The sequence below is a fragment of the Triturus cristatus genome, chromosome 9 (assembly GCF_964204655.1).
Source record: "Triturus cristatus chromosome 9, aTriCri1.1, whole genome shotgun sequence".
Lineage (NCBI taxonomy): Eukaryota > Metazoa > Chordata > Amphibia > Caudata > Salamandridae > Triturus > Triturus cristatus.
Window position 1 is genome coordinate 747,799,137 of NC_140592.1, and position 144,179 is coordinate 747,943,315.

Sequence of the window (144,179 nt, forward strand, 5' to 3'; positions counted from 1 at the left end):
CTAAAAACACTAAGGAATCAATATCCGTATCCCTTGGCTGCAGGAATACAGAACATCACTTGGGAGTGTTTGATAAGGGAGGTGGAAATGTGATAAAAAGAAGGGAAAAGTACAGTCTACAAAGAATTCACTGAAGTAAGGATTTGGGACCATACTGACTTGGCCATGCAGCAGAGAGGCACAAGGCAGTTATTCGTCAACCCTTGTAGGGGATTTCACACGCTTAAAATCTGAGTACCTACCTACCGCTTGAAGCAAACCACTCCAGTAATTTTAAACATTCAAAGTAGCCCCGAAGTTGAAGTTACACACTAAATGTATCCCACTCAATAAACAAGCCCTAGTGCCCAGACCAAACATGCCACTACGTATGCACTTTCCATCCTGGAGTCTCATCTTCAGGTTAAATGAAAACTCACTACTGTGTATGGGAAATTGAATGTAAACGCAAGATCCATTTCGAGGGAAACACATAAGGTTCCGGGTGTTTGATTAAGCGTATACGAAAATACGGTAATGCCCTGTGCCAAGAGGTTACACTTTCTTGGACACACATTTGAAGAACATTCACAAATAACCACAGCCAGATACAAACAAAAGCACCCAAGTTTTTCTGTAAAGGCAGTCAAGCTACCCTGCCACTGAACACCAAGACCAGTGGGTAGCTCACACGCCGTGAGATGCATCTTTAATTGAGGGCTGAGACTATATACTTTGTGACAAGCTCTGTTACTTCTCGCAGTGTTTTAGAAAACTCTGGCATGTGTACCTACAGAGATAAGCCTGTCGCCACACGATCAGACCACCTCTCAGGACTGCACACCACATGATACTCCAACCACACACTATCCTACCGAACACACACTTCTGCCAGCTTGAAAGATACAGCGCCACTCTAGTGGCAGTTACACGCTACACAATGCTGGGTAACATGCCTGCAGGAAAAATATTTTGCACACTAACTGTTTCTAAATTACTCCCACATATACACAGCACCAAATTTAAGAAGGCAAACAACTCTCCCCCTGCAGCCCTTGCTAGGAGTGTTTAACGAAAACCACTGTAGTGTGGGTATGTAAATGGTCATTGGGGAATGATTGATTCTTTGGGATTTGTAGTTATAAAAACCAATTTGAGAATAAGACTATGATCTAAGGCGGTACCACTTCCAATACGGCTTTAGCTAAAGAGGCTCAACATTCGTAGACATGAGTGGCATTCTTTGGAACTTGTCCCTGTGATGCATTTGAATGCTTTTGAGTTTAAACAAGTGGTCGATACACCGTCTATGTTCCATTTTGTAACTGTGCCTGTATTTGCAATGTTTGGTGTTAGCCACATTTATAGTAAAACTGCCCGAACTCATGGCATTCCTAGCTTGGCGTAAGAAACAACTGAAGTTGAAAGGGGGCCTGTGCATTGGAGGTCTTCACACCTGACTCCGCTTAGACTTTGGATTAAGAGGCCTAGGTAGGGAGGGAAAACCTAAGAATAGTGTGCACTGTGGAATTGAACTAGCATTTTGCAATGGCAAGGAGATAGGGTTAATCTTACAGGGCTTCCCACAGTAGCCATGAGCCGTTCACAAAAGAAAGCAAGTCAGTTGATATATGTAGGCCAGCTTGCAGTGGAGTCAAAACAACAAAATGTATATAAAAGTATTTGTATTGAACGAACCGCGCTCGGAAGCAATGTAGCGCTGAGCAAGGACGAGGCCTCAGTGTACAATACATGGTGCTTACAGAGAGGGAGGTAACGGTGCAATGGAAAACACTTGCATGACAAGCAGGGGGCACATTCGGCTCAGTTAAGAACCAGTGACTGGCTAGCCAATGAGACCTCAGAGAAAATAAAAATAAATATTTGCAGATACTTTGGATTCTAACGATCACAGCTACTGCAGTCAGCTACCAAGAAATGCGCACAGCAGCCCTGGATGGTACTGCTGTGATTACACACGAGGAACACAGAGCCTAGACACATATAGACTGAAACTCAGGGGCATATTTGTCATTGAGTTGAATCAACCTTGTGCCATGAAAGGGGGCGCAAGACTGATGCAACAACTAAGTCAGATTTATCAAGCCACCCAAGACAACCTTGCGTGGCCCTGGAAGGCTTGATCAATCTAGAATAACCTAGACACAGCACAAATCGCGGCACTGAGTTACTCTGCCGCAGGGAGGCGTTCCATGGATGGAGCGTGGGTGTTCCGACGAATCCACCCATGAATGTTGGTGCAGTCCCAGATTTACTCACAAAAAAGAGGGGTAGGAGGATCAAGTCCCTCTTCAACCTCCTTCAACAACTATGAAACTACTACATAGAAGAGGGACTGTGTGCATATAGAATGCTGAAAGTCAAAGAGCTGGGGGAATCACACAAGGGTGTTAAAACTGCCCTCACACACAGTGATCTGTGTCATGCTTCATCAAAGGGCTGCTAACACACCTCCGCGCAGACCCACGCTGGAGGTGAAGCAATAGGGAGGGGGAAGACAATACAACACAAAAGAGGCAAGTAATGTGGGGATCACAAGTGAAAATGAGTGCAGAAATAGTGATTTAAAACTGGGTCCAGGGAGTCCCTCTAATAGTTTTAACATTGGGTACCCTGTCCAGAATACAAAATGGTCACACCTGGACCAGTGGATGGTGGTTTGCCAATAACTGGTTTGCCGTACGGCGCCGCTGGAGACACATTATGTCTATCGTCCGGCTCCGATCCTTCCTCCTGTCTACCAGGAATCGGATGACGGGGGCGAATGGGAGGGGACCGAGGATCCTATGGCCGTTCAGGCTCAGCTGTCACAGGACTGGGCAGATGAACTGGGGGAGGCCAGTGGTCTGGATACCTCTCCAGACACTGGATTCATCTCTCCTCCGACTGTGGCTTCGGAGGAGGGTGCTGCTTTCTCTGTGGTGCTGCGCAAGGCGGCCGCAGCCCTTGGGCTCGAGCTACCTGCCGTGGCTGTGAGAACTAACGTCCTCACTGAGGTGCTTCAGTCTGCAGCAAGCTCCACTGAGCCTCTGCTGCAATTCAATGAGGCCCTCATTGACGTTCTGCAGGGCACCTGGTCCAAGCCCTCCACAGTTCCTCCTGTGGACAGGAACGTCACCAGGCGCCACCGCCCTGCTCCGGACGACCCCAGTTTTCTGTCCCAACACCCTACTCCCGAGAGCCTGGTTATCCAGGCTTCTACCTCCCAATCCTCCTTCCCGACCGCTCCGCCGGACCGGGATTCCAAGAGACTGGAACAGTTTGGCAAAAAGCTGTTCTCCTCCCTTAGTTTGGGCCTGCGGTCCTTGAACACCGCCTGTCTTTTGGACCGTTAGTCCCACTCTCTGTGGGATACGGTGGAGGACGTGCTGCCCCTGTGTCCGGAGGAGGTCCAGACACGACTTACCCAGGCTCTGGCCGATGGGAGGGATGCAGCACGACATGCTATCAGATGTGGGCTTGACACTACGGACTCGCTGGGTAGGGCGATTTCTACCACGGTGGCGCTTAGACGTCACGCCTGGCTGCGGTCCACGTCCTTTTCGGGAGATGTCCAGAGCACTCTCATGGACATGCCCTTTGATGGCACTCGCCTTTTTGGTGAGAAAGCGGACAGTGCGCTGAATCGCTTTAAGGACTCCCGGGCTACGGCCAAGTCCTTGGGCCTCTCGGCCCCGCGGTCGCAAACTTCCGCCCCTTTCGTGGCCAAGGAAGGGGTGCCTCCTCACGTCCGCCTAGCCACCAGCCGCAGAACCAACCTGCGCGCGGTCGCGGACGTGGTTTCCGCCGAGGCGGTTCTGGAGGACGACGCTGTCAGCCCACATCCACCCCGGCAGCATCCGCCTCAAAGCCTTCCTAGTCCGAGCTTTCAGGCCCATTCCACGCCAGTGGGCGGCAGAGTTCGCCATCACCTGCTCCACTGGCGGTCCATCACATCGGACAGGTGGGTGCTGCAAATCGTCCGAAGGGGCTACTCCCTCCCCTTCGAGATGACCCCTCCAGCCATGCCACAGCAGCACCACCGTATCTCGGGGGATCATTTGAATCTTCTCCACGAGGAAGTTTCGGCCCTCTTGGCCAAGGGGGCCGTCAAGCGCGTTCCGAGCCCAGAAGTAGGTCGTGGTTGTTATTCCCACTACTTTCTGGTTCCCAAGAAGGGCAAAGGGGGCCTACGCCCTATCTTGGACCTCAGGCACGTCAATGCCTTCCTCCGGAAGGAAAGGTTCAAGATGTTAACTTTGGCTCAGGTTCTAGCTGCCCTAGACCCGGGAGACTGGATGGTAGCGTGGACTTGCAGGACGCATATTTCCACATCCCCGTCCTGCCGGCCCACCGGCGTTACCTGCGGTTCAGGGTGGGTCAAGAGCACTTTCAGTTTACCGTGCTCCCCTTCGGCCTTACCAGTGCCCCTCGGGTGTTCACGAAAGTGATGGCGGTGGTCGCAGCTCATCTGCGCAGATCAGGGGTTCCAGTCTTCCCCTATCTCGACGACTGGTTGTTGAAGGCGGGCCCGCCCCAGGCAGTCGTCTCCCACCTCCAGACTACGGCGGATCTCCTGCATTTGCTGGGGTTTTCCATCAACGTGCCGAAGTCACACCCGAGTCCCTCTCAGAAGCTCCTCTTCATCGGAGCGGTTCTCGATTCGGCGCAGTTCCGGGTCTATCCGCCGGAACAGCGGGTCCGGGATATTCAGGCCCCGATTCCCATCTTTCGGCCTCTATCCTGGGTTTCGGTCAGGCTAGTGTTGCGGCTTCTGGGGCTGATGGCCTCCTGCATCCTACTAGTGCATCACGCCAGGCGGCGCATGCGGGCTCTGTAGTGGGACCTGAAGTTTCAGTGGGCCCAGCATCACGGCAACCTGTCCGACCATGTCTTGATCTCGGAGGGCACTGCACAGCAATTGCAGTGGTGGCTCACGGACCGCGATTGGGTCACGGGCAAGAGCCTCTCCCTTCCCCAACCGGAGCATGTCGTAGTGACGGATGCGTCCCTCCTGGGATGGGGTGGCCATATGGGAGAGGCGGAGATCAGAGGCCTCTGGTCTCCGGCGGAGTCTCGCCTCCACATCAACCTGTTGGAGTTGAGAGCGATCCGACTTGCACTGAAAGCCTTCCTTCCCTCTGTCAGGGGAAGTGTCGTTCAGGTGATCACGGACAACACCACCGCCATGTGGTATTGCAACAAATAGGGCGGGGTGGGGTCGTGGACCCTTTGTCAGGAGGCTCTGCGCCTCTGGACGTGGCTGGAACACCAGGGCGTCACCCTAGTGGTTCAACATCTGGCGGGCTCTCTGAACGCCAGAGCAGACGAACTCAGCCGCCGGTGCATGATGAATCACGAATGGCGTCTGAACTCCGAAGTGGCGCAAGGTCTCTTTCAGCAGTGGGGAGAGCCTTGGTTAGATCTATTCGCCACCGAAGAGAACGCGCAATGTCAGCAGTTCTGCGCGTTGGAGTTTCCAAGGCGGCACTCGCTCGGCGACGCTTTTCGTCACGAGTGGAGTTGCGGTCTGTTGTACGCCTTTCCGCCTATACCACTTCTGCCCAGAGTGCTGAAGAAGATCAGGCGCGACCGGGCCCAAGTCACCTGGTGGCCCCGGATTGGGCACGAAGGTACTGGTATCCCGAGCTACTCAGTATGTTGACCGATCCTCCGATACGTCTGCCCCTTCGGGAGGATCTTCTGTCGCAGCAGCAGGGGACGGTCCTACACCCGAACCTGTCCAGCCTCCACCTCCATGCGTGGAGATTGAGTGGCGGCAGTTGATGCCATTTGACTTGCCTCCTGAAGTCTGTGATATCATTCTGGCAGCCAGGCGTCCCTCCACAAAGACGGTATACGCCTGCCGGTGGAACAAATTTGTGGCATGGTGCACAGCAAAGGCTGTGGATCCCCTTTCCGCCCCTCTTTCTGAGGTCCTCCTCTTTCTTCTTTCTTTGGCCCGGCAGGGCTCTGCCCTGGGCACCTTGAAAGGTTATCTTGCTGCCATCTCTGCCTTCTTGCGGCTTCCTGATCAGCCTTCTCTTTTCAAGTCCCCTGTCGTTACACGCTTTCACACGTTCCCTCCTGTCCCTTTTGTAATGCCTCAGTGGGACTTGAATCTTGTTCTCACATTTCTAAAGTGCGCTCCCTTTGAGCCTCTTCATAATTGTCCTCTGCGTCTGCTGACGCTTAAGACTGCTTTTCTGGTAGCCATCACCTCGGCTAGACGGGTGAGTGAGCTCCAGATTTTATCATCAAAGCCTCCTTTTCTCTCTGTTCATCCGGACAAGGTTGTCCTTCGGCCTCGTCCCTCCTTTCTTCCGAAAGTGGTGACCCCCTTTCATCTTGGGCAGTCTGTCACCTTGCCCACCTTCTTTCCGCCTCCGCATCCTTCCAAAGAGGAAGAGAGGCTCCACCGTCTGGACCCAAAACGTGCGCTCTCTTTTTATCTGGACCGCACAAAGCAGTTCCGGGTGGACGAACAACTTTTCGTTGGATACGTGGGTGCTAAGAAGGGGAAAGCTGTGCACAAACGGACCATCTCTTGGTGGGTCGTTTTGTGCATCAAATTTTGTTATTCCTTGGCAAAAAAGGACCCTCCTGTTGGGCTGCGCGCCCATTCTACTCGGGCCACGGCGGCTACTACTGCTTTGGGACGGGGTGTCCCTTTGCAGGACATCTGTCAGGCGGCAACGTGGGCTACGATACACACGTTTGCCAGGCATTATTGCCTTGACAGCCAAGTCCGGAGGGATGGCTTCTTTGGCCGTTCTGTCCTCCAGGACTTTCTGGTGTGATCTTGGTTCGCAGACCCACCACTGGGGATGGTATTGCTTGGGTATCTATTCTAAGGTGAGGAATCTAACTAACGTGTTTCTTTCAGATGAACAAGTTACTTACCTTCGGTAACTATGTATCTGTAAGAAACATTAGTTAGTTAGATTCCTCACCGACCCACCCATCCTCCCCGTTCTGCGAACTGACATCTAGGGTTAAGGCTATCCCTTTCAGGGCCCTAGAATTTTTTGGCACCAGTGCCGGTATCTTGCATGGCTCTGCGTTCCTGGCGCGGAAGGCTATGTACAAGAACTGACGTCAGCGCACGAGGGCGGCGTCTAAGTACTCCGACGACGTCATTCCGGCGCATGACGCCAACGACGGACGCGGAGCCGCAGACGACGCCTAGCGACGCGCAAGGGGTATTGCTGACGAAAAATCTTCCGGATCCAGTCTGACGCCTGGGGATATTCTAAGGTGAGGAATCTAACTAACTAATGTTTCTTACAGATACATCGTTACCGAAGGTAAGTAACTTGTTCTTATGGCAGGCATTCTCTTTGATATGGGTAGAGTTCCCTCCTAGATCACCTGTAATCAATACTGTAAGTGGTCCAGTGCTGATGGGATCTGGCAAGGATTCATGGCAGAGATTCTCCTTGACATGGCATGATTTGGCTCCTCTGTGACCTATGATCGATGCTATAGGGGGTCCAGTGCTCAGGATAGGGGGTCTGTCAAAGATTTGAGGAAATGCGTGACATTTTGTCATATCTGGAGCTAAACACCCTATACTACATCTTTTGTATTTCAAACAAAATAATCTACCCTGAGATTCCAGTGACACAAGAAAACTACCATGAGAGACGTCACGTGAAGAATTATTTGTTTTCTGAGTCACTACAGGCTGCCGGCAACAATGAACTCTAGACAGTAGGGACACATGGACATATTGGTGTATGCTTAGTTCACCCCCATATTGAGAGCATAGAACTCCATTGCATATAAAGGCAAACTTACCAAGTCTGCGATACTTTATGCACCACCACATTCTACTGAGAGCTGGGCAGATTCATCAAACGGATTGTCTCTTTGCAGAGTAATCGGCACATTCATGCATTTCCACCGCTCTTCCCACTGTGCTTGTCCCACCCTGGTCTCTGGACCTTCAGCAACAATTTTGCTGGCATATCCTGCGTCGTGAACTCAGGTCGGCCAATAAAGGACTAGTTCAGGTCCCAAAAATACGTAGAGCTAGATTTGGGGGGAGAGGAGGGAGGGAGGACCCTCTCCTACGGGGCAGCCAAACTTTGGAACACAATGCCTGTCTCTATCAGGCTGCAACCTAACAGGGTTCTATTTAGGAGAATGATCAACGCCTGGCTGTTTCCAACCACATCAACCTAATACTTCCCACCATATACCACTCATTACAGCTCAGCGCCAAGACGCCTCTGAAATAGTTGCGCTTTATTAATGTGTCACTCACTCACCCTTCCACTGACACTACTCTTCCCCTGATCCAATGTGATGAACTATTCCACACTTCTAACCCTACAAGCAATCCAATGAAGAGCACCTTCCCTCTCTGCAGCTCCATTCGTAGTAACAGACATTATGCTCCAAATCTACCACTCTTTCCATAGATCTGGACAATTCCCCTTACTCATACCAAACTCTACATTTTAGTTGTCACACTCTGTCGTTAATCCTGAGCATGTCTCTTCACTTTCACCCCTCGCTTTGAAGCTGGCTCTCTCTTCCATCCACCTCCTCCTTCCGCACACCTACACATGTATCCTTCTGGTCTGTCCACCTCTGGGAGTTTTCCCAGACCCATATTCCCATACTTTAGTATCATAGAGTCAAATGAAAGCACCAGATCTGAGCAATATAATAGTCACCTTCACCCACAAATCTTGCAGAATGATCAGGTGTGTATATGCCCTGGGCTATAAATGCTGATCTTTGTAAATTTGAACTTTTTTTTATTAAAAGAAAACACGAAATGTCAAAAGTGTTCACTAGTTTCTTTTTAATGTAAGTCCCACAGCTGAGAAACAGAGGAAAGCTGATCAAAACATATTTATATTGACCATCTTGTGCCTCCTTCCATTGCTAGACCCTCATGTCCGTGACAATACAAGAGGCTTCCTCCAAGCACAGTGTCCAAGCCCCTACATAAGGATGGTGTACAAGGCTGCTCACATGGATGGTGCATGAGTCCTCTCCACACAGAGGGTACACAAAGTCTCCTCACACCCACAGCGCACAAGGCCGCCTAAGGCACAGTGCATAGGCCCTGCTTGTAAGGACAGTTTACTAAGCCTTTGTGATATTGTGCCCGACTTCCCTTGAGTACACTTTGTAGTAGGCAAGCCCGAGGTAAGGCAAAAGCTCCTACATGCTTCCACTTGCGTGTTTTGTTTTGCAGTCGTTTCGCGGTCCATCCTCGTCTATGTAAGTGAAGGCCACTTCATTCCAGGGGAAGCAGGCGACCTGAAAAGGGTAACAGTTACACCTTCAATTCACGAAAATGTGTGGCTGATCATGCCAATATTAATATTGGCCATTTACCATGCCTGCATTACACTTACACTCTATTATTTTAGCCTTATAGCCCGCCATTGTGGGCTCTACTGGCTATTAGAGCATTGGAATATGGAGCACTCCATTTAATACAATGGAGTGCTCCATGCTTCTACGGGCCAGTAAAAGCCCGCAGAGCAACATTCCAATGTTGCTTTTTTTCACAGCTGTTGCTGTGAACAAAGGCCTCTCGGAGCCCGAGGGGATTTAAACCCACTCGGGCTTCGAGAGGCCTTGATTTTATTTGTTAGAACATTCTGCCCTCTAGTGGCAGAATATTCTAATGGCCATATAGCCCTTCATTTCTTGGCTATACCGGCCATTAAAGTCCCGCTCCCTTGTTAAAGCTACGGCGGGCTATAACGCTATATTAAAAGCCAGCGGTATAGGCCCGAGCCGAAGGCGGGCTTCTAAGGCTATAGTAGAACGTTCCGCCACTAGAGGCAACAAATAAAACAAAGGCCTCACGGAGTCTGACGGGATTTAAACTGCCTCGGGCTCCGTGAGGCCTTTGTTCACAGCAACAGCTGTGAAGGACATCATTGGAATGTCGGAGCTCCGGGCTACTACCAGCCATTAGAAGTCCGGAGCTTTCCACGGTTTTCAATGGAGCTCCCAACATTCCAATGTTCTAATATGTATTGCTAACCAACTCAATGATCCTCCTTTTAACCACTTGAGAATGATATACATAAGTTCAAATCAAGCATTGCTTCTGGTACCTAGTGCCGTACACAAACAGAAAGGGGAAAGTGCTGTGTAGAATGCAATGCACATGTAACGGCACGACGAAGGACAAAAAAATGCAACGGAGAAATGGATAAAGCCTTATAAACATGTAAAATGAAAAACATTTTTGGGTCAATATTTGGGCCAACAGTTTTCAGAGCTGGATAGATGAAACAACGAAACAGGGTGAAATCGATAGGTGGTAAAACCCAGCGGGCGTTACATTGAGCTTTATCAGAAGATGCAAAGAGAGATGAACACAGATTGCTTTCCAGGTAAATTGTTATGTTGTATTTCTTGTGAAGTGTTAGAAACGGAGTAAAAGACAAACGACCAGAAGAGGACAGGTGTGATTCAAATGTGCCGATAAAGGCTCAATCTTGAGATTGGGTACACACAAATGGAGACGCTGTGGGAAACGGATGAGGATATCATTTTCAGAACTGGTGTGAGGCAAACAGCGTAAGATGGAAGCACACCTGAGCAGTTGGGGAGTACAAGCTCACAGGCTGAAGTCAAAGAGTCACAAGATATCTCACAAGCAATGTCAATAAGACAGCAATTAGTGCCCTGCACTAGCAAATTGAATATGGTCCTCTGGTAAATGTGACTTGAATTGTTACTATGCATACTTTCCCTTAGTTACCTGTTCCCTGCTGCTCAGCCAGGTTGAATGTGATGTAGTGGAATGCTGGATTGCCTGGTGTGGTTGAGAGAGTATCAGTTCGAGTGCGTGGGTTGAGCAGCAAGGAGGCTGCTCCTGGTTGGGCTAAACTTCCATTCTACTATTTACCATCTGAATATTGTGTACTAAGATGTAATAAATCTTCCTCATGTACCCTAACCTACGGCTACCTTGGCTTCCTTACCGTTACAACAGTAAACAAAGCTGTTCTGATGGGGCTGGTAATTTACTGGCTGTTTTCTCTACTTATCTGTGGATTGCAGTATGTGTAAAGGGGGTGTTCGTGTGGAGGTGGGTGTTGCACCTTCACCAAGGGATGCACGATCTGAGAACTCTTGGGAGTAACAGAGTTCACATCACTACCAGGAGAGGTATCAATGGCACCCTGAAGGTAGGTGCTTCTGAAGAGAACCCCCCGAGGCTCCAACCACCTTACACTCCACTTGCTCCCAGTTCCCATTCTAAAACCATCTGCCTGGCTCTTCAGTCAGACCTCATCTACCAACCTCCTTCAAAGCCCTGAGCTGCACTACTCAAAAAGAAAGTAGAGGAAAGAAAGGGTGATTAGGGCAGATGCAGCTCCTGGTTTCTTTAAGGGTGGGAGTTGCCTCACTGCTCCCTCCAGCCAGTCATTAGATGAAGCAGTTTTAAGTGCAAATGATCAGGATTATAACAGTGATGCTTGGAAGCCCAAGAGGCAGGGTGCTTTACTCTCAACCATTTAACGCCACCCTCCGGGACTCCGATCGCAGGTGCTCCTGGGATCTGTCAAGGGACAACAGGGTATGCTCCACTAAGTTTCAAACCTCCCACCTGTTATATATACTCGCATCCAGGATAACATTGTGCCCATAACTGCCTTGGTAAGATATTGTGCCGATTGACTGTCGTGCAGGGCCATAGTCAACGCCCCACTTTAGCAACTACGGTGGGGGCGTGGTTCCTCATGTGCCTCTTCTAACATAACGTGTATTTGTAACACACATGTTCACCCAGAAGGGTATCTTGGCGCTGAATAACAGATGTTTATTGTTACCCAACTCATGGATTCTCATTTTATCAACCTCAGAAGGATGAACGGCTGAGTGAACCAGCTGAGTTTTGAACCAGTGACTATGAGGTCAAACACAGGCCCCTACAGCGAACGCATTAGTCCACTAAACCACCAGACCCGGCTGTCTGCAGCACGGAAGACAAAGGCTCATAATTAACGTTACAGGGTGGGAGGGTCAGCGGGTGGATGGATGAGTGATAGGATGGATGAGTAAAAGGGAGGGCGGATGGATGAATTAAAGGGTGAATGGATGGATGAGTGAAAGGATGGATGAGAGAAAGGATGGATGAGAGAAAGGATGGATGGATGAGGCAGTAAAAGGATGGATGAGTCAAAGGGTAAATGGATCGGTGGAAGAGTGAATGGATGTGTGAAAGGCTGAATAATGGATGAGTGAAAGGGTGGATGGATGAGTGAAAGGGTGGATGGATGAGTGAAAAGATGTATGGATGAGTGAAAGGATGGCTGTGAAGATGGACGGGTGTAAGAATGGACAGATGAGTGAAAGGGAGAGTAGATGGATGGCTGGATGAAGGGGTGGATGGATGAGTGAAAGGCTGAATTGATAAACGGATGAGTGAAAGGCTGTATTGATAACGGAAGAGTGAAGGGATGGATGGATGAGTGAGTGAAAGGATGTATGGATGAGTGAAAGGGTAAATAGATAGATGGATAAGTGGATGGATGGTTGAAGGATGAGTGGATGAGTGAAACGATGTAGGGATGAGTAAAATGAAGGATGGAGTGAAAGGATGGATGGATGATTGAAAGGATGGATGGATGGGTGGGTAGGTAGGTTTAATGGATAGGTTTGAAGATGGATGGATAGGTTTGGATATGGATGGGCGGACGGATGGACGGACAGAAGGAATGGTGACCGACTGACTGATGGATGAAAGTTTGAATGGATGACAGAATGTAAAGGTTAAATGGAGGATATCAGCAGGTGGATGGAAGTATGAAAGGATTAATGGACAGATTTTGGGAAGAAGAGATAAGAGTGCGCTTCTGGAGAGGGTCACGATGACTTGCTTCATTTGCTTGGTGCCATAAGAACTTTGCTTTGAAGTGGGGGGTATTTTAATTTTCTGGCTGCTCCCTTGGCCGTATGAAGACATTGTGCTTTTGACTACCATTGGTCCCCATAAAACACTAAGCTTTTGACGACCATTGACCATATAGGGTAACATTATGCCACTGATTAACGCTGAATCCTGTAGGATAAACTGTTCCATTGACTAACATTAACTGCAGTAGGATTACATTTTGCCCTTCACTAACATTGACCCATATGAGAATATTGTACATTCGACTAGCAATGAACCCAATAGTATTACATACCTCCATTGATTGTATAACCTCCATTCATTTGGAAATGAGATAAGATATGTTTGTGTATATGACAGAGTGCATGTCTGTTTGTGGCCCTAGCGTTTGAGCCTAGCAGCCTTTTGCTACCGGCATCAGCCTTCCCTCATAAATTCTGGAGTAAAGCTGCATAGTTCTGTGCCCATGGTCCTCTATCACATCCTGCATGTATTCCAGTGCATACACGAAATTGGGCGGTTCTGCACAATTGTCGGCTCACTAGTGGCTAGAGAACGTGGAATGTGAATCAGTGATACCAGGACGAGATGTAGTAAATGCCACGGAGCGCCCTCTATAGTCGCTACTGACCTGCTGAACATTAACCTATTGAAATGCCAATCAGTGCAAGTTACTGTTGCTTGATTTTATCTATATGATATGGCTAGGGCACTTACGTTCAGGCTTCAGCTGCAGAACCCTCTGGAAGTACCTAGGATGGAGGCAACCGTCACTGTCTCCCGGGGTCAGAATGGCTCTGTTGAGCGACCAGTAAAACTTTACTCCATCTGTGAGGAAAGAAAGAGGTCTTCTATAACAGAGGTGAACAAGCATGTTTCATGTGTGAGTGAGAGCTCCATTTCCCAGCACTACTTGGGTTTGTTTCTGACTCTGATGACAGTCTCTCTCCCAGGAACCAGAAGCCAATCTCATGATCTCCTCTTAGTTCTGTGGGGTAGAGTTGAAAGCATCTGCTGGGCTTATATTTCATTCAGAAAGGTGCCAAGAGAGCTGCATATCCTGCTGGTCTCCCCTTCATATTTGTCCTGGGCACAGGCTTCAATGTGGCTACTTCATAAAGCCTAAATAGCAATGTTAAAATTTGCTTTAATTTGTTAGCACAAAGGAGCTACAGGGAGCATGGAATGAAATACAATAGCTAAATATTATAGTTGTTGTTTTACAAAACGCACAAGAGACCTCTATGAAAGGCAAGGAGTGGGTTGAGAATTACTATTAGTTTGGAGATTTGCGCGTCATATGGGTGTGTGTTAGTCTTTATGGGCCACTGTGCGGCGCAAAGCCGCCGTCCACTATAAACCTCAGCTCTTCTGGTACAGTTCCCCACACTACCATGATTTCAAAGTTAACGAAAGGCGCTAACACCGAGCGGGTATCTTAGCATTGAATGAAATCATATAGAGAAAAAAAAACAATTATATGTTTTAAGAACAACCACAACACAGAATCTAGTTTCTTACATAAAAAATATATTTATCAGAGAACTGCTATGATCATAAAACAAGGGTGTACTTATTCGGGTTAAAATACTTCTAAATTAGCTCACACCATGGAAGAAAAATATTCGTTTATTGTGGATCATTAGAAAAAAAGAATACTTAATACCTGATTTAGAGTCTGGTGGATGGGATACTTTGTTGCAAACATAACGGATGTCCTAGTTCCCACATTATGGGCCTCATGTAGGTAGCCAAATACCGGTCGGTAACGGCCGATTTTCGGTAATTATACCGTTACCGACCGGTATTTTGGCCATTGGTATGTAGGGGGACAAACTTTGCTTTCGGAATTTACCGAATCGGTAAAATTACCGATTCGGTAATAATACCGAATCGGTAATGTTACCGAATCGGTAACTTTTCCGAATCGGTAATTTTACCGATTCGGTAAATTCCGAAAGCAAAATCGAGATGTAGGGGGAGTGTGTGTGTGTGTTTAAGAGTCGGTATTTACCACCAACTTATAGTTGGTGGTAAATAATGAATGTATGTGTAAATGCATTTTTACGCGCGTAGCAGTGTGCAATGTGGCATACATACATGCCCTTAGGGCATGTATGTGTGCCACATGTGCACACATGGCCGAATCAGGGGTGCAACAGGGTGTCAATGTGACACCCTGCCACCCTTGTATGTGTTCCCCCATTACCGAATCGGTATTTACCGATTCGGTAATGAGGCATACCTTCCCATCAATGGGAAGGTATGCCTCATTACCGAATCGGTAAATATCGATTCGGTAATTACCGACTAGTAACGATTCGGTAAAAAATACCGACTCATTACCTACATACCAGTTACCACTTCTTAAATACCGATTCGGTATCGTTCGGTATTTTAGAAGTGGTAACTGGTATGCTACCTACATGAGGCCCAATAAATGCAATTGTATCCTATAGCACCTGTAACACAACGAACAGGATAACCTATCTGCCAAATTCTAAATCAGACCCTTAGTCAAGGAGTATGATTTAGTTATTTAAAAGTACACTTTGAAAAGTATACCTCACTTGTAGAAATCAAATTTAAGACCAATTACTCTCCCTACTAAACCAAACTAAATCCCGGAAAGTTTAAGAAGATGCTGCTGTAGGTGAGACATATCAGAACCCGATTCTGGGTCTCAGATTGGAGTGAAGAAGACTTTACAATCCCTCTTAGCCCTTGGATAGGAAATAAAAAAAAAATTACAACGTGTTACCACAGTCTACGGACAACTGCAACTTTCATGCAAATGGGTTCCCATGCAGACTGCCTTCGATCTGTTCGACTCACCAGATAAAGCTTTCGGTAGATCGATAAAGACAGCCAGGTCACAACTGTTGCGCATGCCTAAATAACAAAAGAGAAAGCAGAAAAATGAGTAAAGGTCTGCCAAAGGATTTTTAAAAAAAATGTATTAACATTTTCATAATAGAAACTCATTGCGTTGTCGTACATGTAATTTGACTGCAGTGCATTCGTTATTCATTATTAGGTATTACAATCCTTGCACTGAGTGGACATTTATCTTGCAATATTTATACAATCTCTTCAATAAACGATTTCAGCATATAACTGGGGAGTAAAACTGGGATAGTGTTCATGGGACCTAGGGTATATGAATCGGGTGGGGAAGGTCTGCCAAAGGATATGTGACAGTCCCTGTGCTCACTGAAGCCCTCCCTTTCTCAGAAAACAAAGTGCCCGGCAGAAGGGCCTTCCTTTCAGTAATGGAGTGCTGAAGAGATGAATATGCAGTATCCACCTGACTCAAGCTAAACATAGGTCTCTGAAACAGCCCCCATTTTAGGTTTCGCCTGACCCAGCGCATGCGCTGGTCTGGCGAGACTTTTAGTGTGTGGGTTTTCAAAGGGCTGCCACAGGCTTTTGGTGGCCTGGCGCTTGCGTTCACGCGAGCAGCCGCCATCTGTCATTGATCGCGATCACTTTCGCGTGCCGCTCGGCCATGTCACTTTCACGGCTGCGCGGCCAATGCTCGTTTTCATTGACTGTAGTAGATATTTTATGACCATAACGTCGTCAGCCTAAGGGAAGAGGACTGTACATTTAAGCCATTACAGTTTAATCACAGACTTTGTGCCAGTGGCAGTGTCGCTATTCTCAAGAACCTTAAAAACATTTTAACCTTGACAATGTACCAGCTCTCCAATGACGCACTAAGATGTCCACAAAGCAAAAAGGGAAATGTGTTGCGACGCTGGGGTCATGGAAGGGCTCAGCCTGGGAAGATAAACAAGCCCCTGTCCAAAACAACAGGCAGCAGATGGCATGCGTGTATGGCCGGCCTCTTCTGAGCTCGCATTTCTGCAGAAGCGAGCACGCAGCACATTCTTAAGAAATGGCGGGCACCGGGGCGCACTCTCCGGGGTCACTGACTGGCCAAGGTCCAGGAACAAGCAAACACAGCCAGAACGTTTCCGTCTACGGATGATCCGGGTTCGCCACAAGCTGACAAGCTTCTATATTTATATAATTTCTATCAATAGTGCGCTCATCCTCAAAGAGATACGTTTGTGAAGGAGGCTCAACTTCCAATGAAACGACGCCCAGCCTGCACTGTCAAATATCTTAGCAATGTCGCCATGTACATTATCGAAAAAAGAGCCCAGTGCCCTCTTCAGATCCGTAGAAGATGAGAGGTTGTTTTATGCCCTGGCTGCTTCGGGTACTATATAGAGCCTCACAACGCTGACTGGACATAACAAGGGGGTTTAAGACCTTTCGCCTTGGTGTCAGGTGGCCGATGTTTTCCACTCGAGAGCACACACCTCCTTTCTGGAGGGCGTGCCATCAGCTTTGATCCCACTACTGACAGCACACAAAACTGTATAGGAGCGTATAACGCCACTGCGCTCCTTTCAGCTGACCCCTTGCTAGAAAAGAGAGCAAAACATGCAAGTCTACTGAAAATATATCACCTTGCTCCGAGTCAGAGTCTGACTGGCACAAAGTTGCAGTCAGCTGGCCTAGAATAAAGTTGCAAGGACCATGAGGTCTCCCTGGGTACATAAGGCCCACACTCAAATATAATAGAGCTCTCTACCGCAACGTTCAGAATGTCCTATACTGTGTGGAAAGCCTGTTTTGGGACACTGAGAAGAAATCCCTGTTCGAAAAGCCATCTTCCTCTGGTACAGGCAAACGCTGTACTTTCCCAAGCGTACTGCACAATAACACCACAATAACACCACAATAACAGGCATCCCGTATGAAAACACGTTGTGAAGGACTCCCTGTGATTTTGATGGTGCATCGGAGCAATGTGTAAGGCACCTCTCAGTCATGTGCACAACATATTTAGGTCAATCGGAAGATGCTCTGAACTGAGGGGGTCCCTGCAATACAGGCAATGCAGGTGCTAGTATGCATCTGCATAGCTTCACTGTCCAGAGACTGACAACACATATGGGGCCCTCTTGTGCCTAACACTCTGATCTTCCGGTGATCAAAGGGCTTTACTAGTTGAATGTGTGTTCCAGATCTGAAGATGGTGACTTCTTGTGAGCTTGAAGGGCTTTTCTGTCACAAAAATGGGGATTTTCACCGTGGGGAGACTTGGCTGTTTCCGCCATCTGAGGCAGTGAAAAATCCTTATCAATTTGATAGCCTTATTCAACTGGGTCCAACGAGTTCGCCCTGGTCAAACTTTCCAACTCGCTCTCACTTTAGTGCCTGGCCTCATCTATCTCCTTGAAGGTTTCAAACTCAAAGCCCCTGCACAAAGACACAGCACACAGCGCCCAACGACACTACTGCCGAAGCTTACGAGCTCTTGGCGTGAACTTCCTTTAAGGTAAGCAAGGGCTACTCGGTACTCCAAAATTAAATTAAGTGCACTTTGTTGACTGCACTTATCTACAAAGGGGAAAATGTAATTTGCAAATGCAAACTAGGCACAATTTAAAACAAAATTGTGTTTAGAGGCAGAAACTCTCCTTCACCCAAACAACCAAATCAACAGAAAATATGAGGTCTTGCATTGTGTTGCATGAACTGTCCTCTGTCGTTTGCTGAAAAAACGGAATCCCAAATCACGATGTTGAGGCCTTGAGTGATTTCGGCAACAAATATATTCCATACTAGTTTAGATAGACTGAAAACAGAATCTAAACATGTGAGATTCAGCATCCTATAGCAGTATTGTTATTGAAAAACCCACTGTCGAGAATCACAACAAAACTTTTAGAGAAAAACATGTCACACTTTGCCAGCCAAACTGTACAGGGTATATGTGTGACATGTGAATCTATAACAGATTCTTGCTGCAACCATGTGTTTCCTCTGCTCAAAGGTATCGGATTCCACAGAGCATCAGCCAGGGATTCACAGCCACCTTACCAGCTTTTGAAAAACAACGCAGGCGCTTTGGTCTGTGGCAGAATACATGGAAAAATTAGTGCCAGCAAAGTGGGTCTTACTTTAGCACAGGAAGAATTTGTCCTCATGCAATCTGGGGCTAGCATGCTGCGATTGTGTTACCCTTCATAACGTATGCAATTAAATATCTAAGCACTGATGCTCCCCCACTCGGAATTTCTTTTGCAGGTAGCGCACTGGCTCCAAGCCAGTGCTGGCTCTGGGGTGTGCCTTGTACACATGTGATGTGGTTGTTATTTGCCCGCGTGATAGCCTTGTTGACTAACACCCCAGTGACAATGCAGAGGTATATGTGTAACCAATTCGCTGAGATTTGCCATAGAACTAATAAGGAGCTGCTGGAAACATTGCAGATTTACACCAACTGTTTTACACTAACTTTGCAAAGTTTGGCACTGGAGCAAGCCTGAAGGTGCTCGGATAATATTTAAGGTGCATTTGGACAAACAGAGCTTATGCTTTGCTAAATGGATATTAAAGGTGGCCCGTGTGACTGCACCTTTCCACAAGGAATCTTTCTTAATACCGCCCAAAGCGTTTGGTGAGAATCTGGCATGACTAATTTACTTCAGAAGTAATCTTGCCGAAAAAGTCCCATTGTTTGCTTAGCGCTTATGCCACTGAAGCCCATTTCTAAGCACTCAGGAGTAAGTTTACTCCAGTGCTTTCAGAAAGCCTTGCTTTGGGATTTCAGGGTGTAGCTCTGAGAGCCCCATCCGAAGGAGGGTTTTTTATTCAATGAATCTTTGGTTCTGCATCTCTGGGAAATGGTTCTTTACAAAAGATTCTGAACTTGCTGTACTTTGCTGTCAGGCTTAGATACAGCAATGGCTTACATTTACACTTGCTCATACTTAGACATGTGCATGCTTTAAGTCTACACGCATGTTGAGACACTGTTTTGGGAGTGCGCTCTTCTTTTTAAGTGGGTACTTTGTCATTTTGCACCCCTGACTGGCATTTGGCAGCATGACCCATCTTAAGCTCATATTTGGTGAATAATAGAATGCCTTTGGGATTGCTAGAACAGATTCTTCCTCTTGCTGCAGACAGAGACCACAAAGCCATCGTCGACAACTGTTATAGATGGTACCATAGATGCGACTTGGCTCCAAGCTCTCTCTCCTCAAGCACTTTTATTCTGCTTTGCTCTCTGCAAAAAGCCTTTTTTGAAGGCACCGATCTATACGCGATATGCTAACAAAAAAATTTGGTGGGCGAGTGCCCGGCTTAAGCACCATATTATTCACATTCAAACCTGGCATGGCCGACTTAGCCATTCATCCTTTAGAGGTCGATAAAGTGCGTTCCACAGACAAGTGAAAATAACAACTGTTAATAATAAGTCTGCACCGAGTAATTTTGGGCTTGCCGCATATGCCACATAATCCATTATTTTCTACATAATCTTCAGAATTTACCCCAAAAATGTTTCTAGCTCAAACTGATCAAAAGTTGCTAAAATGGCAAGCACTCGTGTTTCTACCACAGCAACACTCAGCACCACCACAGCATCACTCAGCACCACAACAGCATCACTCAGCGACACCACATCATCACTCAGGGCCACCACATCATCACTCAGGGCCAACACTGCATCACTCAATAACACCACAGGATCGCTCAGCACCACCACAGCATCACTCAGCACCACCACAGCATCATTCAGGGCCACCACAGCATAATTCAGGGCCACCACAGCATCACTCAGGGCCACCACAGCATCAGTCAGCACCACCACAGTGTCACTCAGCACCACCACAGCATCACTCAGGGCCAGCACAGCATCGCTCAGCACCACCACAGCATGTCAGCACCACCACATCATCACTCAGCACCACCACAGCATCACTCAGGGCCACCACAGCATCACTCAGGGCCACCACAGCATCACTCAGGGCCACCACAGCATCACTCAGGGTCACCACAGCATCACTCAGGGCCACCACAGCATCACTCAGGGCCACCACAGCATCACTCACCATCACCACAACATCACTCAGCACCACCACATCATCACTCAGCACCACCACAGCATCACTCAGTACCACCACAGCATCACTCCGCAGTGCCACAGCGTCAAACAGCATCACCACAGCATCACTCAGGGCCACTACAGCATCTCTCAGGGCCCCCACAGCATCACTCAGGGCCAGCACAAGATCACTCAGCGCCACCACAGCGTCACTCAGCACCACCACAGCATCACTCAGGGCCACCACAGCATCAGTCAACACCACCACAGCATCAGTCAGCACCACAACATCATCACTCAGCACCACCACAGCATCACTCAGGGCCACCACAGGATAACTCACCTTCACCACAGCATCACTCAGAACCACTACAGCATCACTCAGGAACACCACAGCATCACTATGCGCTACCACAGCATCACTCAGGGTCACCACAGCATCAATCAGCATCACCACAGCATCAATCAGCACACCACAGTATCACTCAGGGCCAGCACAGCATCACTCAACGACACCACAGCATCACTCAGTGCTTCTAACACTTTTTAATTACAACTTCTCAGCATGCTGCACAGCAGCCACACTTCTCTACAGCACAGCTTAGAAACATTAGCAAAGTCAATAGCTCTACCTAAACATATATAAGGCGCCCCAATGCATAGCCAATAGGTCTCGCCTTTGGGACATTGTAAGTGTTTAGTTATCCAGCACAATATCCTTCATTAAACAACATCAAGTGTTGCATGGCTAAACACTTATAAGATCCCAAAAGCAAGACCTATTGGCTATGCAAATGCTTGTTTATTCATGTACTGAAAAGCATTACTGCCACAAAGATTGCACATGGTTTCATCGAATGCTTGTGGAAATGTATGGCTCACACATTAGATAAGACGACAATAGTGCATTACATAATTTGCAGGTTTATGCAATGACTACATTCTGTAGAATGTGTTGCTCCTCAAGCCTGGAGCGGTATGTTTGAGGGGAGCCTTTAAGGTAGTGATGAAGGGTTTTGCTTGAATATCATTCGGGAAGGTGTTCCAGTACAGGGGTGCTGTAGCAAAGGGGAGTTTTATGCAGCGAGGTTGGTTAGGCTTCACTATGCAATGCTCTCACATTACCCCAATATAGGTCCTTTGGATTCACAATAATAAGTCCTTAGCTTAGTCCTGGTAGTGTATCAAAGAGCAGTCAGGCTTTACTAGAGGAACATTTGCTAAGCATTTCAGAGTAGCAACATGGACGATACGTAACTAACACATCTCAAAAGAAATCCGCCCCCAATTTATAAAAATAAAGCAGATTTATATACAAATTTAGACACTAAAATGAACACAATCGGATAAGTATAACCAGAGTTGTGGATTTTAAAAGGAAAAATAAATCAGTGCATTTAACTATTGCAAAACTTTAATGATGCGGTCAATAGGGAAAAAGCACTAGTGACAATCAAAAGTTGGGGGGCTGGCACCTTTGGTACCTAGAACCCTCTCTATTCTGCCACTTTTAAAAATACAGAAACCTTCCTTGGCTGTACAGACCAGGTAGCTCACCCTAGGGGTGTGTCTAGCCTTCTGGGGGTGTACTCCACCTGACTAAGTAATTTTCTCGCTTGTCCAGCTGCAAATGTGCAAATGTGCAAATGTGGATAAAAGGCAGGGATAGGGCTGTTTCCTTCTTTGGAAGGCAGCCTGCTTGCATATCAGGCGACGCATGCTTTGTAGCTCACTAGCCGTTCTGTCATGGAGGGAGGTGTCACCTCCTTCCCAGGCAGGCCTTTGATTCTGACTCCTAGGAGTGTTCACACCTCCTGGCAGGGGGTCAGATTCCCGTCTTGGCAGTGACAGCTACAGGCAGTCAGCCAGGGCACAGGAAAGGCTGGGGCAACCAGATGGGCAACCTCTAAGGTAGCCACCTGGGTGCATGTCACATCACTCGTGACATGGGAATCATGTCAGGGGTGATGAGACAAGCTGTTTGATACCAAACAGGACTATTTTCAGCGGCACCATAATGGAGCTGGCTACCCTGGAAGTGCCTGGGTGCCATCCCAAGTTATCCTATGGCCCCTTGATCACTTATAGTAGCCCTTAATTTAAAGCTTGCCCTTATATGTCCTCCCCTTTAATATAATGCACCTTGCCTCCTGGGCTCAGGAGGTCTACCTTAGGGGTGACTGGCATGTATTAAAAATAGTGCTATGACCTCCTGCACTTGGTGAGGGCAAAGTCAAGATTGAGCAGTTTGCACTGCTCATGCAGTCAGCAATGACAGGCCAGCTGTCATCTGCTTACTTGGGTCACACATGGTGTGCTTCAGGCCCTGGTGACCCCTTTAACTCCCATGCCCTGGGTACTACTTACCAGGGATTTATAAGGGGGCGGGTTACCGATTCACTTACATCATTTTTAGGGAGAGAACACTGGGGCTTGGGCAGCAAGCTACAGTGCACTTTCAGAGTCACAACCATCAGCATTAGGGCATAAAGTGTGAGGGTGACTATACACAAATGGCACTTTCATACAGGTGCTAGATACAAAGTATTTGAACTTTGATGGAGCACTAGGTGGTTCATGAGCTGAAAGGAAGCCAATGTTCTTAGGAGACAGTAAAGAGATGAAGGGAGTGGTAGGTAGATAAGGGTAAAGAATGTGAAGAGCACTCTGTGCTTGGAAGATAGTGAGCCATCCTGGTGGCGTTATGGTAAAAATTGTATGAAGATGTTGGATGTGAAATGTGTGAATATCACAATGACTGTTGGACTTGGCCCTCTCTGCAGGGTCATCCCCAAACCTTTTTCCTTCACCCGTCCTGTTTTAGGAACCCGTTTTTTGTTTTATTTTAGACCTCTGCACTTTACCACTGCTAACCAGTACTTTATTTTAAATACATATATGCCACCCCTAAAGTAGGCACTGGGCAGCCCAGAGGGAAGGGTGCATTGTAATTAAAAAGTAGGACATGTGTTTTCAAATTTTACATGTCCTGGTAGTGAAAAACTCCAGAATTTGTTTTTCACTACTGTAAGGCCTACCTCTCCCATAGAATTACACTAGGTTACCTTATTACATTTAATAAGTAGCAACTTTTGATTGGGAGCAGGTAGAAATCTCATTTTTGGATTCAATTGCATTTTTGAAATCCTCTTTCATGGTAAAGTTAGATTTTAAATAACAATTTTGAAAATGCCAATTTTATAAAGTTGGCATTTTCCTGCCTTAAAGTTTCTGAGGCTTTCTCTGAGTTTCCCACTGCCCGGGCCTATTAATTGCTCCCCCATCAAGAATGCGTACTGGACCCAGACAGTGAAAGAAAATACCTGATTGTAACTGGCAGAGGGCCATCCTGCGGATGGTAGGGGGAAGAGCGGTTACCCTGCCCAAATAATATTTCAAAGGCTGCCTCCAACACACTCACAAAGGAAGTTGAAACTAGCCTGTCACCTTAAACCCCTAGAGCCTGAGCGGAAGAAGAAAGTGGAAGGAAGGAGCTTCCCAGAACCAGATGTGGGGGTGGACCACCCTGCTGCTTGAGGCTGGTCTTTTTCTTTAGAGGACTGCCCTGCTGCTTAAAGCTTGCCTTGCTCGCTGAGAAGGAAGACTGGACCTGCTCCCTTCAGCCCTGGCTATCCTGAGTGACTCCAAGGGTCAGCTAGCTGATCTGTTGTTCTGAGCTAAAGGAACACAACAAGCTCCAGACGCCTCCCTGCAACTGCCCAGCTGACCAGCTGCAACTGGGCTTGCCAATTGGACCTACCTGAGCCCTGCTGGCCTTTGTTGGAGTGAGATCCTGATCCCCAAGTGGTGCTTCCGCAGGTCTAAGAACCTTGGCTGGCATCAGTTGAGCTCTTCCTGTCAAATCCTGAAGTTTTGAATTCTGCATGCTAGACATTGAGAGGGTAATCTTTTCATCTGGACTAACCTGGTCCCGTTATTAGACCTGCACTCCATTGTGGCCGGCTTGTACTTGTGACTCTGTCCTTGTCTAGTACACCCAGCTATCCACAGTTAGCATTTTCTGCTGCTTGGCAATATTTTTACTTTAAAATTGCATATCACAAGTTCTACTGATTGGATTCTTGTTGTTTTGGCCGCATTGTATTTATTAAATTGTACACAATTGTTCTAAATTGGTTTGTGATTTTATTGTGTTGTGTTTTCACTTTATTACTGTTTGTGTGCTGCATAAATACTTAACAAAGTGCCCCTAAGTTAAGCCTGACTGCTAAAGTGCCAAAGTGCCAGAGGGTTAAGCACAGGTTAATTCACAGAGTTTTGTGGTTCACCTGACAAGGACTACGGGTGTTGCTTGAGAAGCGTTTTCAGCTCCCTCAATCAAAACCCCAATCCCTTACACTGACTATTAGGCTACTCCAACAGTCTAGCTTACTTATGACCGTGGTGTTGATCAAAAATTTGGCAGTGTCGAAAATAAGTGAGAGGGAATGTAACAAATGTTCTGTCGTTGGAAGCTGTTGGTGATGGATATGACAGAGAATGCCAGCCTCAAGCTGGGTCAGATTGAGATTTCTGGCAGTAAACTAGGGAAAGATTAGAATATGATACTTAAAAACAGAGATTGAGGTAGACCAGGGGCGCAACTAGACTCGACTTGGAGGGGTGAGTGGGGGCTAGTTCTAAACAGTGTTGGTGGGGCTACCACTTCACACACTGGGGACTAAGAGAATACTAGAATATATGTTTGAAAGGCCAATAGGTCGGGGTTTAATGCGCAAATGCAAGGAAAAGTCATATTTCCAGGCCTGTTCTTACCTGCAGTAGCACATTAAAGCCAGATCTTTTGTCTTCGCCAATGCATTCCCCTGAGACACCAAACGCTGCTGGAGTTCACAGACTGTCCACCAGACCTGCGTGTATCAGATGTCTGCAAGATGGTTGGTGCATGTCAGAAATGAAAGCATTGAAAGCTTACTGGAAAAGTGTATTTACTGATTAAAAGTAGCATTAACTGCATAATGATAATTTGCTTCAAGAGAACAAGAAGATGTGTGTGGGGGGAATCTCCCAATGTGTCCAAAATAGAGCTCCCACAAAAAATGAAAAGTAGACTTGAGGTGGGAAGAATAAACCGGGATAAAGAAAATCGTGGGAGCGGAGCTTCTATCTGGCTGTCACAAAATGAAGTGGACTCACCAGCAGCTCGAAAGGAAGGGGTATCCACAGAAAATAATAAGCTGGGTATCTGTTCACAACATAAAAGCATACACATGTTAGTATTTCTATTGCATGGACCTAACCCGAGAGCAACAGAGCATTGACAAGTATGGGAGGTGATGGAACATTATACAAGATTGTATGGTGGCTTATATCTTCTTGTTACACACACTTAAACTAGTATCTCACACATTCAAATTATAGGCACATTTTGATACATTTTCAGTGAAAGCCAAGTTGGTTTCAAATCAAGGTCCTCAGATCGACAAATTAGCCACTAGACCACATCTCCTTCCTTAGTTCATGTAACAGAACTTTAACATAGCCATTAGGCCACATTCCTCACGCTGTCTAGTGAGTGGACTGAATGCAAATGATTTTGGTATTTATGTTTTATTCATGGGTAGCCCCGAAATGAGTTGACTCTTGTTGAAGGTTGAGGTTTATCTAAGTGCATCTACACAAGGTTTAAAGTTAAGTAAATACAGAGCATGCATAATGGGTAACTGTGTAATCTGGTCCAGCATTGTTATTGAGGGGTTCTGGTGACATCTTTGGCCTTGTAGTTTGTAAAGGTCACCAGAAGCCTGAGAAGGCAATGACAAGGTATCCATTATGTATGTTTGTATAATGCAATCTGTTTTATTTAAAGTGCAGCTAACAATGGGCATTGACTGGAATTAAAATGTTGAGGTTTTATTTACCAGTCCCAAAATAAGTTATTGATAAAACAATAGGCAATGGTGAGATTAGTGGATTTATATAACTCCGTGGCTGCAGAGTTTACAACATAAATATGGAACTTCCGAATTTGCCATATATTTTACCAAAATATGCAGATTCCATCAAAATGTTTTTTTCTAGCTTATACGGATGAAAATAATATCCCTAAAGTGCCACATCATTTGCATTTTTTGTCGCATATTTCGATAACCTTGGTCCTCCAAACTACATAATCCTAGTAGTCTGGACAATATGAAACCTTTGCGAAGTGGCGATAAAATCTGTATTTCACACCTAACTGGGAAAAAATTTCCATATTTCACGGTTCCTTAAAAATATGTGGGTTTATTACCACTTCTTTTTGTGCAATAAAAGCACCAAAACATCCAATACATGCATTTTTACTTGAAGATGCAACGCCTTCTCAATAATCTCCATTGTACCCATCAGTGTGGAGCAGAGATTGTGGTGGGGAGGAGTATCTTTTTTTATGGTATTTTCTGTCATCTAAGGTAGTTTTCAAACAATTGATGACGTTTTTGGCCCTTCAATACTTCTGTAAAATGGCTAAACACTGCTGTGAAAGCAATGAGGATATATTGTAAATTACAACTATACAACCGGTTCCCATTTTAATTCCAAATTAATTTTCTTATAAAAAAACACACTTGCACCTAAGCCAAACACACTTAGTCATGGTTTCTTTCTCTCCAAATGAAAGAAGTTTAGACAAAGATACACAGATCTAAATGTGTGCATGCTGCAACAGGAATTAATCATGGGTAGTAGTGTTGGCAGCCATATTAGTGAAGGAGCTGAAGCCATTTAAAAATAAAATGTATTCTTGTTATAGTGAGCATCGACTGCATAAGACACTTCTGCAGGATTTGATTGATATAACCAGAAGGAGACCTGTGAGTAGTTCCACACATGTGAGAAAGTGTGTGCATGCCCATAATCCTGATGAACCGCTCTCAAATGGCTCCTGTAACTCCTGCTGGTGCACAACGCCTGCACCCTCAGCCAGTGCGGAGCTCATGTTCCTTCACCTGTATAGATGCCTAGTGCTCTCTGACAGGAAGATGGAAGGTACAGCTAGCAGTATAGGGGAGTATGCAGAGCTTTTGTCGATTTAGGGCACCATGATTTGAGGGCACCTTGATTGGAATCCTTCCCTTTGTTTGTGGTGACACCAAGCCATATAATAATGATTATCGCACATGCACTAACAGAGGCTCCTGCAAGAAATCCCTCTTGTTGTACCCTTGAAGTTGACCTGCCGTCACAAGCTTTATGCTTTACTCCTCCATCCACTCACTTTGGGGTTTTCCTTCTTCAACCACACCAGGGACATGAATATATAAAATGCCAAACCCCTTCAGTATGTGAAGGGTTTACGTTTGATGTTCCAAGTGAAACACAATTTCAAAATTGACTAGCGTCTGTCGTGTAGCATAGTATCCCCATGAGGGGCATTGGTTCCAGTGTCTTTTCCAGTATTCTACTGACCACCTTAAATATCTCTGCCAAATAGTGCGCAATCTGGGGACAATACCAGGCCAGGTGTAGGAACGTAGCCTGGGTAGCGCGACATCTCCAACAGTTTGAATCCTCCCGGAGCCCCATGCGGTGTAACTGTACAAGTGTTTTGTAATACATGTGTAGAAACTTAAAATGAATCAGGCGGAGTTTATAATTTGGAGACAATGCCTCCAGTTGTCCACAGCAGAACCTCCATTGTTCCTTGGTCAGGGGTGTAGCTAGCTCCTCATTCCAGCTCGCTAGGAACTTGGGCTGCCCAATTGGGGCATCCCTTTGCATTGTGTTGTATAAGCGCGTAATCTGTCTATGTTGGGAAGGATTAGTCAACATTTGTTCCAGGGCATTGAGAGTCGGCGGGGGGATGGGAAAGACCCGTTCATCTAGCGGCTAGCCGCTCTGATGCGGTAATATAACAGCAGATCCGAGAAGTAGGACCTGGACTCAGCATTTAACGTCGGCTGGGATACAAAGGTATCATTTGGATACAAATCTGCAAACGTGTTCATGCCAAGTTTCCCAGCTCTCCTAACCTCACCTTTGTCAGCCAGTACTGGCATCAGGGGGTTGTATGCCAGCATAGCCGAAGGGGCATATAGGAATTCCATAACTGCTCTTGCGCATAGTCTATACCACACCCAGCACAGCGTTTCAGCTGTGTCTATTTTGTTTTTTGGTCTTTTGAATCTCGTGAAGACTGTTACATTCAGAGGTGTAGGAGCAACCCTATACACCACAATCGCCAGATGAGGCTGGAATGGGGTGGGGTTTATACAATAATGGAGAAAGTGGGCTTGAGCACAGAAGGCATATAAGGGAATATTTGGCATGCCCAGTCCACCCTGCCCCATCGGCAGCGTGATCAGCTCCCTGTTTCCCGGCCCATATTAGTCTAATCATCAAAGTTCTCATCTCAGTAAAAAATGCCTGTGTAACGGGAATCGGGAGATTGACGAATAAATAAAGCAATTTGGGTAGCACTATCATCTTCGCTATTACTATTCTACCCGCTGATGCCAGTGGGAGGCGGTTCCAGATTTTAATTTTCTCTTCAAGCTTAGTGACTGTGAGTCCATAGTTCATCTCTCATAGCTCCTGCACATCACGACTAAGCCATATCTCCAGATATTTAACTGGGCCATCAGCCCATTTCAAAGGGTATTCAAGTGTGAACGGGGTTGTGTAGTCCGTCAATGGGGAACAATGTTGACTTAGACCAATTGATTTGGATTCCAGAAAGGCCTCCAAATCTTGTCAGCTCCCGTGAGATAGGCAATGTGTTTATTGTCGGGTCCCTAATATAGAGTGTCACGTCGTCTGCATAAAGAGCGATGGTAAGGCCCCTAGAGTTGAACCCCACCCCTCTGATCACGTGATGCTGTAGAATCCTAGTGGCCAATGGCTCCATGGCTATAGCAAACAGGAGAGGGGACAGCGAGCATCCCTGTCTTGTGCCGCGCGTAATAGAGAAGCTCTCTGACAGAAGCCCATTTACTCGCAGTCTAGCGATGGGCTCAGAATATAGAAGCCTAATTTGGTCAAGAAAGCCAGGGCTAATGCCTATTCTGGCCAGTACAGCAAACATATATCTCCATTCGAGGGAGTCAAACGCTTTGGTTGCGTCCAACAGCGCAGCTGCCGCGGGTAACTGGGGGTCTAGGTAATGTAGCAGGGAAAAGAAGGTCCTCAGGTTATGTGATGTGGACCTGCCCAGGATAAACCCAGATTGGTCTGGACGGGCAACAATGGGGAGAAGAGGCTGCAGTCGTAGAGCTATAAGTTTGGCATAGATCTTATTGTCAATGTTGATGAGTGACAACGGGCGGTAGGAGTCAAAGCTTGTTCGGTCTTTGCCAGGTTTCAATGATGTGAGAATCATAGCCTCCCTCAAAGAAGGTGGAAAACGACGGTATTCAATCGATTCTTGATAGACATCTAGCAAACGTGGTGCTAGTATACTAGCATATGTTTTATAAAAGGATGTAGTCAGTCCATCTAATCCAGGGCTTTATCATTAGGGAGGCTATTTATTACCTGTAAGATGTCATCTACAGTGTAGGGTTCGTTGAGATAAAACCCATGTGCCTTGTCAAGCCATAGTAGTTCTAGTGTGTCAAAGTATGTTTGTAGATCTTCATCTATGTCTGGGAATTTGGAGGTGAACAATGTTTTGTAGAAGGTGGCTAAATGTTCAAGCATCTTCTGAGACCCTCTTATTGGTTCGCTATTGTCATCCAACAGTTCTGTGATAAATACCGACTTACGAGGAGGGCGAAGAGTGTTAGACTGGGTTTTCCCAGGGCGATCCCCTTCCCCATATCTTTGTGCGGAATGGTATTTCCCTAGAAATTTCACTTCCTGGTTGGCTTCCTCTTCGAACTCAGATAATGTTGTCCTAAGTGTTGCCAAGTGTGTATTTTCTCCAGTTTTAAAATATTTAGTTTCCCCGTCTTTCATCTGCTGCTCTAGGGTCTGAAGCCTCTGCCTAATTGATTTGAGTACGCCGGAGTGTTTCACAATACAGTGTCCCCTGACAATGACCTTGAAGGCCTCCCAGAGCGTACCAGCCAAAGACACCGACCCCTCATTTTCCCTAAAGTAGTTGGTGATATCATTCCCTATTTCTTCCCGGATGGCCTGGTCCAATAGGACATATGGGGGGAGTCGCCAGGTGAATGCCTGTCTGTATGACGTCGGTGGATTGATTTGTAGCAAGCAAGGGGCATGGTCAGAGAGAGTTTTGGGCAGTAGCCGAACGTCTGTCATCCAAGCACCTATTTCTCGGGAGACCAGCCAGTAGTCCAGTCTGGATCACGCATTGTGCTGAGCCGTGATGCAAGATCCTTCGACTATGTCAGGATGCCATGACCTCCAGACGTCCAGCAGCCCGTTCTCTCGCATAAGTGTGCTAAGAGCTTCACTCGCTCTCGGGTGCAGTCTGCGTGTCGACCCCCGTCTGTCCAGCGCATCATTTTGTACGGCATTAAAGTAACCTCCACAAATTAAGGTGTCACATCCCATGCTTTCGGTTTTTGCCCACACATTGTAAAAAAAGTCTGGTTTGTCAGTATTGGGCCCATATATGGCCTTCTGGGTCCAAGTGTGATTGAACTAAACTCCATTCCAGCCCACGGGGAACCAGTATGGTCAACCCCCTAGAGTAGTTGGAGTACACCACTGAGTATATGTCTCCCCAGTGTCTATGCTGTAGCCTGATTGCAGATGTATCGGTTAGGTGTGTCTCCTGCAGAAAGCAGCAATCTATCCTATGCCTTGTCAGATATGCCTGGACCAGCCGAGCCTTACGGGGTTCATTGAGACCCCTGATGTTCCAAGTCATGTACTTAAAATGCCTAGTTAAGACAGAGTGTGAAGCATAACCTGGTCTCCGCTTGGCCCCCGACCTATAAGAAGGATTCAATTGCTCAAATAAGCCCCTGGACCTGTAAGTCTCATGCATACAGCACATTCCTGTGTGTTCTGTAAGCCTAAGGCCTGGTGCCTTGTTCCATATTTCCACAAGTCCAATGTCAGTACAAAACCTCTGTTGCACTGTAACCCAAACCAATGACCCCCACCCACATCAACTCCCCAATTAGGTTGAGTTTCAATATCCCACCCTTCCTAAAAAAAAAAACAACAGTATAATGAAACAACCAATGGTGGGAGTTCTCCCTTGGGGGCAGGGTATCTCCGGCATGCGCCCTAACCTAAGGTCAGGTGGCTGAGAAATATCTAGTGGACCAACAGTTGTTACTTTGACAGTGTTACAATGGTATACCAATCAGATGACACAATACTTCACTGACTGTCTTCTTCACGTGACCAGTTTGTTGCACGCCCAGTTTCAATCATTGTCACTAAGACATGCCTCCACTCGACCCACAGCTGACGGCGATCGGCTATTGCTCACTGCATGTTTTGCAAATTTTAAGGCAGACTTTGCATCTGAAAAATGGTGCTGATTGCCGTTTTGAGTGACTTTTAACTGGCAGGGTACAGTAGTGCGTATGGGATCCCAGCTTGGCGAAGTAGGCGTTTAGCTGGCACAAACTCCCGTCTATACGCTTGAACTGCAGGTGTAAAGTCTGGAAAAATGGAGATTTGATTACCTTGATGTTGATTTGTCCCATTTCTCTGGCAGCACGGAGAATTCCATCACGGTCGTGGTAGTTAAGAAGCTTCACAAGGATGGGCCTGGGCGTGCCAACCACAGGCGAGCGGGGACCCAGAGTTCTGTGTGCTCTCTCTACTATGAGCATTGTAGAGAGTGAGGACCCGAATAGTTCCCGCAGTAGAGTTTCTACAAAGTCTTCCACCTTGCCCATCGCAGTGGTCTCTGGTATTCCTGTGATGCGAATATTATTTCGGTGGGACCTGGCTTCCAAATCTTCATTTTTAGCTTTAATAACGTCAAGTACCTTTTCCATATTTAGTAATTGTTCCTTGGTCTTAGACTGGAATTCATGTGCATCCATGGCGCAGTTGTCCAATTTGTCTAGTTGAATCTCATGAGCATCCCCCTGTTGCTTTACCTGGTCCAGGCGGTCTGTAAGTTAATGGATTTTATTGTCTATAGTTTTTAGGCTTGATTTTACCACTAGGAGGAGAAAGCGCAGATTGTCCCCTTTCTCCGCCATCCCCTCTGTTGTCACCCTCAGGATCCTGGTCCGGTTCTGTGTGCCTAGTGAGTCTCTTATTTTCAAATGGGAGTTTAGATTGTTTCGCGTCTGTTTTTCTCATATTTAGTGAGGGGTGTAGGTTTAGGCTTACAAAACTGAGATATCTTAGCTCGGTAAGTTGGCTGCGCTACAGCGACAGGCGACCCCAGCACTTATAGCCAGACACCAGCACATCTCCTCGACAAGCCCGGCACATGTGAGTATTCAGGATAATCCCTGGAAACTGGGTCCTTCTCTGAACCAGCACTCACAGCGGATAGATGGTGCTTTCAGGAGACTTTTATGTTAGCCACTTTGTCTTCAACTGGTAATAATGGCGTTGAGCAGCCTGAACCGTGGAGCCTACAGCTATCGTCGGGATATAGCCAGGGCAGGGCATCCACTGGCTCCACATAACGACCAACAGGGCAATGCTATATGAGCAGTACGGGGGTCGCGCCCTTGCAAATCGATGCCTCACCAGTGTACTAAAATCAGCTTACTGAACAATGTGCACGGGCTGCAAAGCTTGACAAGCACCAATCCCACATGTCATGGTCTCAAGCCTCATAATCACCGGTGTCACTCCGGGTCGGGCCACTACATCCAGGCCTGATCTATCCAGCTGCCTGTCCCCACCACACAGCCGGCGGAGAGCATCCGCTCGCGCTGTCTCACTCACCGGCCGTCTTCTAGTTGCGATGTCTGTAGTATGGTAGAGATTAGTCGCTCCACCAATCTCAAAGGAGGGACAGGCGACCTCCATCTGGAGAGCCCACTAGTCCGTGACTGCCAGCCAGATGCACGCGGTCGCAACCCAACAGTACAAATCTCCGATCGGCTCCGGACTGTGATTAGCTACACTGCTTGCTGCAGCACCGCCTGCAGCACACCCAATCAGGCCAGTTGAAGCCGCGTCACCAGCAGAGGCCTACAAGTGTCGGAGCCTTCCGGCCCGTCGATTGGGTCTGCGTCTCCGCCTCACCCCCAGCATGTAGATGGGAGCGGAGCCACTCCCAGGGGCTGTCGGGAGTATAGGATCACCACAGCAGTTTTCAGCTTGATGCACAGGATTCTGCTCCGGGCCGGGTATGTAGCTGATCAAGTCTGTGCCATCCTCCGGCTCGACCCGCTGGCGCAGCCTGGTGCTGGAACACACCCAGGCCAACATCCAACCGCTGCTCCCCTCATTCACGACTAGGCCAGCATAACTCTTCCCCCTGATAATGGCTATCGGGGCGCCGGCGGGTGAGGTAGAAGGCGCTATCGGATGCGGTATTGAATGGGCAGTAGTTGAGCAAAGACAGCCGGTGGCGTTGGTCCTCTTCATTGCAGGATTTTAACCGGATTGCGTCCCAGCCAGCAGAGCCCTCTCAAAGAGCGGCCATGTTGCTGCTCAGCGAGACCACGCCCCCCCCCCATGGGTCTGGTTGCTTAGTGGACTAATGTACCGCTGTAGGAGCACGTGTTCGACCTCATGGTCACAGGTTCCAATCTCAGCGGGTCCACTCAGCCTTTCATCCTTCTGAGGACGATAAAATGAGTACCATTGAGTTGGGCAACAATAAACATCGGTTATTCAGTGCCAAGATACCCTTGGGTGAATGTGCGCTTATCAAATATATATGTTAAGTGAATCGTGGGTGTAGCTGCCAATGGTGCAGCAGGTGCCGTTGCACCAGGGCCCAGGGTTATTGAGTGTGTGTTATGGAATGAGAATCAGTGAATATGTTTGTGTCTGAATAACAGTGAGTTGGAGTAACTATCCATGAGAATGTGAGATAGAGTGAGTGAGGGAAAAAGACTAAAGCCCACATTATCTTTTTTTTTTTTTTTTTTTTTTTTTTTTAAATCCTTTATTGACAGTTCAATAAGAACAAGTATGGGCCTACAACCCCCCAGGGCCGGCCGCTAAGCAATCAGAGCAATAACGACAAGTATAAACACAGGCAGCACTTCGGGGAGCAAAGTCGTACTGCTAATACTGTGAACAGCGTAAGTAGGGCACCAGGAGAAAGAGGTTTTCATTTTATGATGAAACAAAGCAGAAAGATCAGGTGACAAGCAATTTTAAAAACAACGGTCACGGATATGCAGAGTAATGAACGTTAGCGATTTACAGCAATCTATTCGGTCAATGGCGCAAACACAAGAACATCAGGATGGGGAAAAACATAGTATACAGTTGCGCCCGCAGTCCCCCGCCAGAACTCCCCAAGAACACCCCTGAAGTTGTGAACACATGGAACGGCAACGAGGCATAGCAAATGGAGGTGTATCACGCTGATCCCAGAAAAAGAAAAACAAAAAGAATCAGAGAAGAAAAAGGAGGCCATGGAAAAAAAGATGAAAGAAGACAGAATCCCCTCCCCCAACCCCCCACCCTGCACCTCTGCAGATGAGTACGGCCCCCCCCCCCCAGCAGTGTGCCTGTCGCCCTGGAACCAGACCCGAAATGTAGGAGAATAGGGAAAAAGAAGTAGGAAAGGACCCCCACCTGACGGGGGGGTAGGGAAAGTATTTATAAACTGGAGGAGGGCCTTCATAACAGACCCCCGGCTTCTCCCTCCCGCACGGTAAGGTTCCCCTAAAGTGAACAAGGAACAGCACAAAAACAATCTTCTCAAACCACGATGGGGAGCATTATGCACCTATGGTGCCAGTAGCCATGTCAGGAGAGCACACCACCCCAAGCCCGCCCGTCCACTAGGCGACCACCCCCGAGGGGCCAGCCTCATCCCTGACCACTCTGTGGAATTCTGCCCATGCCAACCCCTCGACCCAGCACCATACCCAATGTTTCTAGGCAGAGGAATGTCCAACAACGACAGAGAAGCGACGCACACAGGCGGTGTGGAAGTCTCTGAGCATCAACACAGTCCGCCGCGTGAGGAAACAGGCTTCCCAGTGCTGCCCCAGGATCTGCACTGCACGCAAGGTTCAGGAAGGCAGAAGCAGCCAAAGCAGACATTAGTTGCTGGAGTTGTCTCTGGGTCGCAGGAGGGCATGCACGGGATGAGGCCACCACATCCCACTCAGGTCCAACGCCTCCGGGACAGATCAGGCCCTCAGAAGGTCGAACACACTGTAGCACACTGGCCGGGGCGTCGAGTCGTGTACTAACCTCAGGGGTGGCCGCCACAGCGTCCTCCTGCGCGCAGTGTGGGTAGACTCTGTGTTCGTGCGGACAGGCGGGCCGCCACTGCCCCAACTCCGACGCCACACCATCGAGCTTACTCCCCAAGATCACGAAACCATGAACCAAGGAGGAGTGAAGAGTACCAAGAGCCTCGAGGAGGTCGCCGTACCCCAGCTCAGCTCTCTGTGATCTCGCCGCCACACTCCCAATAATCGTACGCTCACAGGCCCGCTGCGGCCCAGCGGACAGGATGGTAGGCTTCATCGACCCAAGATGGCCGCCAAGTATGCCCGACCCTCACCGGGGCCGGGACCCCGGGACAAGCGTCGCGATGGCCACGTCGCGGGTGACCGGGTTCCGGGGGCAGGCAAAAAACTATCCGTGGTCACGGACAACAGTCGTCCCCACCACGGACCAGCTCCCGTAGAAATCCGGGGGGCGGCCCGCAATGATCGGGGCAGGATACGGACGGCGGCCGGGCAGCTCACCAGCAAGGCAGGGGCAGTCACCGGAGGATCTAAGATTTGCACCCCCGGTCATGCACTCGGTCAGCTACACTGGGCAGTAGAAGCGACCACGCTGAAATGTAGGCCGAGTTTGGCACCGCTCCGGTGGGCCGACTCCACCCAGTCACCACCTGCCGCTGTTGTCGCACTGCCACCCGGCCACGGCGTCCACTCGATGCCCCGGCTCCAGGGCCGCACAGGCCGTAAAGTTCCGATGTAGTTTTCTCCGGCGATAGCACGGCTAGAAACCTCGGAGTCACACCGTCGGGAGCCCCTCTCCTTCAGAAACACGACCACGTAGCACAGGTTGAGGATCTCAGGCAGGATATCCGTGCGGGATGCGGAGGTTCACGGAGCCGGGAGTCTACGCTGCCGTCTCGGTCGCCATCTTGGCTCCTCCCCCCAAAGCCCACATTATCAAAACTTTCAGAAAACGTAACGCAGCACCCAAAGTTGCTGCGTTGTGTGAGGGGGCGCACGAAAACACCACATCTACAAAGATAGGTCACCTTCCTGCACTGTCCCTAGCGCTGGCACACGATTAGGCTACCGAGCGCCACACACACCTTTGCGCCATAGTGCAAAGGTGTCTGTGTGAGACTAGCATAGGTTTTGCACTGGAAGAGTGCCCTTCCAATATAAAAAACTATGCCCTAACTAACTTCAAAAAAGATTCTACTTCGGATTCTAGCTGTACAGCCCTGTACACATGTAATGTGGAAAAGTTAGAAGAAATAAAAGCTTTTTAATCCCCCTCTCAAGTGGCATTTTTTTTTTACGCAAAACACTGTTTACTATTGTTAGTAGATAAGGTTTTACATAAAAAACCATGGGTGGTTGCATGGGAACGGGTTTCACCCTGGAAAGTAAATGAAAAAAACATTTTGCACAGGCTTGCGTCACTTTTGACTTTTGTTACTGAAAATCTTAACTTGGATAGTGGTGTGAGACCTAAGTCAAATGGATATGCCGGGTTGCGAGCGATTGTACATGGACACAATACGGACAATGAATTCCATCACTTTCTGGTATGAACCCGATTACCGAAACCCCCCCCCCCCCCCAAAAAAAAATCACAAAAAAAAAATCGCAATTTAGAGTCGATGTGGCATTGATACAATCCACTGTTTGGATTAAACTTAGGGGCCGTACTGAGGAGTTGGAAACTTGAAGAGTCATATAAGGTATGCCCAGACGTGGGTCCCTTCCTCACTTTGCCACTGGATTCAAGTTAGTCTAGCTGATGAGGGGTGTTACCCCGAAACCGGTCGCAGGATGCTTGTTTCCGGTCCAGGGAAGACCTGGCTTGGCAGTTCAGGCTGGACTGTTCCCATGAGGAACAGAGTAAAGACTAATTTGCATATGGCTGGGTCCAAACAGGGGTGGCAAAGTGAGCTAAAGAATGATGATGGATTCAACCCAGATCTATGACTGGGGGCGAGTGTCTGAAAAGTTTCAGTGCTTCGTCCATCATCTCCTTGTGTTTGCGTCATATTGGGAATGACACTTCTTATTGAGAAAGAAATAGTCCAAGAACTGGCCTTATACTCGAATGTGTCATTAAGCACTGGCCACCTTGGAATGTTACTTCCGCAAAAAGTAATATTTTAAGACCACCACTATGAGGGCACATGCGTTCGCAAACACAGTGATGCACCAATACATATTTTGGCATTTTTAATTAACCTTTAACAACATGGCCAACAGTCATTTTAAGACAGTAAATGAAAAATGAAAAATAAAGTCCTTGAGACCACCAAAAAAAGAGGAATACAAAAATAATCAAAACAGAGAGCAGGACAAGGAGGGTAGGGGAAGCACCAGATGAATGGGAAACACACTGCAGATGTGGGGACCCTCAGGAGAAGAAAATGTAACTAAACATTATAAAAATAAAAGTAGGAAGCAGGACAGAGCTGCAACAGATAAATAGGAGTTGAAAGCAGAAGGAGACAAATGGGAGTAGGAATGGCAGAATTAATAAACAGACGGAGAGGGAGCAGGGAAAGCAGAGTGCTGAAAGAAAAGTCAGTGATAAAACCATCCAGAAAGAAGCTATGTAAATAGGTTAGGCTCTAGGGGAGGGACAGACACAAGAAGAGGGATGAAAACCAATGAATAAGAAATAGATTGGGATAGACAACAAAGCTATCCAGTCATGAGAATGTGGCTGACCCAAAGCCCACTCCATCTATTGTATTGTAGACTACAGGTCTTCAACAACAGGCAGATAAAGCGGTCTATAAGTGAGACCTAAAAAGGCCACAGTGAAAAGGACTCGTGAGGACAGCACTTCACCAAGATAGGGCATAACTGGTGCATGCGTTGGGTCAGACCTGGCCAGATAGGAGATTCTCTCCTTTTTTTAGATGACAAGACTAGCAAGACTGGCACATGTTAAGAAGCATAGTGAGAAGGATACAGCCAGCCAGCATGGAGATACAGACAGGTGCTTATGAGGTCATGAAGACTTTTTATCTTTCAAAAAAGCAAGAGCCTCACAGAAGACAATAAAAGAGCGGTGGAGAAAACAGGCTCACGGAAAGTAAGCTGACATGGATAAGGGCAGTGAATGTGGGGCTTAAGAGGGGAGGGTGTAGACAGAGAACAGAAGAACCACCCATAGAGACAGGCTGATAAAGCAACAACGAAATACAAAATTAATGATACTAGGGGATCACAGCAGTGCCATGATGTAATAAGCATATCAGTCATCAACACTAGGCTCAGATGCCTTCACTGAAGACATCATTTCCTGCCCACGCCAAAGGATTCGGTCTTAAAGATAGAAAGGGGAAACATGGGAAGGAGATGATCTGCATTTTATCTGAAGAATGTGGTGTTATGGAACAGAGGAGAGAGCCAATGAATAAGCCCGTGAGGAATTACCTCAAAAATGATTGTGGGTGGGGAGAATGAAGTAAATAAGATGTCAGAGAAGGATCAAAAGTTTCTCTGGGCAAGTGTGACTAGCAGGATTGTGTAGTCTACTGTGATTCATTCCTACATAATTCAATATTCCAATGGCATTCAACACAAGCTAACTCCTCTCCACAACTCTGCCTCGTAGGATACCTTCAACGCCATATTTCAGTCTGTCCTCTACTCTTACTACCTTCTCTGCGTGTTCTCTCTTTCTGCCCATATCTGCAATCTTGGTTTACCCCCACCATCCGCACTGTTCAATCCCTGTTAGGCATTCAGTGTCATAAGTGCAGGATGTCCCACACTCTTGGAAACCACCAGGTAAGGCCATACATGACTTTGCAAATGCCCTTATTTTGGCTCAGTCTTAATACTGCCAGCACTACATCACTTAAGCCACCTGCATCTATCTTCCATACTAAACTCCCTCTTCATACACCCTCGAAGAATACCCAACTCAATCCATTCAATAAGTAAGCGCATGTGCCTCCTACTTCTCCATCAACAGCTCCTTCATGCACAGCACAAAAGTTTATGACCTCCTGTCTCCTCCTCCAATCTGCATGTCTTAAACTCCACCAAACTTACTTCTAACATGAGTGCCCATTTCATCCAAGGCTTCTCGGATCAATGCAATAGGTGCAAATGGACATAAAGATGGGGACACACAGGAGTACATGACTGGCAGTAGCCAGCCTCAATAATTTTCACAGCATCTTTTGACAGCTTAGAAACAAAGAAGAACAGATATACAAAGGGCACTGACCGCTAATCACATCTTCTGCACCAGGTAGTCCGGGAGCTAGGTGGATGTGCATCCGAGACATACGTGAGAGTCCGCGGCTCTTAATGGATGGCCAGAACCGCAAGTAGGTACCGTGGACAACGCTGTCCGGTAACTGGGTGTCCTTGGTGATCGGGATCAGCTCCAATTCCTCTACCTTTGAGAACCAGATAAGAAAAGAGTGATTGTACGGAAAACACAATCACCTCTTTCACCACCACATTCACTACGTAGCCTGATGCTGGGATGTCTGGCCATTTAGGTGACAGTGCATTTTGTCATCGCCCAAACCCGAGCAATTGGTCCATATCTGATGCTTCTGGGGGCAATCTGAAATCCCCTACTTGATGATGCCCTAGGCAGCAGCTTCTTGCCTTGGTATATCAGCAGCTTGGTATGTGGGTAAAGTCTTATCCAGGTACAGGTGATAGACAGCACTGACATCAAACCATACACTTTGTTCATCAACATAGTCATCAATATGAAAGAGGTTATCCAGGTATATGACACTGATAAAAAACACTATCTCCTCATTTCTATAGTTCTCACATTCATGAAGGCATTATCAGATTTAAGACAATGTTAGAAACTTAACCATTGAGCTCATGACTATGCACCAATATGCAACCATTGAGAAAACCCCAACCTAAAACCCTAAGGCACACATGTAGAATCCATTTTGTTGAATTCCAAACATTATGAATCGAAGTTTGCTACTGCAAAAATTGCTTTTCCAGTGTATAAATTGCATGTTAGGAGTCTATAAAGTTTTACCGACTCGTTAAATGGGGCTGCGACTGAATACCAATTCGGTACTTGGATGGGGTGTGTTGTGGACGTCCCTTTCATATACAAAATCGGTATGCAATATATGAATGGTTTTGTCCGTTATTTTTGTTCCAAATCATTGAAAAGTTACTGACCTTTAAGTAGGGAGTGGTAATCCATTCACAAAAGGGAAGGGGTACCCCTAAGAATTCAGAATGCTGTAAAAAGATTGAAAGGGAGTAGGTACCAACTCTCAGTAAAAATTTCTATTAAAAAAAGGGTTTTCTTATTTAAATGTGCCATTTTCTTTAAGGAAAATGTGCTGCATTTAAAAATATGTTCATTTAATCACAATCACAGGCATGATGGTCTGCTTTCCCTTGCAGGCCACCATCCCTACAGTTCTGGTCAATCATAATGAGTCACAATTTGAGAACTACCCCATCAATATTAATGAGTCAGGTTGGATTGCGTACCAATCTGATCCTGAATTTTCCAAGCGGACCTATTAGTATGCAGGTTGGTTTGCAAAATTCTACACTAATTGCAAAAATACCGGTTGCAAATTGCTAACTGTTATTGGAATTAGTGTGATATTACACATGGCCCTAAATTCTCTCTTCATCAGATTTTGTTAAGGCGTACTTGGCTAAAGAAGACAGGAAATATTGGTTGGAAACTCCATTCTTTCTCAATCAGTGCAGCCACAGCAGTGGCAGCGGAAACGTGAAACGGTCCAAGTAAAATCAGGGGCTGCTCCTCTATTGGAGCAGAGGAGCTTCGCCCCACTTAATATCATCCCAAACCCCTTAAAAATAAAATGGTTATTTATTACCATTTTATTTTTCTTCCCTGTCCTGAACAGAGCGTCAGGACCGGGGCGGGGGCGCTGCTGAGTGACAGCAGCATGTCACTCAGCAGGGAGGAGGGTGGGCTGGCAATGCACTGTTTAAAGTGCGCATGTGTTTTTGGCCGGCCGTCTTGCGATGAAGCAGTCACACATGCGCACTTTGAACAGCTCTAACCCGGCTGTCTAAAGACAGCTGGGTTAGAGCATGCCAAAGCCTCCAGAGTGCTGTGGAGTGCCAAGTGAGGCCGCTCCCTCCAATCAGGGTGCTGCTCTCATGAGAGCAGCGCCCCGATTGGTCAAGGGAGTTTCTGCTTCCAGATCCGGTGGTGAGAAGAGTACTGGAACGGAGGACATTGCGTTGCGTTCAGGTACGTTTCTATTATATTTTATTTTATTTAGTGCATGCACGCTCACTCACCCCTCCCTGCAGATGCCAGCCGCTACCGAGTAAAATACCTCCTATAGCCTTCTGAGTACCTAGCTCATGATGTTGGGTTCCTGGTTACCCAGTGGTCTTACACACCTGCAAAGAGTGGCCTTGGTTAGCCCGAATCTGCAGCCTGCTGTCTGCTGGATGCGAGCGGATGGCGAAGCGCTGTTTACTGTTGTTCTCTACCACCCGAAGCACATCTCCCTGTGTGTAGGCACGGAACTGGGGCAAACCAAGAACCTCGTCCACATATAGGAAACCATCTGCAGAGGTGAGGAGAACAGGGATACCATTCAGAGATAAACAAGTGAGGGAGAGAAGAGAGGTATAGGGAGTGAAGAAAAATATGGGACGAAATGAGCGCTTAATTATGTACACACACATTCCTACAGATGAGCGCTCCACCCCATCACACTATGCCGGCACAGGGTTAAAAGGGGATGTGTGAGGTCAAGGGCTCACCGGATCCCAGCTGCAAGCCCACTTTGTCAGCTCCATGGCGCAGGACGAAGGACAGAGCTTTGGACAGACGCACATCTGGATTCTGAGGAAGACAGTGGAAAGCAATTAGTAAAGTTGATTTTCTTTGAATTCATTCATGAGCAGGAAGCGTGACAACAGGTGACTGTTGCACACCTGTTCCAGACATTAAGCTTAAGTGATATGGATAAAGGACCATGTGAGCTCCAGAGTTAGGCTCATGCTTTGCAGCTTTGATCTGAGAGTTGAGAAGACAACAACTGCATATCCCTTTGGAGGTAGACATGACACTGCTCGCAATTCACAACCTCTCGACACGAATTAGTGTTGGAAGCGGAATTTAATACAACAGGTCAAAGCGGCCATCTAAGATGTTACCTCATCTGTTCCAGACATTGAGCTTAAATATTATGGATAAAGAATATGTGAACTCCAGAGCTAGGCTCAAACAACAGGTCAAAGCTCCCATCTACGATGTTACCTCATCGTGTCGCCTTTCACGACCACCCCTTGCTTGTCTTCTGGCACCATCTCGTAAATGGTCCATCCCTCCTTTCAACCAGTGCTCCAACACAGTGCTCCAACAGGGATTTGCTGAAAGATTAAAGTGACAGGTCCTTGTGGTTAGAATGATGCCACCTGAGCGCTGCCTGTCTCTTAGGCTACAACAATGCTCCAGTGTTCAGAATGGCAGGCAGTACACCTAAGAATCCTCCTGAAGAAGGGGATAGGAGGACCTGTAAAAACACACCTAATAACTTATCTGTTCAACTCAAGCCGGCCAATATCCTAAGTACACAGGGCCGTCCAACACTAGATCCAATTGTCCACAACACTTTTAAAAGTCTATGGTTAGCATCTGCACCGGTTTACCTGAAACAGTCTTGGTTTTGAGTGACAAATATTTGTACCCATTGGAGAGTAGTGAAAACCCCTCCTTTCGTCTCCTGATTACCATATGTTGGGTCTTTGGTCACTTTCAGTGGCCTTCTGATATTGATTAAAAGTCAGTGAGGGACTGAAACTCTGGGTAAGAAGGTGAACCCAATATCTGCCTGTTGCATCACCTCTAAGTAAGACCCCCTTCTGGGGTAAGGGGCACCACTGGTCTAATTTTCGAAGCATCATTTTTATTTTCTGGAGAAAAAAAATACAAGGTTTTTCCTTGTTCTTAAATATTTTACAATTCATTCCTTTCATTTCAATAAACCTATGCCACAAAAATCTGATTTGAATACAAGGTGAATAAAACATTATATACCAAACAATAACAAACACTGGCAAATGTTATACACCTGAATGCCTGCTGTTCAGCATGGCTAAAAGTTAGTGGGGAACGAACAGTGGCGTGGAGGAGTGTCAAAAAGTGGAGTAGAGTGGAGTGTTATGGAGTGGCGTTGAGTGGCACACATCAGAGCTGCGTGGCTTGGAGATGGGTGAAGTGGAGTGTCAGAGAGTAGCGTACAGTGTTGTGGGGTGTCATGGAGGGAGTAGAGAGCAGCAAACTAATGGCCCTACCTCCGTATTTACTAATTCTTCCCTCCTGTCAACCCCCCCCCCTTTTTTTCCCCTCCCTTATCCACTTACCCCTTAACCTTTCCCCCCACCTTATCCAGGCAACTTCCCAAGCATTTTTTGATTGCCTACTCCTGATGAATATCCCATAAGCGTTGTTGGGGATCGAAACGCCATCGACAACCACGTCTTAAACTCTAACCTTCATTTGAGATTTATCTGGAGTATAAGATGCTTTTGTTATTGTGACTACTGTTATTTTGTATTTTCACCAAAAGTCACTTTTAAGTCATTTTCCTGTGGTAAGGAAATCTGCTGATCTCCTAAAACCCCGTCACGTCCTGCTCACTCAATGTTCAGTTATAGTTTAGCTTTAATTTTTGTAAATAAATTCTAAATATCATCCATTTGGACACGAGTAGACCCGATCCTGATTGTAGTATTGTGGCTATCTGTATGTATTTTCCTTGAGAGGGACCGCTGTGTCGTAGAGTACAGCAGTGCAGAGTAGATTGCAGTGGCATAGAGTGCAATGGCATTGAGTGGATTGGCACCGAGTGGGAGAGTGTGAAGTGGCATAGAGTGGAGTGGTACAGGGCAGAGTGGAGTGGTACAGGGCAGAGTGGAGTAGTGCAGGGTAGAGAGGAGTAGTGCAGGGTAGAGAGGAGTAGTGCAGGGAAGAGCGCAGAGGTGTAGAGTGGCATAGAGTGCAGAGTAGTAGAGTGTAGAGGCATAGAGTGCAGAGGTGTAGAGTGCAGTGGAGTGGCGTAGAGTCGAATGCAGTGGCATAGCGTGCAGTTATGCAGACTAGAGTACCAGAGTGGTGCAAAGTAGAATGATACAGAGTAGAGTGATGCAGAGAGCAGGGATGTATAGTACAGTAGTGCAGGTTAGAGAAGAGTTACGTAGTCTGCAGTGGCATAGAGTGCAATGGTGTAGGGCGACATAGCGTGCAGTGGTATAGAGTGTAGTGGCATAGAGTAGAATGTTGTAGATGATAGAGATGTAAAGTGAAGTTGTGCAAAGTAGTTGGCATAGGTGCCATTGCATAGGGTGCACTGGATTTGAGTGAAGTGATGTAGAGTGCAGCGGTTTCGAGTGCAGTGGCATAGCGTAGACAGCAGAGCGTAGAGTGGCGCAGGGTATAGTGCAGTGGCGTTGAGTGCAGTGTCGTAGAGTGGAATAGAGTGCAGTGGCATAGAATAGATTGTTTCAGAGTACAGTGGTGCAGGGTAGAGCGCAGTGGCATAGAGTGGTATGGAGTAGATTGCTTCAGAGTAAAGGGAAGTGATGTAGAGTGGAGTAGTGCAGGGAAGAGCGCAGAGATGTAGAATGGTGTAGAATGCAGTGGTGTGTAATGGCATAGAGTGCAATGGTGTAGAATGCAGTAGAGTAGCGTAGAGATAAGTGGTGCAGAGTAGACTGCAGAGGCATAGAGTGAGGCAGACGAATAGTGCCGTGGCGTAGAGTGGCATAGAGTACAGTGGCGTAGAATAGATTTTTCAGAGTACAGTGGTGCAGAGTAGAGCGCAGTCCCATAGTGTTGCAGGGATTCTGCTTTTGCACAGAACTATGCGCAGGAGACCAGGACCTCAGAGAATTGTGGTGTACCAGAAAACTCCCCTCAGAACCCAGAACCCCTTATCCGACTAGCTTAGTATCCCATTCGTTAACCTAGAACTAGCTAGGTGGTCCCAATGTATAGACAAACCAGAACAAGCGACTTAGATATTTCTCAGGAGTGGTGGGAATCTGAAATACCTGTTCGTACTTATTTATTAGTCCACAACATAATAATACAGACACGGTAAAGTTTAAAGAGTTTATTTTATAAACCTCGCGTCCTAAGATGCAGTACTTTGGCTAACACTAGCAGACTAACAGTACAGATCAGAATCATGAGCATTATTACAATACCATATAGAATGAAAGGAGCAATCATACTATTAATGACAGTGGTATACGGCCACACTCCTTTCACTATAATCTAATACTTTATTATTATTACTAGACTATTAGAAGGTCTCTTAGGCTAAAAGGGGGGACCCCATACCGTATAGATCAGCTTAGTAGAATCACATCAAAGGATCAGCTCTCACAGCATGCATCAGCTCTTCTTGTTCGAATGAATGTAAAACCAAACTGTTCTGCAATATTAAAGACGCTTGTCCTTCAAATATTGGCAGCTGTATGCATGATATGTCTAACAAGTGTCTACGATCAATCTAAACACAACACTCTGTACCTTCTAGTGACCCAGACGCGTTCTTTGCATGATGTACAGACCAAGGGCACATTTCACGGTTAAGAATGTGCAACAACAGTTTGTTATCCTGTAAGGCAAAGTCGAGTCAGCATTTTACAAAATGAATAACACATAACAACAGTGTCGTGTGCAGCGCAGCAGAAACGACAAGCTTGCTTGTTAACTATGATCTCGGTTATGCTAACTTAGTGTTGTAAATAGGGCGTGGCTTAGTCCATCTCACACCCCCCCATGATCGGAGCACTAACCAATAGGGATACACTTATCAAGAACGCAGAGTTCAAGTGATTTAGAACGGAACCAAGATCATATAAGGTAAGTGTAAAGTCCGAGAATAAAAAAAATGTTCGTTTAGAAAATGAAAAATTATGTGGTAAAAAATAAGCAAAACTTTCGTAAAAAATTAACAAATCAGGATGCAAGCTGCATTGAAAATGCCAATTAGTCAATCCATGAAGGTATATGCACCGTAAGTTGCGACTGCTTCCAAGAGGAAATCATTGGAGCGTTCCGCAAAAGTATCTGCCATCCAGTTGAGTAAGGGAAAGGAACACACATGTTCATCAATTATCGGAGCATCCAGCACCATGATAGGACAAATGTCAGTCTCCTCAATATAACTCCTTTCAAGGAAATCAATAGCTGCCTCTCCGATATCCCAGTTTCCAAGGACTCCGTGTGCAGCACCCAAAGCCATAAACCCGACACCAGAACAGTCGAATTCATGAGCCACTAAGGGACACATTAGTTCATCAAAATCCGGGTCAGGTGACGCCAAGTTTGACAGGCACAAGTCCAGAGCCCATTGGAAGGGACAATCTAGGCAATGAAAGACAGGTTGCACACACGTAAAAAAGGGAAACCGGAAAGACAATCCATACTTGACGCTTAATACCGCCAGTGGTAAGGTGGCGTAGAAATCAAGCATCCGGCTACGAAGATGGAGCAAGCGCAGCATTCTGTCTTGCAACTCCCGGTGTGCAGCCATATCGAAGTGCGCAAATCAACACGACGATCCCAGCCACCAAAGCGAGGAGCAAGGGGAACCCTCCGAAGACACTCGAAAAAATAGAATGTAAAAATGCGGGGATCACAACAAAAACGGTCTGGAAAGATGTCACGAGGCCGGAGCCCACAATTTAAAAAAAATGAACAAGGCCAGTCGTAGACGAAGCATTAAAGATAGTTTGAATCAAGGTTCCAAAATGGAGGGGGAGGTCGGTATTTAAAAGAGCTTGTACCTCAGTGCGTGTGTTCGCAACATTAAGAAGAAATGTTTCACGGGATGAAGTCAACGCAACCTCTTTTTTAGACAAAAGAGCCCTTATTCTGCTCATCCTATTGAACTCTGCGTTCAAGGTTGGAATCGTTGGCCAGATGGATATGTCGAGTCGGCCTTGCGGGGGCGGGAAAAGGACGTTATTACAGCAAACTACTTTTTGTGAAACAGTCACTATGTAAGGAATACCCACTAGCATCCCACAGCAAGCTTCACTATTTAAAAGCAAATAACTACCGTTGGCAAGCAGCTTAAAAGAGGACGTTATAACTGGCATTGGAATCCCCTTTAGGACACAAGCTAAATTAGGAGCGTGTATATTGCAAGCGCCATGTAATTGTATATGTCTGCAAACAACAGAGTGATCAGGAGCGGAATTGCATTCTTCACCTTTTAAGTAAACTTCCTTGCCATCCCTTATGCATCTGTAAGTGAACGGAAGTGACCAAACTTCATGCAGAAACGCATCACCAAGTTGTTCATATCTGCCGATAGCATAGTGTTTCATGCACGAACTAAACTTGAACAAACTGAACGGTAAAGTTACTAATCCGTGAATTAACCACACGGCTGAATTTAACTCAGCTACAGAAAAAGGTAAAGGTTCTAATTTTTCAATGTGCAGTAATGCATAAGTTGCATCTTTCATGGACATGAACTGCTGTTTTTCAGTCAAATTAGACGGAAGGAACAATGATGTAATATTCATGTAATCCCAAGGGACTTTCCCTGCCTTTAACGTTTGCAATGTCCATGCAAACTGCATAATTGAACGCAACTGATTTTGACCATGATACAACATAGATACATCATCTTGCACAATGTCTACGACAGAAGAAACAATATTATCTAATGTATAAATTCTAGAAGACAACGTATTAATACTATTATCTATCACAGCCAATACTTTTTCCATATTGGCCTGGTCAATAGCACGTAGTCTAGAAGCAGCTTCAATTTGCGACAACTTCCAAATTTCATTGTAAACAGCATAAGCCCATCGTTTAGATCTACCATTTACAGGACCCTTAATGAAATCATTCAAATCTATTTTTTCATTTAAACGTGACAAATGAAGCTTAACTGAAGTTAACGTGGAATGTTGCACCCATGACTGACATAACTTGCCTACAGAGTAGGTAGTCACCGTGTGTGAAGATGTGAAACGAGGGTCAACCCTAAGTTGTGTATACCCCGGAGCCAAATCCAGAAATCGACGTTGACAGGAATCTGAGCTTGTTTGCCATACCAACCAACCCTCAGGATTCAATGTTGAAATATTGAAGGTGCCATTGGAAACAAGCGACTGCAACATAGTAAGGGACAGATCTGAGTTATTTTCCCAACCCGGATAAGCACCCAGATCAGGGATCGAGGGGGAAATTAATTTTTTAGATATAGCCAATCCAAAACAGGTGGTCTGAAAAATAGATGAATTCAAAAATAAAATATGGTTAGGGATAAGACAGGCACGATGCAAGGCTTCTGTTCCTTGTACCTGCCACGGTTTAGTTCCCCAAACCGATTTAATATCGATAGTAGCTTTCTATACGTCATAACCTCCAATAGCCAATTCCTCCATAAAGGATTTGGAATATAACAATTTTGTGTGTGTCAGTCTGACCTTAGAAGTGGGTTCTACCGCTAACGTAAAATAAAAAGAGTCAGGGGTTGACACACTAAAATCCGAAAAGTATGTGAATTTTTTCAATAAAGTGGCAGAGCTGCCAGGCATAGGGACAGGACAATGTTCCCATTGGGTGAAATTAACAAAATTTCTAAAAGTATTTGCTCTGTGTAGGAAATGTGTGCCATAATGTTGAAAACAAAACTGCTCATCATAGTTTGCAGTATTTTAATACAGATCTTCAGCATCAAATGCAGCATAATATTTTAAATCAGAAAACAGTGCTTCTATTGCTTGTACATCCCAATCATCTGAGCGGATGTTTTGTTTAACTACATCACCCATAGAAACACGAAAAACAGTTGGCACATTAATAACTTCGGTGGGACCATGAATTTGAAAGTTCACCGCATCCCAAGCAATCCCATCACGTACAGGCCAGGCGGTGATGTTCACAAACGTCTGGTCTCTTTTCATGATGTGTGATGAGGAATGGGGGGCCAAAGTTCCATCAATTAATTGAATTGTAGAACGTTCATTCAGGTAGTGTCCATTGATAAGTCTAAAAAACACTACCACAAAGCCAATTGTCATGAATAAAAAAATACAAATCAGCACCAACCAGATGTAAGTCCAAGGTGCAACCAAAAAATGTCTCTTGAACCAGGCAAAAAATATAGAGATTTTGGAAGGGGCAGTGGAAGTCAATGATTCAGTTTCAAAGGAAGACTGGGACTGGGCAAGTGTTGTTGTATTTAAAAGGGGCAAAGCGACTTCTGTAGGATAAGCATACTCAGGATCAGCGGGCAAACCACCAGCAGTAGGGGGCGGATTATTAACTGTAGTCATCTCAATGGAAACTTCAGGCACGATGATAGAGGGTGGCAACACAACAGAGTTTCTCAGCATTGAAGGGCAGGAAACCGAAGGTGTCATACTATGGAGAATCGGCCACCCTGTGTAGCTTGACATTTTCAATTGAAATGTACCTTTTTTCCTTGCGACCAGGAAGCGGTGGTAAAACAACTGTACGTGTACCCAATACTCCAATCACTGGGACTGGTGCACGATAAGAGGGGCCAAACTCCTTCTTGTTCTCCACCTTCTCACGGACCAGATCACCAACTCGAGGCAGCCAGCCGACCACCGGAATCAGGAGCGCTTCTTCAGATGTAGAGGACACGTGTTCCTTAGCTAGAGTGTCTCTTGCTTCTTGTAGATTCTGTAATACAGCACAGTGGTCATCGAGGTCAAAAGGCGCGGCAGCTGCCGCCATGTCTAGACCATCAAGGTCTGGAACAAACATTCTCACTCCAAAGAGCATCATGTACGGGGTCCGCCCACCCAGAGACCTTCTAGGGAGATTATTAAGTGCACGTTGGACGTCATACAAGTGAGCAAGCCAGTTCCGGCCTGTACCTAACACCTTGGCTGTCAACGATTGCTTTAGGTCACGGTTCATCCGTTCCACAACACTATTGCCCTCAGGCCGGTATGGAGACGAAAATTTGACTTGGACCCCCAAACTTCTCATAGCCTCTTTGTAAGCCTTAGAGGCGAACGCCGGGCCCTGATCAGAGTGAAGCGTACCACACGCAAAACTCCCTATAAAGACACGCAATGCTTTGATGACAGTCCTGGCATCAGCACTCCTTTGTGGCCACACCCACAGAAAACGTGTGCACGAATCTACTGCAACCAAGATGTACTTGTACGCAGTATCAGAGGTAAAAGGACCGCAGTGATCTAAATAAACACACGCTAGTGGTTGATTAGATATATGCAGCTGCGTTGGAGGTGGACGCGCAACAGAAGAAGGTTTGATCTGCTGGCAAATGTCACAATTAAGTACATAAGCCCGCGCTTGTTTATACAAACCGTACCACCAGTAACGTTGCTGCAAAAGAGAGACAGTTGCTGACACTCCAGCATGCGCTGACGCAACTCCTTCGTGGGCAGCTGTTATCAAATTTGGTCTGCAGTCCGCGTTGGGAATCAATCTATCACCAACGTCGTTAATCCTCACTAATGGGACGTTATCAGGACTTAAGTGATAATGGTATCGAGAAGGGAAACCTCGAGGGAAGTTTGTCCCTGTCTCCGAAGCAGCTATAGCTGCTAAGATGTCTGCATCTATCTTAGATTTTGATCTTGTAACTGCTGCTACTAAATATGTCGCCACTGCTGTTTTAGCTGCCTCGTCAGCCAAACTGTTACCGACAGCATGGACACCAACTCGTTGGTGACCAAGAGTGTGAATTACATTCACAAGTGGCAAACTCCCTTTGAGTTCTGACACTCGAGCCCAAATCGTTTTATGCTTTACTGAGCAACCTTTGGAGTCACGAAAAACATTCATAATCCAAAAAAGTATATTGTCGTTGTAAGATTGAACACAGTAGTAAGAGTCACTCACTATAAGAGTAGTGACTCTGTGATCAGCAAACTCAAGTGCAAGCACCAGAGCACGAAGCTCCGCCAGTTGCGCGGTACAATCACCCAATGACTGCGTATGCACTGCATCAGATTTGAACTCTCCATTCACGAAAGTACCGACTACAATTGCGCAAGCCGCTGAATAAGCGTGCCTTGATCCAGTTGCGGGTTGCGCCGACCCGTCAGTGTATATGACACAATGGTATTCCTCGATAGGGCGCAATGACTGTGGAGCTGGATGAACGAATTCATACTCCAAACTCTCTTGAGTCTGCAATGCCGCGTCAAAGATGTATTCGACGTCAGGCGAAGCTAAGGAGGTCGCCCATCGTATCCACCTTGGATGCAAAGCCTTAGAATTTGGTACACTAGCTTTAGTGACTGCTTCAAGAGCAGGAAACGGTGTTACCACCAGCATGCGCTTTCCTTGTGATAGCGCTCGTTCTTTCAGGATCGCCATCTGAACTGCTGTCAAGACTTTTTCAACAGTGGAAAATCGCAGCTCAGCCGAAGTGTACAGATGAGATTTGTAAGCAATGGGGACTGTGTCACCCTCATTGAACGTTAAGTACGTGAAACCTTCCGTGCCTGGAACAATTCTAATGACCAGGTTGGTGTGGTTGTCACGAGTTTTTAGATATTTAGCTGTAAGAAGATCAGTTTGCAAAGTATATAATGCCAACGAGTGCTCTGGCAGCCAGCAAGATCTGGTATAAGTTGGTTGTATCAAGGCATAAAGTGTCTTAATACGCTGGGCATAATGAGGAATGTAGGATCTACCGAAATTCAGAAAACCCAGCAAGGATTGAAGTTTTTTCAGTGTCGTAGGGATACGAAGGTTTGCGCATTTCTCAAGGAACTGCGGTGCCAAGCCTCGACCTTCATTATTGAGTTCGTACCCCAAGAACAACACTGTAAATTCAGCAATGTGCGACTTCTTAAAGTTAAACTTGTAACCGAAGTCTGCAAACATAGTCACTATGTTATCCACACGAGCAAGGTGTGGAAGCAACTCGTCGTCTGTCAGATAGATGTCGTCGACATACGAGTATGCTTCCGGGTCTACCATCTCTAAGAGAGAGACCACGCGAGCGGCAAAAACTCCAGGGCTGTTTTTATAGCCCATCGGGAGCCTCTTGAACAATTTTTGTTTGCCACCCGAGGTGAATGCTGTCCACTCATAACTAAGAGGGGCCAGATTATGGCAATAAAAGCCATTGGATAAGTCGAGCGTAGTTTTGAAACGTTTTCTCACAAGACTATCTACGAGAGCCGAACTATGAGTATTTTGTACCGCACACGTCCGGCAATGTGAGTTTAAATGCCGGTAATCCAAAACTAGGCGGTACGATCCGTCAGGCTTCGTTACAGTGAATAAAGGATTATTCATGGGTGACACACATGTCTCAATCACTCCTTGATATTCCAATTGTTCAAGGATGGACGCGACGTGAGGTCTAGCCTCGCGACGCATGGGATATTGGGGTTGAGGCTGGGGATCGGATCGCAATGGAATTTCGTGATTGGGAGAACATTTATCCCAACCAACCTGATTACGATATAACCCAGGTGCAAGCACCTGTGCCCACTCCCCGGCTAACCTAGTAGATTCCTCCGTGGGCACTGCGTGCCCAAAGGAAGGAAGAATAACTTCCTCTCCCCTAGGGGCGTCCAAAATGAAAGCCGGAGGACAATCTTTATCCGCCAAAAGAATATCATATGTGGTGGTAAGATTTTCCCAAAAAACCACTTTAATTTTGCGTTGTATGTCACCCTCAATATTAAGGACTATTTCAAATAACCTTTCGGGGGGGGGGGGCTACGCGAGTATCAGCAGTTTCAACTGTCACATAAATGTCAGTTGCTGTCGCCTCCAGAAATGGAGGCAATGCTTCCCGCACTACTGTAACTTCCGCCGCGCTGTCTAGCAGCGTTAGTGCCCATGTCAGGTTCCGAAGCTGTGTCCTGACCATCTGAGGCATATCTCGCTGAGATCGCAGCAACTTTCTTTTTCTGAAACGGTGGACGTGGTCTGGCAGCGTCTTCTTGCTTGCCTTTACCGTCAGTCTGGCGGGGCTGGTCTCGACCTTGGGTGCCCCGTCCTGTTCCTCGATCTCCACCACCAGAGTGCGAAGTCGATGTTTCCTGTGAAGAACGAGGAGAGCGTTGTTCAGAAACCTGAAACCTATCAGGTAACTTAATACGAGTACGATCGCGCAAATCATAAGTGCGTTCACTATACGACTGAACTGGTGAGGCAGGACGAGAAACCTGTTTCTGTTGCTGCTTCTCTTGTTTTTTGGCTCGCCAACTCTGCTTAGGAAAGTTGGGCTTTTCGTCTTTTGTAGACAAACTCACCTTAGTTTGTTTCACTACATCTGGAATTTTGATGGTGGGTTTCACACCTAAGGCACTACGTCCAACCATCCTATAGGCTTTCGCGATAATTTTTGCGAACTGCCTAGGCTTATCGGCATCAGCCAGAAGCTCCAGCATATTGCCAACTTGGAACTGCATGGCATCTCCTTTGAGGTTGCCCATTACCATGGAACAAACCACATCAAAACTGTCGACAAGCCTCATTCCCAACTCAATAGCTGCCTCCGCACCATGACTTTCTTGAACTTTCTTGATGACGGAGGGTAGTACAGCCATAGACGGAGTGCCGTAGCACTTCGAAAATGTCGCAGCAAAGACCTTGCCCCAATTGTCACAATCCACAAGTTCAGGGACTAGGTCTTTCGGCAAAGTAATGGTGAGTATCCTGTGTTTATCCACAGGTGTAGTGTTTGGAAACACGGCTTCTAATTGATCAAATTTTTCCGCAAGCCAGTAAGGAAATTCATCCTTACTGAGGGGGCGCTTGCCGACAACCGCGTTAACCATAACAGGGCTAATCATCACCGCGTGATGGTGATCCGCCCCGTGTCCAGCAACCGCAGGTGCTCCCACCTGAACTGTGCGTGACACATACTGCACTAAAGCCCTATGGACCGTAATCAGGGCTGTGTGTAGCGTTCGTAAATCACCCACTCCCACCGTCAGGTAGCGTGGTGTGGAGTATATCCGGCCAGTACCGGCCATGTAGCCCCTGCAATTGACAACGGGCCCATTCTCGCCGATACGACCTCATGGGGGAGGGCGCCATTAAACCAAATTGTATGCTGCCAGGCAGAAATAGGAATTTCCAGAGTCCTATACGGGGCATAAGCCGCAGGAACAGCCAAGGCTGTATATTCGTGGAACAAATTATCGTCCGTATCCACCTCCGTAAAGGTCACCCATGAGTAAAACAACTCATACGGGTAGGGGATATCAGCACTGACCACAAAGACTACGGACATCCCGTCATCAGGTACCCCATACGCCCGCAAATGAGCGCGCAGAGGAACCCTACTATGAGCGGGAATATTAACCGCCATAAGGACTCCTTAAAGAGTAACAACGATATTCACAGTAGCACTTGGGATCAAAAATTATAACCTTTTTAATTTTCAAGCTTGATAGAACCTTTAGTCTAAACCTAGGTAGGTTAAACCGTCACTCAAGTTTTCCGGATACGAGAGTGAGGGTTGTTGTGGACTAAAACTAGCACTACTAAAGCGTCTCAGACGTTAAGACCAAACGTTAGGTGCGCCATGTTGCAGGGATTCTGCTTTTGCACAGAACTATGCGCAAGAGACCAGGACCTCAGAGAATTGTGGTGTACCAGAAAACTCCCCTCAGAACCCCTTATCCGACTAGCTTAGTATCCCATTCGTTAACCTAGAACTAGCTAGGTGGTCCCAATGTATAGACAAACCAGAACAAGCGACTTAGATATTTCTCAGGAGTGGTGGGAATCTGAAATACCTGTTCGTACTTATTTATTAGTCCACAACATAATAATACAGACACGGTAAAGTTTAAAGAGTTTATTTTATAAACCTCGCGTCCTAAGATGCAGTACTTTGGCTAACACTAGCAGACTAACAGTACAGATCAGAATCATGAGCATTATTACAATACCATATAGAATGAAAGGAGCAATCATACTATTAATGACAGTGGTATACGGCCACACTCCTTTCACTATAATCTAATACTTTATTATTATTACTAGACTATTAGAAGGTCTCTTAGGCTAAAAGGGGGGACCCCATACCGTATAGATCAGCTTAGTAGAATCACATCAAAGGATCAGCTCTCACAGCATGCATCAGCTCTTCTTGTTCGAATGAATGTAAAACCAAACTGTTCTGCAATATTAAAGACGCTTGTCCTTCAAATATTGGCAGCTGTATGCATGATATGTCTAACAAGTGTCTACGATCAATCTAAACACAACACTCTGTACCTTCTAGTGACCCAGACGCGTTCTTTGCATGATGTACAGACCAAGGGCACATTTCACGGTTAAGAATGTGCAACAACAGTTTGTTATCCTGTAAGGCAAAGTCGAGTCAGCATTTTACAAAATGAATAACACATAACAACAGTGTCGTGTGCAGCGCAGCAGAAACGACAAGCTTGCTTGTTAACTATGATCTCGGTTATGCTAACTTAGTGTTGTAAATAGGGCGTGGCTTAGTCCATCTCACACCCCCCCATGATCGGAGCACTAACCAATAGGGATACACTTATCAAGAACGCAGAGTTCAAGTGATTTAGAACGGAACCAAGATCATATAAGGTAAGTGTAAAGTCCGAGAATAAAAAAAATGTTCGTTTAGAAAATGAAAAATGATGTGGTAAAAAATAAGCAAAACTTTCGTAAAAAATTAACAAATCAGGATGCAAGCTGCATTGAAAATGCCAATTAGTCAATCCATGAAGGTATATGCACCGTAAGTTGCGACTGCTTCCAAGAGGAAATCATTGGAGCGTTCCGCAAAAGTATCTGCCATCCAGTTGAGTAAGGGAAAGGAACACACATGTTCATCAATTATCGGAGCATCCAGCACCATGATAGGACAAATGTCAGTCTCCTCAATATAACTCCTTTCAAGGAAATCAATAGCTGCCTCTCCGATATCCCAGTTTCCAAGGACTCCGTGTGCAGCACCCAAAGCCATAAACCCGACACCAGAACAGTCGAATTCATGAGCCACTAAGGGACACATTAGTTCATCAAAATCCGGGTCAGGTGACGCCAAGTTTGACAGGCACAAGTCCAGAGCCCATTGGAAGGGACAATCTAGGCAATGAAAGACAGGTTGCACACACGTAAAAAAGGGAAACCGGAAAGACAATCCATACTTGACGCTTAATACCGCCAGTGGTAAGGTGGCGTAGAAATCAAGCATCCGGCTACGAAGATGGAGCAAGCGCAGCATTCTGTCTTGCAACTCCCGGTGTGCAGCCATATCGAAGTGCGCAAATCAACACGAGGATCCCAGCCACCAAAGCGAGGAGCAAGGGGAACCCTCCGAAGACACTCGAAAAAATAGAATGTAAAAATGCGGGGATCACAACAAAAACAGTCTGGAAAGATGTCACGAGGCCGGAGCCCACAATTTAAAAAAAATGAACAAGGCCAGTCGTAGACGAAGCATTAAAGATAGTTTGAATCAAGGTTCCAAAATGGAGGGGGAGGTCGGTATTTAAAAGAGCTTGTACCTCAGTGCGTGTGTTCGCAACATTAAGAAGAAATGTTTCACGGGATGAAGTCAACGCAACCTCTTTTTTAGACAAAAGAGCCCTTATTCTGCTCATCCTATTGAACTCTGCGTTCAAGGTTGGAATCGTTGGCCAGATGGATATGTCGAGTCGGCCTTGCGGGGGCGGGAAAAGGACGTTATTACAGCAAACTACTTTTTGTGAAACAGTCACTATGTAAGGAATACCCACTAGCATCCCACAGCAAGCTTCACTATTTAAAAGCAAATAACTACCGTTGGCAAGCAGCTTAAAAGAGGACGTTATAACTGGCATTGGAATCCCCTTTAGGACACAAGCTAAATTAGGAGCGTGTATATTGCAAGCGCCATGTAATTGTATATGTCTGCAAACAACAGAGTGATCAGGAGCGGAATTGCATTCTTCACCTTTTAAGTAAACTTCCTTGCCATCCCTTATGCATCTGTAAGTGAACGGAAGTGACCAAACTTCATGCAGAAACGCATCACCAAGTTGTTCATATCTGCCGATAGCATAGTGTTTCATGCACAAACTAAACTTGAACAAACTGAACGGTAAAGTTACTAATCCGTGAATTAACCACACGGCTGAATTTAACTCAGCTACAGAAAAAGGTAAAGGTTCTAATTTTTCAATGTGCAGTAATGCATAAGTTGCATCTTTCATGGACATGAACTGCTGTTTTTCAGTCAAATTAGACGGAAGGAACAATGATGTAATATTCATGTAATCCCAAGGGACTTTCCCTGCCTTTAACGTTTGCAATGTCCATGCAAACTGCATAATTGAACGCAACTGATTTTGACCATGATACAACATAGATACATCATCTTGCACAATGTCTACGACAGAAGAAACAATATTATCTAATGTATAAATTCTAGAAGACAACGTATTAATACTATTATCTATCACAGCCAATACTTTTTCCATATTGGCCTGGTCAATAGCACGTAGTCTAGAAGCAGCTTCAATTTGCGACAACTTCCAAATTTCATTGTAAACAGCATAAGCCCATCGTTTAGATCTACCATTTACAGGACCCTTAATGAAATCATTCAAATCTATTTTTTCATTTAAACGTGACAAATGAAGCTTAACTGAAGTTAACGTGGAATGTTGCACCCATGACTGACATAACTTGCCTACAGAGTAGGTAGTCACCGTGTGTGAAGATGTGAAACGAGGGTCAACCCTAAGTTGTGTATACCCCGGAGCCAAATCCAGAAATCGACGTTGACAGGAATCTGAGCTTGTTTGCCATACCAACCAACCCTCAGGATTCAATGTTGAAATATTGAAGGTGCCATTGGAAACAAGCGACTGCAACATAGTAAGGGACAGATCTGAGTTATTTTCCCAACCCGGATAAGCACCCAGATCAGGGATCGAGGGGGAAATTAATTTTTTAGATATAGCCAATCCAAAACAGGTGGTCTGAAAAATAGATGAATTCAAAAATAAAATATGGTTAGGGATAAGACAGGCACGATGCAAGGCTTCTGTTCCTTGTACCTGCCACGGTTTAGTTCCCCAAACCGATTTAATATCGATAGTAGCTTTCTATACGTCATAACCTCCAATAGCCAATTCCTCCATAAAGGATTTGGAATATAACAATTTTGTGTGTGTCAGTCTGACCTTAGAAGTGGGTTCTACCGCTAACGTAAAATAAAAAGAGTCAGGGGTTGACACACTAAAATCCGAAAAGTATGTGAATTTTTTCAATAAAGTGGCAGAGCTGCCAGGCATAGGGAAAGGACAATGTTCCCATTGGGTGAAATTAACAAAATTTCTAAAAGTATTTGCTCTGTGTAGGAAATGTGTGCCATAATGTTGAAAACAAAACTGCTCATCATAGTTTGCAGTATTTTAATACAGATCTTCAGCATCAAATGCAGCATAATATTTTAAATCAGAAAACAGTGCTACTATTGCTTGTACATCCCAATCATCTGAGCGGATGTTTTGTTTAACTACATCACCCATAGAAACACGAAAAACAGTTGGCACATTAATAACTTCGGTGGGACCATGAATTTGAAAGTTCACCGCATCCCAAGCAATCCCATCACGTACAGGCCAGGCGGTGATGTTCACAAACGTCTGGTCTCTTTTCATGATGTGTGATGAGGAATGGGGGGCCAAAGTTCCATCAATTAATTGAATTGTAGAACGTTCATTCAGGTAGTGTCCATTGATAAGTCTAAAAAACACTACCACAAAGCCAATTGTCATGAATAAAAAAATACAAATCAGCACCAACCAGATGTAAGTCCAAGGTGCAACCAAAAAATGTCTCTTGAACCAGGCAAAAAATATAGAGATTTTGGAAGGGGCAGTGGAAGTCAATGATTCAGTTTCAAAGGAAGACTGGGACTGGGCAAGTGTTGTTGTATTTAAAAGGGGCAAAGCGACTTCTGTAGGATAAGCATACTCAGGATCAGCGGGCAAACCACCAGCAGTAGGGGGCGGATTATTAACTGTAGTCATCTCAATGGAAACTTCAGGCACGATGATAGAGGGTGGCAACACAACAGAGTTTCTCAGCATTGAAGGGCAGGAAACCGAAGGTGTCATACTATGGAGAATCGGCCACCCTGTGTAGCTTGACATTTTCAATTGAAATGTACCTTTTTTCCTTGCGACCAGGAAGCGGTGGTAAAACAACTGTACGTGTACCCAATACTCCAATCACTGGGACTGGTGCACGATAAGAGGGGCCAAACTCCTTCTTGTTCTCCACCTTCTCACGGACCAGATCACCAACTCGAGGCAGCCAGCCGACCACCGGAATCAGGAGCGCTTCTTCAGATGTAGAGGGCACGTGTTCCTTAGCTAGAGTGTCTCTTGCTTCTTGTAGATTCTGTAATACAGCACAGTGGTCATCGAGGTCAAAAGGCGCGGCAGCTGCCGCCATGTCTAGACCATCAAGGTCTGGAACAAACATTCTCACTCCAAAGAGCATCATGTACGGGGTCCGCCCACCCAGAGACCTTCTAGGGAGATTATTAAGTGCACGTTGGACGTCATACAAGTGAGCAAGCCAGTTCCGGCCTGTACCTAACACCTTGGCTGTCAACGATTGCTTTAGGTCACGGTTCATCCGTTCCACAACACTATTGCCCTCAGGCCGGTATGGAGACGAAAATTTGACTTGGACCCCCAAACTTCTCATAGCCTCTTTGTAAGCCTTAGAGGCGAACGCCGGGCCCTGATCAGAGTGAAGCGTACCACACGCAAAACTCCCTATAAAGACACGCAATGCTTTGATGACAGTCCTGGCATCAGCACTCCTTTGTGGCCACACCCACAGAAAACGTGTGCACGAATCTACTGCAACCAAGATGTACTTGTACGCAGTATCAGAGGTAAAAGGACCGCAGTGATCTAAATAAACACACGCTAGTGGTTGATTAGATATATGCAGCTGCGTTGGAGGTGGACGCGCAACAGAAGAAGGTTTGATCTGCTGGCAAATGTCACAATTAAGTACATAAGCCCGCGCTTGTTTATACAAACCGTACCACCAGTAACGTTGCTGCAAAAGAGAGACAGTTGCTGACACTCCAGCATGCGCTGACGCAACTCCTTCGTGGGCAGCTGTTATCAAATTTGGTCTGCAGTCCGCGTTGGGAATCAATCTATCACCAACGTCGTTAATCCTCACTAATGGGACGTTATCAGGACTTAAGTGATAATGGTATCGAGAAGGGAAACCTCGAGGGAAGTTTGTCCCTGTCTCCGAAGCAGCTATAGCTGCTAAGATGTCTGCATCTATCTTAGATTTTGATCTTGTAACTGCTGCTACTAAATATGTCGCCACTGCTGTTTTAGCTGCCTCGTCAGCCAAACTGTTACCGACAGCATGGACACCAACTCGTTGGTGACCAAGAGTGTGAATTACATTCACAAGTGGCAAACTCCCTTTGAGTTCTGACACTCGAGCCCAAATCGTTTTATGCTTTACTGAGCAACCTTTGGAGTCACGAAAAACATTCATAATCCAAAAAAGTATATTGTCGTTGTAAGATTGAACACAGTAGTAAGAGTCACTCACTATAAGAGTAGTGACTCTGTGATCAGCAAACTCAAGTGCAAGCACCAGAGCACGAAGCTCCGCCAGTTGCGCGGTACAATCACCCAATGACTGCGTATGCACTGCATCAGATTTGAACTCTCCATTCACGAAAGTACCGACTACAATTGCGCAAGCCGCTGAATAAGCGTGCCTTGATCCAGTTGCGGGTTGCGCCGACCCGTCAGTGTATATGACACAATGGTATTCCTCGATAGGGCGCAATGACTGTGGAGCTGGATGAACGAATTCATACTCCAAACTCTCTTGAGTCTGCAATGCCGCGTCAAAGATGTATTCGACGTCAGGCGAAGCTAAGGAGGTCGCCCATCGTATCCACCTTGGATGCAAAGCCTTAGAATTTGGTACACTAGCTTTAGTGACTGCTTCAAGAGCAGGAAACGGTGTTACCACCAGCATGCGCTTTCCTTGTGATAGCGCTCGTTCTTTCAGGATCGCCATCTGAACTGCTGTCAAGACTTTTTCAACAGTGGAAAATCGCAGCTCAGCCGAAGTGTACAGATGAGATTTGTAAGCAATGGGGACTGTGTCACCCTCATTGAACGTTAAGTACGTGAAACCTTCCGTGCCTGGAACAATTCTAATGACCAGGTTGGTGTGGTTGTCACGAGTTTTTAGATATTTAGCTGTAAGAAGATCAGTTTGCAAAGTATATAATGCCAACGAGTGCTCTGGCAGCCAGCAAGATCTGGTATAAGTTGGTTGTATCAAGGCATAAAGTGTCTTGATACGCTGGGCATAATGAGGAATGTAGGATCTACCGAAATTCAGAAAACCCAGCAAGGATTGAAGTTTTTTCAGTGTCGTAGGGATACGAAGGTTTGCGCATTTCTCAAGGAACTGCGGTGCCAAGCCTCGACCTTCATTATTGAGTTCGTACCCCAAGAACAACACTGTAAATTCAGCAATGTGCGACTTCTTAAAGTTAAACTTGTAACCGAAGTCTGCAAACATAGTCACTATGTTATCCACACGAGCAAGGTGTGGAAGCAACTCGTCGTCTGTCAGATAGATGTCGTCGACATACGAGTATGCTTCCGGGTCTACCATCTCTAAGAGAGAGACCACGCGAGCGGCAAAAACTCCAGGGCTGTTTTTATAGCCCATCGGGAGCCTCTTGAACAATTTTTGTTTGCCACCCGAGGTGAATGCTGTCCACTCATAACTAAGAGGGGCCAGATTATGGCAATAAAAGCCATTGGATAAGTCGAGCGTAGTTTTGAAACGTTTTCTCACAAGACTATCTACGAGAGCCGAACTATGAGTATTTTGTACCGCACACGTCCGGCAATGTGAGTTTAAATGCCGGTAATCCAAAACTAGGCGGTACGATCCGTCAGGCTTCGTTACAGTGAATAAAGGATTATTCATGGGTGACACACATGTCTCAATCACTCCTTGATATTCCAATTGTTCAAGGATGGACGCGACGTGAGGTCTAGCCTCGCGACGCATGGGATATTGGGGTTGAGGCTGGGGATCGGATCGCAATGGAATTTCGTGATTGGGAGAACATTTATCCCAACCAACCTGATTACGATATAACCCAGGTGCAAGCACCTGTGCCCACTCCCCGGCTAACCTAGTAGATTCCTCCGTGGGCACTGCGTGCCCAAAGGAAGGAAGAATAACTTCCTCTCCCCTAGGGGCGTCCAAAATGAAAGCCGGAGGACAATCTTTATCCGCCAAAAGAATATCATATGTGGTGGTAAGATTTTCCCAAAAAACCACTTTAATTTTGCGTTGTATGTCACCCTCAATATTAAGGACTATTTCAAATAACCTTTCGGGGGGGGGGGGGCTACGCGAGTATCAGCAGTTTCAACTGTCACATAAATGTCAGTTGCTGTCGCCTCCAGAAATGGACGCAATGCTTCCCGCACTACTGTAACTTCCGCCGCGCTGTCTAGCAGCGTTAGTGCCCATGTCAGGTTCCGAAGCTGTGTCCTGACCATCTGAGGCATATCTCGCTGAGATCGCAGCAACTTTCTTTTTCTGAAACGGTGGACGTGGTCTGGCAGCGTCTTCTTGCTTGCCTTTACCGTCAGTCTGGCGGGGCTGGTCTCGACCTTGGGTGCCCCGTCCTGTTCCTCGATCTCCACCACCAGAGTGCGAAGTCGATGTTTCCTGTGAAGAACGAGGAGAGCGTTGTTCAGAAACCTGAAACCTATCAGGTAACTTAATACGAGTACGATCGCGCAAATCATAAGTGCGTTCACTATACGACTGAACTGGTGAGGCAGGACGAGAAACCTGTTTCTGTTGCTGCTTCTCTTGTTTTTTGGCTCGCCAACTCTGCTTAGGAAAGTTGGGCTTTTCGTCTTTTGTAGACAAACTCACCTTAGTTTGTTTCACTACATCTGGAATTTTGATGGTGGGTTTCACACCTAAGGCACTACGTCCAACCATCCTATAGGCTTTCGCGATAATTTTTGCGAACTGCCTAGGCTTATCGGCATCAGCCAGAAGCTCCAGCATATTGCCAACTTGGAACTGCATGGCATCTCCTTTGAGGTTGCCCATTACCATGGAACAAACCACATCAAAACTGTCGACAAGCCTCATTCCCAACTCAATAGCTGCCTCCGCACCATGACTTTCTTGAACTTTCTTGATGACGGAGGGTAGTACAGCCATAGACGGAGTGCCGTAGCACTTCGAAAATGTCGCAGCAAAGACCTTGCCCCAATTGTCACAATCCACAAGTTCAGGGACTAGGTCTTTCGGCAAAGTAATGGTGAGTATCCTGTGTTTATCCACAGGTGTAGTGTTTGGAAACACGGCTTCTAATTGATCAAATTTTTCCGCAAGCCAGTAAGGAAATTCATCCTTACTGAGGGGGCGCTTGCCGACAACCGCGTTAACCATAACAGGGCTAATCATCACCGCGTGATGGTGATCCGCCCCGTGTCCAGCAACCGCAGGTGCTCCCACCTGAACTGTGCGTGACACATACTGCACTAAAGCCCTATGGACCGTAATCAGGGCTGTGTGTAGCGTTCGTAAATCACCCACTCCCACCATCAGGTAGCGTGGTGTGGAGTATATCCGGCCAGTACCGGCCATGTAGCCCCTGCAATTGACAACGGGCCCATTCTCGCCGATACGACCTCATGGGGGAGGGCGCCATTAAACCAAATTGTATGCTGCCAGGCAGAAATAGGAATTTCCAGAGTCCTATACGGGGCATAAGCCGCAGGAACAGCCAAGGCTGTATATTCGTGGAACAAATTATCGTCCGTATCCACCTCCGTAAAGGTCACCCATGAGTAAAACAACTCATACGGGTAGGGGATATCAGCACTGACCACAAAGACTACGGACATCCCGTCATCAGGTACCCCATACGCCCGCAAATGAGCGCGCAGAGGAACCCTACTATGAGCGGGAATATTAACCGCCATAAGGACTCCTTAAAGAGTAACAACGATATTCACAGTAGCACTTGGGATCAAAAATTATAACCTTTTTAATTTTCAAGCTTGATAGAACCTTTAGTCTAAACCTAGGTAGGTTAAACCGTCACTCAAGTTTTCCGGATACGAGAGTGAGGGTTGTTGTGGACTAAAACTAGCACTACTAAAGCGACTCAGACGTTAAGACCAAACGTTAGGTGCGCCATGTTGCAGGGATTCTGCTTTTGCACAGAACTATGCGCAAGAGACCAGGACCTCAGAGAATTGTGGTGTACCAGAAAACTCCCCTCAGAACCCCTTATCCGACTAGCTTAGTATCCCATTCGTTAACCTAGAACTAGCTAGGTGGTCCCAATGTATAGACAAACCAGAACAAGCGACTTAGATATTTCTCAGGAGTGGTGGGAATCTGAAATACCTGTTCGTACTTATTTATTAGTCCACAACATAATAATACAGACACGGTAAAGTTTAAAGAGTTTATTTTATAAACCTCGCGTCCTAAGATGCAGTACTTTGGCTAACACTAGCAGACTAACAGTACAGATCAGAATCATGAGCATTATTACAATACCATATAGAATGAAAGGAGCAATCATACTATTAATGACAGTGGTATACGGCCACACTCCTTTCACTATAATCTAATACTTTATTATTATTACTAGACTATTAGAAGGTCTCTTAGGCTAAAAGGGGGGACCCCATACCGTATAGATCAGCTTAGTAGAATCACATCAAAGGATCAGCTCTCACAGCATGCATCAGCTCTTCTTGTTCGAATGAATGTAAAACCAAACTGTTCTGCAATATTAAAGACGCTTGTCCTTCAAATATTGGCAGCTGTATGCATGATATGTCTAACAAGTGTCTACGATCAATCTAAACACAACACTCTGTACCTTCTAGTGACCCAGACGCGTTCTTTGCATGATGTACAGACCAAGGGCACATTTCACGGTTAAGAATGTGCAACAACAGTTTGTTATCCTGTAAGGCAAAGTCGAGTCAGCATTTTACAAAATGAATAACACATAACAACAGTGTCGTGTGCAGCGCAGCAGAAACGACAAGCTTGCTTGTTAACTATGATCTCAGTTATGCTAACTTAGTGTTGTAAATAGGGCGTGGCTTAGTCCATCTCACAATAGAGTAGACTGCTATAGAGTAATTTGTTTCAAAATGAAGTGGTGTAGAGTGGAGTGGTGCAGAGTGGACTAGTGCAGGGAAGAGCGCAGAGGGTAAGAGTGCAGTGGTGTGTAATGGCCTAGAATGCAGTGGTGCAGAGTGCAGTAGAGTGGTGCAGAGTTGAGTGGTGCAGAGTAGAGTGCAGTTATGCAGACTAGAGTGTCAGAGTGCAGAGTCGTAGAGCGGTGCAAAGAAGAGTGGTGCAGAGTTGAGTGGTGCAGAGAGCAATGATGTAGAGTACAGTGGTGCAGACTAGAGCAGAGTTACCTAGTGTGCAGTGACAGAGTGCAATGGCATAAAGTTGAATGCTGTAGAGTATAGAGACATAAAGTGCAGTGGTGCAAAGTAGTTGGTGTCGATGCAGTTGCATAGAGTGCATTGGTTTTACGTAAAATGGTGTACAGTGCAGTGGCATAGCATATACTGCAGAGGCGTTGAGTGACGCAGCTTATAGTACAGTAGCATCGAATATATTGTTTCAGAGTAGAGTGGAGAGGTGGAGGCTAGTGTATAGTGGTGCAGGGTAGACTGCAGTTGGCAAAGAGTAGAGGGGTGTAGAGTAGATTGTTTCAGAGTAAAGTGAAGTAGTGTAGAGTGGAGTGGTGCAGAGTAAAGTGGAGTGGTATGGAGTAGTGGCACAGAGTGCATAGGTGTAGAGTACAGTGTTGCAGACTGGAGTGCTGTAGAGTGCAGTGGTACATATTAGAGTGGGGTAGAGTGCACTGGCGTAGAGTGGTGCAGAGTAGTGAGGCATAGAGTCAAGTGGCGTAGAGTGCAGGGCCATAGAGTGCAGTGGTGCACAGTAGATTAGAGTGGCATAGAGTGCATTGGTGTAGGGTGCAGTAGAGAGGCGTAGAGTGCAGTGGTATAGAGTAAAGTGGCGCAGAGTAGAGTGTCAGAGTTCAGCAGCAGAGAGTGCAGTGGCGTACAGTGGTCCAGAGTAAAGTGACAGACTGCAATGTGTAGAGTGGCGTGGAGTGCAATGACGTAGAGCGGAATGGTGTACAGTGCAGTGGTGCACAGTAGATTGGCATAGAGTACAGTGTATTGGTTTGGAGTAAAGTGGTGTAGAGAGCATTGGTGTAGAGTGGAGTAGCATAGAGTGCAGCAGTGTAGAATCGAGTGGCGTAGTGTGCAGTGGTGTAGAGAGGAGCAGAGTGGCGTAGACTGCAATGGATTAGAGTAGCTTGTTTCAGAGTAGAGTGAAGTGACACTGGTATAGAGCAAAGTGTAGTAGAGTAGAGTGGCTTAGAGTCGTTTGATAGGATAGGATACATGCTTATAGAGTGCTCGATTGCCATGGCGTCTTGGCGCTGGTGTATGAAGAAGGGGAGTATAACCTGTAGTTACAGATAAGGCTATATGGTAGTAAACCGCCATGTTTTCAGATCTTTCCTAAAAAGCTGCCGATTAGGTTGAAATTTCATAGCTGTAGGCATTTTATTCCAAAGCTTTGCAGCACAGAACGATATAGTTCTACCACCCCATCTTGCTCGTCTGATCTTAGTAGTTGTAATAAGACCTAGGTTGGCAGATCTGAGGGCACACGAGGGAGTGTAGGGTAGAAACATTTTTTGGGATGGTCTCCGCACCTCCCCCATAAAGTGCTTTGTGCACCAGGCATAAAGCCTTGAATTCCACCCGCTGTTGAATAGGAAGCCAGTGCAGTGATTTAATTCCTGCCGAGGTAGATTGTCCTTTAGGAATCTTTAGTAGTAGTCTTGCTGCAGCATTCTGTAAAGACTGCAGTTTTCTCAACTGGAACGTGTCAATCCCCAGAAAAAGGGCATTGCAGTAGTCCAGTTTAGACAAGAAGAGTGCCACCACTACCGTCTTTTGCAGTTCTTGTGAAATGAACAGGAAGATTTTTATCAAGGTTTTAAATAAGAAAAAACAAGAAGAAGTAAGACTGTTTACCTGCGCAGAGAAATTTAGTTGGGCATCAAAAATAACCCCAAGGTTGCTGACCTTGGGGACAGGACACGGGCATTCTCCAGCCTCGACCGGCCACCAAGAGTCATTCCACAGGGGCCGGCCGGGCAAAACTCAATCACTTCCGTTTTGTCAGTATTAATATTCAGGAAGCTGTGATCCATCCATGTCATGATCTCAGTGAGACAAGCATGTAGAGTACAGTAGAGTAGAGTGGAGGGGAGGGGAGGGATGTGGAGCAGCGTAGAGTTCAGTGGCAGAGAGAGCAGTGTTGAAGAGTAGAGTGACGTAGATTGAAGTGGCACAGTGTGGAGTGGTGCAGAGGCATAGAATGGAGTGATGCAGAGTAGAGTACCGTAGAGTGCATTTGCATGGAGTAGAGTCATGCAGTGGCGTGGAGTGAAATGACAGAGTACAGTGGAGTGCAGCTGCGCAGAGTGGTGAAGAGTAGGGTGGTGCAGAGAGCAGTGTTGTAGAGTAAAGTAGTGCAGAGTAGAATAGAGTGGCGTAGAGTGCTGTGACATAGAACGCAATTATGTAGTGTGCAGTGGCATAGAGTAGAATGTTGTAGAGTATAGCCACATAAAGTGCAGTGGTGCAAAGTAGTTGGCGTAGGTACAGCAGCATATGGTGCATTGGTTTTGAGTAAAGTGGTGTAGAGTGAATTGGCGTAGACTGCAGTGGTTTAGAGTAGAGTGGCGTAGCGTAAGGTGGCACAGCATAGAGTGCAGTGGCATTGACTTGAATTGAGTGGCGTGGTGAAGAGTTCAGTTGCATAGAGTGCAGTGATGTAAAGTAGATTGTTTCAGAGTAGAGTGAAGTGAAGTGGAGTGGTGCAGGGTAGAGTGCAGTGACAGAGTAGTGGCGTAGAGCGCAGTCACATCGAGATGAGTGGCACAATGTTGATTGCAGTGGTGTAGAGTGGAGTAGAGTGACAAAGTGCAGTGGCATAGAGAAGATTGTTTCAGAGTAGAGTGAAGTGGCATAGAGTGGAGCAGTTCAGAGGGGAGTGGCCTAGGCTGGAGTGGTGTAGAGTGCAGTGGCAAAGAGTGCAGTGGTGCACAGTAGATTAGAATGGCACTCTACATTAGTGTAGAGTGCAGTGACAGAGTAGAGTGGCCCAGAGTAGAGTGGCACAGAGTTCAGAAGTAGAGTGCGCAGCGGTGCAGAGTAGAGTGTTGTAGAGTAGTGGCGAAGAGTGCATTGGTGTAGAATGCAGTGGCATACAGTGGGCAGAGTAAAGTGACGTAGAGTGCAATGGAATGAAATGGAGTGGCGTAGAGTGCAGTGGTGTAGAGTAGATTGTTTCAGAGTAGAGTGAAGTGGAGTGCTGAAGTGTAGAGTATAGTAGTGTAGGGTAGAGTGCAGTGGCATAGAGTAGTGGCGTAGAGCGCAGTGGCACGGAGTAGAGTGGCACAGCGTTGATTGCAGTGCCGTAGAGTGGAGCAGAGCTGCATGAAGTGCAGTGGAATAGAGTGCAGTAGCGTAGAGTAGATTGTTTCAGAGTAGAGTGAAGTGGCATAGAGTCGTGTGAAGTGGCATAGAGTGGAGTGGTGTGGACTGGCCTAGACTGGAGTGGTGTGGACTGGCCTAGACTGGAGTGGTGTAGAGTGCAGTGGCAAAGAGTCCAGTGGTACAGAGTCCAGTGGTACAGAGTCCAGTGGTACAGAGTCCAGTGGTACAGAGTACAGTGGTACAGAGTACAGTGGGATAGAGTACAGTGGGATAGAGTACAGTGGGATAGAGTACAGTGGGATAGCGTAGGGTGGTGCACAGTAGAGAGGCGTAGAGTGAAGTGGCGTAGAGTGTAGTGTCAGAGTGGTGCACAGTAGATGAGTGGCATAGAGTGCATTGGTGTAGAGTGCAGTGACATACAGTAGAGTGGTCCAGAGTAGAGCGGCATAGAGTTCAGTAGCAGAGAGTGCAGTGGTGCAGAGTAGAGTGTCATAGAGTGCAGTGGTGTAGAATGCATAGAATAAAGTGATGTAGAATGCCATGGTGTAGAGTATAGTGGCGTAGTGTGCAGAGCAGACGGGCACAGAGTGCAGTGGCATACAGTGCAGTGGTGTGGAGTGGCGCAAAGTAGAATAGAGTGGCGTAGACTGCAGTGGCATACAGTAGATTGTTTCAAAGTAGACTGAAGTAGCGTAGAGTGCAGTGGTGTGGAGTAGAGTGCAGCGGTGCAGAGCAGATTAGGGTGGACTGGTGTAGAGTGCAGTGGTGAAGAATGGAGCGATGCAGAGTTCAGTGGCATAGAGAGGCACAAAGTAGAGTGAAATAAAGTAGAATGGCAAAGTGCAGTGTTGTAGAGTATACTGTTGTAAGGTTTTGGTAGTGTACAGTGGAGTAGCGTAGAGTGCACCAGCGTAGAGTGCAGTGGTGCAGAGTAGAATAGATTGGTGTAGAGTGCAGTGACAGAGTACAATGGCGTAGTGGTGTAGAGTATAGTGGCCCAGAGTGCAGGGGGGCACAGTAAATTGGAGTATGAATGGTATGGTAGAGTACTGCCATTACAGACAACACATGCTCAATTAAAATGACCAATAAATTTGCACTCACGTACAAGTTTACGGATAAAACGTATACAGCGAACAGTGTGTGTAAATGTCATCATCTACTGTATTGATTTGATCGCCAGAACTGTTCATTTACAAACATTTACATTTTGATGTGTGCTAGTAAAAAAAAAAAAAAACAACATCATAAAGTCTTTCTCAGGCACTTCTCCAGACCCAGCATTATTGTCACATAAATCCTCTCACTTTGAAGTCAAAGAAAGAAAAATAAACACCAGGCTCCCTGGAAGACACTGCTTGACATTTAACCTCTGTCTTTGAATTCACAGCAAATGTGACAAGATAAGAACAAGATTTAAAGGCCTGTTTACAGAAAGCGAGTTTGTGGAAGAATACAATAAACGCGGTTTAGGCAATGGGAGGGACAAACTGAATCTTGAAATCCTAAAGCAAATAAAGCCAGCAAATAGAAAGCCATAAAATGTGAGTTACAAACCACATAGGAAATGGTAATCAACAGGTGGAATGCATCCCTAGGTCAACTTTCTGAAAGTCCCTAAGATGTCTTTAGCAAACCAGACAGCTGTGTTGCAGTTACTCATTCTCTTTCAGGCTGAACAACCTTTCAATTCTTGAATGGAAAAATTGGTTGGGTAATTTATTTTGTGTTTGAAATGCTGTCAGCAAACAGTATGGAAATCTAAATGCAAGAGATGATCAAATGTAACATAAACTCTTTGAATAATGCACACTGCCTTTCATAAGTTTTGAAACACTTGAGTGATATACACAGAACGTCAATGCTGTCATTACAAGAACTAACTTCTGATTCCTATGCAAACTGATGTGTTTGCACAGGGATTTTAATTAGAAGCGGTGTGGTAATTTAAAAACTCTTTTGGTTTTCCCAAGGTAGAATCCGCTAGGTCAGGCTGTCAAATATTATTTTGGGAAAATCTCAATTAATAAGGCAAAATATGTGGAATTCAGGGCTTAATATTGATTCTTTTGAATTGATTGATTCTTTGGAAAGTTGGAATAAGCGGTCCTTAACAGACATAGTAATACCTTACCCTGGGTAATGGTATTTACTACATTTGGTAAATATGCAATCCTATTCAGTCCAACTTGCAATAAAGACCTACTGGTTCAAACAAAAGCAAATTACTTTTCTAAGTTCATAAAGCTTTGACGTATTCAACAAATGGTGCAAAACATATTAGCAAATTTGTTTTCTATAGACTTGTCAATCTAAACATAAATTACAATGTGCTTTAACCACACTATACGTTAGGGTTAAGTTATTAAGGCATTGGAGGCGTCCCACATCATGTCTTTTTAGGCACTGTGCAGTGACAACTATTGACACTGTGTCAACCTTAAAATCTTTTTAACTTCTAGTTGACTTTAATAGACCTACAACTGTTCTTGTGGAGAGGAGAACAGCACCATTGTCAATTCTCAAGAACGCATTGAATATCAGAACTCCACCCCAACTACAGATCTCCATCTGCATACTTTTTTTAAACTGCACAAATAACCTGGGCCAATTGCCCCATGTAATATTGGAAAAAAGGCGAGTCAGTGTTGATTCCTGTGGGACACCAGAATACTATGTTCCACTCATGTAGAAAAGAATCGATTTTTATACATTGACAACAATTTGAGAGGAACGACTGGTCCCTTGCTGAACCATACTGGTGGCCAAGGCCCATCTTTCAAGGTGTTCCAGCAGTAATTTAGATTCCTCTGTGGTCTAAGCCACAGGAAGGTCTATTAAGATTATATTTTCTGGCTCACAAGCTTTGAGAGGAAACCAGGTCAATCTTATTATTAGCTTGCCCTGGTCTAATTTCTAATAGCTGAATGTGGTTAAGGAAACTTAACAGAGTGGTTATACTGTGCTTTTGCGCACTGGGTAATGTGCCTTGCTCTGGAGTGAAGCATCTATACTTCTTGTGATATCTTGCTTAGTGGATGCCGGTCAAAACTCAGGTGGGACGTTACAGGCTTTTATCGTTCCAGCTTCGAGAATCACTGCTGTAAAATACATGGAAGTTATCTAAATGTTGGACAGTGTAATCAGGATGAAAATTGATTTCTCTGACTTCTCTTGGGATCCATGAAAGGTCTTCAGAATATTATCCTCAAAGAACGTAAGCAAATGATTTTAATGTTCCTCAGTTCAGAGGTGGGATCTTGTGAGGGGCTACAGGGTGAGATGTGTTAGGTGACAGAGTATGCCATCCAGCGAGTGAAGCGACTCAGCTGCTCTGTATATACTGGTTATCTTTGATGTGAACATTTACGGTTGTAAAGCGCTCTGATACCTTCAGGTCTATCTCATGCTATATAAAACTCCTAAATAAATAAATGAATAATGTTGAGCCCAGGTGGCATGTGCCTTCTTCAAATGTTTCTGGCTATGTAGCTTATCAGATCAGTTCATGTCTGATTGTCTTGTTGCTTCAGTTACATAGCAAGCTTTCTTCTTCTTCTGATATGTCTTGTGGTATTCCATAATATACGCTTTGCACAGGTTTTGTTGGCAGCTGCATGTATTTTCCGCTAATGGCTTTTTAATTTATGACCTAATCCTTTTGGTGGCCAGATTTGTACTGAACCACTTGTTGAAACAGTTGTCAGCTGGCTTGGGTTTCTGAAATTGTAGTACTGCTATTTTGTCCAAGGCTTAGGTGATATTAAAGTATAGAGATTCCAGGATAACTTTCAGGTCGGTATAAGTAGAAGGAAGGCAAAGTGTAGAGAAAGATTTTTAGAACTTGGTCGAAGATACTTTCCTAAGGCATCAGTTGGAGGCCTGGCATCTTCAAATCTTGTATGTTTTTCGTCATAGTTCGCAGTTAGGATGACCACGGGGTGATCTGGCCACAATTAATAATTGATAATATCTGATAGGTTGAAGCTGCAAGTGAAACTCGGGTCCTGTGTGTGCTCTGCTAGATAGAAAAGCATCACATTATCTGGCAGAACCCTACAGGTCCTAGGTCTTCAATGACACCTGGGGCCCGTTTGTTTTTAACGTTATGTACACCCATAGTATACAATTGCCCAGAAACCTGGCTTTGTTGAATTATACTTAGCTAGACATGGACACAAAGACATAGACACACAAACCCTCTAAGAGCTTTTGAAAGTGACAATTCTACCTGGAGTCTGCTCCACCTCCCTCCTATAACCTGGAAATGAAATGTTTTACTTTTGCAGTTTCTTTTACTTTGCTTGTTACACTTATTCACTATTCTTTAGCTCACATTCTACTCTCATAGGCATGACTTTATACCTTCTTACTAAGCTCTCAAAGTTGGTGTTTAAGTGGTACACTCACTCAACATTTTGATCTGCTTAGTTCGCTTGTGAATGTAACTTTGCTCAAATGGTTTGGGTTAGCTTGAAAAGGATAACACTATCACAGCAAATATTATTGGGTTCTATGAAATTGTCCAAGTGTTGCCTAATTAAATTATGGTAATCATAGACAAGTCGAATCTCCTGGATTCAATCCACTCAGTGTTACAACCAAGGTACATCTTTTCCTTTCAAGATGAGTCACACCTTGATCATGTTGCTTTTAAACTTCTGGACAGAGTTCATCTTGGTAGACTACTGCATCTCTTGAAGAGGCTATGTGCCATCGCACATCTATACAGGAAAGAATATGGATGGTTTAAATCCTTTCCAGGTAACTGACATAAGAGGACCAATGTGGCTCGCTTCCACCCTGCAATTGTGTCACTGTATTCTTTAGTGGTATAAAATGTCCCTACAGTCATACACAGTGCATGACATTACGCTGAGTTATTTTCCAAAGATAAAACAAGCGGTACATGACTGCCTCCTTAAATTTAGAGACAGATGGGAGACATCTCCTTAAAATTAACTGATTCAACTTGTGCCTTAGCATCAAATTCCCTTTGTAAGACGCTCCCTTGCTTTCCTCCAATCATTCATTAGAAATAACAAGGTAATCGTATTTACTGTGAGAAGTACCAATGCAGTCTTTCCTCTACAATTAACAAGGACAAGGTAGCCTTTGTCTAGTTATGACTGGAATCCGACCTGTCAACTAAATGTCAAATATTCTCCACTGTATGTATACTGCTTTCCATATAGTGCAGAAATCTATTTTGTGGGCCCGTGGCTACAGTAACATATCTCTATTATGTCCTCCTCTGCACTAAAATAGTACTAAAGATTCCCAATTCACGTTATGCTAGCTGAGTGAAGTCTCTGTTCTATCTGCTAGGCCACTTTTCAAACAGTACGAAACTGTTATGTACTTAAATACCTAATGAAGAATCTCCATGTATTCATTCAGTTAATGACAAAAATGTATGGTCTGTTATTCTAATGCATATTATGTACTTCCAAGGAGTTGACACTACAGCTGTACCGAGTCAAATATGGTCTCGGCTCCAAAGGTTACAAATGCTCAGAGTTCCTAAAACGTCTAGAACAATCTAAGAATATTAGCACTGCCCTTTCAACATCCAGCAAGTGACAACTCCTCTTCTTTAGAGTAAAGAGCAGGAAAAAAAACAGGGAGCATAATTTTCTGATCCCTGTAAGCTACAGGAGCCACTTTAGGAATAAAAGCAGGGTAGTTCCAACACAAATCCATCATCCAAAATCCTGAGAAAGGGAGATTTAAACAACAGTGCTCAAAGTTCACCAAGCTTCCTAACAAAAGTGGCTGCAACATGAAATGTCACCTTCCAAGTTGAATAGTTTAAATTAACTGAGTTCAAAGGGGATTCCTTCGTCAGATCTAAAAAAAGAAGGCAGATCCCAAGGAGGAAAATTATGCCGCACCACAGGTCTACAAATAGAGAACTCCTTAAGAACTCTAAAGCTAAGATTTTCATTCTGGCGTATACCACGAAAGGGCTCTCTGACAGCTGAGCCTTATGAATAGTCTCTGACAATTTTTTTTGAAAATCTTCATACATAAAATGAAGAATGAAATGCATATCAGGGGCGTAGCTAGAGCTTGTGGCGCCCGGGGCTATCCCTCAGATTGCCGCCCCTGGCATCTGTAGCCCTGTGATTGTGTGAGCTTAAGTCTCGGAATCGAATTTTGAATCTCACCTCACTGTCAAATTTCGGGCACAACTGCTTCTCACATTTATCATTGGAATGCTAGTTTTACACTGCTCTATTAACTAGTGCAAGTAAGTGTTAACTATCTGAACTTGCAGTTGTAGAGGGCTGCGCACAGCACCCTGGGGCCACTCGCTTAATTAAACTGGTGTGATTTTTTAAAATACTTTTAAACATATTTGTCATCCTGCCTGACTGTGACTACTATGGGTGTCTCACAGGTTCTACCGAGGCTTGCCCAGCAATCATGCTATCACACACATGCTCACTGTGGTGGACGGAGTCCGTGAGTGAGCTGACTAATGAATTTATGGTATAGGCCTGAGGCAATTGAGATTTGTGTTAGGGTCTCTCACACCCTGTTATAGTCTGGGCCCAGGTCTCCTGTGGGACAGAGAGAGCAGCATGGAGTTTAGCGATTCTTCTCGCCTGGTTTATTATTTGAGCTCTCTCTAAACAGCCGCAATGCCACATGTTCACAGACAGGTACTCTCATCAGCGTGCGTCGTGACTGTGACTCGAGACAGACTACTTTTGCACTTACCTGCTTTATCTGGATCTGAAGCTGGGGTGTTAGATTTAGGGGTCTTTCGACACCTGCAGTGCTGCAGGCTTTAAACAGCAATGCAGGGTGGACTAAATACCCGACTGAAGACCAAGCTGCTTCTCTGCCATGGGCAGAAAAAAAAATGCAATCTTTGCCTGAAGTGTCGTCTGGTGTATTTACACTTGGTGTGTAACTTGTCCCTCGCTGTGTGTCACTAGAGATATTTTTGCCAGGACATCAGGGCAGGCTCTGGTGATGCTCATGCCACTACAACTCTGAATGCCTCATGTGCACCCAGCAATGCCCCTTCTACATTGGTGGGGTCCAGTAAAGATCTGTGTTCTCTACTAAACTGTTGTCTTGTATTGTCAGTGGCTCTTATTGCACAGCTTCGCTCCAGTGGTTCTACAGCCTAACCGTAGGTCCTTGCTCTTTTTGGTGTTAATTCTTAGAGGAGCCATGTGACTTGCTTTCTAGAGGTCCATAGCTGTCATTTTAATTATAGTCAGCTGAAGCAGGCGTTTGCAGCAGTTTTAGATCTTCTAAATGTTTCTCGTTGCTCAAATGGGTCTAATTTCTGATATTTATGGTTCCTCATCTTCATTGCTTTATTTTTACTTGCAAGAAAGTGTCAAATGTCACTCATAACCACACTGAAATTATGAACATGTCACACATAGCAATCTGAAACCTTGGCAGCTATGGATGGCACGTGTCATGATGTCATTTGCTGACTGCCTAACTTGGTTAGTCCCCCCTCTTCTTTTTATAGGACTTGTGCCCACTGCCCTGCCACTCACCAAAGATCCTTTCCTCCCCTCGTGACAACCGTTTATCTCTTACCGCCCTCAGGCTCCAGTATTCACAGTGGTGGCAGGGTCTCTCCCGTAGAGGTTGGTTCTACTGCAGCCTGCAGAAATCGCTCAGCAATGCCACTGCCCCAGACTTGACTCCTCAGGAGAGGCCAGCAGTGTTGCCAGATTTTGAGATCCGTCCCAAGCCCAAAGCTACCCGAGTACAAGCCCAAATTCAGCCCAACCAGAGCAGCATCAGCCCAAAAACCAGCCCAAAGATGAAACTCTGATTTTACAAAACTAGCCTTCAGAAAACATTTTTAAATTAATTCTAAAGTCCATTCAATATACATTTAGTAGGAGGAGGTACACTGGGCAACAATGGGCTTCAGCAATCATGCCTAAATTCTATTAATAACACTCATTTTGATGACCAGTTCCCACTGTGACCCTCTGTCACCACAAATACATAATGTAACTGATGGTAAATCAGTGCAAAAAAGCAGGAGCTTAAAAGAGCCCAAAGTAATCCCTGCCATTGCAGCCCTCCACCAGCCTATTTCTGTTCATGGTGAGGATTGCAGTTTTCTTTTAATTACAATCCAGAAGCTCGAGGTCAGAAATAGAAAACTAGGCTGGACAGGGGGTGGGTCTCAAGTTTTCCAGGATTTGCTGGGCCCTCTTAAAGCCCTGGGTATGCAGATGAGGAGACTATCTTAATCTACAAGTACTTTTAGAGAGGCAGGTCCTGCCAGTGCCAAGCACCAGCAGTTCTGAAAAACAGATGCTGAGACGGGTCCCTATTGGACTCTTCATTTTTGCCATCACTCTGGGAGTGAAAAGAAATCTTTACTTGGTGGCACTACTAGCAATCATCAGCCTTTGATGTAAAACTAGACATAGCTGCTAAAGTTTCAGATTGCTATGTGTGACATTTTCATAATTTCAGTGAAATTATGAGGGACATTTTCTTGTGAGCAAAATCAAGCAATGAAGAGGGAAACTTATAAATATCAGAAATTACACCCATTTGAGCAATGAGAAACTATCTTAAAAGTGCTGCGAAGCACCAATATCTCAAAAAGACTTAACTCAGTCTCTATTCCATAAAAATAATCATCAATAGCTGAGTGAGCGGTGCCCGCTGCCTGAGAGTTCACACTTCAGTAACAATTGCAATGCACCACAGTGGCTCTAAGTCTGGTGTCCCCTCTGTCCCATGTACTAGCCATTGTTTTATGGCACAAAAACAGTAAAAAGAAGTAAAATTATTATTTCCATTAAAATCTCTACTGACAGATGTGTATTTACATTTCGGTACACTGTAATAGGAAATTGAGATTTGACATGGTGCAGTGGATGTAACTTTGCTGCCATTGAATTGAAACAGACGTGAATATGTTTCTCTGTGCAATCTGTAGAGCGGCAATGCACAGATAAGCACCTCGTGTGGGCTGCTTAGCACCTCATAATCAACATATTGGTATTAAAATCAGAAATGCACAATGATTCACACAGACCTAAGTGAGTCGGGCTGCCACGAGATTCCGGAGGACGCACTACTAGAGGCAGTCAGATCCAGTTGTATACTTACTTTACATGACGATCCTGCCTCTGAGATAAGAATGTGTGACCACCTCTCACCGGGCAATGATTGTGAATGCTGGCGTTGCGCTCCGCATGCTGAGGCACCAATTACTGGGGCACAGAGCGAAGCATCAAACTAAAAAGAAACAACTGCCACGACCTGCACTCAAAAGAGAGAGAATCAGTCTGCCATATGGACATACACTTTGCTGCAGTATGTGATGTGAAATCACATGGAGGCCGCAGCAGCCGGTCGGGACTGAGTCTTGCAGCAGCTGCAATAATGTTGCAGCCAGGCAGCCTGTCTGAGCCCCCAGGATAGTACATGAAATCTTTTCTGCACAGTGTGCAGTACCAGTGCTGGAGACGCACACTGTGCCAGACCAGCGCACAGTTGCTCATCATGAAGCGCTTGGGCGGTGCTCCATCCCGCTTGTGTCTGCATGTCAGCGCGGTGGTTTGAGAGGAGCTTTAGAGGCGTGAATTTGTGTTTTAGTGCGGTAATGCAGAACACCACACTAAAATGCGTTAGCCTCACCCCTGATGTGTGTGGAACTTGGCAGGGCTGCCTAGAGAGACTTTTTTGTTATGCAGGTGCCACGAAGGAGCTAATCAGAAGATACGATCACCTGCTAGTGATCTGAAAGTGCACGCCATGGGGATCCACAGCAGGGCAAGAGGTGTAAAGGACAGAGGGTAGGCTCTACATTTAAAATGTCTGCAGTGATTAATGCTGCTGCATGGGCAGCTGCTGCCAAGCATTACCAGCTTCTAGACATTTGTTCAAGCACATAACAAATAAAAGTAAGTATTTTACAAAAAGTTTTATTTAACATTTCTAATGGCATGGTATAGTAATTTCACAGTGTCCTAATTATAGAACTGCGGTATTTTCACTATTATTTACCACAAAGTCATTGTTGTCACATATTCATCTACTGTAGGTAACAACCATTGATAAAGCCAATAGTCTGGGCTTGTTTTAAGTGCATGCCAGTTCTATTACATACTTGGATGCAATTACATAAAGAAGCACCAAAATGCCATTCAGGCGGAACAGATTTTTAACTGTTTAAGCACACCCTTTATTACATAGGTAAAGCCTCTTTGAGAGACCCCCACTCCCCCACCTCCCCAAGTTTTCTCAACCCACTTAGAGCCCTGGGCGTACCGTTTACCCATTAAATTCACAACAAACTCCAGGTGTACTCTTTATTTTTTAGGAGTCTTTACTAACACATCCTTATGTATAATAATTATTAAACTGCTCACACGTGTTCTGATCAGTAGCAAAGTCTCTATAAACACCCCCTCCCTTTAGCATTATGTGAGTAGCCCCTGACAAAACATATGAAATAAGTGCTACCATCCTTGCATATTCAGTCAGTTCTCAACACATTATTTTGTGCGCATGCTATAATAAAATTTGTACAAAGAAATGTTCTATTAGAAATACAAATAAGAGCTTGATCGTGAACAGCCAGTAAGAGGACTCAGGAGTATGCATGCACACTGTAAAAGTATCAGGAGTGAGCTTTTTTTTTAACCCCTTCTTCCCTTAAAAGAACTGTACAGGTTCGAGAAGCACTGTGTCAAATCTTAAGTTACATTAACTACTAAGTTACACTGGATTCCCATTGCAGGAACTGAATCCAATAAAATAAAATACTAGGGCAGGTGACCTAACATCCAACACAGGGCATCTTGAACTCTGGGGCCACCTCTTACTAACCCTTAGAACAGGCTGATGGCTGCTGGCATGCGTGCCACAGGCAAAACATGTGCGCCCTGAGGCAAAGCAAGAAAGAAAATCCTCCATCACACAGGCCTTACCTCCTGTCACCTGACAGCAGCAGAACTGTCCGCTCTCATCACCTTTCCACGATACATGGCATTACCCACTCCTCCTACAGCCAAGCCAGCGCACGCCGTAGCCCGCAGACCAAGGGCACTGTCACTGGGGAGGAGAGAGCCATATTTCTTTAAATATGGCGCTCTCCTGTTCTCTTCTTCTTTTGCTTTCTTGCCTGCTGTGCTGTGTTGCGCAAGATTTTAGTAAAACTGCCCCACAGTTAACCTACACGGCATCGCCGTAACATTACACTATCTGTAGCATCATGACTGCACAATGTATCAGTCACAGTATCATAACAGCACAGAATATCAGTGCATCCTCTTTGCCTAACAATAGCATAATATATCCGCGTCCTCTCATGGCATCATAATGGCACATATCTCAACGTACTATATTAGCACAAAACCTCAATGCACATCATAGCCAAATCATGACTGTTATTTATGTCAAATTGTCAGTACGCTTTTCTATCATCATAATTGAGCAATACATCGGAGTAACCTCGAGGCACACTATTTCGGTGTAACCACATAATATCATGATAGCATCTAAGTGAGGCACGCAACACCCATTGGACTCAAAGGGATTCAGCCCCCCCCCCCCCCCCCCTCGTGTGTGGCAGCCCGGGCTGAGACAGCTCCCGGCGCACACACAGCCGCACCCGAGCACTTCACAGGTCTTTAAAAGACCATTTGCATGTTAATGAGGCCTCGCTGGTGTTTCACCCCTTCTAAGAGCCCCTGCAGCTCCACTCTGCCTATGGCTTAACAGATTCAGCCCCCCCCCCACGAAATTTTTTCTTAGCCCCCCCCCCCCCGAAATTTGGCTCTAGTTGCGCCTCTGATCTAAGTGCATCCTTATACAATCAAAACACCACACTTTCTCAATGTGCTCTCACGGCGGCATCAAAGTACAGTACCTGGATTTCTGCTCGTAGGATTGTGCTTCTTTCCAGGTGTCCAGGTCCAACTATTTGCGCAAGGCCTGCTCAGTTTCCAGGTCTCCCTGTCACAGCTTCCAAGTGCAGAGGGTCACATCAATTAGAAGGAGGCAGGCAATGTGCCTCTGAAGATGTGTGATAATTAACTAGAAACCAGGGGCGTAGCTAGAGCTTGTGGCGCCCGGGGCTATCCCTCAGATTGCCGCCCCTGGCATCTGTAGCCCTGTGATTGTGTGAGCTTAAGTCTCGGAATCGAATTTTGAATCTCACCTCACTGTCAAATTTCGGGCACAACTGCTTCTCACATTTATCATTGGAATGCTAGTTTTACACTGCTCTATTAACTAGTGCAAGTAAGTGTTAACTATCTGAACTTGCAGTTGTAGAGGGCTGCGCACAGCACCCTGGGGCCACTCGCTTAATTAAACTGGTGTGATTTTTTAAAATACTTTTAAACATATTTGTCATCCTGCCTGACTGTGACTACTATGGGTGTCTCACAGGTTCTACCGAGGCTTGCCCAGCAATCATGCTATCACACACATGCTCACTGTGGTGGACGGAGTCCGTGAGTGAGCTGACTAATGAATTTATGGTATAGGCCTGAGGCAATTGAGATTTGTGTTAGGGTCTCTCACACCCTGTTATAGTCTGGGCCCAGGTCTCCTGTGGGACAGAGAGAGCAGCATGGAGTTTAGCGATTCTTCTCGCCTGGTTTATTATTTGAGCTCTCTCTAAACAGCCGCAATGCCACATGTTCACAGACAGGTACTCTCATCAGCGTGCGTCGTGACTGTGACTCGAGACAGACTACTTTTGCACTTACCTGCTTTATCTGGATCTGAAGCTGGGGTGTTAGATTTAGGGGTCTTTCGACACCTGCAGTGCTGCAGGCTTTAAACAGCAATGCAGGGTGGACTAAATACCCGACTGAAGACCAAGCTGCTTCTCTGCCATGGGCAGAAAAAAAAATGCAATCTTTGCCTGAAGTGTCGTCTGGTGTATTTACACTTGGTGTGTAACTTGTCCCTCGCTGTGTGTCACTAGAGATATTTTTGCCAGGACATCAGGGCAGGCTCTGGTGATGCTCATGCCACTACAACTCTGAATGCCTCATGTGCACCCAGCAATGCCCCTTCTACATTGGTGGGGTCCAGTAAAGATCTGTGTTCTCTACTAAACTGTTGTCTTGTATTGTCAGTGGCTCTTATTGCACAGCTTCGCTCCAGTGGTTCTACAGCCTAACCGTAGGTCCTTGCTCTTTTTGGTGTTAATTCTTAGAGGAGCCATGTGACTTGCTTTCTAGAGGTCCATAGCTGTCATTTTAATTATAGTCAGCTGAAGCAGGCGTTTGCAGCAGTTTTAGATCTTCTAAATGTTTCTCGTTGCTCAAATGGGTCTAATTTCTGATATTTATGGTTCCTCATCTTCATTGCTTTATTTTTACTTGCAAGAAAGTGTCAAATGTCACTCATAACCACACTGAAATTATGAACATGTCACACATAGCAATCTGAAACCTTGGCAGCTATGGATGGCACGTGTCATGATGTCATTTGCTGACTGCCTAACTTGGTTAGTCCCCCCTCTTCTTTTTATAGGACTTGTGCCCACTGCCCTGCCACTCACCAAAGATCCTTTCCTCCCCTCGTGACAACCGTTTATCTCTTACCGCCCTCAGGCTCCAGTATTCACAGTGGTGGCAGGGTCTCTCCCGTAGAGGTTGGTTCTACTGCAGCCTGCAGAAATCGCTCAGCAATGCCACTGCCCCAGACTTGACTCCTCAGGAGAGGCCAGCAGTGTTGCCAGATTTTGAGATCCGTCCCAAGCCCAAAGCTACCCGAGTACAAGCCCAAATTCAGCCCAACCAGAGCAGCATCAGCCCAAAAACCAGCCCAAAGATGAAACTCTGATTTTACAAAACTAGCCTTCAGAAAACATTTTTAAATTAATTCTAAAGTCCATTCAATATACATTTAGTAGGAGGAGGTACACTGGGCAACAATGGGCTTCAGCAATCATGCCTAAATTCTATTAATAACACTCATTTTGATGACCAGTTCCCACTGTGACCCTCTGTCACCACAAATACATAATGTAACTGATGGTAAATCAGTGCAAAAAAGCAGGAGCTTAAAAGAGCCCAAAGTAATCCCTGCCATTGCAGCCCTCCACCAGCCTATTTCTGTTCATGGTGAGGATTGCAGTTTTCTTTTAATTACAATCCAGAAGCTCGAGGTCAGAAATAGAAAACTAGGCTGGACAGGGGGTGGGTCTCAAGTTTTCCAGGATTTGCTGGGCCCTCTTAAAGCCCTGGGTATGCAGATGAGGAGACTATCTTAATCTACAAGTACTTTTAGAGAGCCAGGTCCTGCCAGTGCCAAGCACCAGCAGTTCTGAAAAACAGATGCTGAGACGGGTCCCTATTGGACTCTTCATTTTTGCCATCACTCTGGGAGTGAAAAGAAATCTTTACTTGGTGGCACTACTAGCAATCATCAGCCTTTGATGTAAAACTAGACATAGCTGCTAAAGTTTCAGATTGCTATGTGTGACATTTTCATAATTTCAGTGAAATTATGAGGGACATTTTCTTGTGAGCAAAATCAAGCAATGAAGAGGGAAACTTATAAATATCAGAAATTACACCCATTTGAGCAATGAGAAACTATCTTAAAAGTGCTGCGAAGCACCAATATCTCAAAAAGACTTAACTCAGTCTCTATTCCATAAAAATAATCATCAATAGCTGAGTGAGCGGTGCCCGCTGCCTGAGAGTTCACACTTCAGTAACAATTGCAATGCACCACAGTGGCTCTAAGTCTGGTGTCCCCTCTGTCCCATGTACTAGCCATTGTTTTATGGCACAAAAACAGTAAAAAGAAGTAAAATTATTATTTCCATTAAAATCTCTACTGACAGATGTGTATTTACATTTCGGTACACTGTAATAGGAAATTGAGATTTGACATGGTGCAGTGGATGTAACTTTGCTGCCATTGAATTGAAACAGACGTGAATATGTTTCTCTGTGCAATCTGTAGAGCGGCAATGCACAGATAAGCACCTCGTGTGGGCTGCTTAGCACCTCATAATCAACATATTGGTATTAAAATCAGAAATGCACAATGATTCACACAGACCTAAGTGAGTCGGGCTGCCACGAGATTCCGGAGGACGCACTACTAGAGGCAGTCAGATCCAGTTGTATACTTACTTTACATGACGATCCTGCCTCTGAGATAAGAATGTGTGACCACCTCTCACCGGGCAATGATTGTGAATGCTGGCGTTGCGCTCCGCATGCTGAGGCACCAATTACTGGGGCACAGAGCGAAGCATCAAACTAAAAAGAAACAACTGCCACGACCTGCACTCAAAAGAGAGAGAATCAGTCTGCCATATGGACATACACTTTGCTGCAGTATGTGATGTGAAATCACATGGAGGCCGCAGCAGCCGGTCGGGACTGAGTCTTGCAGCAGCTGCAATAATGTTGCAGCCAGGCAGCCTGTCTGAGCCCCCAGGATAGTACATGAAATCTTTTCTGCACAGTGTGCAGTACCAGTGCTGGAGACGCACACTGTGCCAGACCAGCGCACAGTTGCTCATCATGAAGCGCTTGGGCGGTGCTCCATCCCGCTTGTGTCTGCATGTCAGCGCGGTGGTTTGAGAGGAGCTTTAGAGGCGTGAATTTGTGTTTTAGTGCGGTAATGCAGAACACCACACTAAAATGCGTTAGCCTCACCCCTGATGTGTGTGGAACTTGGCAGGGCTGCCTAGAGAGACTTTTTTGTTATGCAGGTGCCACGAAGGAGCTAATCAGAAGATACGATCACCTGCTAGTGATCTGAAAGTGCACGCCATGGGGATCCACAGCAGGGCAAGAGGTGTAAAGGACAGAGGGTAGGCTCTACATTTAAAATGTCTGCAGTGATTAATGCTGCTGCATGGGCAGCTGCTGCCAAGCATTACCAGCTTCTAGACATTTGTTCAAGCACATAACAAATAAAAGTAAGTATTTTACAAAAAGTTTTATTTAACATTTCTAATGGCATGGTATAGTAATTTCACAGTGTCCTAATTATAGAACTGCGGTATTTTCACTATTATTTACCACAAAGTCATTGTTGTCACATATTCATCTACTGTAGGTAACAACCATTGATAAAGCCAATAGTCTGGGCTTGTTTTAAGTGCATGCCAGTTCTATTACATACTTGGATGCAATTACATAAAGAAGCACCAAAATGCCATTCAGGCGGAACAGATTTTTAACTGTTTAAGCACACCCTTTATTACATAGGTAAAGCCTCTTTGAGAGACCCCCACTCCCCCACCTCCCCAAGTTTTCTCAACCCACTTAGAGCCCTGGGCGTACCGTTTACCCATTAAATTCACAACAAACTCCAGGTGTACTCTTTATTTTTTAGGAGTCTTTACTAACACATCCTTATGTATAATAATTATTAAACTGCTCACACGTGTTCTGATCAGTAGCAAAGTCTCTATAAACACCCCCTCCCTTTAGCATTATGTGAGTAGCCCCTGACAAAACATATGAAATAAGTGCTACCATCCTTGCATATTCAGTCAGTTCTCAACACATTATTTTGTGCGCATGCTATAATAAAATTTGTACAAAGAAATGTTCTATTAGAAATACAAATAAGAGCTTGATCGTGAACAGCCAGTAAGAGGACTCAGGAGTATGCATGCACACTGTAAAAGTATCAGGAGTGAGCTTTTTTTTTAACCCCTTCTTCCCTTAAAAGAACTGTACAGGTTCGAGAAGCACTGTGTCAAATCTTAAGTTACATTAACTACTAAGTTACACTGGATTCCCATTGCAGGAACTGAATCCAATAAAATAAAATACTAGGGCAGGTGACCTAACATCCAACACAGGGCATCTTGAACTCTGGGGCCACCTCTTACTAACCCTTAGAACAGGCTGATGGCTGCTGGCATGCGTGCCACAGGCAAAACATGTGCGCCCTGAGGCAAAGCAAGAAAGAAAATCCTCCATCACACAGGCCTTACCTCCTGTCACCTGACAGCAGCAGAACTGTCCGCTCTCATCACCTTTCCACGATACATGGCATTACCCACTCCTCCTACAGCCAAGCCAGCGCACGCCGTAGCCCGCAGACCAAGGGCACTGTCACTGGGGAGGAGAGAGCCATATTTCTTTAAATATGGCGCTCTCCTGTTCTCTTCTTCTTTTGCTTTCTTGCCTGCTGTGCTGTGTTGCGCAAGATTTTAGTAAAACTGCCCCACAGTTAACCTACACGGCATCGCCGTAACATTACACTATCTGTAGCATCATGACTGCACAATGTATCAGTCACAGTATCATAACAGCACAGAATATCAGTGCATCCTCTTTGCCTAACAATAGCATAATATATCCGCGTCCTCTCATGGCATCATAATGGCACATATCTCAACGTACTATATTAGCACAAAACCTCAATGCACATCATAGCCAAATCATGACTGTTATTTATGTCAAATTGTCAGTACGCTTTTCTATCATCATAATTGAGCAATACATCGGAGTAACCTCGAGGCACACTATTTCGGTGTAACCACATAATATCATGATAGCATCTAAGTGAGGCACGCAACACCCATTGGACTCAAAGGGATTCAGCCCCCCCCCCCCCCCCCCTCGTGTGTGGCAGCCCGGGCTGAGACAGCTCCCGGCGCACACACAGCCGCACCCGAGCACTTCACAGGTCTTTAAAAGACCATTTGCATGTTAATGAGGCCTCGCTGGTGTTTCACCCCTTCTAAGAGCCCCTGCAGCTCCACTCTGCCTATGGCTTAACAGATTCAGCCCCCCCCCCACGAAATTTTTTCTTAGCCCCCCCCCCCCGAAATTTGGCTCTAGTTGCGCCTCTGATCTAAGTGCATCCTTATACAATCAAAACACCACACTTTCTCAATGTGCTCTCACGGCGGCATCAAAGTACAGTACCTGGATTTCTGCTCGTAGGATTGTGCTTCTTTCCAGGTGTCCAGGTCCAACTATTTGCGCAAGGCCTGCTCAGTTTCCAGGTCTCCCTGTCACAGCTTCCAAGTGCAGAGGGTCACATCAATTAGAAGGAGGCAGGCCAATGTGCCTCTGAAGATGTGTGATAATTAACTAGAAACCGAGAAGGATGGTTTCACCGTGCGCCTGCTGCATCGTAACTTAGCCTCGAACCTACCAGTACCCCAATGCGGAAGCGGCGGCGGCGGCCGAGACCACGTTATTTAGGCCGCGCAGACTCGCACGTCCACCACGCAGCCTCGCACGTCCCCCACGCAGCAGGTGCTGGGACACCCGGCCACAGGCAGAGAAACACTCTTGGGGGCAGGACGGCACCATTTACAGGGCCGTCATTGGTAGCGCGCTTTTGCGCGCTACAAGATTGACGGCCCTGGAACGGGACCCACAAACGCGGTATGTCGTGCACCGCGGTGCGTGCACTGCAGGCAGCTTACAAGCATGTGTGGTTGCACTTAATACGGCGGCCATGCGTCACTGGTGGCCCGTGGTGGCGGCCTTTATAATTTATTTGGGAACACTGTAGTGACTGACAGTAGTGTCAGTGAGTGTCCCCAAATAAATTATAAAGGCCGCAGCCACGGACCACCAGTGACGCGTGGCCGCCGCCCCCAAAACAATGCCGCCTGGGGCAGACCGCCCCCACCGCCCCCCCCTAGCTACGCCACTGCTAGAAACCGAGAAGGATGGTTTCACCGTGCGCCTGCTGCATCGTAACTTAGCCTCGAACCTACCAGTACCCCAATGCGGAAGCGGCGGCGGCGGCCGAGACCACGTTATTTAGGCCGCGCAGACTCGCACGTCCACCACGCAGCCTCGCACGTCCCCCACGCAGCAGGTGCTGGGACACCCGGCCACAGGCAGAGAAACACTCTTGGGGGCAGGACGGCACCATTTACAGGGCCGTCATTGGTAGCGCGCTTTTGCGCGCTACAAGATTGACGGCCCTGGAACGGGACCCACAAACGCGGTATGTCGTGCACCGCGGTGCGTGCACTGCAGGCAGCTTACAAGCATGTGTGGTTGCACTTAATACGGCGGCCATGCGTCACTGGTGGCCCGTGGTGGCGGCCTTTATAATTTATTTGGGAACACTGTAGTGACTGACAGTAGTGTCAGTGAGTGTCCCCAAATAAATTATAAAGGCCGCAGCCACGGACCACCAGTGACGCGTGGCCGCCGCCCCCAAAACAATGCCGCCTGGGGCGGACCGCCCCCACCGCCCCCCCCTAGCTACGCCACTGATGCATATCACTGTCAAAAGGAGACCGGGACTACAGAGAATTCCATGCTCAAAGTGTCTCCAATGTATAGAATAAGACTTTTGGCATGCAGCATGCCTTGATCTTCGAATACCTCTGCTAAATGGAATGGAATCCTTCTGCTCTGAAGCTCAACCCTTTGAACCTCCAAACTGGCAGATGTAGCCGTAAAAGCAGCAGACACCCCGGTGTGCTAAAAGGGGAAGGTGACAAAGGAATCCACCAGGGTGGAGTCGCAGCATTCAATTTCTGGAGTGGAAACTATGATTTGACAAGCCGGAAGGGAAGAACCACTAACACGTATGCTTCTTCCACCTGAATCCTTAGAAGCAGCCGAGTAATAATAGGCACAAAGGAACTGCGGAGGCCAATGTGTAGAGATGGGATCCACCATAAAACTCCTAGAACCGGAATCCAAGAACAAAACCTGAGAAGCGAGTGTTCTCATGGAAGGCAAAAAGGTTACAAAAGGATTCTAGGTCTCTGACATATGATTCTTAACACCCCCTAAGACAGACAGATCTTGACAGGAGATAAAAAAATCTTCTCAAAATGTCTGATGCCACATTGTACTTTTCTCTCATGTTAACAGACTTCAATGGGAATATGTGACATTCAGTCCCTATTCCAATCTTCAAGGCTACCAAACTGAATGGCGTTGATCTGGTTCAACTGTCTGTTTATGTGCAACAATGCCACCACGTTGTATGTTCGAACTAAAACATGTTGTTGTAGTAGAGATTACTGAAACTGGATCAAGGCTCAATGTACTACTGAAAATTCTTTCCAATTTGAAGAATTCTTCTTTTTCTCCTTGTCTGTCCATTTCCCCCAGACTGACATCCATCAAGGTGGCACCCCAGTCCATTGTAACGGTGTATGTTGCTACCACTCTCGATGGACCCGGATGAAGCAGAAATCCTCTGTACAGAGATTTTGAATTCTGCCATCACTGAAGTAGCAGTGAGATTCAGGGGTTAAAGGCATTTCTTTCTCAAAGTATTTAGGGACAGGATTCAGATACTTAAGAAAGTGCATCAGGAAAAGTCTGAGATCAAGTGTTTCCCAAGGTTCTGGGAACACAAACTGCCATATGTTTTTGTACCCTTAGCCAAATTTGAGCTGGAGGTTGCTGTGACAACAAATGAGAAAGCTAATTTCTGCCTTTTTTGACTGGGGGAAAAACACTCGCATCCGTTCAGAAGTGTGCTTCTAGAAGATCCGGTCCTGTATAAACTCCAATTTGGATGATTGATGAGAAAACCGTGTTACTGAAGACATTCCTGAACAGCTTGCAACCCCCTCAAAGCTTCATCCAATGAAGGAGCATGGAGCAGCCAGTCATCCAGACAGAGGAAAATGTTCCAACCCTACATTTGTAGAGAGGCCATTGTGGTGCCATCCTTTTTGTGAATACTCTTCAGGCAATCTCATGCCAAAAGGTAGCACCTGGAACTGGTAATGACTTCCCAGGAGACAGAATATCAGACTCTTTTGATGGTCTCTTACTATAGGAATGTGACCATATGCATCCATGAGAATAAGGGACTGATTACGAGTTGCTTGTTAAATTCAGCCCGTTAACGCACAGGTTGGAAATACCAATTGTTAGGTTATTTAATGCACCCGCTAATTATCGGATGTGTTAAATTACTCATCATTTATTCAATTTTGGCAGGTCAAACCGACTAAAATTTAAGAAGGGAAAACCATACAGCATTTACAGTATCATGCGGATTTTGGAGCGTTAAACACCAAATTCTGCATGTTATTCCCCAACAACTTGTGATAGGTGGTAATTATCACACTCTATAAATAATGTACCCCGTGGAATCATTATTTATCATGAGCGATAAATAGCATCTAAACTTGTTATTAGGTCCCAAGTTGAATCATGAAAGCACCCTCTGGAATCAAAGGAATTATCTTCAGCAGTGTCTATTTTGAATGCAATCTCCCTGATCCACTTGGTGACATTCCGAAGGTTTATGACCAGACTGAAATCTACCTGGGCTTTGGAAAAGAAAAAAATTATCTAATAACTTCCCCTGTCCTTTTTCCCCTTATTAACTGGCATAACGACAATCTTCTCCAGGCTAAGGAATTGCTGAGAGCATGGCCTTCCTCTTGACAGTAAAGTACGGACTTGGCGTAGGTATGTTCCCAGTTTCTGGAGGTATCGCTAAGACCTTTTCCTGATAGCCTTCAATGATAATCTTCAGCACCCCAGCATCCTCTCACGCTGCCATGAAGTGTTATATATGACCTCCTTCTAGAAACTCTAGGCCTTCCTCAAAATAGTCAGAATCGCTGAGTTTTCACAGGATAGGAAGGTTTTCCTATGTGTTCTCCTTGGTTCTTATAATTCCTACTTCGCTGTTGCCCAGAAAACAAATGCCATTGTTATTACAATTTTCTTCAAGAGGGTTGTTGAAAGAAGGACTTGAAGAAGATTTGATCTGAGAACCCTAGGGACATGTCGGCTGTTGAAAAGAGGCAGAGTGCTTCTTCACCTTAATAAGGGGATGTAGTTTATTCTCAAGTTCTGAATAAAACAATTTAACACCTTTAAATTGATTACTAAGAGCTACAGACTTATGGCAGGAGTCACTATACCACTCCTCTAAATTCAAATTCCTTCTAGAGCCAATAGTAGCACCTTCCACCGAAGACAAAGCTGATACCACATTGAAAGTTAAGTCAGAAAGAAACTCCACTTACTCCTTTAGCCAAATGAGTGCCGGCATGCCTCTTCTTTAAGGACAACGTAATCTTTTTATCAGAATGATCCTTGAGAATACTTTCCTCTGCCCCGGAGGTTCCACCCACCAGACTGGCTAACAAAGAATCCACTGTGTCTGGGATGTTCTTATGCATGTCTTCCATCAGATGAAGTTTAGACATGCACCTAGGAACGATAATCTTATCACGGTCTTTCCACTCACGCATAACTACATTCAAAGCATGTTGGCGAAGAGGGAGAGTCAGGGAGGAAGCTTGTTGAAACTGCCTTAAAACCAGCTCTTATCAAGTACTAGACTGCTCATCAACCGGAAACCCATACTCTGCCGTACTCTGCACAGTATTTCAGGCAAAATGTCCTTGTCAATGTATTTCTTCTTCGGCTCCAAGGGAGAAAGCTTAACATCTTACTCCCCAATTTCTGAATCAGAGGAGGGATCATCATGATGCTAAGGATGAGAGACAAAGGAAGCAGGAGACCACACGGAAGACAGCCTTCAGCACTATCTTCCTAAACCTGTCATCAGAGCTCTCCTCTGAATAGTCTGCTTGCCTCCAGTGCTGTTCCTTAGGGGGGGAAGAGAGACAGAAGATGAAGAGTCTTCCACATAGTGCCATCTCTTTCCATGTTTCCTCATCATGCAGTAATTTTCAGCAACACTCTTTTTAAGCTCCTCAACTAAATTACATGGCCAATGCACCTCTAGAAATACCAGAAATACGTACGCTGAATGAAGTGATAAAAACTGAAAGCAGGCGCACTTGCAGGAGCCACTCAATCTTCACTCCCTGGGCAAGCATGCAATCAAAAACAAGGGTGCCAGACTTAACAGCTGCACTGTGCCTCTCCATTAACAAAGACTCAAACATCAGAATAATTTACTTTCACTGCAGTAAATGAATTCCTTTACTCACCAACGCCTCCTCACCTGACGACTTAGACTTCTTCTGTAAGGCACAAGATCTAAGAGAGAATGGGGAGATTCATTAACTCCATTCCGCGACTACATGTTGCACAGCCCTCTCGAACAGATGAAGATCCTGGGTTGGCACAGACGTCCCGGGAATGGCCTGTTTTCTCTCCTATCCAGAGGAGGGGATCACCTAAAAAGTACTGACTGAGATAGGGACTTATGGATGATGAAAAGTACATCAAATCAATTTTATCCATATTGGTAAAAATGGTTCCCTCATGCTCCATACAGTTATTTAACTTGATGTCCGCATTTAACATTGTACAGAATTGTGAGAATTTATGTTTTTCATTTTGGCTCTCCCCCTTGCCCCAAGAAACTATTTTACATGTTGTTTTAGATGGTAAGATATTGAGACACGGGCACGGTATCTTAAGAATTAACCAGACAGCGACATTCTGCAACCGACATGGTAGAGAGACTGATAGGCTGGAGTACAGACTATTACCATACTCCAGCTTAGCCATGATCAGAGCCCGAACTATGGTTTTGCAAGTTTCAAAAGGTAATAGGTCCAAGAATTTCTTGAGTGAAAGTAGTAGGGTGACACATGAGTCAGTGGCTTATAAGATCTGTGAGCAGAAAGATAGATCTTTATTGAACTTCACACCCAAGTTTCTCATGTCTGTTGATGGTCAAGGGGGGACGGTCATATCAGCTGGCCACCATTCATTGAACCAGACCTCCTGTGTACTTCCGCAGAGCAAGACTTCAGTCTTTTCCTAATTACATTTAAGGTGACTCGGTTTCATCCAGTCTAACACTGACAAGCCATGCTTTAAATATGTTTTGTCTGAAAGAAAGGTATTCACCTATCGAAAAAAAACAGCTGTGCGTCATCCACATAGGAGATGACACTAATGCCAGAAGACTGAATCTGTATGGCCAAAGGACCATGTTCACATTAAACAATGTAAGGCTGAGTGAGGATCCCTGCGGCACCCAATAGTTATGCAACTTGCTACCTGAAGAAGAGATGGAGGCCGAAAGTGACTGCTCTGTTGCAAAGAAAGGACTGGAACTACCATAATGCTGAGCCACAAATACCCACATCCAATAGTCGTTGCAGAAGTGTAGTGTGATATACTGTATCGATTGCTGCCGTTAAGTCTAAAAGAATTAACGCGCCATCCTAACAGTGGTCCAACAAGATTTTAATGGATTCTGACGCCTGCACTCTTTGAAACATTGCTCTTCCAGTAGGAATACAGGAAAGATGGATTCAAGGGGTTGCTACCTCTTGGGCTAAGTAACAGGGAGTTCCCCCAATGAAATATGTAGGGCAGCTACATGGGCATCCTCTGATAAATTTGTAAAATAGTACAGAATTGATACATTGAAACCAGAAAGTCATGGTTGTGGTGAAGGGTTTTGTAACTCTGTATTTTCATCTTAATCTGAATTTGCACCATTAAAGGGTGTTGCAAATCTAATATCTCTTTCTAATTTCTTAGTCTGAAGACAGATTTGACTTTAGCATCTCACAAGTAATGAATATTGCCGGTAAGTAATGGAAATCACTGTTATTACTGGATGAAACTGGTTATCTTGCAGACCTAGACCATGCCATGATATTATTGTCATAGTTTTTTGGATCTACCCATCAAGCGCTCAGTCAGCCGGTCAAGCCAGTCTGCCACACCGGCCGGCCTAGCCTCCCGTCCCGGCCAACTCACTCGGCGTACTAGCCCAGGGGGTACTAGGCATGGCTTATCTTTTCAGCCTCCCCGGTCTGTCCAGCTCCACCCTCCCTCCAGCAGCCAACCAGCCCAGCCGAACTTTACTGTCATATTATGCGATGTGATTTTCGTTGGTTTTCAATCAGCATACATTAACAAGCATTGAAAATGCAATAGGTCTCGCCTTTGATTAAGTTAAAGCCATTTGCTTTGCTAATGGTATTGTATAGCAAAGCAAATGGCTTGAACTTAATTAAAGACGAGACCTATTGCATTTTCAATGCTTGTTGTTTAAATCTGACCATTTCCCGTTCCCAAATGCTAACACGTGTGGGGGGCTGGCATGTATATGCCCCCCGTTACGCCACTGGGCGCAGCGTGTACAGTGGCGCCAGAGGGACTCGCCAAGAGACACTGATGTATTTTATTACCTGAAGATCGGTAAGGGGGGCCACAATACAGCTTTGAACACATATTTATTAGACAATGGTCACAGCCTCCTTTGGCAACTGAGTGGGGTTTCAACGTGCCAGCCTTGTGGTGGGCAGGCCAACATCTATGAGGGCTAACGCTAGTGGCGTGATTCGATAAATTCACTGTTTGTAGACAAATCGCTCCACCAGTGCGGGCCCCCCCTACGGCAAAGCGCAGCAGTGGAAAAGCCAGGCTAGAACCAGACATGGGCCGCTGGAAGCACCGTGGGAAAGTGGGACCCAGCGGTGGGACGGCGCCACGGTTACCTCCACCCCGCGCACCCTCATAGCTCCTGAAGCACTTCGGCGCTTTTCCGAGAGCAGTGGCCCGTCTCTTATCCGTGGGATGAAAAGAGTGATTAGGACGTGAGAAACACAGAGATGGGCTCGACTGCACCGACAGCGCAAAGCACCAGCACTTACTGTACCTCAACAGGCTCTGACTCCGAGCAAGAGACAAACATGGGCTGGGGCAAACACCGGTGACATTAGCAAACTGTAAGGAGGAGAAAGAACCTGCAAGGGCGAGAAGAAGGGGGGGGGGGGGGTGAGGAAGAATGAGCGGAATCCAGTGTTGTCGGGCTTCTGGCCCAGCACTTCATTCTTCTGCAAATTTTACCGGTAAATAAAGTGGGGTTTATTTCGAATGAACGAAAAGCATTTACACAAACTGAGTTAATTTCCAATCCAACATACTCTGCACAATGTACGCATGCAAATTTCTCTCGTGAAAAAATATTTAAAGTGGAGCAAATAAAACAAGCCCGGCTTCTAAAGTGGTCCGGCCGCGAGCGCCTGCCGCGCGCAAGTGAAAGCAAATTTGTCATATGTTTACAATTACGACGAGACGCGGCGGAGCGTGGCGCGCGCGCGCTTGGCGGGGGCGGGGGAGAGCATTCCGGGCGGGGGAGCGGACCCTTTGAAGTATGATGCCGAGGCTGTGGCTACACGTGCACGCGCCAGTGGGCTGAAGCGCTTCCCCAAACGGATTGCATGGCGGCACGATGCATGTGATTGTGCGCGTGCTCGCCATGCAATCCACTTTTGGAAGCACTTTGAAATGCCCCTCTTACTAGAGTCTCCCATAGCGATTGCGTAAACGTAATAGCTAGGCGAGACCTAAAAACTACTCCTTTAAATGGAGGGCTCAGATTCCACGCCTTGACTATTACACAACCCTCACAATCGGGCAAGTACATTTATTTAACCGACACTATATCGAATAGTCGCTGTCTGTTAAATATGTTAAATATTTTCCCTGGCACAGATTTTTTTTTAGCTCGCCTGAAATGTCGACAGTACGATGTGTTTATTCTTCTAAAGTGCTTTGTGAGACAGGTGATATGCAAAGCTGCCGGGCACACCGTGTATGACATGACAGCCTCGGATAGCTCGCCTTGCACACTGGGCACGCCGAGCAAATCATATAAAAACATAACAACAACAAAACATACCGCTATCAAACATGCCAGGACAGCACTGACCTGTCCGGTGTTCTGCCCTTCTCTCACTTTCAACGTCTTATCTCGGGGAGTAGGCGCTATGAAATACTCTCTGCTTGAGACACAAACACAGTAACTAACATCATAGGCGAAATACTCTCTCCTTGAGACACAAACACAGTAACTAACATCATAGGCGTAGTAAAGAACTAGAGAAAGGACTTCACTGCAACACCCCTGAAGCAATGTTAAACGTAGCGTCCATTTTGGATCGGGAAAATGTAAACACTTTTCTAATATAGATTTAGGATGGCAGTCTTATCTATGAACAACAGAGCAAAAGTGCAGCAGCGTTCATGCTACTGCAACAGAACCCATTGAGTTTTCGGCATTTCAACAGATATTAGGTGTTCCTGGTTCGTGGGTGTGCAGCTCATCTAGTCCGAACTTATTTTCCTGCAATCTGGGAGCTGTAGTCCTGATTTTATGAAGTGGTTAAAAAGGGTCGCATAACCAAAATGAAAGAAACCCCTGGACTGAATAAGTACTCATGTCTGTATCTGAGTGAGTGAGAAACTCAACAGCTCTTTATTTGAAATGAAGCGGACAGGAGGAAATTGACTATATGGGGGGGGGGGGGGGGGGGAGATGAAGATGTGGCGTAGCCGGGGGGGGGGGGAGATGAAGATGTGGCGTAGCGGGGGGGGGGGGGGGGGGGAGATGAAGATGTGGCGTAGCGGCTGCTCCTAAAGCTGGGGAACCGGGCTCAAGTCTCGGCCGGAGACTCAACATCCTGCTATTCTGAGTAAATCACTTAATCCAATGTCTCAGTGCCTATAACTGAATGAGTTCCCATCACGTATCTCCACTTGCCTTACCTATGTATACTGAAACAATCCATCTTCTTTTGCGTTGTAGTTACAGTTATCGTATTTTATTATATGATGTTACTTTATACTTCCCAGATTTCAATATTTGAAGTTAAGCAAATGTTGCTCAGCACACGATGGTAAATTCTGCCTTCTGTTGTCTTTGCTACACGAATCTACAGGCCTCGCTTTTTATCTACCACGAACTGTTGGGGTTTTAAGCCCTATTCATAATGCGAAACCCAAACTGTTAGCCCCAGAATGCAAAGTGCTACTGGATAAAAGACAAGATCGACTGAAACAGCCGCACATTAAATGGGGCCACTAGACATTATGTGAAATGTACAATGGGGCGCATTCTTAAAGTAGGTAGATTATATTCCCTGATAGACAGCTTGTTAAAGTTGCGCAAATGTGTGCCCAGTGAGTCGAACAGATACTCTCACCCCACTCTGGGCCCCTATTCTTTGCACCTCCACGCATGGTAGTGCACAGGTTCAGTATTTAATTTATACAAAAAAAACACCAGATCTTTTTCAAGTTTTCCAGGTCCATGCGCGTAGAGGTGATAGAGATCAGGATGTGTATAATTTTCCCGCTACCACAGATAGAGTGATCTCACAGTTACACGCACATACATTCATCATACGCTAGGGCCCATTTCACTAACATACGCTCAAATACTCTACCAGCACTAAACCTGTGGAAGGAAAACTCCTAAACACCCTGCATCTGTATCGAGGTCGATAAGACCTGATTATTATGACTGTCCTGATACATAATCTAAACAATCTATACAACAATAATCAAATAGTGTACACAATAATTGACAAGAAATGATAACCAACACCGTATTCAAAAGTATGGTACTTTATCTAAATTAGTCAAGGAAAGTAAATCAGAATAAATCATTTTTCTCATAGTTACCTATTCTAGCTAAATGTCAGAACGGGTCAGGACAAGTCTCTCGGTAAAGTCTCTCAAGACGAAGTCCCTTCAGCATCGATCCTCACCAACGCAGATTCGGTACGCGGCAAAGGCAAATGGCAAGTGGCAAAAACCCTCTCTAGGCTAACAATTCTTATAGCAACTCTAACAAAGGAAAGATACATTGGAAACATAAAAAGTTGTAATGTCCGCCGGACCTGCTGAGCAGAGCGAGAAGGAAAGGATGTAGCATCGCTACATTTGAAAATCTCCGCTTCAGGAAAAGTTCACAAAATAAAGACTACGGAACAGGAACCAAGAAACAAAATGTATCTTGTTAGTTCTACTTCTCCTCGGCAATCGAGCCACAGTTCAGAGTTTTCTCTAAGGCTCCTTTGTTTCCCAAGACTGCCAAGGGCGTTCCATTTCACTCGAAGATTGCCCAGGCTGCTGATGTCCTCATGGAAATTTTGACAAGGCAAGCAAGGACTGTGGTCAGCTGACTTCAGGACCATATTCAGCAGGGCTCTCTCCCATCACAGTTTTTCATATTATAAATCGAGGCCAGGCTTACAAAATCGGCCATCTTAATCTAGGCCTCCATAGGCCACAATAGACCATCTTAATTAAAAGAAACAAAAACAACGTTACTACAGCATAATGATTAAACAGTGTTAACCCCACTAATACCCTTATGTGTATGTATTTATCTAGCTCTTGCAACATGAAAAAGCATTAATTCGGAAAGCGTTTTGTGCTCGAAAATAAACAGCACACAGCAACGTTTAAACATGAAAACACGCACGTTATTTTTAAACAGCACATTTATGCGTACCCACGTGTAACTCTCTCTTATGTTAAGACAAACGGAATGATTAGTATAAACACACTTGCACAAGACAAATAATTAATAATTAGTGATTAATAAATTAATATAACGAATAGACATGCCAGAGCTTCAAAAGCCAACGAATTTTCAAACTGAAAACTCCGCTCCAGCAGAGGTACACCAGTTCAGTTTTTTTTCATTGCATTTTGTATTTATTGCAGTTTTATATATCGCGAACTTGACTCAAAGGTATTGGAGCGCTTTACATGAGCATCAGTTGCATTACAGACATTCGTTATAGGCACGGAGACATTAGATTATTGTTTTGCCTAGAATGCAGGATGTTGGGTTTTATGTTTATGTTTATAGATTTATAAAGCGCATGGCTGCCCGAAGGCTTCCCAGCGCAGCTCAAGGCGAATAAGTTATCAGGGAAAGAGCCATGTTTTTAGTATTTTTCTAAATACCAGTTCATCTCTTAACAATCGGATTTCTTTAGGTAGGGAGTTCCACAGACCAGGAGCCAGATAAGCAAAAGATCTCCCTCCCCATCTTGATCTCTTTATTCTTGTCCTTTTCATGAACAGATTTGATGAGGATCTTAGAGATCTACCTGGAACATAAGGAGCTACAAGGTTTCTTATTAGGGCCGGGCCTTTGTCGTTCATGGCTTTGTGGGCAATACAAAGCGATTTAAATTTTATCCTGGCTTGGATCGGGAGCCAGTGCAGCATTTTCAGCACTCCTTTCGCTGAGTTTTTTCTGGGGATGCCTAGTAGTATCCTGGCTGCGACATTCTGAACCAGCTATAGTCTGTTCACTACATATTAGGGGGAGCCAAAATAGAGGGAGTTACCATAGTCCAGTAGTGATATCACCATGGCCTGAACCACAGTTCTCCCAGTTTCTTCAGGGATAAGAGGTAGGATCTTCCGGATCATGCAGAGTATTCCAAAACGCGTGGCTGCAAGTTTCTTGGCTTGTGTCTCCAATGAAAGACTGTGGTCTACCCATATTCCCAGATTTTTAACAGAATATTTTGGGACGGGGGGGTTTCCTAGTTCTGGAGGCCAGCAGATGATGTACCTTGGAACAGACTGATTTCCCAGGAACATAAGTTCTGTTTTTCTCTCCATTCAGTTTTAGGCTGCACCTGTTCATCCATTCTGCAACTTTTACCATGCAGGGGGCCAATTTGGTATGCTTGGATTGTGGGCCCTCTGTCACTGATAGTACCAACTGGATATCATCTGCGTATGATACAATAGATAAACCAAATTCCTCCACTATCTTTGCCAAAGGTAGCATGTTTAAATTGAATAATGTGGGACTCAGGGAGGATCCCTGTGGGACTCCGCACAATAATTGTAGGATATCTGAGAGGTGCTCACCTTCCATTATCTGGAAGGATCTATCTTCTAGGAATGAGGCCAGCCATTTTAGCTCCATGTCTGTAATGCCTGCCTCCTTTAACCTGAGGATCATAGTGTTGCGATCAACCGTGTCGAAGGCTGCACTAGGATCAAGAAGCAAGATTGCAGCTACACACCCCTGATCTAGGATTACCTTGAGTTCCTCCGTGACCACCAACAGGGCGGACTCTGTACTATGTTGTGGTCTGAAACCTTTTAGTATGTGGTGCAACACCTCTTTTTTTTCCAAAAATTGGGACAAGGTCTGATTAACATGCTTTTCTGCTATTTTACCTAACAGAGGTAGAAGTGAGATAGGTCGATAATTCGCCAGATCTGATGGATCTAGGTGATGTTTCTTCAGCAGTGATCGAACTATGGCGTGTTTCCAGGTTTTGGGAATTATCCCTTGTGTGAGACAGAGTGAGAGAAGTTCATCTGTTGTAGACATTGTAGCTTTACCTCCCTGCAGTAGGATATGTGGCGGAACCGGGTCTTGCAGGGAACCAGTTTTAATCCTCTACAAGATCGAGGTCATGGCTTCCTCACTTAGCTCCGTGAAATGATCTAAACTTTGCCCTGTTTCCGTTCACGGGATAGCACCAGTACCTGATTGATCAATAGTGTTGTTTGAATCAGTGTTCTCTTGTTTCTTGCAGAGACTTCAACCCAGCTCCCCTACTTCCAGGCCAGCCGCTTTAGCCGTTATATCACATCCTCTTCCCCTAGATCTGTGATTGTTAGTCTTTAGTTAGTATTTATTCTTTTATTAAACCATGAATTCCAAGTCGCAGAATGCAAGAGAAAAACATGGACTGGATGAGATACAATCAGTAATTGAACTGGCAAGCATAGGGGCAGTTATAGTTACCTTAGGGCATGAGTTACAATTACTTGAAATAACTATAATCGGTGAATTTTTATATGCTCAGTCCCTTCTGGGGGCCACCAAACCCATCAAACTTCCAAATGAGGGTGCTCAGTTCCGGATCATCTTACGATATGCTTGTGATGGCATGAATGATATCGCACACATATCGGATGGACCTGCCTAAGATTCCTTAACCTCTCTCTGGTCCAGCCAAATATAGAGATCGTGGGCTGGGTTATGGGAGGCATGGGTTATGGTTAGGACATCTGTGCTAACCCTGGTTAGGACATCTGTGCTAACCCCAGCTCCCCCTTATCCATGTCCATTTATTCAATCCACTTTTGTTATGGAGGTGGGGAGTAGGGGAGGTGGGGAGAAGATGTGAGCAGCAGCCCTTTCATCCACCTCCCCTTCCACTCCACCAACAGAAAGAAATAACTGTGAGATGAAGATTGAAATGGCAGGAACTAGTATTATTTCTAGTCACTTCCAACTTCAACTTCCTTTCTCAGAACTCCTTTGTCTCACAATACTTCTCTGTTAAAGAGAAGGATGTTTTCAAGAGGAAGGAGCTGGGTGTCTTTACTCCAGCAATCAGACACTATTTGGATTCTTTCTTAGCCTAGGAAAATAATCACACAGTGTCTGGCTCCATGGTGGAGTTGCAGACACTCAGGGGTATTTTTACAAGCGAATGGCAAAGTGTAGTATTAAGCAAAAATTGCTAATGCCATGCTCCGCCATTCTGAAAACGTGGAGATGCCCCAATTTTTCAATAGTATGGCACATCCCCGCGTTTTTTCTATCTCTGGTGCTAAACTCAGCTGCCTAGTGCCAACGCAGGCACCCTTGCACCATAGTGCAAGGGTGCCTGCATTTGGGGAATGATTGTTTATGTTCAGGAAGGTGGCCCTTCCTGCATATAAACAATCCCTAATGGTGATTTGTAACTCCTATGTGTGCTGCATTGTGCAGCACATATAGAAGTTGCAAATCGTCATTTTTTAAAATAATTGTTTATGTGCAGGAAGGGGCACCTTCCTGCACATAAACAATCATTCATGGCGATTTGCTGTTAAAACAAGGAGAAATTAAACATTTGTCCTCTTTTTGCCATGTTAAGACCAGGTTTTCCCTGGTCTTAATTTTGGTCCTGCCCCCCATTTATGCTACCCTTGTAAATAAGGGGCAGCGTCAAAATCAATGGGCGTTGCAACAGAACATCCACCGCAACACACATTGCCCGCCCCTTTCACGTTAAGTCTAGCGTGAAAGGGGGGGGGGCCTTATTTACAAGGCGGCGTAAAGCCACGTTAAGTGGCTTGACAGCGCCTTGTAAATAAGGCGAAGGGATTCTCGCCACAAACGCCAAAAAGTGACGTTACTGTGGCGCTAAGCCCTTGTAAATATGCCCCTCAATTCTGTGCTTCAGCAAGGAGACAGACATTGTTTGGATTTTTTCTTGGCCTCGGAGAAATCCACACAGCGTTTGGCTCCTTTCTGGGCACAGACACATAGTTCTATACCCCAGTAAGGGCCAGACACTGTCTGGATTTTTCTTACGTAAGAGAAAAACCAAACAGTGTTCAACTCTCTGCTAGAAAACAATGCTTCTTTGTCCATGAGAAGCATTGTGAGAGGAAGGGGCTGCATGTTTGTGCCCCATTAAAGAGCCAGATGTATTTTTGATTATTCCTTTCTTTTTTTAATCTGTTTATTACATTTAATATAGTAGGTAGTTATAACTTTACTGTATCAACAGTAATTGTACAATCTGTTATTTCACAACATTGTTTTACGTGATGCCAATACATATTTCACAATAATATTATGATTATATTCTCCATCTGCATTACTACTTCATATTTTCCTGACTTCCACCACTTAGTCACCAGCATGTCGTTGGTATAGGATGAAATGGAATGTGCCCCATCCCTCAGCAGTATGCCCCTGACCCCATTCATTCCCAACCCTGATTATTTCTGCAAAAAGTTCCACTGCCATTGAAAACTGCATTGGACACAGGGGGAAAGCCTCTCTTGTTCTTCTAAATATTCCATAGGCCATGGATATCAATTTGTCTGTTCTCACTCCTCTTGATGGCTTTGTGTGTAATAGTTGGATCAATTTTATCAAGATGTCGACCATATTCATATGTCGGAGAACAGAGAGTAAAAAGCTCCAACTAAGGCCCAGATTCTGAAAGCTGACAGGCAATGCAGCGCAGCACCCAAAGATGCTGCGCCGTGTTGCGTGACATGGAGGGAGCAGGAGTGCGCCATAGTCACATAAAAATGTCTCTCTCCTCAACTCACCCTAGTGCCAGCGCTGATTTCAGCTGCCGTGTGCCCCTCGCACACCTTAGTGCCATAGGGCTAGGGTGTGTGCGTGAGTCTATCATAGGTTTTGTACAAGAAGGGTATCCTTCCTTTACAAAATACTATGCTTAAACAAGAGAAAAAGCTTTTCCTACTTTGTATGTGTGCTGCACAGTGCAGCACACATGCAAAGTCAGAAAAGCACAGAGACATGAAAACATTTCTACGTTTAACGGCTGCTTTTCAGATGCGTTAATTTTTGGCACTAAACACTTTCTACTGATGTTTGAGAATAGGGTTTAGCATCAAAAAGCATGCGTGGTAGCAAGGGTACACCCACGTACCACCCATGCAACGCCCCCGTGACAAAAAGTAATGCAAAGTGGCGTTTCGCGCTGCTTTGCATCACCTTTCCATACAAACCAAAGCAAAAAACAATTTGTGGTGGTTTGTGGATCCCAAAAAAGGTTTACAGTCGTTTAGTGTTACGAAAGAAACACTAAACCAATGCTAAACCTTTGAAAATCTGGGCCTAAGTGCGTCAAAAGCCTTTCCCAGGTCAATTGAAGGTACGGTTGCCCTCACCCTTTCGGGGTTTCTTCAAGTATTCGAAACAACCTCCTAATGTTTGCCAAGGTATTTCTGCCTGGGATAAATCCTAATTGGTCTGGGTGTACCATGATATCCAACAATGGGAGAAGTCTGTTGGGTAGTACCTTGCTCAGCGCCTTGGAGTCTTGAGGGCATATTTACAAGAAATGGTGCATCGATGCGCAAAGGCAGTATGAAAAATCCTCACAGCATCATGGTTACAATGCGGGGCTCCATCGTGCAAGGTCCCAAGGATACGTAAAAAATTCTGACGTATTCCTAGGAAGGATGCCGCAAAGCATCCAGCCCAAAAGTGGCGCATTGCAGTAGTTGGTCATAAAACTGAGGCAATGACAGCAATGGTTAAAAAAAAGAGGCAATGCGTCATTTTTGACTGACGCATGTAGCCTATCCTATGGGGCCCAGTGTCAAAAGGTGAAAACACACCTTGCACTCTATTACATTGGTCTTAGATGTCATACATACAAGTGGGCATAGTGTACTTATGTGTACCACTATGCCTACGTATGTGTGACATAAGTAATTAATGGTGTCTAATGTGTGATGAGGGATGTGACTTGATTGCAGATTACACTGTTTCAAGTCACTTCAGCTGGTCAAATTCCTCTGCAACAACCAATGCTTCATTCCTACGACCTGGGTTTTAGAGGGGTAGAAATGTTGACGCATCTCAAGCGCAGCGGACCACTTCTCGATGATGCAAGACTTTTGGAAAATGTCATAAATACTACTGTGGCAGTTTTACTGGGGATTTTATGAAGGAACGCATACCTTGCATGTATTGATTCTAATGTGACGTAGCCGATTCCGACGAGGGTAAAAAAACGACGTACCCGGACGAAAAGTGATGCATCTGCCTAGATGTGTCACTCTGTACATATGGTGCAAAGAAAGCGCCGGCACTGCGCAATAAAAAATGACGCAGTGGCGGCGCAAGCTCCTTGTAAATATGCTCCTGAGTTTAGCATAGACGGGGGCCTGTAAGATGTTTTATCTAATGGATTTCTGCGTGGCTTAGGCAACGATACAATAAGAGCCTCTCGCACTGTGGGTAGTAAAGTGCCCAGCTCTCTCGCTGTTATCTACAGTATAGCAAGGTGGTGTGAAAATACGTTTGAGTAAGTGAGATAAGTCTCGGTCAGAAGATCATCCGTCCTAGGAGTTTTCCCTACTGCTGTTTCGTTTCTGGCTGCTTTACTTTCAACCCAGTGACGGGAGTTCCAAATTATGGTTTGACCTCCTCTGACATCCTTTTTAGTATACACCTGTGTAAGTAGGGCCCCATTTCTGGATCTGTGGCCTCTAGAAAGCGCGTATAAATAATTGTAATATGTCAAAAATACCTTGTTAATCTCAATCTGGGAACACCTCATAGAGCCATTTATGTCTTTAACTTGTGTGATCATTGTACCGCTGTTGCCTGGTTTAGTGAGCCAAGCTAAGAGTCTCCCTGCTTTATCCTCTTCGTCGGGCTTTGTCACTAGATAATTGACCTAATCAGCCGCGGCCCGTGCAGGTAAGAGCGGTGAGACGGGGTGGCCAGGTGGGGAGGGATTTCGACAGACTATGACGAGGGAACATTAAATAAATAAATAATTTTCCATCGTCATCGTCCTCGAAATCCCCCCCCCCCCCCCCCCCTCCAACCTGGCCCCACCGCTCTTACCTGCACAGGCCGCGGCTGGGTTTAATTCAGGCACCTCAACCTTTCAACTAGAGTGGTATATCTGCCCCCCCTCTATTTTGAGTCTCTCTTTCAGATTTGGTTCATCTGCTCCTGCCGTTTCTATAATTCTTAACGGTTATATTAAGTCCATCTGATTCCTTTTCAAGCACTTTTCAGGCCCCTCTTTTTTATTTTTTTTATTTACCCTTAGAAACAAATGTCTTGCTCCTTGCTGGGCACAAGCAGGCTGCTCCATCCTCTCACACTGTTCCTCTCTCCATAAGAGGCATTGTGAAAGGAAGGATCACCATGTCTGTGCCTCCAAAATGAGTCTGGCACTTTTCATATTTTTTCATATCACAGAAGAAATCCAAATAGCATCTGCCTCCTTTTTGGGGCACAGATACAAAATGATGTGCCCCGGCACGGATCTAGACTCTGTTTGGATTTTGTCTCAGGCTAAGAAGAAATCAGTAAGCATCTGGCTTACTTCTGGGGCATTAAGACCCCTTTTGTGTCTATGGGGCAGAAAGGAGCCAGAGGCCGTTTGGATTTTTTCTTATCGTAAAAAAAAAGTCCAGTCACAATACAGTCCTTGCTTGTTCACAGATGTGTGTATCTGTGCCCTCAGAAGAAATAGGGTGGCTGGTTGAACCTTCCACAGCGTAGGGAGCCTCAAGTTTCAGTGACTGAGCGCAGTGCACCTACTGCGTGTGTGCCCAAGACAGTGAGGCGAGATGCCCCGGATTTGGCTGGACAGTCCTGTTTTTTAAAGGACTGGCATGACGCCTCAACACTTTTTGATTAAATAAATACATGTCTCAATTTTTGAGAGAAGGTCGTTGGGCGCACATATTTATTAATGTGTTGTGCATGCTCAGTTTTTCACAGCCCTTTAATCACACCAGGGACAGAAGTTGCTACTCCTAATTTTTCATGCATTGCAGCAATCAAGTGTCCAACGGGGATAACAAAGGGACATATTTGCAAGCCCCTATCGCCACCACAGCATCACTTTTTCAGATGTTGTTGTGGCGATAGGGGCTTTGCCTTATTTACAAGGCAGTGTTAGGCCTCTTAACGTGGCTTAACGCTGCCTTGTAAATAAGGCACACTTTCACGCTACAGCTTGAAAGGAGAGGCCAACGGATGTTGCGGTGGGTGTTCCACCGCAAAACCCATTGATTTTGACACTGTTTCCCATATATAAGGGTGGCATAAATAGGAGGCAGCGCCAAAATTAAGACCAGGGAAAACCTGGTCTTAAACAGGCAAAACAAGGAGAAATGCTGTATTTCTACTTGTTTTTGCTGTTTCCATGTGTGCTGCATTGTGCAGCACACATACAAACAGCAAACACTATTGATTGTTTATGTGCAGGAAGGTGTACCTTCCTGCACATTAACTATCATTGGAAAAAAATCATGTTTTGCAGCTTCTATGTGTGCTGCGTTAATGGTGCAAGAGTTCCTGCCTTGGCGCTAGGCAGCTAAATTAGCACCAGCGCAGGGGGAAACACAGGGCTGCACAGTATGCTTGTAAATACGGTGCAGCCCTGCGTTTCAGAAGTGGGTAGACTGGCTTTAAGCTAAGGAGGCTAACCCCACACTCTGCCACTTCTTTCGTAAATATGCCCCAAAGTGGTGTGCCATATCTACTAAGAATGGTCAGCTGTTGCTGTCATTCCCTGAGGTGGTGCTCCATAGCTGCCAAGGTTTCAAATTGCTATGTGTGAAATTTTCATAATTTCAGTATAATTATGAGTGACATTTCAATGACTGTGAGTGACACTGTCTCACGAGCAAAATCAAGCAATGAAGACGAGGGACACCTATTAAATATCAGAAATTACACCCATTTCATCAATAAGAAACTCCAAGAAGATCTTAAAACTGCTGCAAAGCACCAGAAATGCATTAAGCTTAGACTGAGGTGAGGGTAGTCTCAGGCATAGTCGGCAGCTAGGGCACTGTATTGTTTATAATTTCATAAACAAGTCTCTCTCAACCCATACACAGTTGATTCGAACTTCTTCAAGGAATGGCCCATTCAACTTGAGGCCGCCCAGCATGGACTAGATAATATACAGAATAAACGTTGTGCTCCATTTCCCATTCCACATTCTCCAATGATTAGTGTATTTTTGATGTGCTTCAACTATAGTTTAGTTAGCATTCATTTACAATCTGTATACGTCTGGCTACCAGCCGCCTCACAAACATGGAAACCACCTTCGAGAGACACCCACCAGCCTCTCTTGAGTGCCAGATTTAATTGCCTATCATCGCCAAAGTAAAGGACTGTTGGAGCTGTTGGCTGGCCGAGGGTGTAAGGCAGCCTCATGCGCTGTGAGACCAGTGGGCAATTATGTGCAGCCGCGGCCGGTGTAGATAAGGGCTGTGGGGCTGGGTGGGGGGGGGGGGATTTTACACAGATGACGATCAGGGAAAATCAATTATTTAATTTTCCCTCGTCGTCTGTCGAAATCCCCCCACCACCCGATTGCTCTTACCTGCACGGGCCACGGCTGATTAATTGGTAGACCATGTGTAGATGCAGTAGTAGAACAGTTTAGTTTAGGCCAACACAGAAAAATCATGTTACATCAGTGGGCCTGAGAAAGGTGTTGTGCAGTGCATGTTGTGTGTGAGTGTCACTAACTGGCCGCTATGTGCAAGTGTGTTTGTGGCCTAGAGTGCGGGTTTGACTCATGTGTGAGTGGAACTTGGAGGAGGAAGGCAAGCCAGCACAGATTTGAAACTTTTACTATTGCCTGCAACTCTGATTTTTTGCCCCTCACTGACTCCAGGGCTAGGCACACACTTACTTGAAATTAATTTGCAGCTGCAGCCATCTTGAGAGCAGCTGCATTTCCGTACAGCCTACGCCAGCTGCCTAGCTCGCCTCTCTGTGGTGACCGGCCGCCTGCATCAGGCTCACTTGGGCCAGCTCACTGGCACAGTCAGCTGTCCCTGTGCTCGGCCGCTGCAGTGAGTCCAGGTGTTTGGAGTAACCCCGCCACGATGGGCCCGGCTGGGTTGGGGTTGGTTGCTTTTGACGCGCTGGGCTGCAGGATTCCTTACCACGCTCTCGCCACGGGAGGCAGCCTCGACCCATGACTCGCCCTGTAACTGTGAGTCTGACAGAACTCACACTGACTCCTGACCTCACCTGAATGCCTCGATAGTACCCATTTGCAGGCACTGACTTGACCTCAGTGAAAGTATCCTGCACTGCCGCGCAGTGATTCAATCCAGTTGTTACATTGTAGTAAGCAGGCAGCTCAGAGCACAGCCCCCAAGAAGTCTGCCGAGCAGCATGCGCTGTCTGCTTGTGCCACTGACAGTAGTGTTATTTAATATTTAATAACAGCCAGCACTCGTGCCGCAGCACTTGTCAGGCACAGGTGTTTATTTTTTTTTTTGTTGCAACATTTTTTATTGTTTTCCAACACATCGATACAACAATCAACTCTCAATCCCCGCCCATTCAGGAAATACCCCACATTTACCAGCATTTCCACTCAACCGTCCCACCCGGCCCCTTCCCCCCCCTCCCCCACCCTCTGTCAGTGTGCCCCCATCTGCTACCCCGGTCCCACTCTCGATGCGTCCCCTCCCCTTGGTCAATGCAATACAGGGGCCCCACCTCTCCCTACATCTACAGGACCTTCCCACTAGCCCAATCCAAAGTGTAGGCGGTCTGGGCCCGCCATTCGCCTCAACTACTCCCCACTACCACTTCCTCATCAGACCCACTCCCTTCCTCCCCCGACTCGGACATCAGCCCCTGGAGTTCTATCAGGCACAGGTGTTTATATGCGTGACTTCGCATTTCAGTGAGGTGATGAAGACCACCAAACTGAAATGCGTTAGTCTAAGGCCTGATGTGTGGTACTTGGCAGGGCTGCTACTGGGCTGCCTCACTGCACCACTGGATTCAAGCTAGCCTGGCTGATGAGGGGTGATGCCCCGAAACAGGTCCCAGGATGCTTGTTTGTGGTCCAGGGAGGACCTGGCTTGGCAGTTAGGGCTAAACTATTCCCATGAGGAACAGGGTCAAGACTGATTTGCATATAGCTGGGTTCAAACTGGGGTGGTGAGCAAAAGAACGATCCATTAAACCCAGATCTTTGCGACTGGGGGTGAATGTTTGCATTGTTTGGCATTCCGTCCATCATTTGTTCCTTTTGAACCTCATTCACACAGCACAGCAGGTTCAGTGTCAGGTGAACTGGTATCACAGGAGCACATCAACAAAGGTTAAGCCTGGTGCTCATTGCAGCATCTTTTTGAATCCCATTGTAAATTGAAAATAATTCCATCATTGGTCCATGGGCATCTCTCCACCCCTCAACCCTTCATAAAAACACGTATTGAAGGTTTTCCAGTCGTCTTTACAATTAGCTTTTTTGTACTAATCTTGTTTTAACATTATAATACAGGACTACTTGTCTCCAAAGTAAAGGAAAACTGGCGGAATGAGTTGCTTATGTGTGAGGTGTGAGGCAACTGAAAATATCCTTTTTTCCTTTGCTAGCCAAAGCATTTTTAAATAGAACAACATGTACAACCCCTGAAACATGTGCCTGTTTTGTCCTTATTTGTAGTCCTTTTATGGGTTTGTGGGGTGAGGCAGTCTAGTTGTATAGTGGTGCTTGCTGCATTGTAGCCCTCCTGCGTTCGTGATCAGTGCCAACATTTAGACCTGTTTCTATATCTGTGGTTGCCCCAGCTTTTGGTTCTGAAAATAAATTCACTAGTACTGGAATTGGAAAAATGTACTCTGTAAACCTATACATTTGGGTCAAAGTGTGGCAGAGAAAAGGGGATGGAGTCATGAGGGATGGAGCTTTAAAAGTAGAATCTGACAGTGGCGTAGCTAGACCCTTTGCCGCCTGTGGCGGCCCCTGCTTTTGTCACCCGGTGGCCGTGGGTTACGAGCAGGGGGATGGGGGTGGGGAATGTTGCCAATTCCTGCGTTTGTTTGCTGCCCCGTGACTGCAGCAGGTATGGGGGCGGCACCCCCAAAACGTGTGCCTCCCTCCTCTCCCTCCTTGCTACGCCACTTGAATCTGACAATCAACTTGTAATTTTTTTTTTAATCTTCTGCAAAGAAATTGGCAACAAGGGCATATGCGACAGTCAATCTGTTCTAGATTACTTAATTGGTCACAAAGAAGCCACATTTTTAAATATCTTACAGGGTTTGAACACCTGCTGCAGAGATCAGTGTGTGTCCACTAACTTTGAGGGGATTATAATAGCAGGAATATTACTCTAATAGTTTACACAGTACTGGTAAACTTCTTTTTAGTCCAGTCACGGTTTTAACTTATATAGTAGCATAAAGGGTTAATGTGCCTGCTACAAAGCACATCATGTAACATGCAGATCACAGATTTATATATTTTAAATAGGTAGGTGGACTATTGCTTTTGACACTGAGATCATTTTGTAACTTCCAGTCCATCAATTGCAAACTTTCTAATATAGCATAATGATCTACTTACTGGCATCAAGGAGCTGCAGGCAAACTGTAAGTCATGGGTTTAGATCCTTATTGTTTCTGCTCAATCTGTTGTTATTCTAAGACTGCAAATACGGGTTCCTTTGAGAAGTAATAAAGCCTTGTTAGTATAAACAACCACAATCACTTTGTTCAATTTTATATCCTAACTTTGTGTTTTTCTCGACCATTCACTCTTAACATTTAGGGGTCTATTTACTAAGATGTAACATGTTTGCATCACAAAAGTGACATAAAACAACACTAAGGCCCACATGCATCAAAGCAAACACCGGTCGCAAATGGGCAGATTCTCAGAATCTGCCCCTTTGCGACCAGTATTTTTGCATTTGGGATCATGCAATTTAAGTAATCTCTAAATTGCGATTACTTAAATTGCGATTGCATTTAAGGAATCTCAAATTGATATTCCTTAAATGCAATGCATTAAAGTAAAAATATTAGCGATTTCGCTAATAGGGGGAGCAAATTACCATGAAGTTGAACTTCATGGTAATTTGCAAAAACTTTGAAAAATGCACTAAAGTGCATTTTTCAAAGTTCCATTTTACACACACACATGCCCTTGGGGCATGTGTGTGTGCAAGATGTACACATATGCAGATTTCAGGGGTGCAACAGGGTGTCCTTTTGACACCCTGGCACCCTTGAAATTGCATGAGCAATTTGCGATTCACTAATTGAGAATCGCAAATTGAGAAAGTCTTCCCATTCATTCCTATGGGCCTCTAGGCCCATAGGAATAAATTGGGAGGTATTCCTTAATTGCGACTCGCAATTTGCGAGTCGCAATTAAGGAATGTTTAGAAATCGCTATTTTGTAAGCGATTTCTACATGCATAGCCTTTTGCTATTCCTTATTAGCGAATCCTTATTTTTCGCTAATAAGTAATCGCAAATGGCATTGTTGATGCATGTGCCAGCAAATCTTTTGTTACCTATTTTCTTCCCAACATAAAACCTGTTTTACGCTGGAAAATTACTTGAAAGAAATGCTTTACTTAGCACCAATGAGGTGTACCATGGGTACTGCATGGGCGTTCCCATGCCACTAGCCAAACTTTCTGACTCTAAGTCCTATTTACTTAAACAATTAGACCGGGTTTAGCGTCAGAAAATAGTGTCCATTTCAAGTAGGCGCTATGAAAGAGAAATGCTTTCATTTCTTCTTCCTTTTCCGACTTTGTATGTGTGTTGCACTGTACAACACACATGCAAAGTCAGAAACGGTTTAAAGTTAGTCTGAGCGTAGTATTTTGTACTGGAAAGGAATCCTTCCAGCACAAAACCTATGCTAGACTCACGTAGACACCCTTGCACTATGATGCAATGATGTGTGTGTGGCGCACGGCAGCTAATTTCAGCGCCGGCGCTAGGGAGATGAGAGGAGAGAACCATATTTCTGTAAATATGGCACTTTCCTGCTCTCTTCTTGCGCATTGCAACGCAGCTTTTTTGCCTGCTGCACTGTGGTGTGTGAGATTTTAATAAATCTGACCCATAATGTCTGCAACTATGGATGATACGCGATTCTTATGGTCCAATGGTTTTATGTAACATTTCTTGTACATCGATTTACACATGTGTATAAGTGATTGTGCCTCTGTGTGTGATCTGAAGCACTCTGACACCCTGCTGACACCCTGCACTGGGATGAGTAGCTCTATAAAAGAATTACATAAAAAAAAAATGTAGGTTCCATTTAAATCAATATTTGTGCAATTACTCATATAGACAAGTACATCTTGCATTCTCCTAGTGTGAGCACATACCTAACATAGGGAGTTGAACAAAGTTAAAAACCTGCCTCTAATAGTTTCTTTTAAGTACTTGTGAAGCGATCCCTAGATGTGTGCATTTGGTCCTTCTGTTTCATTGGTGTCTAGGTGTTAGGCTCCAGATGGCTCCCAGCCAGGATGACATTTGAACAAAAGAGGGCTGGTGATCTTTTAAGTTCAGAAAAGTTTTATTAGCAAAAGTAAAGGTGTCAACATAAAATATACAATTTTAAACTCTTGTCATTCCAATTGAAAATGTGAAGACACAGTTATCTGAAATGGACTCATAATTAAAAAAATAAGAAAAAGGAGACAATATTATAGGTCATAAGGATTATGGAATTTCAAAATTTGAAGAAAAGAATAGAGTAAAAAAAGAAAAGCCTAGAAATGTTAAGGGAAGTTAAGGGGGTTTTAGAACTTCATGTTGAGAAGGTTGCAGCTGGAAAGACCGCTTGGCATTCATGTCAAGATATAATGTGACAGGTGCCCATAAATTCAAACGTTTCGTTACCATATGTAAGGGGTATACAAAAGCTGTGTCCAACCTGTGATTATGGCAGACAGTGTACCACCATGCCCTATAAGAAATGTTTGTAAAATCTTTCCAATTTGCAGAAATGCAACCGCTAATAACAGATCAATAATCTTAACATCAAGCATAATATTCTCCCAACAGGATGCAAGGCTTCCTAAAAATACATTAGTAAAAGAAAAAGAAAATTTAGTGCCATAAAACAAGTTAATTTGAGACCAAACCTGTTTCCAAAAATGATGCACAATTGGACAAGAAAAGATCATGTGAAATAAGTCAGCATTTGGAGAAGTACATGTCCAGCAAACATCAGGTACATTCGTAATACGCTTATTTAAAGCATTAGGTGTCAATAAAAGTCAGTTATAAACAAAAAATAGTGTTTGTGTAATATTGGCTGCTCTAGATGATTTGCGAATTTTAGTCCATATCTTATTCCATAAGGATACTGGCCAGGATAACATAAAATCTTTTTCCCAAGTCTCTTCTACTTTAGATTTCTGCCTAGTAGTATCCTTGCCTTGTAGATAACTATATATCACAGAGGCTTAAGGTAAGGTTTTTAATAATGTGAGCAGTTGTGAGGTGGAGCTCGAATTGGTGGAAAGAACAGGAGCAACAGAAACTTGATTATATGTATGCGTCACAACTTTTTAAAGTAAATTATATTTATGAATAAAAGAGGCAGGTAATTTGAATATCTGACTGAGTGAGTCAAAGGGCAAAAAATTGGAGTGTGAAAATAGCTGGTGGACCCAAATTAAACCGTTGTTTCTCCAAGAGTTCCAATAAAATGGTTTATTGCGAATCAATAAGTTCTTGTTGTGCCAGATTGAAGAATTAAGGAACGAATCCATAACATTACGAGCGGGGAGAGAAACAGACTCCAAAAGTTTCGGAAGTCAATTTAAGTATGGGAGTAGATAAGGTCTGTGGCTTACGTGAGAAGGAGAGGTATTCAGCAAAAGAAAAGGGGGATAAGAAGAGACGCTCAATTTTAGTCCAAAGAGGACAATCCTCTATAGACTCCGACAACCAAAGAGAGGCCTGACGTAAAAGGAAAGCCTTCTGATATGCCTGAAAACCAGGAAAGTTAAATCCACCTTCTATTTTAGGACGGGTTAATTTGAATAAAGACATACGAGATTTCTTATTATTCCATAGGAAAGAAGAAAGAATAGAATTGATCTTCTTAAAGAATTTAACAGAAATAGGGACCGGAATATTGGAAATAGTATAAAAGATTATAGGTGATAGCATCATCTTTATAGTATCCAAACGACCCCACCAGGATAAGTATAAAGGATGCCATTTAGTGGATAGATCTGAAATTTTTTGGGTGCATTTAGTCATACAAAGTGCTACCGTATCCGAAATAGTGGGGGCAATATGCAATCCCAAATATTTAATGAGTTTAGGTTGCCATTGAAAAGAAGAGGCACTAAAATCTGCCTTAAAAGTAAACTTAGTTAAGGGAAGAATCTCACATTTATCATTATTCAACTTGTAACCGGAAATAAGGGAAAAAGCCCGCACTTCTTCTAAAAAGGCAGGGATGGATTCAGTCGGTTGCGACATAAAAAGCAAAATATCATCCGCATAAGCTGCGAATTTAATGTGGGAATTGGATGTTTGAAAACCGTTAAGATTTGGATTTTGGCGTAATTTAGAGAGAAAGGGTTCCAAGGCCAAATTGAAGAGGAAAGGGGAGAGAGGACCCCTCTGCCCAAATCAAAGTAGGGAGAAATTAAGCCATTGGCGCATACCGCTGCTCGAGGGTTAGAATAGAGAAGGGAAATCAAGGAAGTAAATTTAGGACCAAAACCAAACCACTTGAGGGTGTGAAATAGGTAGGCCCACTCAACCCTATCAAATGCCTTCTCAGCATCCAACGGTATCGCCGCAAGTGGTTGTTTTAAATGGGAGGATTTAGACAAGACATTAAAGAGAAGTTGTGTATTGTCAGTTATAAATCGGCCCTTAACGAATCCAGATTGTTCCTTTCCTAACAGGTCTGGTAAGTGGGAATCTAGTCGTATAGCTAAAGCTTTGGAGAAAATGTTATAGTCAATATTAACCAAGGATATCGGCCTATAATTTTTACAGTATTTAGAGTCTTTGCCTTCCTTAGGAATAAGGCAGATGTGTGCTTCTGAAAAGGAACCGAAAGAATTACCCAATGAGCTAAAAGAATGTATTAAGGAATGAACTTTGGGCATAAGGTGTTTCGAGAAGTGGAGGTAAAATTCAGCAGTGAAGCCATCAGGGCCAGGCGCTTTATCTATTTTAAGGGATTGAAGACCCTTTAATAATTCTTGTTGTGATAAATCTAACTCCAGAGAGGATAAGTCCAAAAGAGTCTTTTGATGGTTTTGGATGGTAGAGAAAAATTGTGACAAGGAGTGGTCAGTGGGTTGTGTTTCAGAAGTATATAGTGATTAATAAAAAAAGGAAAATTTGTCTAGAATTTCTACATCTTTGGATTTTAAGTTCAATTGTGCATCATAAATTGAGTCGATGTTTAATTTGTTATGTTTGATTTTTAAATAATCGGCCAAGATTTTCCCCGCTCTGTTTTTCCCCCCATAAAATTTTGCACTGGATTTTAATAAGTACAAGGAGGCATCTTCAGTAGATTTCTTATTAAACTGTATTTTAGCATTGATGAGAGCTGTCAAACAGTCCTTCGAATGCGAAGTGTAAAAAGAGTGCTCCAGTCTCTTAATATCCTGAAGGAGATCTTTAGTAAATTTACGAGCACTTTTTCGCTTCTTAGCAACAAAACCAATGATAAAGTCTCTTGCAGAAGCTTTAAAAGCATCCCATACAGTTGAAAAAGGCATGGAAGGGGTCTGGTTTATCCTAAAAAACTTGTCAAAAAAAGTAATAAGGAAGCGGTAAAATTGGGATCCAAAAGGAGAGCATTATTAAAACGCCACCTCCTAGGGCCTGTAATCTTAGGTAAAATATCCAGACCAAGTGAGACAGGTGCATGGTCGGACAGCAAAATGGCGTCGATTTATGCATGCATGAGAGTTTGCGAAATGGAATGAGAAACAAAAATTTAATCAATTTGTGATTAGGTATGATGAGAGGGGGAATAAAAGTATACTCTCTAGTAGCCGGATTGCACAGATGCCAGGCATCGATAAGTTTATACTGAGTAATAGTATGAACAAAGGACTTATGAGGTTTGTTGGGAACAAAGGAGACTTTAAAATTCCTATCGATGAATGGATCAAAAGGTTGATTACAGTCCCCAGCTAGAATGAAATTATCTTCCATGCAATGAGAAATTTGTTGAGCTAAGTTAGACCAAAAGAGGGGCTCACCACAAGTAGGGGCATAGACATTAAAAAGAGAGACTGGAACACCCGTCAATGACAGTTTAACATTCAACCATCTACCATCATCATCTGATTATTGGGATATAAGTGTAAACTAAAGAGATTTACGGCATAATACCATGACACCATTACGTTTACCATCACCTGGAGAATAAAAAACTTCACCCACCCAACCTTTTTTTAATTTCAGGGATTCAACATTGGAGAGATGTGTTTCTTGTAAAAATGCAATATCAGCTCCTAAGTTAGCCAAGTGTGCTAGAACTCTTTGTCTCTTAATGGGAGAATTTAATCCCCTAACATTCCAGGTAACCAATTTCAATGACATAAGTTATCAGACATAAAATGAGCATTGCAAAAAAAACAAGAGTCCAAGTTGTTATAACAGCAGTAAAGAAAGTACGTAAAAATGAGAAGGGAGAGAGTAATGGAAGCGAAGAGAGAGGAACGAGAAGTACAGAAGTCAAGAAACAAAAGCTCAAAGTGAAAGTAAAAGATAACTGTATTATGATAAGATAAAAACAGATAAGTAGGAATGAGAAGAACGGAAGGAAACAAAGGGAAAGATGACAAGAGGAGCAGAAAAGAAAAATGATAACACCCCTGAATGATGACAAAAGAATACAGAGAAAGGGAAAAAGAAGAGAAGATGAAGAAGATGAGAGCAAAGAAAAAACAAGGGAGGTATAGGGATAACATACCTACACAAAAAGGAATTAGGGAAACAACACGGAAGGAGGGATGGAGCCACATGGAGCAAACGGGACATTTGGGTTCAGTCAACGGAGGACCAGGGGGAAACCACGCCAGAAAGGTGAAGGACCTGTGAAGGTGAAGGACAATAAGAATTAAGACAACAAAAAGGGAGCGTGTTGTGAACATATGAAGCCAGGAAAGCGTATGCAACGAGCAGACTCACCCCGCAATACAAAAATGCAAACAACAAAAATAACTAAATTGTCAAACACTATAAATCACAGAAAGAGAAGAGTAAAAACTAGAAAGCATGCAAGTGATGCAATTAAGAAAGAAAAACATTGTACGTAGAAGGAAAAAGAGAACTTGCGCGAATGTGCAACCAAAGAGCAGAACAGTATGCAACTACAACAAATAAGAAGAGTCAAGTGATATGCGAAGAGGAGGATCCTGCAGAATCCATGGCACTGGGTCCGCAGGAGTTGATGAAGCTCTGTAGTCGCACTGGATCTTCATACGATGTTGTTCTGTTGTTGTAAGTGACCTTGAAGAGGCAAGGATGAAAAAGACCATAACGAGCCCCCATCGACCTCAGAGCTGGTCTCATATCGAGGAAGGCCTTGCGTCTAGTGGCGGTGGCTTTAGCATAATCCTGAGCAAAGAATAAGGTAGAACCAGACCAAGTAATCCTTTGGGAGGATCTGTATACTCCAGAAAATAAAGAATGACTCCCCTAGGCCGCAGCATCGATGAAGTGTTGGAAGGAGGCTTGCCTAATCTATGAGCTCTTTGTATGTTGAGAGATGTGTCATCTGCCAAATGTAACAGTTTAGGGAGGAAAGATTTAAAAAAGGTAAGAGGATCTGACCCTTCAATTCCTTCCGCCAAATTATAAATACGCAGATTGTTCCTCCTATTGCGATTTTCAAGGTCCTCAAGCTGGCGTTGAAGCACAGAGACTTGTGACTGAAGTTGAGAAACATTTGCATCTGTATCTCTGAAAGAAGACACACTCTGCTCAACTGCCGTGACTCTTATGTCAAGTTGGGACCAATTATCTGCAAGAGTTTGTAACTTAGTATTCGTTTCCTCCATAAAGGGCCGGAGGGCCCTGATTTCTTCCAGCAATAACTCCAAAGAGACAGGTGAAGACGATTTAGGAGGAGAGGGCGGATTTTGTTTCAGCCGTTTAGTGATGGATTTACCAAGAGGTGCCGTAGAAGGATCCATAGCAATTCCGGAGGTGTGAGACAACAAAGAGTCTTCCAACTTTGAAAATGTGGAGAAGATTTTAGAGTTTTTAATGAAAGTTTGCTTTGGATGTTGAGATTTAGACAAAGTACCTTTCAGTCTGTCCATAGATCAGAGCCCTGCCTTAAGCGGCCAGCAAAAGGTGGAGAAGACCAAAACTGTGGGTGAGATAAGAAGAAAAAATCGTAGGAAAAATCAATCAAAAACGTGGCAATGTCTGTAAAAAGTAAACACCCAACCGCTGCATGGTAATGGTGAAGCGTCAATTGTAAAACGCAAGAACTTCAAAAAATAGTAAAAAAGAGAGAAAGTATGTTCAAAAACTTAGTGGAAGCTCCAGTACTGAGGAGGGGCATGCACATTGTCTCAGTGGGTAGTTAGGGAGAAGAGACAAAATGGTTGTTGTAAAAAAAAACTTCCCATTCAAAAAAAAAAAAAAGCCAGCAAGAAGTTGTGGGCAGGCAGCACCTCCTGCAATCATGGGGAACAGCAGGAAGGATCCCAAGGTGAAGTTAATGCATAGGAGGGAGCTGAGATTATTTTGAAGCAGAAAACGTTGCTTAGGAGTGAAGCGCCGCTAAATATAAAAACAAAACAAAATGGCGGCCGTTACCGCAACAGCGCGTCTCAGCAGAAGGAGCTCGCATTTTCGGAGAACACTTAATACCGCATTGCATACGGGACCAGAGGGGGCACAACTCGCTCACCAGGACATCAGATGCCCTCCATGCCTCAGAATTCCGTGTACGACGGCATGAAAGCGCGGGACCGCCCAGGCTGATGACCTTTTAAATCAGGCTTTTGTTGTGGGTCTCTGTTGGATGTTAAAATAAGAAATCATCCTCTCTGCCTGCTGCTCCAAACGGAATACAGACGATGCGTGGGCGCTGCTGAATTATAAAAAAGAGAAGTTTCTGCTGTTCCTCTAATGAAGAGAAAGAAGAGTCACAAAAGAAGGCTGGATCCAACTAAGTCCACCATGTGTCTATGGTTGGTAATCCATTTGTTGGATAATAATGTCCTCACACACCCTTTCAGGTGTCATGCTTTATCATATGGGCTGCTCCTCGTCGGGCCGGCGGTGCAATGCCTAACGGGCACCCTTTTAAAAGGGGCTCTTTGGCGGAGTTCTTCAATCCAACTGCCGTATGGTGAAGTGCGGGTGTGGGGGCCTAAATAGCGTAGATGTGAAAAAGTGATGTAAAACAGGGTTGGGAGTGCCTAATAGGAAACAATTTTATTCTGAGGGCCTCCTTCCCTGATTAAAAACGTGTGTGTATAGCACTCAACAGAGTGTAATGTCTCATGTAAGAGTGGCCTGTATTAATAATGACCTTTTAAATCAGGCTTTTGTTGTGGGTCTCTGTTGGATGTTAAAATAAGAAATCATCCTCTCTGCCTGCTGCTCCAAACGGAATACAGACGATGCGTGGGCGCTGCTGAATTATGCCTGGTGCCTGAAAATGACACCAAGACAAATTCGGCGTATTTCCCATACCCAGTCTACTAGGGGAATATTGGGTTGCCCTTTTAGGTTGTACCAGGACAAATCTTCCTAGGTCCGGCTGAATGTGGGCCAAAAATAGATGCTGGGATTGGGATCCGGATGGATCCCTCTACTTTCACCACTCATGGTCTCGCTTCCCCAAGAACACTGCCTCTACAGAAGCATACACATTCTGCAAGCTCCCATCTCTGTCTCATCTTCTCCAGCGCAGTGTGGGCAAGCATTCAGGTAGATTGGCATCAGTGCTTAATTTGAGCCGGTGGTTTCCCATGCCCAGCAAGTAATTGTTAACACCGACACTTCAGCACTTATGATAGTCTACCGCAAGGTGGGTCGGTCTATCTAATTTAGAGACGAGTGAAACAACAGTTGCTTATTCATTCAATATACATTAAAAACGACAAATATTTGCCGCCAAGCGATTCTTATAACTTTAGGGGCCTGGAATAGTCTGAATTGTCAGTAGTTGTGTTGGTACTGTTATGGCGGTGCTGACAGTGGCAATGGGTGGTAAAAGCTGCAGTGGCCTCCTTACGATTGCCCTGACGCTTATTATAATTTTTTTGTTTTACAAATTAAGCACTGATTGGCATTCAGCAGCATGGCAGCTGGAAGAATGCCTCAGTGGTGTTTCTAAAGTCTTGCATTACTGGCAGGAAAACTGCAGAGAGGAGTGGGTAAATGGTAGAAGGAGGTAAAGGAAGGGTAGACATTTAGAATGGGTAAGGGAATGGAAGAATGATACAGGAACCTTCTAAAGAGAAGATCATGTCCAGAGACTCCATCTGAGCCTTAGTTATCGAGAAAAAGGTAAACATGTGGCATAACCATGGGTAAACTAGGAAGAGGAATCTGTTTCTCTCCTCTCATGTACTGTTGGGGTTTGCTGGACATAGAATGTGGCTAAACACAGACAGCAAGTTTGTGATGGGAAACAGGGCTGGAAGCCAATATACATACATTACTACCCCCAGGGTATGTGTCGAGACACCAGTGATGTTTAACGGTGCCGACTGACTGCCCTAGAACCCAAAGGGAAGATCTCACACTGTCTCTGGTGTTTATCTGCTGGGAAACATTACATTCCGAATAATGGATGCATGCTCAGAAGATTGCATCTTACCTGCTTGTAAGGCCTTATGTTCATGGAGATTTCAATGGCATTTCCTATTTTGGCTAAAAACAGTTCCTGGTTGGGAACAGACAGTTCACTGAATATCACTCCTGTTAATTTGATTTCAGGTCAATGATAAAGTCTGAGCAAGAGGCGAACCCTTCCCAGACTTGCGAGTTAACTCCCTCCTTCTCGGCCACACAGTGCACCCTCTCCCCTCCTCTTCAATCACACAGGGAACAGTTTGTGGTGCATAAAGGCCGCAATTTATTACACATTATATAAATAAGTGGATGATACATTTCGCAACTTATTGGTTGGTCATTCGCAATCCCCATACTTACTTGATAAACATCACATTTGTCAATATCAAAATGTTGTCCCATTTTATTGACCCCTATCTCTGGTTGATAACACTAACACTGAGCGATGGCCCCGTCGCAGGTGTCTCAGTGTTTGCGGATTCTAGGCTTCCCTTGCTACCGATCTTTGTGGACGACTGTCAGACCCAGCCCTGGCTGCAAGTGCCATGTCCGCCTGCCCTGGACCCCTGCTGACCACTCGCCTACTCCCCAGTGCCACTGCCGCGAGGCATCCCAAGGACCCTGTTTGAGCAGCTCTTCTTCCTAGGTCACTCTTTTCTCTGGATATCTATCTGTGCTGTTCTGCCATGCCCGCCCTCTACAGTCCTTGCGGCTGTGAGGTACGCAATTTTGGTGTGGATGGGTAGGCTCAACGGTGATGGTCAATTGTTTTAAGGGGCCCGTGCCCTTTTTTTACCTCTTACTTGCCCCGCCCTTCTTCTTTCTATGGGGTGGGTCAAAACACACACGCCAATCGCTGCGTGTAACTTTTGCGGGCTTTTGCATTGTGCTTCCTGGTGTTCCTTCCGTCAGTAGGCGTTCCCTGTGGGATTCTATTTGGTCGGGCTCTGCCTCCCTGGTCCTCTCCACTTCTCGCAAGCTACATAACTGTGACTGAGCCAGAAGAGCCTGTGGACACGCCCCTTGCCAAAAGTTCAATATGCCCCTCCTCGTCCCTACAACATCAACAGTTGTGCCCTTAGCTACAAGGCATCAAGCGCCATATCTCCATAATAAGACAAGCCCCACAAGGCAGATTTTCATCCCGCCAGTGCCCCAGGCAGCACCCCCTCAGATCCCCCCCCCCCCATTCCATCACTCTCAGAGCCACCATAACTAACCCTTTGACGCTGCGGCCCTTGTCCGCCAAATATAACACGGAGGTGGTTGGTATAGGAGGCACAAAGTGACAGGGACATCAGAAGTTCTTCTGGCTATGTGACCTCCACCTGGAGGCACTTGGAGGAGTGGTCTGTTTCTCCCAGCAGACTACAAGGCTGGCAGCCATCTTGGCGTGGAATCTGGAGGATTTCTCTTAAAGAAACAAGCAATAAAGGGGAACAACATGCTGATGATTAGAAAAGAAATGCCATAATACATCTCTGTGGCCAAAAAATATAACAGGGATGTGAACAGACATGACTAATTTTCACCTGGGCAGCCGATTTCAGTAGGACCTTCACCCTGGATAGCCAGATCTTCCAGGACACTTTTCCAATGGAAAATGAAACTATGGTCAAGCTTCAGAGAACTGAAAAAAACACTTGTAGAAACCAGCTCAAATTTGAGAAAACCAGTGAGGCACCGCACAACCTCGATACTAGAATTAGTCGGGTCAATCACAACTGCAGATTCATTCTATAATGGCTCCCTTGAGCCGTTTAGCTGACAAGCTTTTTAAAGATGCACCTGAGTGCCAGGGAGAGGTACAGAGATCTGAGAGGATTATGGCAGCTTTCTCAGCAACCCCAGATGAATTTCATTTTTTATCTCTACTGATGAAGGATAATATCCAGAAACGCATGTGTCTAGAGATTCAGAGCACTAACCTGCACCAACTTTGGTGAAACACTTCAGCAAAAACTCGAGTAAGTGTTTAAATTGAACTGCATTTACCATAATTCTAAGGGGTGAACTGTGCTGGTAGGTGAAGCAGTGTGCGCCCACCCCCTTCTGCTCTCCTAATAATAGGTTGAAGGCTGTAAATGACTGTCAGTTCTTGGTGGACTAGAACTACGTTTTGAAGAAGAAATGGTTGACCTTAGAGAATTTAGAAGGTAAGGTGAACATATTTCACTATTCAAGAGCAAGGGCAGTCACGTACCACAGGACTAGCATGGTGGAGAGTGGGTAATATGCAGACCACAATAGATGGGCGGGGTTATTTACATTTAACCAAAACAAGAAGACGCAGGGGCAGATTTACAAGAAATTGCCGCAGCGGGGCACCGCAAGCCATTTGGCTACGCCACACTGCAGCACTTTCAGAACAGAGGAACGCAACATATTTACAATGATATGTCGCATTCCTGTCCTCTTCCCTGCACTAGTACACAAACAGCTGCCATGAGCAGGTTTTCCTTGCACCATGGTGCAAGGATGCCTGCGTCATGGGGAGATTGTTTTTGTGCAGGAAGGGGCACCCTCCTGCAAGAAAACAATCACTACAGGCATTTTCCTCTTTCAATGTGTGCTGTAGAATGCAGCACGCATTGAAGGAGGAAAAAAACGAGGAGAAATTAAAACATTTCTCCTTGTTGGGCCTCGCTACGCCACCTGTAGGGTGTCGTAGCATACTGACGCATTTCCAGGTTTACGATTCCTTGTAAATCTGGAAATGTGTCTGGTTCCATGGGTGTTGTGTGGGAACACCCACAGAAACACCCATGGAACGCCCCTTTCACGCAAAGTGCTGTTTGTAAATGTACCGTAATTGCAAGGAGAGGAAAAGCCACACACAGGGTTTGCGTGTGGCTTTTCCTGTCCTTGACAGTATGGGGCAGAGAAATGCGCTGCCGGTGCGTCACAAAAAGTGATGTACTGGCAGCGCAAGGGCCTTGTGAATCTTCCCCATGGCGTACATAGGATGCAGAGTGGTGCTTGCTATCTTACACTAAACGCTAGTTAAAAATGTGCCGGAAAATATCACATGATTATTAGTGCCCTCTACAGAATGCTAATCGGCTCAACCAATCACAATGCTGACTAACCACACTGTTATTAACAGCTGTTATCACTCTGAGCAGAGGTTCATAACGGCTATCAAACCTTTTGGAAATAATCGCATGTAATGTAGCAGTTGCGGCTTCAATGTCTTGTATCGTGATCCAGTCTAGGGCAGGTAGGTGAAGATGGAACCATATGCTCGATGGATTAAGCTTCATTTGTGTTTCGACGGGACCTGGTGCTTTTGGGAGTTACATGTTGAAAAAAGTTCTTTTTTTCTTCAAACGCTCCGTGTTGACGTAAATCGAATCAAGACTATGGGGCAGATTTACAAGCCCCTTGCGCCACTTTTACGTCACTTTTAACATGGGAAAAGTGACACAAAAGTGGCGCAAGGGGCTTGTAAATCTGCCCCTGAGTATTTTTCCCTTATACAATATTGCCATCTACCGAATGAAATTCAAATTTGGGTTTGATCTTAATATTTGTTTATTTTTTGCAATTCCGCGTTGGAAGATGTCTTTGTGTAATGATCAACGGATTTAATTGTTATTTGTTCGTTATTTGGAGAAATATATATTTTTAAAAAACATTTATTGGGGAAAGATCCTACAAAGCGTCGCAGGAACTCATGATTGTACTAGCAATATTTACACTGCATGGGATCGGTTTGTAGGTAGGAAAGAAAAAGTAAGCGTCGCGGATTTTTTTGTTTAAAATGATTTCATATGATTGTCCAAACTAAATATATTAAGGTTTACGATTTTTATTAAGGGAAAAAATAACTGCTAGGTCCAATTAAAGAACATACTTGAATTTTGGATCGCCTAAAAAACGAAATCCATTCATAAAATGAAATATTGTTCTCCTATTAGACACCCCTGTTTTTGACATCTTTCATGGACTGTCAGATCATTGTATGGGCCTCCGGGTCAAAGGGACCACTCTGCCTTTCACCTTATAAATCGAAAACAAGCATTGGCATAGCCAATAGTTCTCGCCTTTGGGAACTTATAAGTGTTTAGTTATCCAGCACAATATCCTTGGTGCAACAACATCAAGTGTTGCATGGCTAAACACTTATATGGTCCCAAAGGCAAGACCTTTTGGCTATACCAATGCTTGTTTTGAGTGAGTGGCTCGTGCAGGTATGCCACTGTGAGGTAGAGATGCTGCGAGTGCTTTTACAGGAGCCCCTGTGACATTGCGCCTCTTCAAAATGTATCTTGGGTCTGGTGTGATACTTCTAGCCCCTATTCCCGTTTTCTCGCACCCAATCGTGTGTTTGCTGGCCCGGGAGTGGTGCGTGCGTGTGTGCGTGCGCGCACAGTTTGCTCTTTTTCAAAGCACATACTCGTGCTTGTGGTGCGCCCCCTGATCGCTCCCGCAAGGTGGATGCCGCCACAAGCACGAGTATGTATTTCGAAAAAGGTCCTCCTACGAGACCTAAAGATGTGTGTGCTCCTAGAAAAGCTCCTTAAATCAGATCCGAATGGGTCATGATATAGATAATGCGTTCATGTGAAAGTGCAGAGAGCAACAACCGAGATACCTATTATTTTAAGTGCTTGCATTCATTCAATGTAACAATACTGAAGTTCACCTGAGGGGACCTTCCGGACATGTGAAGGAGTGGGGGCCAGGAACTGCATTGTTCATAGTATTATGGATTAGGCTTATCAAGTGACTCCCTGCCTTCTTCCTTGAGGCAGCAGTGTTCCAGCCTTGGACTTTAATTCAACACATAAATGCATTATGGGCCTTGTAGTCTTGCTTTGCGTTCACTTCAAGAACAACGTTTGGAATAAAGTAGCAGATTAGTCCATTTTAAGGGAGAGTCTAGGACTGGAAGATGCAAATAAGTATGGCAAAATAGAGTCCTCCAATCCCATTCACAAGTAGTCCAGCAAGAGTGATGATAGGAAAGATGTTTCTGAAACGGGAGCATGCAGAGCACAATGATGCAGGATTACCTGTGCCTGCCGTGCACATTGTTTGCCTAGCTGCTTTGGTGTGCCTGTGTTTATAGATGTTCTGCTGGAGTTCTAATTCCCGCCCACCTACCTCGGATATACCTCAGGAGGTGGAATGCAGGCCATGCCCAGGGCATGTGAGATGTCTTTGGCTACAGCGTAAGCTTTAACCATTCAGCGAGCAGAGACGTTCCTTTGTTGCCCGGAAACACTGCACTGTGAGAGGTGGCAGGGCTTAAGAAGGGAGTTAACGTAAACTGCCAATCTACCCGATACACGCCCACTCAAAAAACTGAAATGGTTTTAGGGCTGAAACTCTACAACCTGGGCAATATACGTGCCAATGTTCTTTTACAGGAGATACTTTCAGTATGGTTGAAATTAGCAGTTACCGGAATTTATTTTTGTTGTTACTAGCAAGTGCAGGTTTACATGGCCATGCTGTGTGTTGAAGTGTGGCACTCAGCTCTGCCGCTTCTTACATTTTAAGTGAAAACGACACCGTGCAGAAATAAAGAAAAGCATGCTGCCATGCCACTCCTTAAATTTAAAGTGTCAAGCAGTTTGGTTTTTCTATAGTAGGCAAAATAAAAGCGGAAATGATTCTTTGTGTTGGAAAGTGGCCCCGGGTGTCGGCAATTTTAGACAATAATGCATTCAGCGTGCTTTTTGCTTGCCACACAGAGGAATAGGCTAAACGACTGAGTAAAGCACTCTGTGAAGACTTAACAGATGCTTCGGAAGTAAAAAAAAAAAGTCTTTTCGTTTGAGAGTGATTGATGAAAGAAATAAACCAGGCATACCTACCGCCATTAGGGAAGGCTACTGTAACAAGCATTGGCATAGCCGACAGGTGCGCGCGCGCCGGTAAAAGTGAAAGCAGGGATGCGCGCGCGACGGCGGAAAAAGTAAAAACTCCACATGGCGCCTCGGGTGCTGAAAGCTGCCGGCTGCGCGTGTTCACGCTCGCGTGAACGCAAGCTTGTTGCCAGCCAGCAGCACTTTGAAAACTCACCCACTAAAGTCTCTCCAAGCAGCGCATGCGCGCTGACTCAGCGAGACCTAAAAATGCCGTTTGGGACAGAGCAAAACAAGCATTTGCAATGCAATAGGTCTCGCATTTAAGCAAGTTTGAGCTATTGGCATTGTAAATGACAATGCATTTTATTTATGTTTTGTTTTTTTTAAACAAATATAAAAGGCATTGTCATTTATAAAGCCAATAGCTTAAACTCGCGTAAATGCGAAATCTATTTCATTGCAAATGCTTGTTTCTGTATGCTAGGTGTTGCTCATTAAGTTACTTAAAAATGGTGACTGGGTAAGTTTTTCCTGCAATATAGTCACATTTTTAACATAACACTTACATTATCCATATAATAGTGGAATATCTCGTTCAAGTTCAGCACCCACGGGGAATTGAATCACCCTCAGAACAACCTCAGCTATGAAGCAATCTCAGCATCATTGTATTCATTGCATTTACAGACTAAAACCTGTCATTTAGATTGCAGCTTGTTTCGAGGGGTGCAAACACTCTGTGCTTGTATATGTTGGTGTGGTTAAATAGTATTGAGACCCATCGCTGTATGCATATGCCTACATGCTCTAGTGGTGATCCATGTGATGAAGGTTGGGAGTGGTGTTAGTTGTCAACCACTAAGTGTGTCTTGAATAGCCGATGCAGATTTGATCATACGTTACAAATGTTTTTAAACACAACAAACTCATTCTACATATTGATGTTTGGAAATGTTTTAAATAGCAGAGCACTGACGTCCAGATATCGTCTAGGCCCTATTCTATGTGAGACATGTGACACACTGGAAGATACTAGAACGGACATGTATGCCACTCCATTCGGGAAGGTAGGTGGTTGTGTTTAGGACTGTGATTGGTGGAATGACATTCTGTGGAGCCCTGCAGGGATATGACCTTCTTTGGTAGTGTGTTGAATGCTAAATAAGTTGTCCTGGATAAAGCTGGGCGGCTGAGATCTCAGCTTGGCGAGTAGAGTTTGTTTTGCTGTGTAAATATTAAATGTCTTTTCCTTTGAAGTATTTAAAAGTCATTACCAACATTGGCTGAGAGCCACTGATGGGGTTCCCCATGTGTAATTAAATAAAAAAACATGTTATAGTGCTGATATTTAACATGTTTTCTATGTAATTAATTTTTGGAACACTTTTATATAGCCCCAACATCACCCTAAGGTACACAAGTGCTTTATATTACCACCAGTTACTGTACAATATATTGCCTTTCTCAATAATCAAGTTATAAAGATTTTACAGAGTTTCTTTAACTTATATTGCACAGCTGCTCACCAAGCTAAAACCTTATATTTTTAAAAGTATTATTAATCACATAGGGGGAATCTATTGTATTTGCAAATGCTTGTTACTCATAGTAACACTGTCTGTGAAAAGACTTCAACTCATTAGTACCTGTGTAACAACCAACTACAGGAATAAGCAACTGAAAGATGACACATGTTGCAATATTTTTTGGTAACTTATAATCTGGTTGAGCTAGAAACCATTTTTTTGTTGTTAAAATATGCCTATTATGCAACAGATGGTGGAGTATGCGGCAAATGCAGCCAATCCATAACTATGCAGAAAACGCAGCAGTCGCGGAATTGCTTAATTCTAGTGGCCCTGGTTATAGGGAGAGAGAGTGATAAAGCGACATATACAGTTGATAGAGAAACATGTTACATACAAAAAGGGATACCAAAAAGAATGAAAGTGAAAAAGAGATGGAAGACAGAGAGAAGAAAGAGTGAGAGTGAGCAGAGATTGGATTGAGAGAGAGAGAGAGAGAGTGATAAAAGAGGATAAAAAGAGAGAGGTGGAAAAAGGCTTAGATTTGTGAGAAGTGGCAGCTGTAAAAAAGTTAGAGGGACAACTGAGACTGAGAGACAAGATAAGGAGACAGATGTGAGAAAGAGAAAGTTAATACTTCAGAGAGAAAGACAGGAGACAAAGAGGTGCTACCAAGACACAAATGAGAAAGACGAAGCGAGAGTGTGGTGATAAAATACAGGGTTAGGTGAGAATTGAAGAACTGAGAAAGGGAGAGACAGGTTAGAGCGGTGATAATGAAACAGAAACAAGTCAGAAAGTGGCAATTGAGAGAGGTGAGTGAGAGGCAGGTGGCAGAATGGTAAAGGGATAGGCAAGAAAAACAGCACAGAGAGAGAAGAAGGAGGCAAGATGAAAAGGGGCGATAACAAAAGGGGAGAAACAACTGATGGAGAGGGGATGAAAGGAGTGAAGAATAGCAGAAGAGCTACCAGTAGAAAGGACCAGGGTGAGGTGCATGGTGGGCGAATAGCCAAGGAGAGAATGACATGAGAGAAGTGAGACACGGTGCAGGTGGGACAGCTCGTGCATGTGGAAGAGCTTAGCCCTCCTGAAAGTGGGGGATCAAGGTGGCATAGAGTGAAAGGACCCCCACCCCAAGTTTTCTTTAGAACACTACTCCAGTCCCTTCTCATTCCCTTTATTCATCTTCTGTCACTCTCACACTACCATCCCACTACTTCCCTAAATCCATCACCACTTTCACACTTTTTCTGGTAACCCCCTTTTCTGGGAAAACCTGCTGTTTGGCCTAGGGGGTCATTGTACTAGAGGGCGCATGCGCAGTGACTCACCAGTGTGCAGACATGCCACCAAAAGCAAAAAGAATGGTAGAAGTGTCATGTCTTGAAGCTGCCGAAACCATCAACGCTTCCAGTCCAGATAAGATCGAGGTGTGCGGCCCAGTGCTACCTGGGAGATCAGCAGCTGCGCGCATTTATACAGCAAGGGGTGACTTGTACATGCAGCAGTGCCAAAGAAGGTGTGGTGCCAGTACACAGAGTGACGCAGGCGTGCGTCTAGCTCAGACTGACGTGAGATTACTATTAGGTGATGATAGAGATCTCGTAACAGCAACAAACGAGCCCCATTGCTTAATCTGAGTAGTGGTTGCAGGTGGTTGGCACCAGCGCGCATTTTTAGGGACGAAAACTTATTTGTTTTGGCAAGGGCAGAAAAGGCAGACTGAGATCGAGCGCGCAAAAGTAAAAGCGCGCGGTGGGAGCGCTTGAAAGTGAAGAGACGCCGTGTGTGTGCCCATCTGCTTGGCAAGCGCAGAAAAAGCAGGCTGAGATCGAGCGCTCAAAAGTGAAAGCGCGTGATGGGAGCGCTCGAAAGTGAATAGACGCCGTGTGCGTGCCCATCTGCTGTCCGGGGGCAAGCTGATAGAGATGCCGTGAGCGTGCACATCGGCTGTCTTGGCAAGTGCACATCTCCTGTCCCCCTTCAGCAACCAAGTCGACGACAACAGATCTCGCCAAGGCGAGTAGCGCATGTGCTGCGTCGCTAGGAGAGACCTAAAAACTATTTGTCACCACCCACATGCGACGAGGAACATATCTACCATTGGTTCAGCAGGTGAAGTGGAACTGGGGCCCAGAGCCCTGAAGGTACCCTGAACCCTGATAATTACTGCATTTATTTACATTTGCTTATTTAAAACTTTTATAAAGCGCACTGTGACCATACTGCTATCCTGGCGCTGGTAGAGACTCACCGGGGCTCCAGGGAAGGGAGAGGAAGGGAAAAGCTGCAACTGAGATAATACTAAGAGTGATAAGTGCTACAGTATAAAGTGCTACAATAAAGACAGAAATTACTTCGGGAAGAGTCTATCTTATATAAGTTAAAACAGCAGAGAAAGAGGGCATTTTCCTTGCATGCATCTTGCAATAGCCTGTGGATAGGGATTTTGTTACATGGAATCACACAGATTACCTTAGTGGGCAAGGTGTTTGTTACCCACTTTGACAGGCCCTGAGGCTAGAAGATTTACACTATGATAATCCTTATTTGACCCTCCCAATGTGTGTCTGACAGGTTTAGTTGTCTGCCAGACTTGGCAGACTAATAAAAAAACATTAACAATATGTACAGACATATATATAGATCCCAAGAGGGCCTTTGGGCCCACCCTTTTTTGTCACTGGTCTGCTTGATTATAATCATACTCTGGTTCTTCCATGACAGAATACACCATGGGAAAATGGGTTAGTTCATTTTAGCTGCTGGCTCTTCTTATTTTCTACTTTTGTTACATATTCTATTAAGTTTGATTGTGTGTTTTATTGTGGATAACTAAGTGGATAAATGCATGAATGAGTCAGTGGGAAGATGTACAGATGCATGAGTGCATATATAATGACATGTGTGTGTCTAGCCTAATCAGTAGCTGAAGAGCTACTTTCAGTTATAAGCCAGGCCTATTGGCATTGCCAATGCTTGTTATTAAATAAAGCTAGGATATGGAGCTCGATTCATCAAAATGCCAGGGGAAGCGTAAATGACATCACATGCCCCTAGTTCCTGATGACATCACAGGAAGTGACAACATATGGCCTTTGACCCTGGTAGCATTAACAGAAGTGAAATTAGAAAGCCTAGAACAAACGGCATGAAAAACAAAAAAAATGAATTCACATTTTCCTATTCAGTTAAAATTGTAAAATTACTGCCGGCCCATAAACTGTGAACTACTGAGCAAACATCAAGGGGCAATTTTAGTAACTTTTCTCACAACGCAGCACAGCAACCAAAATTGCTCTCCTGTCTTGTGTGAAAGAACAGCAGCGTTGTGATTGGCTTAGGGGAGCCTGTGTGTACTTATTGCTTCGGGCAGGAACAGAAGAAAAAGGAGGCGAGGCGGCGACCGACCAGCAACATGGTAAATAAAAAATGTTTATATCCCCCGCCTCACCTGTACCTCTTGGTGGCAGCTGACACTGTTCCAATGCGAGTTTGCAAAAGTGTACAGTGCACATTTTCCCTAAGACTTTCCATAACTCTGTCAAATGCCAGGACAGATCTGCGCAGAAACTATTGTTTTACAAGATAAACTGAGCACACATGTAAAAGACATAAAGCACACACGAGCCGAATCGAGGAGGGGAGTACACGTATTACACACTGCGGATCAGCAAACTAAAAAATGTGTTTTGTCCCGAAGACAGGGGTCACAAGCAACCTGCCAGGGGTCGCTAGCTGAAGTCTAGGGATCACAGCTGCGACCTCTGGTGACCCCTAAATGATGTCTATGAGCTAGGGAACTGGAATTATATGGCAGGAGAGGAACCAATTACACAGTGAGGTTAACTAAATTATGTGGCATATGCAGCACATTTTGTAGGTAGCGTTGTTACTTTGGTATTACGACATTGGCACAGGAAGGCCCAGAAAAGGACAACATCGGTCACAACAGATAAACATTTCAAAAGGAGGGAAGAGTAAGAGCGCGAACCCTAAGGTGAGACTGAAGGACTGACCAAAGATTCTTTCAGCAGAACCCTTACACTTTCTAAATAAGGGAGCAAGAGTTAATATCACAGCCGAACAAGACAGGACAAACCTAAAAGACAATAAAAATCATTGCAGTTCCCTTGAGACACAGGTAATGCAGCACCTTCTCAGGTGGGCTGTGGGACTAGCCCAGCAATTTCTTAATCAGAATCAGTTTGACTTCCCTTTTGAAGAAAGCTGTGGAATTATTCAGTCTTAATTCCGGTGGTAAGGCGTTCCAAATTCTAGGAGCAATACCTGAGAATGCTCGATTGTAAGTTCTCTTTTTTGGAATTTCTGTGGTTTAAGTAGTAAGGTGCTGGAGCCTCTAGAGGATCTGGAGACTTCTGAGAGCTCAAGTTTTTGTGCAATATATAGTGGGGTGTTGAAGTATAAAGCTTTTTGAGTCACGCAGGCAATTTTTAGATGTATCCTAGCTTCATACGGGAGCCAATTAAGAGCTTTTAGCTCAGGCGAGATGTGATGATAACGTTTGGAGCCTGTGATGAGCTTTGCAGCGGAATTGAGATAGGCCTTGAGTGGAGCCATCCTCGCTCTCGGAAGTCCACAGAGGATTGCACTGCCATAATCCAGCTTAGAGATCACTAATGCTTGCACCGCGGGTTTGAGGTCGTTGTGGGGGAGGAACGGTTTTATTTTTCTTAGGATGCTTAAATGGACGTTTGCTTTTTGGTGAGAGCACTGATGTGATTCTGCACGTTCAGATGTCTGTCAAGTATTAATCAGAGTCAGCTTGTAGAGTCAATGATGTTTGGAGTGCAGTTGAGGGCTGTCAGTTGGTGCACCCATTTTGCAATGCCTGGGGACTGTTTGTCGGGGCGATGAGGAGGAATTCAGTTTTCAGAGCATTCAATTTCAGATGATTGAGTGTCAGCCAACCTTGCGTTTCCTGAAGAACTGAGTTGAGAGATATGATATCCTCTGAGGAGGAGACTTTCCGGTACAGTCGTGTGTCATCGACATACATGTGATAGTGGATGTTGGACACTTTCAGGATTTCAGTTAGAGGTTCATGAACAGGTTGAAGAAAGTGGGTGAGAGAGTGGACCCCTGCGGTACCCCCAGAGTGAGCGCAGAGGGGTTGGACAGGGACTGATTAACCTTCAGCCTTTGGGATCTATTGTGTAGAAAAGAAGAAAACCAATTAAGTACCGTCCCTGAAAACTCCATCCTGTGCTCCAGTAGACCTATGAGGGTATCATGTTTGACTGTGTCAGACACAGACGAAAGGTCAAGTAGGATCAAAAGGCATGACTCATTGTGGTTCAGCATACGTAGTGCATTATCCACAATGTGAATAAGAGCAGATTCCGTACTACGACATTGCCTGAAGTCAGATTGGAATTTGTCAAGAAGTTGGAATTGTTCAATACGTCTACATCAGTGGTCCCCAAACTTTTGACTCCTGAGGACCCCCATTGTGTCACCACTGGAAGCCGGGAACCCCCAAGCAATTTGTAGGATTTAAATTTCAAACATTAAAACAGTAATTCGAAAAACATTAACACACGTGCACACAAAACAAATACTCCAATTACTAATGATTTTAGGTGCATATTTACAAGCCCCTATCACCATGGGAACATCACTTTTTGAGACGTTCCCGTGACGATAGGGGCTTTGCCTTATTTACAAGGCAGCATTAAGCCACTTAACGTGGCTTAACGCTGCCTTTTAAATAAGACCCCCTTTCACCCAATGTTTAGCGTGAAAGGGGTGGGCAGTGGGTGTTGCGGTGGGCGTTTCCCCTGCAACACCCATTGATTTTTGACGCGGCCCCCTATTTACAAGGGCAACATAAATGGGAGGCAGCGCCAAAATTAAGACCAGGGAAAACCTGGTCTTAACTTGGCGAAACAAGGAGAAATGCTTCATTTCTCCTCGTTTTTGCAAAACGCCTTGATTATTTATGTTCAGGAAGGTGACCCTTCCTGCACATCAACAATCTTTAAAAAAATAAAAAAGACATTTTGTAACTTCCATATGTGCTGCATTAAGCAGCACACATAGAAGTGACAAAATGATATTTCAAGATTTTTTATGTGCAGGAAGGGGGACCTTCCTGTACATAAACAATCTTCCCCTGTTAAGTGTAGCGCCAGCGCAGGGGAAACGCAGGGCTGCACCATATTCTTGTAAATATGGTGCAGCTCTCTGTTTCTGAAGTGGCAGAGTGTGTTGTTAAGCGAAGGAGGCTAACGACACTCTCCGCCACTTCTGTTGTATACCCCTGTGGGTTGAACCTCCGTTGCCGCTTTTTCCGCCTGACTGCTCGCTCCCTTTTTTATTCTGTACCCCTGCGCTTGGCTTTCAGTGCCACTTTGTTTTTTCATTCTGTGCCCCTGTGTTTTGCTTTCTGTAGCCCTGTGCTCTGTTGTCCCTCTCCCGCCGTCTTTTCCCGCCGTTTTTTCCCCGGGTTTTCCCCCGCCGCTGAGCCCCTGCGGCCCCGCCCCTTTCACTCCCATTGGCCGCCCGGCTCCCACCTCCCAGCTGCTCCTCCCTCCCTCTGCCCTCATATGGAGGCCGCGAAGCGGCCGTGCAGCAGGCGCGCCGCTGGCGAGCCTAAGGCAAGCCCGTCTGCGCCCGTCCGCGCCTGCACCGCACCCAGCGTCAGACTGCACTACGACGCAAGCACCCTCCACGCACTCAACACCAGACGAGACCACCCCTGCTACCGGGCCACCCCGAAGCGCACCCAGGGGCCTTTCACCTGCCAGAACTGCAGATTCACCAGCATCCAACCCTCCACACCACCAGCCAGAGAACCCAACCACCTCCCCTGCATCCTCCTCAACACCCGCTCTGCTCGCAAGCACGCCATCGAACTCTGGGACCTCCTAGACTCCACCGCCCCCGACGTCGCCTTCCTGACGGAGACCTGGCTGAACGCCACCTCAGCACCAGACATCGCCATAGCCATCCAACAGGGCTACAAGATCTCCCGCAGAGACCGCACCAACGGAGTGGGAGGAGGAATCGCCATCATCCACAAAGACTCCATCAAAATCTCAACGAACACCAATGACACCCTCACCACCGCCGAGCACATGCACTTCCAGATCCACACTGACCCCAACACCACCCTCAGAGGAACTCTCATCTACAGACCTCCCGGACCCCGCCCACAGTTCAGTGACACCATCGCCGACCTCATCAGCACCCACGCCCTCGCTTCCACGGACTACATCCTCCTCGGGGACCTGAACTTCCACCTCGAGAACAACGACGCCAACTCCACCGCCCTGATCGACAACCTCGCCAACCTCGGACTCAAACAGCTCGTAACGACACCTACTCATGCCACTGGACACGCGCTCGACCCCATCTTCTCCGCAAGCCCCCACGTCTCCTTCAACCACATCACCGAACCACACTGGACCGACCACAGATGCGTCCACTTCACATTCAGAAAACCCACCACACACCACCGCACCCAACAGCTACCACGCCGCTGCTGGGGCAAGGTCTCCGAGGACCAACTGACTACCGCCCTCGCCCTGAGACCACCCACCGACCCCACCGACCCAGACACTGCCGCGACCAACCTCACACAGTGGATCAACGACTGCGCCAACACCCTCGCCCCTCTCAAGACCTCTACAACCAACCACACCAACAAGAAAGCCGCCTGGTTCACCGAGGACCTCCGGATCTCCAAGCACACCTGTCAGAAGCTGGAGAAGAAATGGCTCCACGACCGAACACCAGACAACCACACAGCCCTCAAGAGCGCCACCCGCAGACACCACCAACTCATCAGGACCGCCAAGAAGACCGCCTTCAAGGACCGCCTAAACAACAACGCACACAACACCAAAGAGCTCTTCAGCATCGTGAAAGAACTCTCCAACCCCAGCTCCAACACCAACGACATCCCGCCATCTCAAGACCGGTGCGACTCCCTGGCCACCTTCTTCCACCGCAAGATCACCGACATCCATGACAGCTTCAACTCAGTCCCCCCCCGCACCCACCACCGAGTCCACCAACACTGCGACTACCACTCGCACCAGTCGCCTGACCGTCTGGTCCAGCGTCAGAGACGAAGACACCATCAAAACCATGAACTCCATCCACTCCGGATCCCCATCGGACCCCTGCCCTCACCACGTCTTCATCAAAGCCAGCGCAACCATCGCGCCCCACCTCCGGAAAACAATCAACTGTTCCTTCGAGACAGCAACTTTCCCAGAAAGCTGGAAGCACGCCGAGATCAACGCCCTTCTGAAGAAGCCCAAGGCGGACCCCAAGGACCTCAAGAACTTCCGGCCCATCTCCCTGCTCCCTTTCCCGGCAAAAGTGACCGAGAAGATTGTCAACAAACGGCTGACCCGCTACCTCGAAGTTAACAACATCCTGGACCCTTCCCAATCTGGTTTTCGCAGCAACCACAGCACCGAGACCGCCCTCATCGCCGCCACTGACGACATCCGGACCCTGATGGACAAAGGAGAAACAGCCGCCCTCATCCTCCTGGACCTATCAGCAGCCTTTGACACGATCCGCAACCACACCCTATCAGCACGCCTCCATGATGCCGGTATCCAAGAGAAGGCCCTGGCCTGGACCACATCCTTCCTCTCCGGCAGAACCCAGAGCGTCCGCCTCCCACCCTTCCGCTCCAAAACCACCGAGATCATCTGCGGCGTCCCACAGGGATCCTCCCTCAGCCCGACGCTGTTCAATATCTACATAGCCCCCCTCGCCCACGTCGCACGACAACACAACCTCAACATCATCTCCTACACCGACGACACCCAGCTGATCATATCCCTCACCGAAGATCCCCACACCGCCAAAGCTAACCTCCACAGAGGAATGAAGGCCGTAGCCGACTGGATGAAGGACAGCAGACTGAAGCTGAACTCAGACAAGACAGAGGTCCTCATTCGCGGACCCACCCCATCAGCCTGGGACGACTCTTGGTGGCCCACGTCACTAGGCACAGCCCCGGAACCCACGGCCACGCATGCAACCTGGGGGTCATCCTCGACTCCACTCTCTCCATGACCAGGCAAGTCAACGCCATCTCCGCGTCCTGCTTCAACACCCTCCGTATGCTCCGCAGGATCTTCAAATGGATCCCCCTCGACACGAGAAAAACCGTTACCCAGGCCCTCATCACCAACAGACTCGACTACGGGAACGCACTCTACTCAGGAACTACAAACAAGCTCCTGAGACGACTCCAATGCATCCAGAACGCCTCAGCCCGACTCATCCTCGACGTCCCCTGCCGCAGCCACATCACACTCCACCTGAGAGGCCTGCACTGGCTCCCCGTCAACAAAAGGATCACCTTCAAGCTCCTGATCCACGCACACAAAGCACTGCACAACACCGGACCCACCTACCTCAACAACCGACTCAGCTTCCACACCCCCACCCGAAGCCTCCGCTCAGCCAACCTCGCCCTCGCCACAGTCCCTCGCATCCGAAAAACCACAGCCGGCGGCAGATCCTTCTCCTACCTTGCCGCCAAGACCTGGAACACTCTCCCCACCATCCTACGACAGACCCAGGACCTGCTGGCCTTCAGAAGACTCCTCAAGACCTGGCTCTTCGACCAGTAGCCCCCCCCCCCCCCTCCCCAGCGCCTTGAGACCCTCTCGGGTATGTAGCGCGCTTTACAAATGCAGTGATTGATTGATTGATATTGAAAGCATTTGCAAGAAAACTAAAGAAGTTAATGGGAAGGTTGGTGCTGCATCTCCGTGACTTACTTTTCAATGGTTGGTTTTATTTCGCAGTACGAGGCTCCAGCTCCTGCCAGGGCCAGACTGGAAATCCAAAGCAGCCCTGGCAAATGATTTCAGAGCAGTCCCCATACGGTGCACACCAAGTGCAGTGAGTGAGCCTGACCACTACAAAGGGGGCTTTGGGAGGCTCTACCCCCAAAACATTTAGGAAACAATAGTGCAGTCTACAACACATTTATCATTATATATTGAATTGTATTAGCTTTTAAATAATCGTACATGAAGACCTGACCATGCACCAGAATACGACAATCTTTCTGGGGGGTCTTCCATGATTCCCCCACTATCACCTTCCAACAGTGCTTCTCATCTCCCCATAGCCCCTCTGTCACCTGTATTTCATTTTATATTGCATCTCTCATACCATTGTAGGATGTCTGAGCACTTTACATCACACACATATAGAGACAGTGAATCATGCGTGTAAATCAGTGTATAGAAAATGTTACATAAGGCAAAGGGGACTACAAGGTGAAGAATTCACATGCCATTCATACTGGTAGGCATTTTTAAAGAGTGCTTGGTCTGGAGAGGCACAAACGCAGGATTCAGAACATAATACAGTGGTTAGCATTGACTTTAACAATAAAAATGTATTTCCACCCAAATAAACCTTTTTAGCAGCATCAGGATAATTAAAGACTGGGAAAAAACATAAGTCACTAACTTGTACCTTGCAGTTTGCAAGCAGCTGTTTGATGACAGTTTATAGGTCACTGTGCTAGATTGCGATTGTCACTTATGAACTGCACAGTAACAAAAGAATCTCTCTGACAAAAGCAGTAACCCACTGACCTATGCATATAAAATACTGTTTTTTAAAATGCATGGTACACGTTCTTTGCAGCAGGGCATAGTTGGGTGTGAACGCATTTCTCAAGGAGTTTTGCCAGCGTAGGAATGGTGGAGATTGGATGACAATTGTGAAGATTAGACTGGTCGGCCGTTGTTTTTTTAGGATGGGGTGACCTGCCCAGTCTTTAGGCAGACCGGTACTGACCCTTGAAGCAGAGAGGCGTTAACTATCTTCGTCCAAAGAAGGAGTATGGATGATCTGATCTCCTTGAAGAGGTTCAGAAGTACGGGGTTTCAGAGTAGCCAGAGTTTTTCGAATGGTGCTCTCATCAACGGTTTGGAATAGGCTCCAAGAGGCATGGTTTTTCAGTGGGAGAATCAGACTTTGAGGGGGCACAACCAGCCCAGACGATATATATGTGACAGGTTGATTCTCACGTGCTGCCCGTAGTTCCCGTTCAATCTTTGTAGATTTATCACGGAAGAAGGAAGCAAACTCCTCACAGTTTGGCTGCTGACACGGTCCTGTGGAGGGTGGAATAGGTGGGTTGTTAGATTGAAGCTTGATGAGTTCAGGCAGCTTTTTTGGACGATTTCTTGCATGGTCCAGTTGTTCCTTGAAGTAGCTAGCTTTAGAGCTTCTGATGCGTTTGTTATATATGTTTGAGAGATCTCAGCTGAGTAAGATGGACCACGGAGGGCGAGGATCTACAGGTATGTTCTGCTAGTCTTAGATTTCGTCTCTCAGTATTGAGGTTCCCTTTGTACCAAGGTTTGGAGATTTTGGAGGGTATTCTTTTCAGTTGTAATAGTGCCATAGCATCTAGTATGTTGGACATCGAGTGATTGTAGTGATCGGTGAGGTCATCGACAGCAAGCATGCCCGGTGGAGGAGGCAGGATGCTCTCTGTGCTGAAGGACAGATCATACAGGTTAATATTTCTCAAATTTCTTTGCCAGATTCTAGGTTTCTTCGTCTGAGATTTAATGTCTGGACCAAGTTTACCACAATAGTATCAGCTTCACACCTAAATGCAGTAACGAGCACAAGAAAGTTGCCTTGCTACTGCATGGTAAATGGTGTGTCAATGCACAGCAACATGTGTGGCAGCGTTTTTGCTAAATATTGATCAGCCTGAGATAGAAACAATTACTTCCCCGTGAAAATCTGCAAAGTATGCAGAAGAGAAGGGATTTTGTGGCAGGTGAGACAATTCCATACTTATGTGGAAAATGAAGAAGAGGCACAATTACACAATTCCAGTGGCCCTAATATACCACTGATTTGTAGCAGAGCAATTTACAGAAATATTGCCAGCTGACTGGCTCTTATTTAGTCAATATTGTATTTGTTGAGAATGAGCCTAGAGACTTAGTAGACATCCCAGCAACATGTGTATTAAAATCCTGTGGTGCTTAATATTTTCAGACCTGTATCTGCGTGCAGCCTCAGACATGCATAAGCTGCAGGGGCATATGTATCAAAATGTTACACAACACAGCGTGGCAAGACACTGTAGTGTGCTGTATGACAGGACAGGAATGTGGCATATTTATCATTATGTAGCGCATTCCTGTCCTCTCCTTGCACTGGCGCACTATGCGCTGCCTATTGCCAATGCACGCACCCTTGCACCATGGTGCAAGGGGTGCCAGCGTTGCAGGCAGGATTGTTTTTGTTCAGGAAGGGACATCTTCCATCTCAAAAACAATACCCAGAGGTGTTTTCTTCTTTTTACATGTGCTACAGAATGCATATTTCTCCTCATTACACCTCTCTTGGGGAGGCGTAGCATTTTGGTGCATTTCCAGGTCTACCACTTATGGTAAATCTGGGAATGCACCAAAATCCATGGGTGGATGAGTGGGAACACCCACTCTTCATCCATGGAACACATCCCTGGGGCAGAGTGACCATTCATGGGGCAGGTGGCCTTGTGTGGCTTGGTAAATCTCATTCTAGGTTTTACGTTGTCCTGTGTCCCTTTGCATGGTGCAAGTGGGAGGCAAAACCTTTGATAAATCTGCTCGTATGAGTTGCAATGTCCAGATATGCAGACTGAAAACATAGCATTGGGTTGCAATGGAGCAGGAGGGCCTTCCTGGACTTGCCCTGATAATTATTTCATGGGCCCACTGTCCTGCGACAGAAGGAGCTGTGATGGGCAAACCTGTAAAAAAACATCATTACCTTGAATTAACTCTGCAAAAGCGGTCTGTAACGCTATTTCTTTTGAATCTGTACAAACTGATTTTTAGTTGTCAGTACACTCAGTTCCTTTTTGGGGATCATTATCAATAGCCTATAAGTAGTGTCATGTCTACAAAAATATAGGGGCATATTATCAAGCACAGCGTTAAGATTATCGCCGCTTTAGCGGCAGAAAACTGCCGCTAAAGCGGCGATACTGGGCTTGATAATATGCCGCAGAGAATTCCAATAGAAGCCCATGTTGACACCAGAACATGGGCTTCTATGGGAATTCTCAAGGGCATATTATCAAGCCCATTATCGCCGCTTTAGCTGCAGTTTTCTGCCGCTAAAGCGGCGATAATTTTAACGCCGTTTCTGGATAATATGCCCCATATTTACTCTAATCATTTCGGGCCTGAGCACCATGGACATCATTTAGGGGTCGCCACAGGCCTCAGCTGCGACCCATGTTATGCCTTTTGTGACTACTGATACTGTACTTGTAGCCCCTAGCATCAAAGGGGCCAATGTGAGAAAGCAAGCCAGACGTATTCCTTGGGAAACTATGGCCACATTGTGCATTTCTCTCATAAGCGCTCCAATAAAACATTGAATTTGTCTCAATTATATTAGACCCATAAAAAGTGTACAGAAAAAGGGTTTAATATTCAAAACGATATCAGAGGAGCTCAGACTAATCCTTATTTAAGGAATTACACCTGTCCCATCTACGATCTAAAAACGTAAACAAATAATTAAGTTGCGGGATAACATAGAAGACCAGTAAAAATTCAAAGGACTGTAGTGCAGTGAAACATTTTCAAATTGTCAGAATAAGTAAGTACATTAAAATGCACCACACTAAAGAATGAAGAATATCAAACGTGCAATATTTGTATGAATTTATGCATGATAAAACATTGCAGAGAACTGTTGATACAAATCTGCACAGGGCTTCCAAAACAGGAGCACAGTTCGATATATATATATTTTTTAATGTTTTTTATTGATTTTAAACTTCAAATAATCACATATAGAGGTATGCATAAGTTTCAATCTGATTATAGCAGTTACTAACAGCATAACAGTGCACAGTGACTCAGTCAATCGTTACAAGTGAGTGCCCATCCTTTCTCGACATCTCCATCTCCACAGTTGGGGAAACACATAATTCCCCTCTATGCGTATTCCACCCACTCCATTTTTTATCCCATTTCTTAGGACAGCCCCTAGATTTATACACTTCTTTTTCTGCGATCATACATTTGTCCATTTCCGCTGCCCAAACCTTAATCGATGGTCTTTCCGCTGCCACAGTTGGATATTTTTATGTTATACGTAATTTGGGAATGTGCCCATGTCATTTCTTACCTGCGCCATTGGTATATCATAGATCACCTACAGTTAATAAAGCTTGTTTTGCTTGCTTTAGTAATATTTTCATAACCTTACACTTTGGTTGAGAGATCACTTCCTGTGATGTGATTGGAGTCGAAGGTCAGGATACACCACTTCCTGTGATGTCACATCCTGTGATGTCATTGGGTCAAAGAGTACATGATGTCACTTTTTGGTGACTCGACACACATGCCTGACTCGTGTTTAAAATACATAGGGCCTCATTTAGGAGGTTTTGACGTAGGGGTGCGCCACAAGAAATCTTGCTGCGCTGCCCTACGTCAAACAAAAGGGCAGGAATGCACAGTATCTATGTAATACTGCACATTCCTGTCCTTTTCCCCAGCGCTGGTGCACAATGGGCTGCCGTGCGCCAATGCAGGTACCCTTGCACCATGCTACAAGGGTGCCTTTGTTGCGGGCTAAATAAGAAAGGACACCTTCCTGCACAATATCAATCAATTAAGGTGATTTGCTTTTCTATGTGTGCTGCTGCAGCACACATAGAATAAGGAAAGCACAAGGAGAAATTAAAATATTTCTTTCTGTAGCGCCTCCCTAACACCACCCCTGGCTTGGCGTTCGGTTCAGATGCATTCCCAGGTTTACAATTTCTCGTAAATTCTGGGAATGTCTCAAGTGACATGGGTGTTGCGTGGGAACACCCACAGCAACACCCATGGAACGCCACTTCCACGCAGTTTTCTGCATTAAAGGGGTACATATTTATAAAGCCACGTAAAGTGGCTTTACGTGGCCTTATAAATATCCTGTGGCACATTGCGTCACCGGAACGTCAAAAAAGTGACGTTCCAGCAGCGCAAAGGTTCTGGTACGGCCTCCTAAATGAGGCCCATAATTTCAATTGATTTTCTCACATTGGCTCGAAGGATAGATCCGCTCCTCATGCCAAGAAGTGTGAAACTCGAGCTCACTGTTTAGTCTTCACGCACCATCCTGTCAGGATATTGCAGAGGCACACTTCTCCTTCGGGCCCAGAGCATGGATTGTGTTTTATGTGTAATCAGTGTCATTGGGGAACCCCCCACTTTAGGAGGTACCACTGTCCCTGATGAGCCTGGTGAACTGGGTCCACATACACATCAATCAGTTGTTTATGGGATTCCTGTGTCTGCAGGTCTGCAGACTAAAAGCTAAAAAGTAACTCTTTTAGTAAATAGCAAGAGAGAGGATTGTGGGATTTCAGCTGGAATATACAGAGAAGGAAACACATACAGAAAAAAACATAAATAGAGAAAATAA

At 45.4% G+C, this 144,179-nt stretch overlaps 1 protein-coding gene across 7 annotated transcripts; it reads right to left on the reverse strand.

Annotated features, from left to right (window-relative positions):
- Positions 1-8,777: 8,777 nt before the first annotated feature.
- TRPT1 (tRNA phosphotransferase 1) lies at positions 8,778-96,343 on the reverse strand. 7 transcript variants are annotated; one of them, XM_085626026.1, is made up of 10 exons: positions 96,167-96,293; positions 95,111-95,198; positions 92,472-92,520; positions 43,242-43,354; positions 42,743-42,824; positions 42,374-42,543; positions 40,215-40,389; positions 15,698-15,754; positions 13,580-13,690; positions 8,778-9,258 (listed from the first exon to the last, which is right to left on the reverse strand). In XM_085626026.1, the coding sequence occupies exons 4-10, from the start codon at positions 43,305-43,307 to the stop codon at positions 9,236-9,238; spliced, it is 684 nt and encodes a 227-aa protein (XP_085482152.1). In that variant the 5' UTR covers positions 43,308-43,354; positions 92,472-92,520; positions 95,111-95,198; positions 96,167-96,293; the 3' UTR covers positions 8,778-9,235. The 7 variants fall into 7 exon arrangements, with proteins under 7 accessions (XP_085482152.1, XP_085482150.1, XP_085482154.1 ...); XM_085626024.1 differs by lacking the exon at positions 95,111-95,198 and having other exon boundaries at positions 96,167-96,316; XM_085626028.1 differs by lacking the exon at positions 95,111-95,198 and having other exon boundaries at positions 92,486-92,520; positions 96,167-96,306.
- Between the last annotated feature and the right edge of the window lie 47,836 nt (positions 96,344-144,179).

Excerpts from the sequence above, each read along its gene's own strand:
- TRPT1 (XM_085626025.1), bottom strand. The coding sequence starts at position 43,307 with ATGGACCATTTACGAGATGGTGCCAGAAGACAAGCAAGGGGTGGTCGT. Across the intron at positions 42,825-43,241 it reads GTGAAAGGCGACACGATGAG|AATCCAGATGTGCGTCTGTC; the intron begins GTAACATCGTAG and ends TGTCTTCCTCAG. Across the intron at positions 42,544-42,742 it reads GGGCTTGCAGCTGGGATCCG|ATGGTTTCCTATATGTGGAC; the intron begins GTGAGCCCTTGA and ends TCACCTCTGCAG.